The sequence below is a fragment of the Amblyomma maculatum genome, chromosome 6 (genome assembly GCF_055883805.1).
Source record: "Amblyomma maculatum isolate TAMU_Amacu chromosome 6, ASM5588380v1, whole genome shotgun sequence".
In the NCBI taxonomy this organism is placed as follows: Eukaryota; Metazoa; Arthropoda; class Arachnida; order Ixodida; family Ixodidae; genus Amblyomma; species Amblyomma maculatum.
The window spans coordinates 182,541,488-182,685,666 of NC_139349.1; the positions used below are offsets into that span (position 1 = coordinate 182,541,488).

Here is a 144,179-nt window from a genome sequence, read left to right on the forward strand (position 1 = left end):
AAGAAGGTAATTAGTTTGGTAATGTATCATCCCTTTTTCATAGGCACATGTTAAAAATATTGAAACATAGTGCTTCCCCTGATTGGGTCATTAAAAATTGACATTTTTCATAAGCAAAGTCGAATTGATAAAAAAGATTGTAATGATATTCACAGTTTGATGCTGAATGCATGATAACCTCTGTTGAAGGATGCAAATACAATACATTGTTTATGCAACTACGTAGCACCAAACATTAGAATGATGTTACAAAATTGTTAACTTGCCTGAAGGTTGCCTAACGTTCTGTCACATAGTTGTAACATTCAAAAGAAACATTATATTATTAATAACTGCCAAATATTATAATAATGTTATATAATGTTTTATGTTGCATATTGCAAACATTACTTTAATGTTACAAACAAATGTTATTCTAATATTGTCTGCTAAATATTAAATAATATTTGGATCATAAATATATAAAGCAACATAGAATATACATTTTGAACACTAAGTCCCAGCACTTTTGGCCTTTTTCTTCCAGTAACCATGTTTTTTCAATAACATATTTCTTTTCAACTAGAGCTTTGAAATTATGCCTGCCGTAGAATGAAAGCAGCCCTAATATTTTGTTAGAGAGTTTTGATTATTATTCATTCGTCACTATGACTCCTTGCACACCCATCGGCTATGGATATAAAAGCATGACTCTAAATGACTTGTTCAGAGGTGAGTGTAGAAGTTGTGCTGTTATATGTAGTTGTGCTGTATTGTGGTCTTTGCAAAGCGCGCACGCTGTGTACCATCGTGAGCGGGCCTACATGCTCGGCAAGGTTACTCTACACTTTCACGAATGTTACATTTATGTTGCATACAAGTTAGATTTATATTAATTAAATGTTTATCAACACATTATACCAGCCTAATATGTCCCCTATTGCTAAAATATTTCAAATAAAGACACTGATAACATCAAAATAATGTTCAAATGAAACAAAAATGTTACATTGCTCCAATATTTTGGTGCTCCCTGGGAAATAACTTTCTTTTCTAGACGCAGAAGTGTACTTGGTGTCTATTATTAGTAGTTGCCCCCCATATATCAGCGTGCAATAGTTAAGGTGGGAACAGAATATGACATGGCAAAGTTCTATAGGGGTCAAAAAGAGATATACCAGGTCTGAAAGATGGTGCGAATCAAAAATATATATCTTGGAGGCATAGTATTCTATAGGGAACATGGGACAATGACTTTCTTTCTTGACCTGGCTGCAAAATGGGAGCTAAGAGGTCATATAATGCAGGCCTTGAAAGCACTGATTCAGGTTGAATGAACCCTTTAATAGTAAAGTCACGATCGGACCAGCAATATATATTGCTGGTCCGATCATGACTTTATATTGACTATATAAGGGTCTTTACTAAATCAGTATAATTGTGATGATATATATGGCGCAGATGTGCTGTCTATTATAAATGGCTTAATAAATATATATGTGTTGCTGCTTTATAAAAATAAAACACTCTAAAATACCTTCCATCTCTCTCAAATCTTTATGCGCAATTTTCTTTCTTTTTTTTTTTCGGCTATAAGATTTTTTTTTACATCTCGTGGAAGCATACCTCAAGCATGCATACACAACAATCGAATACAACTGAGTTTGATTTCATGTGAAAACCAAAGCCTTGCAAGAACACAGCATCACTTTCCGCTGTTTGTCATCGAAGAGGCAATCAACGAGAAATGCACGCGACAGCCAAGTGAAGCAAAGGCGTTCCGCATTCATGCACTAATTCTTGCCACCGCATGCCTCGCACTGCACAATAATTGTTGTGAACGTCAGGCCGTTTCGTTCCTTCCGTACTTCTCGCTGCCCATTTGCTCTCCGAATGAACCGCGCCACCTTCTTTCCACATTCCTTTGTTTTCTTTGTTTTGTTTTTTTCCTACACACCGCATGCTTTCCCTCACAGCTCCGAGGCCTACGTAAAGTTAGCTTCTTAGCACAGCTGAAAGTCTAGTGGTAAAGCCAGTTTAAGAAAACTTTGCCTCGCGATTTTGTATCGCGCGTGCGGCGATGTCATTTCATGGGAAGTACGTCGCCGCTGCCAGATACTATATATAACCGATTCTTGTCAAAAATGTCTTTACTATAAAAGTTCAAATATTTACAGTCGTCTACTGAACATGAATTGGGACTTGAGTTTTACAATTAACTCCGAGTTTGCTACAGCGAGGTTACTGTTATCACTTCAGTTCAATTGGTCATTTGGTCGGGTCGGATGCGAATTTTTTTTTTTATTTCAAGGTGAAATTAGAAAGCAAGAGCTAGGCCTGTTTATCTTAAATTGCTTGAAACATACCAGTCCCATTAATATTTTAAATAGTATATTTTCCAAGTGCTGTACTGGAAGCTAGCTTCATTTTCGGCTGCAAATATAAATGAAGTAATTGCAGTACGCAAACTGGTAGATTACTGCTTCATATCTTAACCATAAAATGAATAAATGAGATATTATATATTTTCCACTTGGCCACAACAGCTTGCACAATTGGTACTGTTCACGCCATGGACATTTCCGCCAGGGACATAAGAAAAGCAGCTGCTGTGGAAGAATAGAACCTCAGATAATATACTAGCCGGTATTTGAATACAAATAATCTCATATTTAAGGAAAAAAAAATGTGCTGTATGAGCTGTATAACTGTCCCCGGCTATTAATCTAATTACTTTCTTTTGAAGCATTAGTACCTTATTAATGTTAGTGCTTTATGTGATGGTCCAGACCAAATGGCAATAGTTAAGATAAGATTGAAATATTGTGTTGTAGATTATCAACTTTAGATTTGGAGAAAACTCTCAGTGACACCTGCAAAGGATGCCAACAGACTGTGACACTTTCTTTGCAATATATGTAATCTGTTCTGTTCCTTTCATATGTGCATCAAAAATAACAGCAAATGATTTAAAGCTGTCGATAATTTCTATTGTATTATTAAGTTTTAAGGTAAGTAAAATGAGTGCTGATAAAGTTCCTTTAAAGTTTAAAGGTCAAAAGAAAACTGTTTTAAATTTCTTACTATCGACAATTAACAAGTTCATTTGATATTAACCATCTGTTTAATGACTGAAGAACAATGTTCCCTCTTTTTAATAGGTTACCTGTGGATGAGTCAGTAAGAAAAAGCTTGTATCATCAGCTTACAGAACATTGAAAGCAAGTTTATATAACCATATCATTAATATAAGCACTAAAAAGAAACGGACCCAGAGGGCTACCCTGGGAAGCTCCACATTGTATAGTTTTTAAACCAGACAGGTTACCATCAGTACAGACAGCCTGTTTACGCCGACTATATGAGAGAAACAGATTAAGAAGAGAGCCGCGGATGCCATACCTTTTAAGTTTATGAAGTAATATGTTATGACTGAGGAGTTCATGCATTTTACCAAAGTCTACAAACATGCCTAGCGTTGTGTTCTTACATTCAAAACCCTGTAAAATAATTTCATTTTGCAGCAGCTGAGCAGATTCAGTGGACCATCGTTTGCAAAAGCCGAACTGATTGTCATTAATAGTAAAGAGTGTTTATCGAAGAGTTCTCAGTTTTTTTAACTATAACTTTCTCTAGAGCTTTTGAAAAAAAACAAAAACGGTCGAATGAAAATTGGTCGGCAGTTATATATTTCATTCTTATCTCCTCCCTTAAAGATTACTGAAACCTTGGAAGACAGGAATGAACGGCTCAGAAATGACGAAGACACAATTCATCATTCCTTTCCTTGAAGGAATAACCAAACAAATGAGTGCTCACCAAGCATATCGTTGTTTGTTGCCATATGTGCCCCTATCCATTTTTGTGTGCTGTCATCCTCTCATGCAAAACAAAACTGTTCAATCTGCTAAATTAGTGAGCTTCATTTCTTGTCATATGGAACAAATAATTTGTTCTCAAATTGCTTCACATCAACACATTCTGGCAGTTGACCTGTAGCTGCCTGGCTGTGCCAAGCAGCCACTACCTGACACAGAAAGCTTGATGCAAGAACCCTCCTGCACTGGACATAATTATATGCTGCATCAAGTGGTGAACAAAGCTCAGTGTTTCTAAATGCAAGTTACCAATTAGTACTATCGATATTATCATATACATTCTGTCAGAATCAGTAAAACTGTACGCTCTAGAACATGCATGGCACAGTGAAGTGAAACTGCAATTCCATCTTGCCTCCCATATATGACTTTGCTTTTTTTCATTTGATGTGCGTATGTCTATATATAGTTCAATCCACATGGTAAGTATAAGTATTTAAATAGCACCTCAACAGCTCAGTGACTGGGCGCTCGACTGCTCTATCCAAGAATATGGGATCGAATCATGGCTGTGGAAACTGCTTTTTGGCAGCAAGAAAAGCAAGGTGCCCATGTGCTCTGCGATGTCAGTGCACAGGTGGTAAAAATTTACAAAGCCCTCCACTACAGCATGTGGCATAGCCCGAGTCCCTCTGGGATGTTAAAGCTCATAAACCGACTCAAACCTATTACTAAGAGCAATTTTAGTACGCTCAAATCAATGTGCTTGATATGTCCGCCATCTTAAATGTATGTCAAATTCAGCTGCCTGTGAAACAGCGTGTATTAATATGACTACAATGCAGATGTTTTAAAACACTAAATATCTCAGAGTTTCTTTTAGGCAATGAAAATGTACAACACAGCATGCCTCTCCAGGGCATGCAAGTTTCAAGTTACATATCATTAGCATAACCACATTCACTATACAGGATAAAGGCCTCTAGTTTCTCTCCAACTAACCCTCTCCAATGTAAACTATGCTTTATCCCTACAGGCTGTCTACTTCCTAAGCCCACCTGGCTATCTGGGTCCCCTTGGTAATATATATTTTCCTAGAATTCATTCCTTTACAACTAACTGCTGAATACCTTGCCTTTGACTTCCCGCTTGTTCACTAATCCACTAGGCTCTCTTCCTACCTTTGCTTGTGGTGTTCTCTTCCTTGTCCCTGTCCTGTGTGCACTGGTAATTTTCCAACATTCAATTTCAAGTCTTTTTGTCATCCTCCAAGTTTCTATCTTATCAGTGGTCACAAGCAAGGTATCATGCTTGCCTTTTGAGACATATAGATTACCTGCTAGTGCTGATTTCAGTGGGAATATACTTGTCAGATGCACTACACTAGCATTACAATAAATGTGCAACTCACAATAGTCCACATTATTATTTTAGACACATCAAAAGATTATCACAAGCAGAGCTTAAAGTCAGGGGGGTGTCGCGGCGTCCAAGAACCCTCACCAGTTTTTACGAGAGGTCTGAGACTTGAATATATTGGGTGTCCAGCACTGCACGAATATGAAGCAGGTGCAACCTTTTATTCTTCTCAGTGGCAATCAGAGAATGCTTATGATTGTTAGAAAATTTTGCAGCAAGTTGTTTTAAGAATTATTGCTTTGTTTTAGTAAGAATCAGAATTTCTAAAATCTGCAATGAAGAAAACAAAGGTCAGTCCCTCTACACAGAGGCTGGAACTAGTTAAGTTATTCTACACACATACCATCTCTTCGATTTTGCTGGTTCAGTGCACACTGTGTTTTAGGTGCTGGCTGAGCAAATTGTCAATATGCTTACACAATATTATTCAGATGTTGTACTCGTCACCAGTCAAACAGACCAAGCTGGTAGTTCTTACAATATTTCTTGCTAATTGTCAATGGGTTCACTTGAAGTGTAAAAATTATAGAATATATTTTTCCTACCTAGTTGATTTTACATTTAAAGTGCGATTAAGATTGTGCTTCCTGTGTAAAGTGTTTTAAAGAACATAGCACTCTCGCTGCTCCTATAAAGTTTACTCAAATACATTTATTTGCAAAATTTCTATTTAAACTTATTTACTCTTATAAAGTTTTCTTCGCAACCAGACAGTCAGAAATTCAGTTCTCGATGTGAACTGTGCTACAAGATAGTGGTTTCAGGAAACAATATTACATATGTTACAAGTGCTAACGCTTTGTTGTTTCACTATAAGCTGCTTTATGTCACATATTGTTTGTCGATCATGCTTGCAGAGCACAGGGATTAATTTTTTCGGGTGCATGTCATAAAATGATCACGAAAACCTCCTTCGTATATAATATGATCGTATATAATATGCTCGAATTTCTAGAGTACCCTCTCTGACAGAGCCAGACTTTAAGCACTGAAAGTAATTCATTCATTTCAAAATTACTTTTGCTAAAGTGAATAACTGCTGTTTCTATACATCATATCATGCACTCCCGGTACGATGCTAAGAAAGCAGTAATGACATATGCGGCAAGCCTGTCCCACAGTGATGGATGAACAAAAAAATACAGAATTGAGTAGAACTGTGTGTCCAAGGGTCACAACCATTCTCTAAGCAGGTACATGTAAGGCGTCGAGGGTCCATCGAAGCGACAGCGGTGCAAAATGGTTGAAGGTCAAAACTAGTTGAAAGTGCGCAGTAACACTCACTGTTGCATACTGGCTATAGGCACAGTGCCGCTTTGTTACACTTGTCATCATGGGCGAAAAAGGAGTTGGGGGGGGGGGGGGGGGGAAGAGACAGGCGGAAATGTTCATGGTGTGAAAATTACCCAGCGCAAGCTGCCATGGTCCCGCGAACATGGAATCTATAAATCATATCATTCAGTGGCTTAGAACGGTGGAAGCAGCTCGCCGCGAGAGCAAGGCACCGAGTTTGCCTCTTATTACTTCTTTGAGTGCAATGAATGTGGCGAGTGTTTGACCATGATTCTGTTTTTGTTGTTTTGTTGCCATTGTCATATTTTTAATAGCCTGTTATGTAGGAAAAGGAGAGGGAATAGTTTCACTGGATAGAATTTGGCGGTAAGATGAAAGAATGTGCTCTAGTGTCTGGGGAAAAGTTTTGTTCACAAGCTTTACTTAGTTTCTATACGGATGAAATCCAGACAGTAAATGAGAAGGAATTTGCTCTGCAGAGGTAATTGTAATGTTACTACTTTTTGGGAGCAGTAATTAGTAATTTCATTACATTTTTAACACTGCTTGCAAGTAATTGGCAATGTAATTAAACTGCTTTTGAACAGTAATTTTGCCAAGTATGGTGCCAATTTAACCCAGACAAAAAAAAAAAGATACCATTATGTCTATTAGGAATGAAGTAGATTAAATAAGACATGCCAGCTGGACTTGTGAATGTAATCATGTAGCTCAAATGGTTTTTTCTACTTCTGATTGGCAATCACATTGGAACATTCAATTAGAAGGCCCTGTTGAACATTCAATAAACAAATGTTGCAACTTAAACTGCTGTGTAGTTTGCATAATTTCTACGACCACAGCAGTTGATTAAACGAAGTAACTTTGATCCCTGAAGATCTGCTACTAAGTAGGGTCCAATGTGCGAGGTCCCAAAAAGAAAAGATTGTGTCAACTCTTCCGGTATATATGTAGGTTCGTATGGTTTATGTGTCATATGCATGCTTGCCTGTCGCCTGCTTGGAGCTGCCATTTCAGGTCAGTGCCGGCAGAATAAGCATTAAGATTGGAAGCCTTAGCTGAACTGCCCAACTGGAATGTTCAATTTAATCAAATTGGAGCTTCGAGTCTGTTCCAAAAGCGTGTTTAGAAACTGATTTCCATGGAAATCATTTTTTTTTTTTTTTTCACACAAGAACAAGCCAAAAGACTGCACTGCACTGACTTGACAAATATCTAAAAGATGGCAACTTTATTGAAATATGGGCGGAGAGGCTCCGCAAGAAGGGCTGAGTTATTTCAGATACAAGGCATATACTGCAGAGTACAAGTGCACCTTCCAAAAACAGGAGTCTGCATTATGTCCCGTTTTTGCTGACCTACCAACATAGCTTGATCAGCCACACTGCTGAGCCACAATGCAAACCCAATTCGCGCTCATACATGTAGTTTTATGTAAGTACCAAAAGCAACCTCAAATATTCACCAGCTGTTCCTGACTGCAGTTCCTTTTTGACAGGCGATTCTATCAAATTGTTTTTCACGAAATTCTAGCACTGAATTGATTGCGGACGAGTAGCCTAGCTGGCCGCAGAACGATTTCGGAGATAACTGCAGTGCCTTAACGTACCGCCTGAGAGCTATGGAATAGAACACTGCAGCAACTGCAGTTCTTTCGTATTTGAAGGCGGAATACGAAGACAACGAGATAAGCAGCCCACGGGGAGACGAATTTCCTTGCGTCGAGTGAAGTGCACAATGCACAGCCGAACCCGAAGCCCAGAACGAAGCTAGAAAAAAAACTTCCTCTGCAGCTGCATGTCACAATCAAGCGCGTCCAAACTCCGTCATTCTGCGCGCAATGCTGACCAAGGTAGATGTAGTAGATGGGCATGAACGGGCCTTTAAGCAGACCTAAAGCAGCGCCCACCCACACGCTCCTCCACTCCTGGCACTCCTGGCGCTCGCCAGCGCGACCAACGCGCCAAACCGCCAAACGCCGACGCTACCGATCACTACATAAGTAAAAATTATTAAAAAACTGGACAGTAATCATTTCTTTACCAACAATTTAAGTTTTAAATAAGAATTATAAAGGTTTTACTTGCTGTCATGCACATTTTTTTCTTTGCTTAGTTTATGATGACGTAGTGTGACGTATTTTATGCGTGGCAGCAGCAGCCTGCTAGTGCCACGGGCGTGGCTCTAGCCTCGGCCAAAGTCGACTAGTAGATGTCGCAGTGGCGCCGTCTGGCGGCGTCAATGAAAATCAGCGTGCCCGGCGTGCCAAAACATTCGCCCGCTCTTTTTCTGCTAGAGTTCTTGTAAGCAGCATGAGGTGGCGCCACCAGTACCATCGCTGGGGCAGCGGCTCGTCTGGCGTCGCCGCCGCCGCATAAGATGGAAACATCTGACTTCTTTTGATCGAATCAGGCAAGTTCCCCGAACAAATTTGGTATTAAAAACTACTAGCGACAAAATGCCCTTTCTGTGCAAAATTTGAACGGCGAGGATTCCATGGTTTAGCTGGGAGAAGCATTCTACATCGCGCCTCTAATTGTGCAACGCGCTGTGTGAAGGTAACAGCAGTAACAGCCTCGTGCATTACGCCGTGATAAACAAGATCGTAAAGATAAGACATTTTTTTTGCATCTTTGATGTTTGCAATACCTCATAGCGGCAGAACACCGCGGCTACCGGTCGAAAAAAAAAAGCTGCTTTAAAAAGCTGTCTTTCACGGCTACGGTGATATTTTGATCACGGAGCAGAAACATGATGCAAAAACGGGTATATACTTTCCGTGCTACGTTTTTGTAGAATTAATGAGCTCGTGGTAGGAGAATGCAACAATTTCTTACGTGCGTAAACGATACAGTGTTTGTAAGCGTGGACAGGTGACTTGCTGGTTCCAGTAGCATTCCAGGAGGAAACCAGCAGAATTCTAAAACCAGCAAAGAGCTGGAACCAGAACAGCCAGTAGGTCGCCTGCTGTGACCAGCAGACGCACACTGATGGAGCCAGCAGGTAGCCTGCTGGGACCAGTAGAAAACCAGCAAGCACCCTGCTGGAACCAGTACAACCAGCAGAAATCCAGCAAGAAACCCCTTGGCGCGCACATCTGACAACCGGCCCATTTGCTTTGCATGCAGCCATGTTGCACGCCTGTGCCGTCGGCCCCCTACGCTTTCGATCAGAGCCCGGTCACCTCAGCCGCCGTCCCCAACCCTCGTCCCACTTTGACCCCCGCTCAACCTCTCCGCATCGTCGCCATTCATTATTAATATAAACAGCGCGAACACGAAGACAAGGGACAAGAAAGCCACAGTACATGCGCTGTTCTTGTTTCTTGTCCCTTGTCTTCGTGTTCGCGCTGTTTATAATAATGAATAAGTACCAACTCGCCCAACAAAGTATCTTGGTGATCGTCGCCATTGCCGGAAAACCAATGTTTGTACTCTTGCACTTGTAGATACTGGTGCTGCTGTGTCGGTTATTGACGTTAGACTGTGCCGCTTGTTACTGCCATATTCTGCTTTGCGCACCGCCACTGCTCAGCACCACGCTCAGCACATCGAACTAGTGATCGGTACCTGCACGGCTCGAGTCACCATTCAGGACGTTCTCTACGTCATCAGTTTTATCGTTCTCCGTGGCTGCTCTCATGACGTTATTTTAGGATGGGACTTCTTGTGTCGCAATCGCGGCGCTCGTGCCGAAGTAGAGCTTTCTCCACTGTTCACCGCACTGACCGCCGCTAGCGTTATTGGGGAAGCCAAATGCCACTTTGTGATGCTACTGATATCTGTTTCGATTGTGCCCATAAACTGTGCTTCTTTTCAGGACTCTACAGTGCTCTTCACCCTATCTTCCCTTTTCGTCTCGCGACGCTGTCTTCCCCTGCCCTGCGCCGTCCTTAGTGTACGAAGCGGCCTCACCGAACTAACCATTAGCAACGATTCGTTCTATCCACTCACGTTGCAACGTGGCGAGTGCGTTGGGCATGCCGAGCCTGTTCGATCAGAAAATTTTGTGGCCGTCCCACCAGTTCTCTTCACCTGTGCCGTCACAATCTCCAACAGCGTCAGTGCCCTTAGCCCACCTCGTTCCTAGTCTCCTGCATCGCCTCTGGCTACCTTCGACAAAGCCATCGACAGTGCTCTCGCTCCAGATCAACGCGCAAAGCTCCTCGACTTGATGAACCGATTTCGAGCTTCCTTTGACATCCAGCAGCCATCCTTGGGTCGTACATCAATTGTTTCGCACCACATCTATACTGGTACGCACGCCACATTAAGCCAACGTTCTTATCGTGTATCAGCCACAGAGCGCCGCATTTATTGACGAGCAAGTCGAAGAGATGCTCAGTAGGGGTGTCATTCAGCCTTCCAGTAGCCCCTTGGACGTCCCCAGCCGTTTTAGTCAAGAAGAAAGACGGGTCTATTCTGTTCTGTATGGACTACCGCCGCCTTAATGCGATCACACGAAAGGACGTCTATCCACTACCACGCATAGACGATGCACTGGACACTTTGCATGGAGCGGAATTTTTCTCTTCGATTTACGTTCTGGCTACTGGCAAGTTCCAGTTGCAGAGGCGATCACCCCAAGACAGTTTTTGTCACTCCCGACTGGCTCTATGAGTTCGTCATGCCGTTTGGGCTGTGTAACGTACCCGCCACCTTTGAACGCATGATGGACAATACTCTCCACGGTTTGAAGTAGCACACGTCTCTGCTACTTGGATGATATCATATTTTCGTCAGACTTCGTTACTCACCTAACTCACCTTGAAACTGTCTTGCAATGTCTTAGCGACGCCAGTCTGCAGCTCAATCTAAAAAAGTGCCATTTCGCCGCTCGCCAACTCACTAGTTTAGGACATTCAGTGTACAAGGATGGCATCCTTCCTGATCCATCTAAACTTTGCGCTGTCGCTGAGTTCCCAAAGCCAACATCAAGCAATTACGCTGCTTTATAGGCTTATGTTCCTATTTTAGGAGTTTCATTTGGAGCTTTGTGACCATCATTGCCCCTCTGACGCGACTTCTCAGCACTCACAAAGATCTTTCTGCCTGGTCGCCGGATTGCGATACTGCTTTTACGAAATTGCGCACGATACTTACCTCTCCCCCCCGTATTGTGCCATTTTGACCCGGCTGCTCCTACCGAAGTGCACAGCGACGCCGGCCTCGGCGCTGTGCTTGCCCTACGAAAACCTGGTGTTGATTAAAGTGTTAAATTGGGCGTGTTGGTACATGTCTTGAACAAATATATAACAGCGCAAAGAGACAAGGACGAGGCGAGACAGCGCCATCCCTGTCTCGCCTCGTCCTTGTCTCTTTACGCTGTTATATATTTGTTCAAGCCGGTGTTGATGAATATGTTGTGGTGTACGCAAGTCAAACTTTGACTAAGGCCGAGACCAACAACTCGGTGACAGAAAAGGAATGCTTGGCCATTATTTGGGCACTTCAAAAATTTCGGCCATACTTGTATGGGCGCCCATTAGATATTACAGACCACCACGCTTTGTGTTGGTTGTCGTCACAAAAAGACCCTACCGGCCGCCTTGCCCGCTGGTCGCTTAGACTGCAAGAGTATGATATCCGAGTTATCTATTGTACAGGGCACAAGTACTCCGACACAGACGCTTTATTTCACTCGCCGGTGCCGCCTGACGCTCCGTTGTCCCCTGCCTCCAGCATCGCCTTGTCTTCCCTGTCCATCAACGACATGCCATCAGAATAGCGCAAGGATCCGTGGCTAACATCACTAATTGATCTTCTTACGAACTCATCACTTTCACCGGCTCCTCGCGCCCTTCGTCGTCAAGCGCAGCATTTCGCCCTTCGTAACAGTCTCCTCTATCGACGCAATTATATGCCAGATGGCTTAAGTGGCTGCTCGTCGTACCTTGCCACCTCCGTAGTGATATATGCGCATCTTACCATAACGATCCGCAGTGTGGTCATTTGGGTGTATTTAAGACTTATGAACGATTGCAACAGTGCTTTTTCTGGCGCGGCATGTACACCTTCGTCAGTATGTGCGTTCATGCATCGATTGCCAGCGTCGCAAGCCTTCTCTCCATCAGCCGGCTTCACTACAGCATATTTTGTGCCCATACCGACCATTCGATCGTGTTGGCATCGATTTGTATGGACATCTGCCATATACACCTGCAGGGAACCGTTGGATCATCGTGGCCGTCGATCACCTTACTTGCTATGCGGAGACAGCAGCACTTCAGGATGCCACTGGACCCAATATTGCGTCCTTTCTTCATCATTTCATTCTGCGGTGCGGGGCCCCTCGTGAACTTCTAAGAGATCGAGGAAGTCTTTCCTCTCCGAGGTTGACGAAGCACTCCTACGAGAATGTCAGACCATTCACCGGACAGCCAGTGTGTACCACCCTCAAACAAACGGCTTCACAGAGCGCTTCAACCACACACTGGGTGACATGATGTCTAAGTACATCGCCTTCGAACACTCCAATTGGGACAAGATTCTCCCATTTATAACCTATGCCTACAACACCGCCGTTCAAGCAACTACCGGATTCTCGCCATTTTTTCTGCTGTACGGGCGTGAACCTTCGTCTCCACTTGACACCATCCTTCCCTACCGTCCTGATATCTCAGAGTATACATCACTTTCAGCAGCTGCCAGGCACGCTGAAGAATGTCGCAAGCTGGCTCGCTCGCTTACTTCGGACGAGCAAGCCCAGAAGAAAGCGCACTGCGATAGCAGCCATTCTGTGCGCCAATTCTCTCCCGTTGCTCACATATGGCTCTGGGTCCCATCGACATCACCAGATCTGACCAGCAAGTTTACTGCCAAGTACCACGGACCCCATCTAGTCCTCCAACAGACTTCTCCCGTCAATTACCTAGTTGAACCGCTAGCCGCTTCCACCGATCTTTGCCGCCGTGGGCATGAGATTGTTCACATCGACCGTTTGAAGCCTTATTCAGTTCAGTTCAGTCGTGTCCGACTCTTTGTGACCCTATGGACCATATCACGCCACGCTTTCCGGTCTCTCCTAACATCACATTATTTCATCTGCAGCGCCTCGAGGATGCCATCTAACCATCCAATGACCCTCAACCTTTCCCAACATCAAATCTTTCTCCAGCGACTCCTCTCTTCTCATCAGATGACCAAAGTAGCTGAGCTTTAATTTCATTGTGATCCCGCTATCTTTTCGTCTCCTTGAGTCGCCAGGATGGCTCCTCTTTTCTGTGGGGGGGCCAGATTGTAAAGAAGAAGTTCCAATTAAGCGGACAGATCGCCGAGAAAGAGGAAGTGCTTTTGCGGACTAGCTGTCTACAAGCTGTGCCACCACCGCTCCGGTCTTGCTCGCAACCAATGCCTGGATCCCCTCTTAACACATGCTATGTTTGATCAAAGTGGCATGTTGAAAAAGAAAACATAAAAGCATTAAAACACTGAATGTCAGGTGCTGGCCAAACTATGTGTCTTTTGGTATTCTGCATGGGTTTTGCTGCAGTTAAATGATCATTCTATATAGATATACTTGTTTTGAATGGAGATGCACACATACAGTGCCACCTGGAAAAGCAATTGAGGGAAACTGGCAGTTGCCCTTGGAGATGTCTAATCAAAGTTCAGCATAGATAACTTGAATTTCATTTTCCCGTCTTTTGCAGGAGGAGCCCAACCTGCTCTTTCCAGCTTAGGCCTGCAAGACCAGCAACAGCTGATCGAACGAATGCGCAGCATAGTAGCGGCTCCTGGAATCCCGTCCTGCAGAGGCCGCCCACAGAGGACTCTATCATCTCCTCGCTAGTTCCCATAAATGCCTTTTCCTCCTCCACCTTTCCAAGGGAAAAGCTGTCAGGGCCAGGGATAATTAAAAAAATTATTCAAGTAGATTCTTAATACTCCAGTTGACCAGCATTTTACCATGCCATTCCGTCTATTTTTGCATGCAGCTTTAACAGGGATATTTTTTAGTGTAGACTATTTATGCAATTTTTCCAATAAGGCCCAAAAAGAATCAAAAATGCTGTTTTTACAACCACACATTGATATGCTTATACACTTGCGTGCATAAGCATACCAGATGGTGTGTTTGTGCAAAGCTCAACTAGCATATATGCCTCTTGGATGGCGGTTTAGTTGCACACTGCTGTTCAGTGCTTTTCTGTGTTAAAGTAAAGCAGACAACAGGAAACTTGAACCTGTTGCATATTCTTCTCTCATGATAAAGGCATGTCACTAAAATTTCCATGGCACATGCTTGCTGAGCTTTACACAAATGTTATTGGCAAGTTTTTATACCAGTAGCGGGCCCTAGCTGCAAGCAAGTTCTGGGAAACGTCTGAGTGTCCGCCTCCGGCTTTTCGTCGGATGTTCGTGGGATGCGATCTGGATCGACAAAAAATAGTCCAACGGATGTCCGGTGTACGTATGTCGAACATAACTGAATTTCCGTCGGACGTCCGAACCTCCGAAAACAGACGTCCATCAGTCGTGCGTCAATCAATGGCAATCTGGGGTACGCAAATTGACTTTATCCTAGCCAGGAAAATTTCGAGACGTCCTAGATACCAAGGCGATTCCCTACGAATGTGTCATCATACAACATAAAATTCTAGTCGCAGACCATCAGTCTTTCTGCGCAAAAAAGAGCGGACCGGTAAATGCTGTTGAGTACATCAAGTGTTCGAAACTAATTGAGTATTTAAACCAATTGCACACATATGCACCGAGTGGGGGTGACCCTAGCGACGCCACTGAAAAGATGATAGCCGAGGCTGATGACAAATGGCTTTACCGCTTCACTAAACACCGAGCAAGAGTGGCCAGAGATCGAGATGCCTTGCGGCTGACCAACTGTCGGCTGATACTCAAACAGTGTCGTGAACACTTTAATCTCATTTCAAATGAGGAATTTCAGCACCCGCCTATTTCCAATGGCCTCCAGGTCCACGGATGTCCCACTGATGCTATCTCGGAGACCCAGTTAAAGCAGCTATCCATGCTATGAACTTGACTAAATTGACCAGACCGGATGATATCCCAGCCGAGTTTTGGAGCACAGTAGCTCACATAATGTATCTTCTTGCATAGACTTGGCTGCCTCCATACCCTTGTGAGCCAGGCCAGCCTTGGTTGATCCATTGAGCTGGCTGTAGCAATTCTGGCCAAACTTGAATATTTTAAAATGAATGGCAGAGTATCGGGGGCCAACTTGCTTAAAAGAAACAAATGGCAAAAAGCAAACCCATTTGGACGGCAATTTTCATTGCCGCCCAATCAACTGCCCGAGATTTTCACAGATGGACTGAGAGTGAATGCCACTTATTCGCCCTGGAAAAATTTACTGCATAGCGTGAAAAGTTGTGTAAACACTGCCCTTACTCACCAAAGAGAATACCTTGGCAGATGCAGAGATCACAACACTACCTGTGCATGTGAATCACTTTGGGCCTAATCAGCTGGCCGTTTCAAATCATGGCAAAAAAGTTAAGATTGCTCGATGCATGTGCCACTATAGTGTTTTTTAATCAAGAGAGAGTGAAAAGAGCAGCAGCCCGAAGCACGTGCCAAAATTTTGCTGGACCGATGGCTGCTTACGTCGGTATAAAAACTACACTATGGTGTCGCAGCGCTGGCAGACAAGGACAAAGGTCTAGGGACACACACAACTGCGCTGATTTGTGTAGTCCTGTCCTTGTCTGCCAGCGCTGCGACACCATAATGTTTGATAACAACCACCAACTAGCCCAGCAGTATACCCTACAAAAACTACATCATGCAAGTCCATGTTCATCATAAGTGATCTTCAAAGAAAGGTAACATTCTGGAACAGTGGCAACAGCCAGTGTCATGTCTCCCTCAATTTCTAGTGCAACCCAATTCGCTTGTAGCAGTTTGATGCAATTTTTGAAATCGTTATCAGAATGGGCAGTTCTCGTTATTTCAGTGCAAGGGTGGCATCACTATTAACAGCTATGACTGACATTCTGACCCTTGCTCCATTAAATCCAGTTTTGGACCATTCTGTTGTACGAAACATCTATATTTGCAAAACAGTCTAACATTAAAGTCTCACCCACAAACTTCCATAATGGGCCTCCCGTATAGGTGTCCTCCAAGCAGAAGAAAGCTGGATGCATTCCCTTATCTTGGATGATTGCAGATTTGCAAATGACAGCCATTAAAACTGCATTACACAATGCTCAGTGCATGCTCATCACATTTTTCAAGGCACGTGTCACAGTAACATCGGCAGGAGAAAGGTGATGGTTGTAAACGACTGTTGGCATCATATGTATAAATAATGACACAAATGGTATACTGATGGGCTAACTGCATAAAGTTGACATTTTCCAACTGCCAAGACAAGAAGGAAAGTGGTAGCAGTTCCAATGATATATTCCAGTTTTTTTTTTTGCTTTCCCTATGTGCACATGAAAGTAAGAACAAGCATGACTTCCGACCAGGCCTGTTGCACATGCATCTCACTTCTATGTCTACTACAGACAGTGTTTGTTGTGAGACAATAACGCACATTTCAAACATATCCCATTTATGCAAGCAACAGTGGATTTTCAACCATACCACAAAAGTTTCATTAACTCATATGACCTGCTGCTGTTTCTGCATGAGCTACAATGCACAAAACAGCAGCGGAATATATCTTCCAATTCGAAATTCCATCTTCGCAATGGACTACAGTAGACATTTCATTAAAGTAGAAGAGACAGAAGAGTCTTTTGTTTTTTCACTGGTCGGTGACTCTTGTTTCATACAAACACACATTTCAAAAAGGGAAGCTGCACACTGAAATATTGAGCTGGTTGGGAGTTTACAATGTGTCTTGACATTTACATGTTTCAAAGCAGGAACATATTCCTGGCCAGCACCGCATGCTTGTGTGATTCTACGCTATATTTGAAGAAGAACAGCGCGACTTGGACACGGACGGAAGAAAGACATACACGAACAGGCGCTCACTCTCAGCTGATGTTTATGCTCGGAACGTGGTAATATGTATATCAGGCTCAAAAAAAAAAAAAAAACCACAGAAGCGATACACATTTTCCTGGAAAACACATTTGATGCCACCATGTCATTTCCCTGTAGCTAGATATCTTATTTCCTTGGCTGACAACACCAAGGACGGGCTGCTGACACAGGCGTCATTTGACCAAGCAATTTGTGCAGCTTCAGTAATTTCATGGGTTATCTTATCCCGACGCCTATTTAACACTTTTTTTTTTTTAAATATGGCTGGCAGTCTTTACTCATACAATCTCTGCAATGAATGCCAAGATGCCCTTTAACAGAGTTTAAAACATTGTTATTGTGAACAATGTGTCCGTGTATGTCTTTCTTCCGTCCTTGTCCAAGTCGTGCTGTTCTTCAAAACGGCACACCAATTCGCCCAAGCATCAGTTCGTACGCTCTAGAAGTCTTGCATGCAAAAAACCCTGGCTGACTATTCCTTCCAAATACTCACATAAGACAGGTTACAGAGGAAACTGAAAGGAGTGGATGCATGATTGTGGCACTCAATTTGAAGATACAGCAATTGTCAACGAATACTGTATGCTCAATTCTATCCTTATGACTTGCAAACCACAGATACTGTTTGAGGGGTGCGTCAAACACAAACACATTCCTGTGCAGAGCAACCCTTTTGGCTGTAGGCTGGAGTGATGCTCCTCTATGCCAGAAAGGGAATTCCACAGAAGAGGCATATGACTAAGCAGGAAAGGACCCAACTACTCTATGCCACCATTAAGAGGTGTAGGAGTGGTAGACCAGTCCCACGACGCTGGTGGCAAAGGAGGTGGCACACAGCCACCAGGTCATGAAGCTGAGGAGACCGCGGAAGAGCACGGGAGTGAAGACAGCCCGCAGCCCGGCCAGCGACAACTGCTGGGACTCCTGTGGGAGAACTGTGCTGGCATCCCAGCTGTGGCCACCTACAGCAATGCGAATAAATAAAAATTCTCTTTAAAGCATCAAATCACAACACAGGGTAACGTGGATTCAGTTTCAAGACCGTGACTGTGCCCGAGATAGGTCAGACCTCCTATTTCCCAAGTCGCGTGCGCTGCCCTTTTGCTTTTGAGTCCACTTTTGTTCTGTGAATACAGGTGCCATGTATTACGCTGACATGTTTTTACAGAAAAGGTGACCTCAATGCGGGGGTCGATATGCACAACTGACCTACTGCAAAGTCTAAGTAGTTCTATGCTCAGTTTCACAGCCCATTCACGGAAAGATGCATGTAAATGAACTTATAGTAAATTAGTTCTCTCTTGAAGTAACCCTTGGTGTTGGAACAAACTATACAACAGAGAGGTGAGGAGGACAGCTGCTTGAGCATGCACACACCACACTCTCAGTATGTTTTCCCTCATATGAGTGGGAAAATGGAGTTTTTATGCCTGACAACTTTGATGCTACATGACATAAGCAAGACTGAACATCCTTTCAGTGCTCATACAAGCCCAATATTAACTCGCATTTGGGTATCTTCTGTACAGTTCATATGAAACAAGTATGCACCACCCGAGTTTTCCCGGCTGTCCACTTTGGCTTCTTGTTGTCCTTACGTCTCCCGAGATTCGTCACAATGTTCTCTGCTCTTGCGTCACCAAACTGCTTCCCACTTGTTTGTCTTAGGAAACTATGAAAGAGCACTAAAAGGAGTCACCTTCAAGAAATAAAAGTTAAACACAAATCAAAAATAATTCAATTCATATTAAAAAAAAACTTATATTTGGAGTTCTCAAAGTATTTGAAAATGACCGAATACACCGAAAATGCATGAATTCAGCAGTTTCAGCACACTGCGATCTTCACTGCAATGGTTGACCATTACCTACAAAACCGACACAGAGAAATGAATACACAACAAGAGAGCAACATACAACCAGAAAAAGAGACGTCACAACATGTCACAAAAAAAAATTTAAAATATAAAAATAAAAAAGAACATGCACGTTCCAAACTAGCACCCACGTGTCGAAAGGCAACAACACTCGCACAAAGAACAAGCGCTAGGTTCACATTAAATATTTATCAGCTGACATAGGGAGCCCTTAAAAAATCAGTTGCTTCCTCGACACCACCATTGATGGACTACTAATGCAAGTGTCTCCATAAAATAAGCTTCTATAATTTCTCTAGATAGTCAACTTTATGTGCGAAAAGAATCACGGTGCTCTCGAAAATAGATGTGCATCCACATGAACGACGATGCGGAGCAACATTAATCAATGATATTGAAACAGTGCAACAGACCACAACAACATGAGCGCAGTATGCAGTATTCCAGAAGAGGGCGAATACAGGCTGGTTGGTACATGATCACGAATGGAAAGAAACAGCGCTACTAAGATGGGACAGGAGAGCAGACAAAACACATACGCTGCTTTATTTTTTTTTTTATGATTTATTGCTTCAAGTGAGGTAGCATATAAGAAAAAACAGGTAAGTGAAGAAACAAGGAAAAAAAGAGATCTCACAACCACACATATGATTGAAAACCAATCACCACTAATCAAGATACGCGCATTCTTTAGCGGAGAGAGCTATTGATGGGTGGCTGATGCACAGGTGACCTAGCTTTTTTACACCGTGGGCCTCAGAAATGAGCCTCGTGGTCTCTTTTTACCGGGTCTACCGGGACAATATGATAATGGTCCGATTGAGACCAGCTTCACAATCTTCGCATTCTGCACAATGTATGGCCAAATTGTTTTTGCGTGGCCTGTTCTCTATATCCTTTGCATGTTCCCGTAATCGGTCACTGATGCAGCATCCAGTCTCACCGATGTAAAACCGACCGCATGACGTTGGAATCTTATAAACAACGCCAATGCAACAGGGAACAAGCTTCTTTCTGTGCTTCTTTTGGCAGCCTCTTTTCTTCTCTCCATCCTCGTTCACCCGTCTGCACAAACTGCTGTTTGTTCCTGAACGAAAAACATTAATCTAATGCCTGCTTTGCTTACAATCTTTTTTAGGCTGTGCGAAACTTGATGCACGTAGAGAGCATGTTTTCTCTGGCTGGCTAGCATCGGTGCCCTTGTTTTTTTGCATACATAGAAAACCAGAAGAAAGACACCACAACACGTCACACGTTACATAAAACATTATGGAACTTTATATTATGGATATGTATGGTGACGCATCAATGGTGGTGTCGAAGAAGGAACTGTATTTTTTAAGAACTGCCTATGTCAGTGATAAGATTTTGATGTGAACCCTGTGCATGTTCCTTGTGCGAGTGTTGGGTGTGGACACAAGTGTTGTTGCCTTACTGCACGTGGTGCTAATTTGAAACCTGCGTCCTTTTGGGTTTTTGTTTTTTTGTTTATTTTTTGCCTTTTCAATTTTTCACATGACTTTTCTCGTTGTATGTTTCCTGGAAGAAGTTGAAGTGAGCGTCTTCATTTATGCTCCTCCTTGTAAGATAGCTTCTTTGAAGTTGTGAGGCATCCTCAAAACTCCGATAGAGTGCACAAAGTGAAGCACTTGACCAAACCAGGAAAAAAAACGCCCAACTATCGTGCATCAGATAAAATCACTGTGATGCCAATGGGGAGGCTTTTCAGGCCCATTCTCTTGGTTAATGTGGACATTTCTTCCTGGTCCCTTGAAAGCCGCCCAACTATCGTGCATCAGATAAAATCACTGTGATGCCAATGGGGAGGCTTTTCAGGCCCATTCTCTTGGTTAATGTGGACATTTCTTCCTGGTCCCTTGAAAGCCGCATTGTGAGAGTTATTGTATTCAGCAGCAATACGGGAGCCTGTAGGAAACCTAATGATCCGAAATCTGTTTAGCATGGTTAGATGTAATGAATCCGCAGCACAGCATGACGATATTCCAGAAGAGGGTGAATACGAGCTGGTTGGTACATGATCACAAATGGAAATAAACAGAGCTACTAAGACGGGACAGGAGAGCAGACAGCATGTGTTTGTCTGCTGCTTCAGAATACTTTGGTCAAGTCTCGCACAAGTTACGCACGGTGAACAATGTCTAACACCATGGCAACTGGAGGAGTGGCTGCCACGCTACAGGGTCTGGTAATCATGCAGCAGTGATGTGATTGGTGTGGCTACACCAAGACAGAGGCACTGATGTCAAGCGCCGTTCTTCCTGGTTTCAAGGCTCAGCTCTGCTCAAGTTGTTGCAAAATGGAATCCTGAATAAAATTGATACTAAATTTTTAAGTAGGTAATTTTAGTTTGATTTTATTTGCAAATATTATGTGCATTCTGAAAGAAACTAGATGAACAGTGTTTGCTTTCACATTCGTATTGAATTTGTATCTGAAAATTTCAATTTCGCATACTCCTACTGATTTCATAAGCTTCTGCCCAACTTTCAATAAACCACAGACTCATTCCTCATATTTTGTTACAATTGCAGTAGCGTGCTACTTGTGTGCTCCGGTGGCACTCAGTACTAGCAGAATGGGATAATATGTGGTTAGCACCATAACAAATTTTACTTACCAAGGGTCTTGAGAAGCAACGCTGTGAAGGCGCACGCAAGCAAGGGTGTGATGTACTGCAGGGCCACCACACAAAGGTAGTAGAAAACCCCAACTACCTGAAAGCAGGATGTCCCTTATTGTCCCAGACAGTTGAATAAGGCTTTCTTCGTTGTCACATAATATGGCACCATTGCTTTCTAAATAATGGCCCAGGATGATCGGGAAAAAGCATTAACTGTCCCTAGCAGATCCTTGCCTCCATTATCCCATTTGCATACGGACCACATTGTGTGGAAGAACATACCTGCGTGGACACCCTCCTGTCTCAATGGCCTAACTACCAATTAAATGGCAGGTCTCCTCTCCAACTGCATGCGTACTCATCAGCATAAGACACCACTTTGCATGACATCTATATCAATCACTTTTTGTATGGTTTATTCCTAAGCCATACAAGTTTGCCTCCCATCATCTGTTATAATCGGTTTACAGCGCAAACAGCATAATGGGAACAATGAGCGCTGTGTAACACGTCTGCCTCACAACCTAAGAGTCGTGGATTGCAATCCCATATGAAACCCTAAATGTTTCCTTTTTCCTTGAGCGAAATCAATTGCATTATAAAGTGACCGTTAATTTGCATTGAAGTCGAACCAAGATAATTCAAATTTTGGTTATATGGAACTCACGGAATAACCCCTTGAAAATCCTATGTAAAAGTATAGGAAAGTTGCGTCACATATCGAACTCAATTTCACCGGTCGCTCAATATATCGAACGCCGCACCACACACTGAAAGGTGCGCCTTTCCTAAAGACAATTGCATCACCCTCGGCCGTTTGCCGCATGACGTTTTCAAGCCACGCGCGGGAGGCACGAGAGGGAACATTTCAGCGACGGCGAGGATCGTTTACTGCGCGGCATCACGTAGACGCCACAGAGCAGACGCAGCCAATGCAGCTGTGGCTGATTTGCATAGATAATCAAATGCGAAGTTGGTGCGCAGCACTGCCACTGTACTTCAGCATGTCAAGCATGACGAACCTGCCTGACGGCCTGGCTTCATCCATTGCGATGCTTTCCTTACACCATCTTCAGAAATGAACGAAACCAGGCACAATATACCTCTTTACAATGCACTGACCAAAGGGTGTGGGGTGGGATCATAAGGGGAGAGAAATGCGCTTGAAGGTAACCACGAGCAGCTTCACGACGTGATGAGTGGCTCGAAGCCGAGGTCCAGGGAGCACCGCGCGTGCACGTAGGGTTGTCCGTGAAGGCTGAGGAGTGACTGACGCGAGGGGAGAGATGCCGAAGTTGACGCACGAGCGACACACGACTGCTCACCCCGGACTAACACAAGCTTGTCAAACCATGCACATTGTGCAGTAAAGGCCACCACGTCTGCAACTGACACGTCCCTCTCACTGTCTTACTCACCCACTGAGTGCATCTACGCAGCCGTTCCGCTCCCTCAGTGTTAAGTCGAGTGATGCGGGCATCGCCACTTTCCCTTCCTCCTCTTCAAGTTCACGGAGAGACGGATGGACAGAGAGAGAGAGCGGCTTCTGTTGCAGCTATGCAGCCTCCTCAATGCTGAGTTGCACGCGCATCGCTACCTTCTCTTTCTCCACTTCAAATTCACAAAGGGAGAGAGAGCGGCGAAATCCGTGATTGCGGCTAGTGTGAAGCGCAAAGATGTGCCTATTCTTCTGCTGAGCTTTCTCTCTCCCTATTTTCGTTCGCAGCAGCAAGCACTATGCATGTGCCAAGCTAGCTCAGCCCAAGGCGACAGAACATCAAGACGCTTTCTCCAGTGTGTTTTCTGAACCCTCTGTGACTGGCAGCTGACTTGCGATGCGCGTCTCGCATCGTGCTGAACGTGTGTAAGCTATGGCGGCTACGGATGTTAAGATGTGGCTGCTACGAGGGCCAAAAAGCAAAATAAGCAGACACCATTACTTCTGTGTGGAAGCAAGGGTGCCTCTGTTGCGCCATATGTGCTATGCGGGGTGTGCCTTTCCAGGCCAGTGCGACTGCAAAGAACTGAGCACCTCGTCAGAGGAGGGGGTGCAAGCCCCTTGACCACGACTGCCTTCATGGCGAGTCGCGGCCTTTGTCCAGGCAGGACATTCGCTCCAAAACAAAAAACTCCCCCCTTCATCTGGGAGGGGGCCTTGATGAGGGCATTGGATAGATGATGATAGGTTGATGGATTATGTGTGATCCCGGGGCGCGGCACTTCCGGGTGCCAAAACCTCTGCCTATGTGACAACAGCAAGACGCGGCAGATATATTTTTTTTTTTTTCTGCAAGTCGACCATCCCTGTCGTGCTGAATGTGCAGCGTAGTGTAAGCTATGGTGGCTGCAGACGATAAGAAACGGCAAAAATGTTCTTTTTTCTTTTTGTGAGGGTCGACCATCCTTGTCGTACTGAAGGTGCGGCATAAAGTCAGTTTGATTCACCCTGAACGATCTACACTAGTTCATGCAGTGCACAGCAAGTGCTACACTCCTGCAGCGCCAGTTCAGATGTGCAGGCGTAGCGCGACACTAGCACCAAATAGAAATGAATGCTAAAGTGCAGAATTTGTGCAAGCCTCCTGCCTGTCATTGTTTGCCATGTGTTCTCTGAGCTGCGAAGGAAAAGAAAATGGACCTGGTGCCAACAAACATCTAATGAGCTTGTAGACACGAAGAGGAACTGCAGCGTCGTGGACATTCGGCAATCAGCCAGGTGGTTAGCCCGGTGACTGGTGTTGTTGCTCAACAATGTGCCGTCTGTGCAAGAGTATAAATATTCAAGTTTTGGGAGCCGCCGCTAAAAAAAGCAGGATAGTTAAAATCTGGCTCTCTGAATAAAACCTGTCAAAGGAGAAGAGGCAACGCACACACGGCTGGATAAAGCCGACATATTTAAAAATGTTGGATAGCAAACATGCTAAGATATCTAACTAACTATGAACATGGTTAGTACCAAGCTCATTTAAGGGCAACGAGAAAAAAAAAAGCGAGAAGCAAACTAGATGAGTAAAATATGCCAAAGAAAGAACAAGTATGATGCAAGCACGGCGCATGAAGAAGCACATTTATTTATTTATTAAGGAACCCACAGCGCCAAGGCATTACAGTGGGGGGGTGTAGAGAATGTACAAAAAGAAGCACACATGACAGCTCTGCTCATAGGCAGAGTTACAAGCATAAAGCCCAATAAAGGCAGGGCCGTTCGCCGTATACATCAACAACTAACTTAAAAAAGAACGCATCATTTGATGTCATGCTCACAACATCGCTCGGCAGTCTGCTTCATTCCCTAATGGTTTTCAGAAAAGACATTTTGAACAATTCAGTTTTTGCCGCGAATTCACGGACTTTAAAAACATGGTCAACACTGTTGGATCTATAAAAAGGCTCCTGCACATACTTTTCACGTTCAACCCAAACAGTTGAATAATAAACAGCATGAAATAGCTTCAGACGCATCTTCTTTCGGCGCATGTCAAGCAATTCCCAGTTGAGTGCATCCTTGGTACGTGATGCACTGTAACGAGCCTCGCGTGTGCCAAACACGAAACAAGAGGCAATGTTCTGCACCCTCTCCAACTTATAGCAGTAGGCGGGTCCCAGATAGTGCACGCATAGTCCAGAATCGACCTGACAGGAAGTGTTTGCGTTTCGGCGATCCCGGCATGCTTTAGCAGAGACGCCAGCTCATTTCAGGAGTAAAAGCAACGCCTAGTACCTGTTCTAACATTGTGTTCTTAATAACATATGAATGCATATCAGGTTTTTTCTGTCTTGCAAACTTCATATCAACAGTTTTGGACAAATTCAAATTCGTATTTCATTTAACGCACCACTCTGAGATTCTGTTCAAGTCTTCCTGAAACATTTCAACATCTCGATCACTAGTGACAACACTATAAAGAACACAGTCATCCGCAAATAACCGCATTTGATATACTATTCCGTCACTAATGTCATTCACGTACAGGAAGAACAATAGTGGGCCCAACACTGAACGCTGGGGAACACCAGACACAACCTGCACTCTTTGAGACTCGGAGCCGGAACCCGACGCATTCCGCAAGGTACCTTGATTTTAATTCAGCGCACCCAGTCAGTCATAAGCGGTCCGTGGTTGCGTCTCTAATCAACCGTGCCAGGGAAGTATGCAGTGAAGACGAAGCCCTAAACCACGAAATGAAGACCATCGAAAATGACTTGAAAAGAAACGGCTACCCGCTGTCGTTCATTCGAAACACGCAAAGAAGATTGGCTCCATCGAAGAAGCCAGGGAAGACGAAAGTGCCAACGCACCGAAACCGAAACGAGCTCCTATCCCGTACGTATCAGGAATCAGTGAGGCACTGGCACGGATGTTCCGCAAGCATGGCGTCAATGTGGCACATGTCCCGACAAGCAAGATACGAAATGAGCTTGTAAATGTAAAAGATCAGCTCCAACGTGCGAAGTTTCCCGGCGTGGTTTACAAAATTTCCTGCGCAGACTGTTCACCAGTTTACGTAGGCGAAACGAAAGATTTCATGAGACGCCTGAAAGATCATCAGTACGATGTACGTAAAGGAAAAGTGACAACGAACGCAATCGCAGAGCATGCGCAAGAGACTGGCCATGAAATTAACTGGGATGAAGCAGAAATAATGACAACGGAAAAGAACGTATCAGCCCGCCGAAATCTCGAGTCACTAATCATCCAGACAACATCTAACACAATAAACAAGAATGATGGCACACTGCATCCTATCTATGCAAAATCTCTAAGAACAGTACTAACTGCTACAAAAAGCCCGGGACGTCCGGCCGGTTGTTCATTGTGAACAAGGGAGCCGTAGCGCTCCCGAAACGCCATTTGTTTTTAACATTGACCATGGTCAGTGACCAGTGAATCGATCAACATAACATGATTCCTGACCAGACGGTATGCCGTCGAAACCTCGACTATATAAGCCATTCATAACCACAAACTGCTGCCGTAAACATAGGTTACCCATGATATCACTTGAGGGCTAATATTGTAAAACTACATTTTTTGAATAAGAATGCGTCACGGTATCAAAGGCCTTTTTAAAGTCCAAAAACACGCAGTCCACGCTAAGTCGCCTGTCTAGTGCCCCTGCCAAATCGTGCGCAAATTCAGTCAGCTGCGTAGTACACGATAGGCCCCTTCGAAAACCCAGCTGACGAGGATTAAACAATGAATGGTGTCCATATGTGCTGCTATACTGATGTACAAAATATGTTTGAGTGTCTTACACGCAACTGAAGTCAGTGATACTGGTCTATAATTTGATACTGTGTTGCAAGGACCAGATTTGTAAATTCGCACAATACTTGCAATTTTCCAGTCATCGGAAGGCAGGATTCTTCAAGCGATTTCTCAAAAATGATCTTTAAGTAGGGTGCGACCGACTCAGCACAAAGTTTGTAGAATAGAATGCACGTATTCTCTTTTTGTTGACCGAGCGAAGCGCACATATATCCATCCTCTGAGACCGGTTGTTGGCAGTCTTCTCCAATGAAAGGCATTATTATTAATAATGTGTTTACGCTGTTGATAACTCCAAACACACCGCCGTCGTTTGAAACTCCCATATTGAAGGGCGAAGTCACACGCACCCTTCATTGTCATCTGCTGCAGCATTGGCTGCACGCAATCGGCACTTGGTCCGGTCGATTCACCTACACTGCCTACACTAGTTCTCTTCGTGCAGCACTTTGCCATTCGTTTCACAAGTGTAGCCTAGCGCTCTTTACATGACGCCGTTCTTTTCACACAAGTGTAGATGTCGTGCAGTCCTAGTTGAGAAAAATTCTACACTCACTCGACTGACAGTGCCAATTGCGTGCAGCCAGTGTCGCAGCAAAAAACAGCGAGAGGCGCGCGCGACTTCTCTCTGCAGTATGTCAGTTTCAAATGACGGCAGCGTGTTTGGCGTTGTCAAGGGCGTAAACACATTATTAACACCTAGGTAAGGCTTCGCTCGGTTAACAAAAACGGAAACACATGCATGTGTTTCGTCATGCGCCAATGCCGTGCTAGCATATGTTCTTTTAGTGCATATAGCACTACTAGCCGCAATTACGGATTTCGCTGATGTCTGTCCGAAGCCGCTCACTCCTCTCCCTCTCTTCGTGAGCTTGAAGTGGAGAAGGTGGCGCGTCACACGGGTGAGCATTGAGGAGGCCGCATAGCTGCAGCTGTAGCCGCTCTCTGTCCGTCTCTCCGTGAACTTGAAGAGGAGGAAGGGAAAGTGGCGATGCCTGCACATGCTGAGGGGGCGGAGTGGCCGCAACGATGTACCCAGTGAGACATATCTGTTGCAGACGTGGCGGCCATCACTGAGCAGCGTTTCACAAGCGTGTGTTCTCCGGAGTGAGCAGTGATGTGCCGCTCGCGTGTCTTCAACTTCGGCATCTCTCCCCTCACATCAGTCACTCCTCAGCCTTCACGGACAACAGACGCGCGAGGTGCTCCCTGGACCTTGGCTCCGAGTTGCTCGCCACGTCGTGAAGCTGCTTACGCTCGCCTTAAAGCGCGTTTCCCTCTCTCCACTTATAATCCTACACCAGAGCAGTGCAGGTGCATTGTGCCTGCACTGAAGCTTCATTTCTGAAGCTGGTGTAAGGAAAGCCAGGACGCGGCGGCGTGCTTGCCTCGCGTCGCAATGGATGAAGCATCAGGCACTGTGGCGCAGGTTCGCCGTGCTTGACATGCTGAAGTAGGCACCTACTTAGCATTTCATTAAATATGCAACTCAGCCATAATTTCTTTGTTTTTGGTTTATTTTACTCATCTAGTTTGCTTCTCGCTTTTTTTTTTCTCGTTTCCCGGAAATGAGCTTGGTACTAACTAAGTTTGTAGTTACGTTTTTAAATACGTTGGCTTTATCCAGCCGTGTGTGCTTCGCCTTTTCTCCTTTGACCTTTGACAGGTCTTATTCAAAGCTATAACACAGATTTTACCTATCCTGTTTTATTTAGCGGTGGCTCCCAAAACTTCAATATTTATACTCTCGCACAGACGGCACAATCGTATCGGCAGTGTTGAGCGACATACGACACCAGTCATCAGACTCGACCTGGCTGATCGCCGAACGTCCACGCCACCGCAGAGCAATGCGCCCCAAAGCTCCGCTGTATTGTATAACCGCTAGAAGCAAGGTGCTGTCCATTTTCCTTTCCTTTAGCTCAGAGAACACATGCCAAACAATAACAGGCATTACAAGCGCGTGCTTCACAAACGACGCATAGGGTTTGCACGACTTCTTGCACTTTAGTTTGCTTTTTTTTATTTTGGTTTTGCGTTTCTATTTAGCGTTAGTGTCTCACTACGCCTGCACGTCTGAACTGGCGCTGCACGAGTGTAGCACTTGCACGGCACTTGCTGTGCACTGCATGAACTAGTGTAGATTGCGCAGGGTGAATCGAATGGCGGCTGGGCTGCGGAATTAAAGATGCGGCAGATTTTTTTTTTCTTTGCGAGTCGACCATCCTTGTCGTCGTGCTGAAGGTGAGGCGCAGCTATAGTGCCTAGAATATACTGGCTAGCGTGCCGAGGGCACGCGCTGGCGAGGTCACCGCGGTAATGTCTTCCCGCAGCCGCCACACGGTGGCGCTCTAGGTCGCTAAGGTGCTACGCGCCGCGCTTGCGGCCAACATCCAGCTAATCGGGCCTTGGTAACTGTACCGAGTGTATACGCGCTGCTCTTTCTGTAGCCTATCTTAATCCCCACTTTCAGAGCATTTTTATCTGATATATTGATGGAAGACAAACGTACCATCCGGGCACTGCGTAGACAGTACTCAAAATATTTTCACAGGTTACGGCGTAAAGCGTCCAAGAGAGCGAAGAAGCGGTGCCAGCGCGTGGATGCAGATTCATAAAATATTGCTGCCACCAGTCTGGTTTTAAGCGATAGCTATAGTGACTGATGATTGATTGTTGAGTGATAGGCGTTGACGAGTTAATGAAATCGTTGTAGTTATTTCATTAAGTGATGAAATAAAGAAATGAAAAAATCCAAAAGAGGGGTGTTCAAAGATGTCAAAATGCTCAGAATGAAATTACAATGCTTGATGCTGAAAAAAAAAAAGAAATTAGAGTGTAGCTGATCAATCATTTGATATACCTGACAAAAATGAAAAATGCGTTGGTGTCAAACTGCAATTTCACTGATGCCAAGTACAGCTATAAAAAAAAAAAGGTAAAAAATAAAAAAAATAAAAGGTTGAAATATCATCCCCGTGTGTGAAACAGTCGCGTTATACCCTAAACGGTGGTGCTTAATTTTTTTTTTTTCTTTGCTCCTGGATCCCTGCATGGGTGATTTCTGCTGGGCGGGCCTGCGAGTCCGCAACAATATATAGCGCGTCACAAAAGAACGAAAAGTTTAACGCAGACTGCCAGCTATAGATAAAAAAATCCTGATTGTTTATATTTTGTTCATTGTGCACAGTTCTTAAATCGAGATGGAGGCCGTGTAGAGATCGTGATGGTCAATGGTCATACAAACTTAATCGAGATATAGAACGTTTGAAGGCACGGGTAGATGGCAGTGAGAATTGTGGCCATGCGACGCCTTTAACAGAAAATAACAGCCATGTCCAGTACAAAATTTATTAGACCAATTTCATATTTTACTCGCTTTTCTTATCAGAACGCGGGTCCCATGCTTTCGGATAGGCAATGTGGACGTTCTTCAGTTTAATCGTGCCTATACTGTTGGTAGGAATGTTTATATCATCGTAAGTTCGTAAAAAAAGGTTGGGGCACTTTTTATATTTCAATAATCAGCACCTGGTTTTGATGATTACTAATTGTGATAAACAACAAGTCTGAATTGGATTCATTCGCATTTATTTGGAAGTTATAGCCGACTTGATTAACCCTTTGAGAGTTTTTGCCGTAAGTGTACGGCGGCGGTTTTCCGTTCCGCAAGGTCTTTGTTGTACCGGTACGGTTTCAATCCTCCGTTTGAAATTTCGCACCCTAATGACGATGCGTGCTCACTGGGAGATGCTGCCACCTCCTAGGACTTACAAGAAGTGCTTGAAATTTATTGCACTGCCTTCTTGCGAAGGTATGTGATTTCTAGATGTAGGGTGTCGCCTAGTCTGCGGAAAGGCCACCCTTTTCGTGGTTTCGTCACGTGATCACAACGGAGGCGCAAAACTTGATTTCTATCTTTGTGGGTGCTTCTGTGCAGGGGACAAACGGAACTGATTCCTACCTGCAGCTTGTCGCCTGGTGTGCTGCAACACCCTGGGTGCTTCTGTGCAGGGGACAAACAGAACTGATTCCTACCTGCAGCTTGTCGCCTGGTGTGCCGCAACGCCCTTGCATGAGTTTGCCTCCCCCCCCCCTCCCCCCCCTTTCCAATGATCGCAACGAAAGCGCGCGAAACTTGATTTTTATCTTCATGGCTACTACTGTGCAGGGGCCACACAAGCCGATTTCCATCTTTATTGAGGCTGCTGTTAGCTTGTTTATCATCGATGCTCACGAGGTATTCCTGCTCTCCCAGTTTACTGAGTTTTCTGAGGTTCCCGAGTTTGCAGTGACGAGCAATGTTGAATCCAAAATATGGTTCCTAATATTTTTCTACAACTTTATCTTGCCTTTACTTATACTGAACTTTTGAAATCCGCAATAAAGTAATTTGACCATCTGGGAAAGCTTTTTAAAAAAATTCTACCCTCAAAGGGTTAAATCTATATATAAATTCATACATAGATTTTTTTTTTTTTGAAGCTTCTAGGTGACATTGAAATTTTGTAAGGAAAGAAAACGCAAAAGCTGAAAGAATATATCAATCCGCATGCACAACACAAAATGTACCAATTAAATTCTCATCCATATAGAGTACAATGGGAACTGCTAAAGATACGAAGCGACCACTTTTGAAGCCACTGCTCAAAGTTCTTGAAAAAGCGAACATATGGCACTGAATTAATTGTTTAATAACTGCAATGAACTATCTGATGTGGATTGCTAAAGGTCAGGCTGTTCCACAATCAAACTAAGGAAAAGTGCAAAACTGAACACAACTAGTGCACACAAATGCAAGCCCAACAATGATAATTAGAATGCTCTAAAACCATTCAGGCGTATGTCTAAAACCCAAATCCTGAGTAACCTCAAATTCACGAATTGTCCACATTAAAAATCAGGGCTCTAATCTGACAACATATATTTTGGAACACGCTTGCATTGTTTAATAACTGTTACACACTTGCAGTGTTTAATAACTGTAACAATCTATCTGATGTGGATTGTTAAAGGTCAGACTGTTCCACAATCAAACTAAGGAAAAGTGCAAAACTGAACACAACTAGTGCACGCAAATAATGCCATAAAACAATTCAGGCGTATGTCTAAAACCCAAATCCTAAGTAACTTCAAATTCACGAAGTGTCCACATTAAAAATCGGGGCTCTAATCTGACAACATATTGTCACACTACTGACGACGACTAATGATTGTGACGGTGTGGGAGAAGAGGAGGAGGAAGAAGCGTTGGTTTCTGGGGGCTAGTAGGCTTCATCTTGTCCCGCTAACTCAGCACTGTAAATAAACACCCCTTTCTTACTACACCGTAACTATTTTGGAACACACTTGCAGTGTTTAATAACTGTAACAATCTATCTGATGTGGATTGCTAAAGGTCAGACTGTTCCACAATCAAACTAAGGAAAAGTGCAAAACTGAACACAACTAGTGCACACAAATAATGCCACAAAACCATTCAGGCGTATGTCTAAAACCCAAATCCTGAGTAACTTCAAATTCACGAGGTGTCCACATTAAAAATCAAGGCTCTAACCTGACAACATATATTTTGGAACACGCATGCAGTCTGTCTCTCATCCCAGAAGTCGTGCAGGACCTGACGGCGCACCGAACATAAAACTACAGCTCGTACTGCTTCAAAATCTAGCTTCTCTGACACAGTGGCATGAAGTGAGCTTTCTCCATTCACTGAGTCGTTACCTTTAGCATCATTATAGTTGTGGACAGCGTTCTGAGGCTATGCAATGGAAGCAACGAATGCGAGACACCGGCTTTCAGAAACTCCCAGTTCTCGCGACACGCACTAGCAGCTTCCGCTGCATAACTGGCGTAACTGCTGAAAGTTGTTGCTACTATATTTAGAGCAATGTTCATTTCTATGGCCTCAAATGAAAAACAGAAAATAACAGCGCAAACATGAGCAAAACGATTCCCAAATACAATGGCGCAAAGGTAGCAAGCCAACGGAACGGAGCCGCAGGGGACCGCCGACGGCAGTGCCCCTGGCGACCAAAGTTGGAAGGCCAGCAGCACCCCCTCCCATTGTTAAGCCCTTCCACATGGCACACTAGCCGGTATATTCTAGGCACTATAGTGCAGCATAACCTATGGCGACTGCGGACACTAAGAAGCAACATTTTTTTTTTTTTTTTTTTTGCGAGTGGTCCATCCTTGTAATGCTGAACGTGCGGCGTAGCGTAAGCTATATTGGCTGCGAACGTTAAGAAACGGCAGATTTTTTTCGTTGATCCTTGCGTCTATAGGAATCAATGAAAGCACACGGTCAGTTGCAATCATGACACCAGTTTTAGCAATGTTCGCTTGAAATGGCATTTGCAGCTAACACGCTTTCAAATGATTTTGTGGTAGTGGACTACGCCCGACTCAAGCGCGGCGTGATAAATTGAATCAGGCTTATGCAAACAAGCCATCATGGGCACTCTGCCAAGTTCGCTCCTCGTCACTGCTGGAGCTATCAAAAGTATAACACGACGCGACGTTACCGCTGCGCAGCATCTTGGCGCGGTGCCAATAAATGAGCTGTAGGGTGCCTCAATGCCTTTCGCCTCCGCTTTCTGGGTGGAGACACTGCTCTCTCCGGCGGCATGTTGGGTCTCACTCGCCCGTTCGGAAGCATTGAGCGCAATGGGGAGCGGCCGGTTTCAATGATAAAACTATCGCTATTAAGCGATTTTTCGAAAATTTGATGTTCTACTAAGGCAAGATAGCATCAGAGAGAGTTGTAGCTGTGAAACGAAGTTAGTTGCGTTATTATATGTCATATATTGTTGGTTATCTGCCCAGAAACTCTTTGCCTTGAAAACAGTCCTTACATTCTGATATGCGTAGAATACCCCGCCGCAGTTTGCTCACCTGTGATAGTCAAAATTTAGATTCCTTGGGGACTTAGTGTGAACGTCTTTTTGTAGTGTAACAAAAGTAGTCGGTATGCAAACTTTTTCTGAGTGGAGACATAGAAACCAATCCGGGTCCCAACGTTCAAGACATGTTCGATAAAATCATAGAAACGCAAATTCAAATCCAAAAGGATCTGTGCGATCTAAAAAATTTCCAAAATAAACTGGACATATCCCTTAACTCTGTCTGCCAGACTCGAGCGAGTTGAACAGTGTGTCACCAATTTCGCAATCAGTATAGACCGGATAACGCCTATCGAACAGCACGTGAAATCCATCTACCAGTCATTTGACATGCAACAGAGGAAGGTTACTGATATCGAAGACCGTAGCCGTCGCTCCAATCTGATTGTACATGGAATTCCTGAAGACGAAAATGAAAATGAAAAAAGCCTCAAAGATAAAGTTTTCATCGATATATTTCAGGAAAAGTTGGGCGTGCAAACATCCTCTGTGGCTCGTATTCACAGGCTTGGGAAAAAGAGCGATAAAGATCGCCCGATAATTCTTTATTTCCAGGACTACGTAGAGAAGCAAAATGTATTTGCAAACGTGAGCAAATTAAAGGGGTCAAAATATTTAATCACGAATGACTATTCTAAAGAAACCTTAAGAAAGCGTAAGCTACTATGGGAATCTACCAAAACAGAGCGAAAAAATGGTCTCAAAGTAAAACTCGTAAATGACAAACTGACAGTTGATAATAAGACTTACATATGGAATGATGCTACAAGCGAACGGATTCAGCTTTATTCACGTCCTCCACCGGGCTCTGAGGCCTCAGATTGACGCATTACCTCGGAATGTCACCGTCCTTCTCAGTTCATCATTCTAAATACGAATGCATAGCATAGTTAATAAAACTGAGGCACTTGAAATAACTTTACTTGCGCACAGTCCGCAGGTGGCCGTCATAACTGAGACCTGGTTACACCATGATATTAGTGATGGCTGCATCTTTCCTCCTTCATACTCGGTTTTCAGACGTGATCGAGGCTCACGTGGGGGAGGTGTCGCAGTACTACTGAAACGGAACATTGTGGCTACACTTCTAGACCAGATTGAAAACCTGTTTCTGAAGATAACCTACCATGACCACACTTTTATTCTAGGCGCATTATATAGGCCTCCAAATTCTGATACTGTTTATCTGCGCAAGCTGCACGACCATCTGCATTCGTTTGGAAAGAAAAACATAATCCTTGCAGGTGACTTCAATATCCCTGGCATTGATTGGTGCAATGAAAATTTTGGATCCACACATGACTTGACTCGGACGTTCTTTATGATATAATGTTTGCCCATAATCTGAAACAGGTCGTCATGGAACGAACTAGGGTACGCGGGTCTTCCAACTCTATTCTAGACCTCGTGTTCATAAATAATTCTTTTTCTAATTCCTCTACCACAGTGCACGAAGGAATATCTGACCATAAGATAGTTGTTGTATCTTTCCCTCTGTCGAAAAGTCGTCAAAAGAAAGCAATCAAACACAAAATCATAAAAGACTATTCAAATGCAAGGGATGAGTCAACACTCGATTACTTAGAACTAGCGTTCGAAAAGTTCTCAGCAAAGCATGTTTCAGAAATGTGGGCAAAATTTAAGGAACACTGTCAGCACTGCATTGTCAATTTCATCCCAGATAAAAAGATACGCTTGAAGAAGATAAATCCTTGGATCAGCCGACATATTATCCATTTAAAAAGAAAAATCAAGCGCCTAAAAAGAAATAAGTCTCCAAAATCTGGTACCTTAGAAACACTGAAGCAAGAATTATCTGCTAGCATCCGGTCTGCCAGGCAGCGTTACTTTACTGAGAGCCTCCCACAGTTCATAAAAAAAAATCCAAGCAAATTTTGGAACCACATCCGAGACCACAGGGAGCCTATCCAGCAAATAGTTGTGCATGGCAATGCCATCACATTTCCAGAAGAAATGGCGGTACATTTTAATTCTTATTTCCATTCTGTGTTTTCCACTAACTGTCATGAAAATGTTAATGTGAACAATATATGCGATTCTTCAAGCGAAAATGTTGTGTTGTTCTCTTATGAGGGGGTTGTGGAGATGCTCCTTAGACTCGATCCTAAGAGTTCTTCTGGCCCTGATGGTATACCCAATCAATTTTTAAGGCGTTATGCAGAATCTCTAGCTCATTTCCTTGTGAAAATATTTCATGAATCATTGTTGTCTGTTTCATTACCCCCTGACTGGCTCACGGCCAGAGTTGTACCTATTCACAAAAACGGAGACCGCTCATTGGTGGAGAACTACCGTCCAATCTCGTTAACTTCCAATTCCTGCAAACTCATCGAGCATGTAATAGCGAATCATATAACGGAGATTCTAAATTCAAATTCAGCTCTTAGTTCATGCCAGCATGGCTTCAGAAAGAAATTTTCAACTGTCACGCAATTAATTACAGCCATTCACACCTTTAGCGAAATACTGGATAAATCCGGACAAGTTGACGTCATATACCTCGATTTCAGCAAGGCTTTCGATAAGGTTCCGCATAATAAACTACTTCTGAAGCTTAATACAATTGGAGTGCCTGCACAACTCATCAACTGGATTTCTGCTTACCTAAAACAGAGAACACAGTATGTGGAGATTGACGGATTCTGTTCCCCCCCACTTGATGTTACCTCTGGTGTTCCGCAAGGGAGTGTGTTGGGTCCTTTATTGTTTTTGATTTATATAAATGATTTGGTATCTTATATTGATGAAAATATTAAAATTAATCTTTTTGCTGATGATTGTATGCTATTTAAAGAAATTCGCTCTGGTTCAGATCAAACCCTGCTTAATACAGCTTTAAATGATGTTGCGTGTTGGTGTAACCAATGGGGAATGTCACTAAACCTTGAGAAAACTGTATTTATGCGTATTACGAGAAAGAAGATGCCTCTGGACTTTGTCTACACCCTTAAAAATATACATGTGACTAAAGTAAATAAATACAAGTATTTAGGTGTAATAATTAACGACCAGCTAACATGGAGTGATCACATTTCCCATATAACTTCGTCTGCAATGAAAAATCTGGGTTTTTTAAGACACAAGTTGAAAGGTGCCCCAAGTAGCGTAAAAAAATTAGCTTATGAATCTATTATTCGGCCAAAACTCGAGTACGCTGCCGTGGTGTGGGACCCTCACACGAAAAAAGACATTGCACGGGTAGAAAAAGTTCAAAGGCGGGCCGTACGCTTCATCTATAACAAATATCGAAATTCTGATTCTCCATCTTTCCTTATGGAAACGAACAAAATAAAACAGCTATGTACCCGACGAAAGATAGCAAGATTAGAATTTTTACACTCCTTAATTCATGGGAAACTCGGAATATCGGCAACACTTTATGTCACACCATCCCTCACTCGAAAAACAAGACACACACACAATTATAGCTTAACTCCCCATTTCGCCAGAACCAACGTTCATAAATTCTCCTTTTTTCCACGAACTATCGAGGACTGGAATGTGCTGCCTGGGGAGGTTTTCACTTGTGAAAAATTCAGGGAAGCCATTGGCAATGTTTTTGACCACTGAGAGAGTTTTTGTCCGGATGTTTGCAATGTTTTTGACCTCTGAGAGAGTTATTGTCGTTTTTTTTTTTTTCTTCTTCTTCTTTCTTTCTTTCTTTTGCTAGCGACATAATCAGAATGGCCATCTGTACCAATTCATGCTTCCAGGTTATTTGTAGAAGTGTATCTGTGCATGACATGCAAAAATTTCTCCTTTTCTTTGTTATTTCTTCTTAACACTGTTTTTGCCCATCCTGCTTGGACCAAAGAGGTCTGCAGTATCATGTAAATAAAATAAAAATAACAAAAAGTACTTAAGAGCACTGTTTTGAGAACATTTTGAGATAGCGACAGGAACTCTCCCTAGAAGGTTTCGACTAGTTTGAGATAGTGACAGAAACGTTCTGGAGATCCTGTGTGTAGCATGCCTGCTGAAACATCTGAATTGTTGCAATATATTTTATAAGTCTTCTATTCATGAAATGTGTGTGATGGTCAGCTATGCCTAAGTGTAATGTAGCCGATGTTTTGCTTTTCCTACTCTCCAGCGCCCCCACACAAATAAAACTTGAACATTTTTTGCATTTTTTTTAAATCTTTACCCCTAGCCTTATGTACCATTTCTGTCAAAATGTCGCACGCGTCAAAGTGTTAAAAGCATGAGTAATTCTTTTGCTAGTGACACATAGGCGATAAATTTGAGACCAAGGTGGACCGACGTTTCTTTTCTTGGGGGGGGGGGGGGGGGGGGGGGGGGGGAAGAGGTATATGTTTTAGGGAGACGTATGCATTGGGGAGAGGTATACATTAGACTTGGTAGTTCTTGTTGCAGTTTTGCAACATCAGGTTCTCGTGGTGGATGCGACACGTTGCAGAGAATGACACAGATGGGTGAACTTCATGGCACAAATGAATAACTGAAGAATTTATTTACACCGCGAGGACCTGACATTGCGAAACTGCAATAGGAACCACCAAGTCTAACTTATACCTGTCTCCAATGTAAAAAAGCATGACATCAAAGTTTGGCCCGACAGTTCACCTCAGTCTTAGGTGTTTCGAGAATTTACTCTGGCTTTCCTTTCCTCAAGAGGGACGCTTCGTTCTGAGCTACACTTTGTGCACAATGCCATCAGAAGACCTGAGTCGTATGTCTCAGGTCTTCTGATAGGCTTGAAAACGTGTCATGCTCATCACAGCTGTCAAGTTAGGCGAGGTGGAAATTGTTGGTAAAGACGCATTTTTCCTTCTTTTTGTTCATCATTTTGACCGGCACACTGTGAATTTGTGCTTTTAGCTGAAATGATGGCTGCAAGGGGAGGTGAAGATCTAACCTGCTAAGTAACACCTAAATTTACCGAAGCTTTCTTCAGTAACCTGACGAAGAAGCCGTTTCTTGGTAAAATGGCAGCATTAAATAGGGGCTTTTGCTATGTAATGTGCACCTGAAGTTCTCGTCGCTGCATTTTGTGCAGTTCACAAAGGCACTCAGACCCCCTGCTCCCTTTTCACCCTACCTCGCTAAGTTTATTCTAATGATGCCAGTAGGTAATCCCCATTTCAGTATAAAAGAGATGGCGGAAAGTAAAAAAAAAGAGCTTCCTTTTTCCTGCTCATCCTGCTGACTTCAGCGACGATGAAAGCCTTGTCTGTCACCATCCTGGGTACTTTCTTTCTGTGCGCTTTATGGTTATAACTTAGTTTTTCATCCATTCAACACGCATGTCTTAACGAGTAATTTCCTCGTCCAACGATTATAAAGCGGATGGAATTCCGCACAAGCTAGAAGGCGGCGAGTCCTCCTGCTTCCTTCTAATAGTTGCAGTAATTGAGCACGGCTGGGGCAACAGTATTCAGAAAATGCAGCAACCAGGGGCTTATTTTGTCAGGTGTCTTGGTAACCCGGTCGCCTTCAGTGGTTTTCTTCATTGTTAGATACGTTTACGTGAACTCGATAACATTCAAGCCGGGTCTGTTTTTAGAGGGAAAGTGCAAAAATGCAGATGAAGAGAGGACAAAACTAGTCACGCGTTTCCTTCTAAAAATTAGCTTTTTGTCTCGAATGATCAATCAACTCTGTCGCGTTTATGTACACCAGGCTATTTACAAAAAAGTAAAATAACACTTTACTTAGACTTCACCTAGAAAAGGCAATATATCAACTGAAACCCAGCCGTATAGGAGTCTAGAAGGACTTGAGAAAATATGACTTCCCGGATTCAGATTTGTCCTCAGCTGTCCATCCCGGGGAAGGACGGCTTGGAAGAAAAAACTGCATTCACTGTGTTGAATATACCTCAGATATCATACTGTAATAAGATAATAATAATAAAACAATAGGTGGGCTAGGAAACGGCGAAGGTGGCAAGATGCTGACCCGTATTCTGCTCTTTACGCAATTCTGTACCTGCATCACGGGTGCAATCATCGAGACTGCAGCGGTTCCTGCTTTCCAAGTGCAACGCAATGCAGCTTCATCGCCATCGCTTAACCCGCACGTGGATGACTTTGGTTCGAATAGGGGCTGCCCTGCCTTTCTCAAGCAAGATAGTATCTGTCTCCCCGTGTGCTACCAGGCCGAAGTGTGTCTTCCTTGGGCCCACCACTGTGCAAGCAGCTCTGCCTTTGCCAACATCAGAGTTTGCCTCGATCCTTAAAGAATTTCCAGAACTTATTAAACCTACCAACCAGGAACTACCAGTGCAACACACTGTGGCACATGCCATCGTCACCACGGGACCTCCGGTGTTCTGCAAGCTACGGCGCCTTGCTGGAGAGCGCCTAGCCACAGTTTGCAGGGAGTTCGACCGCATGCTGCAGTTAGGCATCATACGCCCCTCGTCAAGCAGCTGGTCTTCCGCCCTGTACATGGTGCCCAAGTGTGACCCCAGAGATTGGCGTCCTTGTGGTGACTATCGTGCGTTGAACGCCCGCACTGTCCCCGACCGGTACCCGCTCCCTCACATCCACGACTTTGCAGCCACTCTTGCTGGCAGTACCATATTTAGCAAGATTGACCTAGTCAAGGCTTACCATCAAATTCCTGTTGAGCCTGCAGACATACCAAAGACAGCCATCACCACGCCTTTTGGTCTCTTCAAGTATGTTCGCATGCCTTTCAGGTTACGGAACGCTGGCCAGACTTTTCAACACTTCATTAATGAAGTTACCCGTGGTCTGCACTTTGTAGTTGCATATCTTGATGACCTGCTAGTAGCCAGTTCTCCATCCGAGCAGCACGCTGAACATTTGTGGTTGATATTTTCAAGATTCAAGGAGCATGGATTGACTATCAACACAGTGAAATGTCTATTTGGCATCGATTCCATTGAATTCCTCGGACACCTTGTCAGTCCTAAGGGAATCCAACCATTAGACAGGAAAGTTCAAGTCTTGCACGATTTTCCGCGCCCCACATCGCTTCGAAAGCTTCGCGAATTTCTCGCACTTCCGAATCTTCACCGTCGATTCCTGCCAAATATAGCTCACATTCTTCTACCTCTTACCGACATGCTAAAAACCCCAAAGGCACCCATGCAGTGGACACCCGAAGCAGACGCCGCCTTCGCAGAGGCAAAGAATGTCCTGGCAAACGCAACCCTCCTTGTGCATCCCCTCAACAACGCGCCCATGAGGCTGATCACCGACAACTCCTGCCATGCCGTTGGTGCAGTTCTACAACTCCAGGAGAACTTGTGGTGCCCACTTGGTTTCTTTTCACAGAAGCTGAAGCCAACGGAAACTCGGTACAGCACATTCGACCGCGAATGCCTCGCTGTCTACCTTGGCATTCGGCATTTTCGCCATCTTCTCGAAGGCACCGTGTTCCACGTACTGACAGATCACAAACCATTGACATTTGCTTTCCATGGAAACCACAGCACGTACACATCCCGTCAAATTCAGCATTTGCATTTCATCTCCAAATTCACAGTTTAATGCGGCTGCAGACGCCCTGTCGCGTGTCGATGCGCTTTCTGTTAGTGCTGTGGATTTCGAGACCATCGCAGAGGCACCATGCTCAGACAATGAACTTCGTGACCTGTGTGCCGAATCCACATCTCTGTCATTTTCTCCTCTGGTACGATAGTTTATGACATGTCTACTGGCTGTGCCCAACCATTTGTACCATCCTCGCACCGTCGTCAAGTCTTTGACAAACTACACGACTTGAGTCATCCTGGTGTTCGTGCTACTCAGCGCTTCATCACCTGCCATTTTGTGTGGCCCGGCACCAACGCTGACGTGCACCGTTGGGCTCGTGAGTGTCAGCGCTGCCAATGCGCAAAGACTACGCGACACACCAAGTGACTACTGCAACCCTTCCGGTCACATGACTTGCGAATTGACCATGTCCACATTGTCGGTCCGTTGCCCTCATCACGTGGCAAACGCTACATCCTCCCCTGCGTCGACCGCTACATGCGCTGGCCTGAAGCGTTTCCGGTCTACAATATTACGGCATCCTCCGTAGCATCTGTTTTCATAGCCAGTTGGATCTCTCGTTTCGGCTTCCCCAGCGTGGTAACAACCGACCGCGGAAGACAGTTTGAAAGTGATCTCTTCAGAGCGTTGAGGAGCATTCTCCGCATCTGCCACATCCACACAACTGCATACCATCCGTTTCCGAATGGCACGGTTTAAAGGCTACATCAGCAGTTGAAGGCCGCCCTCAAAGCCCGCGCCGCCCGAAATTCATGGGTCGACGGCCTCACGCTAGTCCTCCTCGGTATTAGGTCGGCGATAAAGGAAGATCTAGGGTGCACTACCACCGAAATGGCCTACGGGACCTTCGCCCCACCTGCAGCACCCACCCTCTCGCCTCCCCCCTACGTTGAGCAACTTCGGTTGCTCTTTGAGCGCTTGTGACCAACACCACCTCGACGGCCCTCCACTTTCGACGTTTTCGTAAGAAAGGACCTCGCTTCCTCAGCTTACGTTTTCGTCCGCCGTGAAGGTATCCGACCTTCCCTCGCCGTACGACAGCCCGTTCGAAGTAATACAGCGAAAAGACTTTTACTTTGTCTGTGAATGGCTGCGAGGATATGGTTGCAAACGACCGTGTAAAACCCGCGTACATGGCGAACTCGTGTGTGTCTGTTTTACTCCCCAAGTGTCCGCCGCTCGACTCTTCGGCTCCCTTCATTGACTGCCCCGTGAGAAAACACGTGTCCTGGACTTCAGCTCGGCAACACCGACCTTCGCGTCTGCAAGGGGGAGCTCTGTAGAGGCTCCGATTCCGCACGCAATTGACGCCACTGTCTCTGCAGTCAGCGGATGTTACGTCAGCAGGCTAGCAGCGCCATCCTCCTCGGCAGGCACAGCGGGCGCGCGTGATGCAGTGTGCAATAAAATCTCAGTTTCAAGGCTGCCCGACTACACGGCAGTCACGTTCACGTTTCGCTCCTTTGTCTTTCACGAGCGTCTGTCTATAGCGGACTGATATCGCACCCCTATTAATGAAATTCTTGCTGAGTTACTGGCAGGTCAGAAAAAGATGGCTGACGATATCGCAGAAATAAAAACATTTCAGCGATCAGTGAACGAACGCTTTGAAGCTCTTGAATTACGCGTATCTGCACTTGAAACAAAAACAGAAGTATCAGGTGTTGATGCAGTTAACGAAACAGTGCAACGCAAGTTGAATTCATTATCTGAGGTTGTCACCAGGCTTCTTTCAAGGAACGATGAGCTAGAAAATCGCTCTCGCAGAAACATTACTTTTCACGGTCTTGCAGAAGATGACCAAGAAACCAGCAAAGCTCTTTGCTGTAACAAAAGTATTAATTGACGATCTTCAGATGGAATGCCCCAAGATAGAAAGGTACCATCATATAGGCAGAAAGCAGGACGGGCGTCTTCTCATCATTGAGCTGCTAGATTTTTGGGAAAAGGCTCAAGGATTCAGGCATCGGAGGACTTTTCTTCACGTGTGCGATCGATCAGGAAACAGCTTTAGGATGCTACGCAGTCTTATCAGGACAGTGGGTCAAAAGTGCGTTTGCGATATGACCATGTATTTGTTGACGGCGTTCGATATAACTGGGATGATGTCGAGAGTTCTTTAATCAAAGATTCTAGCTCAAGTGCCCCGTCCACTGATGCTACTTTGGACACATCACCTTCGGATTTCCAACGATTGGACGTCATCAGTGATCTTCGTGTTCTGAACATTAATGCCTGAAGTTTAATAAACAAGCGTGGTGTTTTCGAAGGTGGAAGCAGAGTCCAGCCGTCCCGAACGAACACAACCCGTTTATTCACACATACACACATATATATATAACGAAAACAGAAATGCCCCCTAGGGAATAAAGAAATCAAACCGAAAATGAAACTGAATATAACCTACTCCCTCCATTATTTTTAGTGATTAGTTGTTAGTAGATATTAGTATAAAAAAACCCCAAGACATGGATACTACTTCAGTTCAGTTCAGTCGTTCAGTCGTGTCCGACTCTTCGTGACCCTATGGACTATATCACGCCATGCTTTCCGGTCTCTCACTATCTTCCTAACATCACATAACTTCATCTGCAGCGCCTCGAGGACGCCATCTAACCACAGTGTTCGCTGCCTACTCCTTCTCAGGTGACCCTCAACCTTTCCCAACATCAAATCTTTCTCAAGCGACTCCTCTCATCTCATCAGATGACCAAAGTAGCTGAGCTTTAACTTCAGAATTTGACTGCAGTTTATGGTCGACAATATCGACTGGTTTGATCTTCTGGCCGTCCAAGGAACTCTCAAGATTCTCCGCCAGCACTACAATTCAAACGCGTCAATTCTTCGGCGGTCAGCCTTCTTCACAGTCCAACTCTCGCATCCATACATCACAACTGGGAAGACCATAGCACGAGTTATACGAATCTTGGTTGGCAGAATAATGTCTCTGCTCTTTACTAGGCGGTCAAGGCTAGCCATGGCTCTCTTTCCCAGACGTAGGAGTCACCTAATTGCATGGCTGCAGTCTCCTTCCGGGGCAATCTCGGAGCCCAAGAAGAGAAAATCTGTCACAGCTTGCACTTCTTGTCCCTTGATGCTCCAGGACTTGATGGGGCAAGACGCCATCATCTTTGTCTTTTTAATGTTCAGTTTAAGCCTAAATTTCTCACTCTCTTCTTGTACGCGTATCAGAAGTCTCTTGAGTTCCACTTCACTTTCTGCTATTAAAGTGGTATCATCCGCATATCTAAGGTTGTTGAAACGTTTCCCAGCAATCTTCACTCCAGCTGAAGACTCGTCCAGACCGGCCTTCCTCATGATGCACTCAGCATATAGGTTAAATAGGCAGGGCGACAGTATGCAGCCTTGTCTCACTCCTTTCTCAATCGGAAACCAATCAGTAAGACCATGCCCAGTTCTGACTGTGGCCTCTTGCCCTTCATACAGGTTCCTGAGGAGATAGATGAGGTGATTTGGAACTCCCATCTCTTGGAGAGCTTGCCACAATCTGATTTACACGTATTTACATATTTACATATTTACACATATGTACATGTCAGTCCCAACTAATGGGTCTGATAATCTTGGAGCCAGGCCGGTGGCCGGCGCTCTCGCTTTGAACGCCGCACTGTCGGCGCTGGTGACAGGATCGTAGGCTGCTGCTGCAGTACGCCAGGAGACCGAGCCTGCGTCCTGGGCGAAGACGGCTGCAGCTCAGCAGGCTGCAATATGCCAGGAGACCGGGGTTGCGGTGAGGCAGGGCGCAGCACGCCAGGAGACCGGGGTTGCGATGTGGCAGGAGGCAGCATGCCCGGAGAAGCAGGAGACAGTACGCCAGGAGACCGGGGCTCTGGAACCTTGGAAAGCTAGGAAGCATTCCAGGTACGGCCATCTCCAAGTTTGAAAGAAGCTGGTCCCCTCCTCTCGATCACCTTTGTTGGTGGGGAAAAAGTGCGGTCTCCCTTAAACCGAACTGGGGGTTTTCTGACGCGGACAAAATCGCTCTTCTTTTGTCCGTGTAGCATTTGCTGCTCTGCTGTTGACGCCGGACTCTTTGACGGAGTCGCACCAACTCCTTGGCTGGGTCTTCTGCAAATCCTGGTGCTGAAAAGCCCAGAACGTCCAGCCTGGTTTGGGGCATTCTACCATGTAGCAGAACTGCTGGGGCGACCCCTGTGGTAGCGTGCGGAGTACATCGATAAATGGCAAGGTACTCTGTGACTGCTTGCAGGAGCGGACTTCTTTCGAGGAGCGAGACATGGAGGAAGTTCTTCAACGTTCGATTGAATCGCTCTATTTGCCCATTCGCTTGAGGATAGTACACCGACGAATGCGAAAGACATATGCCTCTGCTTTGCAGGAAGGTGATAAACTCGTGAAATGTGAACTGAGGTCCATTATCACAGACTATCTCTTCTGGATAGCCTTCACGGGCAAAAACACTTATTAAAAAGTCTTTCACGGTGCTTGTAGACACTTCACTGCAAAAGTGTACTTCTGGCCATTTAGAATGATAGTCAACAAGCGTTATGGCAAATCTGCTGTTGTAAGCTGCATGCGCCAAAGGACCAACAATGTCTAGTCCAAGCTTCTGACATGGTTGCTCAGGCCATTCAACAGGTTGCAACGGTGCTGGTGATGTTTTGGCGGACTTATCTGCCTCCAGGCAGATGTGGCAGTTTTTTTTTTGCCAATTCCACTTGCTGATCCATTCGTGGCCACCAGAACCGCTCACACAGTCGCGTCTCCGAGCGCGTGATGTGTCTCGTGCACGGTGCTGACGATCTGAGCCGTGAGGGAGGATGGAACAACGATGCGCTCTGCATGCAGTAGCAAGTTGTCAACAACCGACAGTTCTTCCCGAATAGGGTAGAATGGTTTCGCCTCTTCTGGTATAGACTTCTTTGGCGGCCAGGAATTCAGCACGAATGACTTGACGGTTTCCAGGCAACCGTCGTCGAGGGCGGCCTGCCTGAACTTCTCCTTTGTCACACAGGCTGGCTCGATGAACGAGACGATTTCTTCTTCCTTAGCAATCTCTGCCTCCGAGATAGGTGCTGGCAGCCGAGAAAGTGCATCTGCTACAGTGTTTGTGGACCCCTTGCGGTATTCAACAGTGAAGTTGTAGCAAAGCAGTCGTGCACTCCAGCGTGCGCTTCGGAGTGGGCGTCTTTCATGTCCTTGGGATGACAGCAAGAACACCAGTGCTTGGTCGTCTGTTCGAATAGTGAAATGGCGACCCCAAAGGTATGTGTGCCATCGCTACATGCCCAAATACACGCTAGTGCTTCCCGTTCACCGACTGAATATTTCCTCTCCACAGGCGACAGTGTACGAGATGCGAAAGCGGCTGTGCGGAGCTCGTGGCCACTTTTCTGCTGCAGGACTGCTCCTAGTCCACAGTCGGACGCGTCGGTTGACACAATTACTGGAAGCGATGGATCGAACATCTGGAGGACTGTACTCGAGGAAAGCATTTCCTTAACTCTCCTGAAATTGCAGTCTGACTCAGCTGACCAAATGAACGGCTCATTTTTGCGAAGCAAGATTCTCATCGGCTTGACCACTTGTGCCAAGTGTGGAACAAGCTTGGAGTAATGTTCTACGAGACCCAGGAACGAATGAAGGGCGGCAACATCAGTTGGCACTGGCATGTTAACTATGGAATCTACCTTCTCTGGGAGTGGCGCGATACCACTTGCAGTGACCTTATGCCCTAGGAACTCAAGTTCTGGAACGTCAAAAAGGCATTTGTTGTTCAGTTTCAGGCCTGCGTTCTTGATCTTTTGCAGTACGGTCTTCAAGTTCAAGTTTGAAAGGTGCTCTTCTGCGGTCTTGCCAAAAATGATCACATCATCGATGTAGAACAACACTCCAGGGCAACGGTCGAGAATTGTCGCCATCATCTTCTGAAATGCCTCTCGGGCAGAAGCCAACCCGAAGCAAACTCTTTTAAAACGGAAAAGACCGTAATGAGTGATGAAAGCTGTCAGATCCCTGCTGTCAGGGTGCAAAAGAACCTGATGGCAAGCGGAAGCAAAGTCAAGTTTTGTGAATTGTGCAGCCCCTACCAAAGCATGAAGCAGCTCTTCTGTGTGGGGTAATGGGAAACTGTCTGGAACAATAGCTTTGTTCGGCTCTCAAAGGTCTACACATATCCTGATGCTACTATCTTTCTTGTCAACAACAATAGAAGACACCCATTCAGAAGCATCGATGTGCTCGATGATGTCAAGGCTCAGTAACCTCTGAAGCTCCTTTGATACTGGCGACCGGAGAGAATAAGGCAGAGGGCGAAGCTTGGAAGCTACAGGCTGCACGCCTTGCCACGTCTTGATGCGATGGATGAACCCATTAGCAAGACCCAACTCTGGACAAAAAAGCGAACTGAACTCGTCTGCTAAGGCTGGCGGCAGATGTTTGTTGCGGGGCTGCGCGCTTGACGGTGTGGAAAGGGACCGGGATAGCGGGTCATTGACAGTAGACAGCGGAGCAACGGACGTGTGCAAGCAATTAAGAGCAGAACCCTCAATGCGAAGATCCAAGGCTTGAATGCCGTCAAGACCGATCAGAAAAGTTCCTCGGTGAACAACATAAAAGCATAGTGAAGCTGTGCGGCCTCTAAACTGAACGTCTGCCTGGAAACAACCTAGCACGGAAATCGGCCGTTGAGAGTAGTCAAACAGAGTGCAGAGCAGGCAATAGTGGAACGCTCTGAAAATATAGACTGTATTCTTGCTCCAACAGAATTGATACAGACGACCCTGAATCGACAAGAAATGTCAAAGTGACATTCGCGACTTGCACTTGAATATGAATTCCGCGACGCATGGAACGTTGCAAAGTCAAAACTTGCTCAGCACTGCTAGATGACAAAACATCTTCATGTCATTCAACTTCACGAACTCGGCCTTGCATTTGAGTTCGTTTGCGGTTGCATACTTTTTGAAAGTGGCCCTTGAGACCGCAAAATGAACAAGTCTTCCCATGCGCTGGGCACTGCGGTGCTGATGCAAAGTGGTCCTGCATCGGAAACACTGTGTTGAACCCGGGGTAGCTAGTCCGTTCTCGGTTCCGCTCAAGGGAGCGGTTCCGCTGAGGAGCCGCTCCTCGTTAACTTCTGCTGAAAGCGAGCTGCTAGATGCGCATTTCTTTTTTTCAAAAGACTCGAGGATGGTTTACGACGCTGGTTCCTGCATGTAATGTCTGATAAACACGCTGGCCGCCCCCAAACATGCAAAAGAATAGCCTTGCGTTGCTGTGGCTTGAATGCAGTGGCTCCGGATGCCACCAAGTACACGCTGAACATCTGCTCCCATGGCAATGACGGACGGCCGGGCGTCGGAAGGAAGAACGGTGGCAGAGCAAGCCCGGTGAAGTTCATGGCGGCGGTTCCGGATGGTGCGGCAGGGTTGGGGTAGGTAGGAGTAGGTTCATCCCATCCTCGTCGCCAATGTGGTGTTTTCGAAGGTGGAAGCCGAGTCCAGCATCCCGAACGAACACAACCCGTTTATTCACGCATAGACACATATATATAACGAAAACAGAAACGCCCCCTGGGGAATAAAGAAATCAAACCGAAAACGAAACTGAATATAACAACAAGCTTCCAAACTTCCTCGTTTAATTCTTCACATTAGCCACATATTGTCGCCGTCACTGAAACGTGGCTGTATGGTGGTATATTAGACTCGGATATAACCCCTCTGGGGTTCGTTGTAATTAGGGCAGACAGGCAGCAGGGTAAAAGAGGGCTCATTTCATTAGGTCTAGCTTGAAATTCGCTGAAATTTCTGCTCCTACCGAAACAGAGTCAACTTGGTGCAAGCTCTACACTGCAATGAACTAGTGAATCTGTCTTTGAAACAGATAGTAGATAAGTAAGAACACTGGGCCTGATGTTTTTAAGCTCTTCTCTCTTCGCAGGAATATCCAATCACAACGCTGTTTTATTTAACATTTCCGGATTTTAATGAGCGCATCTAAAAGGCTCATTTGTAATGTTTGAAACTCTCAGTCAATCTGGTGATTCAATGACAACCTTTTTTTCAAAAACACTGTTAAGTTTTGTATTCAGAACTTTGTTCCGTTAAAGACTAGAAAACAAAATCTTAATTTGCCGTGGATAACAAGGGACGTACTGCACCTCTCTCATCGTGTTTCTAGATTACATGTTTCCAAGCGCAACGGCGATCCTTTGCTCACTGCCCTCTTCAATGATACTAAAGAACTGCGTGTTAGGATTAACAGGGCAAAATATTTTTTCTATAGAAATACATTGCAATGTTTAATGAAAAGCAATCGCAGAAAATTCTGGGCATCCATAATACCAAAGAGCACTAGTCCAAATACCTTCATTATTGATGATGAGCTGTCTTTGATTCATTAACCATAGCAACTGGTTTCAATGCATATTTTCAATCTGTCTTTTCAAAAGACAGTTTAGAGGTGAATAGTTTTGCTAGCAACACAGAATGTTCCATTGATGATGTCTCAATAACCTAAACACGAAGAAGAGCTGTGGCCCAGATGACATCCCTAACACATTTTTACACCGTTATTCTCTTTGGACTAGCCGTTATCTGACTACAGTCGAACCCAAATATATCGAACTAGGAGGGGATCGCGAAATAGTTTGATATATCGATAATTCGATATAATGAAATCGGCTTGTGACGGCACTTACGATGCTAAAAAAACAATACCGTATTTGTCGCGTAATCAACCAACTCGCATAATGAACCCACCCTCCACTTTTGCACCGAGAATTTGAAAAAAAAAAAAAAAATGCGTTAAGGCCAGCTCGCTCACATTCAAGCGATCTCAGAGACGAGCAGCAGCGACAGAGTGAAAAATTTCAAACTTGCTGGAACTGCGTCCCTCTCGCTGCTTGAGCCACCGCGGCAGCTCAAAACAAGGTTTCCGCATCACCGTGGCAGAAATCGCGAGCGTTTTCGCTTGCATGTCCATGGCGCGCATCACTCCGTTTCAGTCATCTCATCCACAGCTCATTTCTTGGCAGCGTGCCAAGATGCTGCGCAGCGATAACGTCGCAGCGCGTTTATCTTTTGATAGCTCCTGCGGTGGCAGGGAGCGAACTTGGCAGAGTGCCCGTGATAGCTTGATTGCACAAGCCTGGTTCGATTTATCACGCCGCGCTTGGGGTGGGTGTCATGACCGCAGCAGCTGATCGCATGCTTTCGTTGATTCATACATGCAAGAATAAACGACTCCCGCAAGGAAAACAAACAAACAAAAAAAAACAACTGCCGAATTTCTTAACGTCCGAACAGCACAACGATAAGAAAGGATGACTCGCAAACAAAAACAAAGAAAAACAAAGCTGCCGCTTTTTAACGTCCGCAGGCGCCATAGAGGGTTCGCAACACACGCTGGAGAAAGCGTCCGACGCCTGTCTGAAAACGGGCTGAGCTGGCTTGGCGCATGCGTAGCGCGTGCTGAAGGAGAGAGATAGCTCGGCAAAAGGATGGGCACACCCACGCACATGGCTCGCAAACGTCATGTGTTGGCGCACGGGAAACGATAACGGCAGATGCGCGCGCCTTCGGGGAATAGGCGCGGCGCTGCCCAGACCAGCCGTCGCCGAACTGTCCCCTCTCATTCCTTCCGCGCGTGGCGTTAAAACGTCACGCGGCAAACGGCCAAGGGTGATGTGATCGTCTTTGGGGAAGGCACACTTTCCAGTGTGTGGTGCGGAGTTCGATATATCGAACGACCGGTGAAATTAAGTTCGATATATGACGCGGCTTTCCTATACTTTAACATGGGATATTCAAGGGGATATTCCGTGAGTTCGATATAACCAAAATTCGATATATCCGAGTTCAATATACCCGGTTCGACTGTATCATCTTCCAGAAATCGCTATCATCTGCCACTGTTCCCGATTCCTGAAAACTCGCAAAAATTATTCCATTGTTTAAATCCGGAAGTCTCCAGATATTATCCAACTATCGCCCAATATCCTTAACTTCGCAGTCATGTAAGTTACTTGAACACATAATTCATAAGCACATTTCAGAATTTCTTGAAGCTAACAACATTTTGTGTAAATATCAGCATGGTTTTTGGCACAGGTTTAGCACCATTTCTCAACTTGTTGAATTTGCACATGACATTGCTAGTTCCCTTTATATCTGCTCTCAGATTGACACTTTATTTAACTATCTATCTAAAGCCTTCGATACGGTTCTTCACACTAAACTTCTTTGTAATCTGAATGCAATACTTACAACCCCTCACTAGTAAATTGGATATCAAGTTTTCTTTCTTATCAAAAGCAATATGTCACTTTCAACTCGTGTTCATCTGAAACTGCTGACGTATCATCTGGCGTGCCACAAGGATCTGTGCTGGGGCCACTGCTATTCTTATTATACATCAATGATTTGCCACAAAATATTTTTTATAAAATATGCTTGTATGCAGATGATTGTGTAGTGTACGGATCAATTAACTCACCTGATGATCACGAGCGACTGAATGCGTCATTTTCGTCATTCTGCTCATGGTGCGAAACATGGCAAATGCAAATAAATTTTCATAAATCTGTCTGCATGTCATTCAGTAACAGAGCAGCCACATTACCTTACTGTTATTCATTCAATGGCGAATATTTGAAACGGCTGTCTGAATACAAATATTTAGGTGTTCTTTTTATCTAATTTGTCGTGGTCAAAACACTTTAACACAATATGCAACAATGCATTGCGAAGGCTGGGGTACTGAAATGGTCTCTTTCTGTTGCCCCTCAAGAAACTAAACTGGTTACTTACAAAGCTCTAATCCGTCCACTTTTCCAGTCAATAATTTGGAATCATCATAAACAAACCGACATCAATAAGCTTGAGTCAGTACAAAGGAAATCAGTGCGGTTTATATGCTGAAGGTATGATAGGAACTTCTCTCCATCATCTGCTATTCCTGACCTGAATCTTTCTCTGTTGAATACTCATCGCCACAAGGAGTGTTTAAAGTATTTCTACAATATTGTTCATTCATCCCGTTTTGCACTATTCATGAATGCCTACAGTTTTCAAAGCCTTCATCTACGAGGAACTACCAATAATTGAATGTGTCGCCTATTTATGCACGCACAGACGCTTTAAAATTTAGCTTCTTCCCTCGTGTCATTGAGAGCTGGAATTCTCTGCCCGGTGATGTCCGCTTGTTGCTATTAGAACACTTTCTGAGCATTGTTGGAAATTCCTGATTATGTTGTATATTGTTATGCTGTATGACTTTGGCTGTTGATAGTTTGCTGCTAACTCCTGACTCTACCGCTAACTCATTGTACTGTTTGCTTGCTGCTGACAGTTGATTAAGCTGTACTTTTCCCCACTCCTGCAATAGCCCCTGACGGGGCTGCAGTATATGTAAATAAATAAAAAAATACATAAATAAAACAGGAAAGGAATCTAAATGAATGGTGCAAAAGTAGGTTTAAACTGCACAGAGATAGCTACATTTTTAAGCTATATCCCCTTCCGCGCTGTTGGCCCATTAGAGAAACACGATCGCCGCGTTGCAAAAAGTCCTCGTGCTCGAGTAACAAATGCAGCATGTTTGTATGGAATTTACCAAACCAGCAACTACAACTGCCGCACCATCACTCTTGAAACTGCCAGATTACTCCCAAGAGCAAATAAAAAAAAAAGCCATCCTTGTCTAGTTTATTCGCATCATTTCCACAGCTGCGGAGAACCCCCGCTGCCAGGTATTGCTTGCTGCACGCAACTGTTGGGTGGGACCTAACATGCCGCCAGGAGGGCAAAACGGCAGCGCGGGGTGGTACAAAGGGTGTCCTCACCCTGAAAGCGGAGGCGAAAGACATCGAGGCACCCTAATGAGCTGTGGATGCAACGGCCAAAACGGGGGGACGCGACTAAAGGCTGTTTCACATGTAAGCGAAACACTTGCGATTTCTGCTGCAACAATGCAAAACCTGTTTTAAGCTGTCGCGGCGGCTCGAGTGCCGCAGTTCCAACAAGTTTGAAATTTTTCGCTCTGTCGCTGCCGCTTGTCGTTGATTGTTCACACAATTATTTGAACCGACCTCAAAGCTTTCTTTTCTTTCTTTCTTTTTTTTTTTTTTATCAAATTTTCCGGGGCAAAAGTGGACGGCAGGTTCATTATGCGAGTGGGTTAATTACACGACAAATATGGTATCATTTTTCACGATCGCAAGCGGCGTCTCTAGCCAATTTCTGTATATCGAATTATCGATATATCGAACTATTTCGCAATATCCAGGTTCGACTGTCAATTTTATTCACATTCATTCTGTGCGTGCATGGGCTAAGGGGTTGGACGAACATACTATCATGCAGCGCATGAATATAACCATGGTACGCCTTCGCCCTCCCCACGCAGTCTCCTGCCTTTCCACCCAGCTATGACCTTTCCTACAACCGAACGTGGCTTCAACTTTGGTAACACCCATGTAAATGTTTAGGTTTCTCTCCACAAAGCCTCGGTGTTTCTTGGAGGCAAACTCACCACAGAATCAACCCTTGCTCAGTGTATGAACATTTGGAACTCTTCTTGCTCCAGCCACAAGTTAGAGGAGCAACATCAGCAGATTCACGGTACAGGAGTGCTGCAAATGCCTTTATCAATGCATAACCTGTTTTTGCATAATAATAATAATTTTACGCATGTGCTGTGCCTCTGTATATTTTACAAATTTTCCATCATCGTGATACCATTTCTGTATTGCCGCTTCAAGTGCACTTCAGGCCCATTTAGCATCAGGATAGGCTCAAAAGCACACCTCTATGCTGCTTCACATGACCTTTACACTGTCTACAGAGCAACTATTCCTCACCCTCCGCTGCAGCTCGATGTTGGTGATGCTTCCAGCCTCCCTGCGCAGATCGGCCATCTTGTCAGGTGCCAGGTTGAGATAGGATTGCAGGTAGCGGGGCATCAGACACAGCCGCACCACCACCACGGCCAGCACCAGCACAATGCGGCTCGTCTCAAACACCTCCCCGCTCATCCTGCACCACACCTCCTTTTCTCGTTGTTGTGCCATTTCACACAGTTGAAACCTCCTTCTGCTGGGACAGTCATGCGATAAGTTGTGCATGCATAGCACAGCTTCAAAAGCTCCATCTGCAACTTCATTATGCCAGCGCTCACCCTCCTCAAACTGCACAACATCACTGATTCGAACACGTCCCAGCATGGCAGGACAACATATTACGAATACAATGCTTCACAGAGCCAGTCTTGAAACATTTTACTGAATCCAAAATCTATGAGCATAAGCTACGCCATCGACAGAAAAGACTGGTAAATTTCAATGCTTTTCCATGGTGTTGCATCGTTTACGGAGTTCTCAAAGCAACTCATGGCTGTTGTAGTGGAGGGGTACATTAACAGTAAACGCATTGCTTTCCATCGAAATGGAGCCGCCGTAACCACTGAGCCAATGCGAGAGATTTCAAATCACCAAGGCCATGGTTGTATCAAAGCACAACTGAGACAACAGGCAAGAAAGACAGAGGACGACTTAAATACTAAAAGATGAATACATGATCATATCAATAGCACGTGCACGAGCGAGAATTCATATTACAAAGGTACAGGTCTTCTTACATGTCAAGAAATGCAAGAATTACATGTTGAGAATTGCCACGGATGGCATACTGACACAATCACTCCCACACTTGTTGATGTGATAAGCCTCAACCAGCGCCCATGCAAGCGTGTCAGACACAAGACACTGGTTCTTCGGAGACTAGCATTGCATTTTAGCACATCTTTTTTATTTTTACCCCTATCTTCTTTTGCACATTCATTAATGTGCGCCGGTCTGTGAGACTCAGTACCAGTTTGTGAGGACAAAGTATGCTCCCATAGCCGCTCGTTAATACACCGACCTGACTGCCCAATGTATACTTTCCCACATTTCAATGCCACAAACAGATTCCGATGCTTAATAGAGCCTCAGGAAGGGCTGAAAAAACCACAGGCCCGATTATGGACCACTTTATGCTGATAATCACTGGTTTTACTTTCTCAGCCACCATTGTCATTTAGTTTTGAGCAAAGCTTTGGCACTAAATGAAGCTTCTTGATCTGATCGTAAAAGCTATCTTGCGCTATCAAGGCACATGAATCATATGGTACTGGCCCTTTCAGTGCGCAACAAGTTTAAAAGTAAAACCCTGGGTGAGTTGTCTCAAGTTAGTAAGGATATCCCCCATGATCTGTATATAGGCCATCGATGACTGTTTTTTCAAAACAATAAAAAAATCTTCCACATATTCTTAGCACATTACTTGCTTCATGCACCTGAGAAAATGCTGTCAACAGCAGCGAGATAAATATGGCACAGCACTGGAGCGACGCACGACCCAAAACAGATTCCATTTTTTTTTTTTATGTATTCTTGACCTCTAAAGGTAATACTGGTCAAACACAAATAAAACTCTAAAATTTTAGTGTCAAGAAGTTGTCAACAAACATATATGGCTTTAATTTGGAAAGACACCAGGCTGTTAGTAGTTGAAATGTGGGAAAGTATACATTGGGCAGTCAGGCCGGTGTATTAACGAGTGGCTATGGGAGCATACTTTGCCCTTACGGACCGGTACTGGGACTCAACTACTGGCACACATTAACAAATGTGGAAAAGAAAATAGGGGTAAGAATAAAAAGATATCTTAAAGTGCAATGCTAGTCTCCAAGAAACCAGTGTCTTGTGTCTGACACGCTTGCTCAGGAGGTGGTTGAGGCTTATTACATCCAGAAGTGTGGGAGTGATTGTGTCAGCACGCCATCCGTGGCAATTTATAACAAAGAGATTGCATTTCTTGACATGTGAGAAGATGAGATGAGCTACTTGTGCCTTTCTGCTATGACTTCTTGCCCGTGCATGTGCTATTGGTATGACCATGTATTCATCTTTTAGTGTTTAAGTCATCCAAATAAATCTGTTGCAAGTAGCGCCCTGTCCTGTCTTTCTTGCCTGTTGCGCTTATTACTGCAATCAAAGCAAATACTTGTTTCAAGCACGACAGAGAGAGAAACACTGAGGAAAACTGAAAATGAGCATGGATGCAAGCCGCAAATATTTGGCCGCCCGCTAGTGCCTGCCTCCTCGATGCTCAAATCATGTCCTTGAGTGCAGTACGCTTTCTCCGCTATGCTCACCAGTATGTGTCCGCCACTGCATTGCCTCATGTTGCCATGCAAAAATCTCATCCACAAGTGGAAATAAAAAAGAGCAATTAAACATTGGGAAAGAAAGACACTCACGGGTGGTTTCCCCTCATGAAGGAGCACTGGGTGAAGTAGTCGCGCGCCAGGGGCTTCACCCACAGCAGCACCACAAAGAGGGGTGACACAAAGCTCAGGTGCAGCACCAGCCTGCACCAGAGAAGGTGGCACTTCTTCACTGACTTCTCTGCAGACAGACTGCTCACACTCCTCGTGCTTGCATCGAGTTCTATTTTCAACCACTCATTAATTACTGTACCCACAAAAAACACATCATGAACTTACTCCTATGTTGGCCTGAAAAAAATTCCCTCGTGTGATAAACATGCTTTTCATGCACTTTGGTTGGCCTCAAAGGGTTTCTCTGCCAGTTAGAATTCCTGTTCAATGGAGTGAACTCTCGTTATGCTCTCTTTGAACATAATTGTAGGTGCTATAGGAATTGGAATATGAGATTACATTCTCAAATGCAGAACCATGCTGAATAGTGCTTTGCTTTTCAAACTTCAAAGTTTAAAAAGCTAAGCTGTACCAAAAGATGGATTTAATTCAACCAGCAAAATTCTTACTCCATTTTTACTGCTTTAATTTTTTTCTGAATGCTTAAACCTGCATAATCAATGCAACCCTGCAGATTTTTCAGGGAAAAAAATGCTTTTGAAAATATGAGTAGAAATGAACCTCAACAAGAGTTGTTGTCGGGCTAGTTGGCTTGAATCATGTAATGCCATTAAGGCTATGCGCAAAAAAGACAACACAAAAAACAGAGGCAACGCTCGCTCATTTGCGCTCGTCCTGTCGTTGCCTCTGTTTTTTGTGTTGTCTTTTTTGTGCATAGCCTTAATGGCATTACATGAGTAGAAATGCAATACAATTTTACAACTTATGCTTTTAGGCTAACCAATCTTATTAAATGACCTATTTTATTTCTGGAACTCCCGATTTCTGTATTGTAGTGCACATATACTTTGTACATTTGTCTCTACGAGGTTTCTTTTTTATCTTGTTGCATTATCTAGTCTGATATTGTAGCAATGCTGCACTGGAGCTGAATGGCAGACCTGTTGGTAGCCGATTTAAAAAAAAAAAAATAATTCAAGCAAGAAACAGCTGGAAGGGACATTAGGAAAAGTAGACAGATTTTCGTTTTAGTCATGCACACTCTTTGGTGCTACTATATGTATTCCAAGTATTGAGATACCTGAGCAGATGCTGCCCCTCACAGTACTTGAAGGCGTCCCAGTGCATGCGGGCGTAGCGGAGGCCGGGGAACGTGAAGAACGCGCCCACCAGTCCACACCACACGGCCAGGCAGAACTTGAACATGAGCTGCGACGCAGGCCCACTGAGGAAATGATGAGCATGTATGCTCCTGACAAATTGTTTCCTTGTTTTTCTTAATCGCTGCCCACCACCCTTTCCGTCATCAGTTACATTACAAAGTGAGCAATCCAATGAGTGGTTTTCACCCTTTCAACTGTTTCCATGTAAGGAGATGCTTGCAACTAGAAAAAGACAACTATGATGATATGCAGATAGTTCTGCACATGGAATGGACACAAAACTGGATTTTACATACTATGGTTTAGAGTGCTTTATAAGCAATAACATTATGGTAACATTTAAAGAGAACCATCTTGATAGAATGTGCTCTGGACTGCCTAGGATGTACCATATTCACTTGCGTATAACCCGCCCTAGCCCATAACCCCCACCCCTAACTTTGAACTCTGAGAAAGAAAAAAAAAAGTCCTTGCGTATAACCCGCATGTTTATCTGAAAGAAAACAAAAAAACAGTCGCTGCTTATCCTATTCTCCATCATCTCACTGCTACCATCCGAGGCTTCATCTCTCGAAGACGCAGTCATAACCATCCAAGCTGTTACTGATATTCTGAAGCTCACCAAGTCGTCCGGTATCGCGTTCCACGATGGCAGGGCAGCTGAATATTGTGCACGCATCACGTCGGTGTGAGGGCATAAAGACCGTCAGCCATCCACTGGGCATACAACTCCTTCACGTGTGCCTTGAACGTACACGTCGAGTGGATGTAGCATAGACATCATGCCGCCAGGTATCATAATCAGGTAGATGCCGGTCTCAGCGAGCCTTCACTGCGTCAGTGCAGTGGCTTCGGAAGGAATCCAGCACGAGCATCGATCGGCGTGCCAGCAAGGCACCTGGGCTTCATTCCCAGAATACTTGGATCCAGTCACCGACTAGGCCACTGTTCATCCAAGAAATTTCTTCTGCACGCACGATTCCTGGGGCCAGTGGTGTGCTAGGTAGAGTCTTGCGCTTGAATATTACATACAGGCGCAGTTTCGTCCCGTCAGCCAAAGTACATTACATCACTGTGCACACACTGTGCAGCGCATCTTGGCATTTCTGCCGGTCAGCACGCTGACTGATTCAGAACCCTTTTTTCCCATAGTCACGTCCATCGGCATCTCAAAGTACACTGGGGTCTGACCGGCCTTTCCTACCTGAGAAAGCAAATAGCTGTGCTCCTTCCCAAGTTTGATGACATATCGTTGAAAGCTCAATAATTTTTCCTTGGAAGCATCAGGAAGCTGCTGGCACAGTGTTGTTTGCCCTTGCACCGAAAATCCATCATCATCATCATTATCACACTGACTATACCCCCTTCAGGGCGAAGGCCTCTCCCATATCCCTCCAATTAGCCCGGTCCTGTGCGAGCTGCATCCATTTGACCCCTGTGAACTTCTTAACCTCATCCGCCCACCTAATTTTCTGCCGCCCCCTGCTACGCTTTCCTTCCCTTGGAATCCAATTTGTTGCCCTAAGCAACCATCAGTTATCCTTTCTTCACGTACATGTCCTGCCCATGCACATTTCTTCTTGATTTCGACTAGAATGTCAGTGACTTGAGTTATTTCTCGGACCCACTTTTCCTATCTTTTAACATCATCCCTACCATTTTTGTTTCCATAGCCCTCTGTGTTGTCCTCAACTTAAGTAGAACCGACTTAAATAAAACCGCCGGCAAATGTTTAATGATGATGATGATACCAGTGGCGACATCTTGTGGCGGCTTTGAGTACTAGGCGCTGCGCTCGTTCTTTGCTATGCGAACACGGAGAAAAATGATGCCGTCGCGGTGTTTGCTATCACTCATTATGCTGATATAGAAAAAAACATCCCTTGTTAGCGCTACTATTACTAGATTTTCTTGCGGATTCAGGTAGAACGAAAGGAAGAAGATGGTTTGCACGGTATAAAAAAGAAGAACCGAACAAGGGTAAGTAGGGTACGCCTCAGGTCGCAGATGAGCCAATGTTTCGACAAGTGGACTTGTCTTCGTTGGCTCATCTGCGACCTGAGGCGTACCCTACTTACCCTTATTCGGTTCTTCTTTTTTATAGAATTTGTTGCGTATTTCCTCAATAAGTGTTTTACAAGTTCCCATCAACTAGCAGTGCTCCACAAACCAGTTATACTTTATTTTGACAGCTGAAACACGGGAACCTCGTCGTAACGGAACTCGCGATGTAACGAAATTTTCGGCCGCAAGTAGGACTTCGTTATATCGAGGTTCAACTGTATATCTTCCAGCACATTCACGTACGGCTCATCTACCCCCTGTGGTGGCGTAAACGGTGGCGTAGGTGCAGCGGTGGCGTAGCGGTAGAACATCCGCCTCGCATGCAAGAGGACCGGGGTTCAAATCCCGGTGCCACGTAATTCTCCACCGGAAAAAAAAAATCCGTGTGTCGATAGAATTGCATTAACAGGTTTGGGGTGTGACCTGATGCCAGTGAACACCTCCGGCAACGCACTCCCTCACCAGAAGAGGAGTTGGCCACCCCGTTGCAGTAATTGGCCGCAACCTCTCATGATTGGGAGAGATTCTTTACACTCCGCTATCTTATGGGCGGAGCCATGACGTCAGGTTATTTCGCTGATGTCACAAAAAAAAAAAAAAAGAAAAGCAAGTGTGTGCCAAGCATAGAGGAAGAATTTTTTCTTCCACCATGGCGCCAAGAGACGGCCAGTGCGGCCAGTTCCGAGGATCGGTTTGATATGGCTGCGTGGTGTGCATGCGCTAACAAAACCGTGAAACCCATGTTACCCATGTGTGTGTGGTGGGTGACACGCCTCACATACGGTGCGAATACGGTGTCTCGGAAGAAAACCAGCTCAAGATGAAAACTACAGCTGCCGTGCAGTAATACGTTTCTTTGTTTCTCTCAGTAGACGGGCTAGGCGAATACTTATGCAAATTTTCTCTGAGCATCCTTCGCGTTTGTGCACTGCTTTGCAGTCTTCTTAGCACTTTAATTTTGTACCTTCACAACTTCGTAAATGACAGGTGAAGGAGTGGCTGTTTCACAGGATCATTGATTATTAAAGCCTACTAATGGAACTAGCCAACGCACGCAACGAGCGCTGGAAAATTATACGTGAAAAAAGAAAAAAAAAAAAAGAATTTCGATTAGCTTGTGTGTCAACGTTTGTAGCAAAACACTCATTGCAATGCACAGGTACTACGTGTCGGGGCGTTCTACATATTTGCGGCTAATTTTTCGAAAAAAAGTGTTGCAGTTGTGCTCACCTGCGGTGGTCGACAATAGAGAGATTTAGCATACGGTGATCTGCGATCCGCCAGCGTGGCCCTCTACCGCTCGTGGGCGGGGCGCACAAGCTGATTGGTTCCGATGCGGCAGGTCTATGTGCCGACATCCAGTATGTGGCGCCATCTGTCGGCGGCAAGGAGGGTCTGGGCATGCGCAGTGGAAAGCGCGGTGGCGGATCACGCTAACGGATCGCTGATCGCGGTAAGCTAAAACTCTCTAATAACTCAACCACCTAAATTAAAGCAGCCTATTGCTGTCTAGTCGCTACAAATAGCGTCAGGATAGGCATAGCAAAATGCATGTCACTGGTGTTTTATGTTCTTTTTTTTTTTTTTTTTTTTTCATTCTGTGATGTGTAGATGGGGAAGCATTTACTGACTTCAGCTGTGCATCAAGGAAATAAAGCAGTGTGGAGAGAAAAGGCAATGTATTCTTAATATCAGATTAAATTACAACATAACCTTCTGCAAAGAACACAAAAATACTGCTACAGTTGGTGTTTTGCTCCATGTATGCTACAGCAAATGGAAACTGATTCGCAGATAAAACGGCAGTCTTTTAATGGGTGGGTGCATACCAGGTTTTGACACACATACACAACGATGCTTAGTATGGATATTTTATTCACGTGTGAACATGTTGTTTAGAACAAACTCAGTTTATTACATTAACAACTGTAACAACTGGCAAGTTGTTCTGTGCATGAATACAATAATACAAATTGTAGAGAAAAAAGCAACAGTTTCAAAATTATTATTTAGCAAGGTAGATTAAAAACAGGAAGTCTTTGGCTTGGTATTGTGAATGGTAAAGCAGAAATATACAGTAAATAGTGCATGTCAACATGCATCACCTCATCGTAAATATGATGGAGTCGATGCAAGAACAGGCAAACAAATTACAGGAACAGAAAATGCAGTAGGATACTATACAAGCTGTTCATTATAAGTTAAAGGTGCCAAAACAACACGCACACACACAAGAAAAAAGAATGGGACCTATCAAGACTTGGGCGCTCTGTCCCATTCTTCTTTTCTTGTGTGTGTGCGTGTTGTTTTGGCGCCTTTAACTTATAATGAATAGACACCAACTAGCCCAACAAGGAGATCTCTTAATATACAAGCTGTGTGCACTCGGGAACACAGCAGTGAACTTTTCCGTCTAAGATGTGGTACATACATGTAAGCAGTTATAGCATGTCACTAGGTGAGCACAAGAAAGAGAAATACAAAAGTTAGGAAATTTGCATGCAATATGCCCACAGGTACCAGATTGCTGAACATAATAAAGGTACCCCGCTGCAGTGGCTAAGTGGTTAGGGCGCTCGACTGCAGAACCAAAGGACGAATCAAAACCAGCTGCAGCGACCGCTTTTCGATGGAGGTGAAAAGCAAGGTGTTCATGTGCTACACAATGTCAGGTAGAATCAGAGAAAGAAGATGGTTTACACGGTATGAAGGTGCACTGAACATGGGTAAATGGGGTACGCCTCAGTTCGCAGGATGAGCGAACATTTCGACAATCCACTTGTCAAAACGTTGGCTCGACCTGCGAACTGAGGCTTCCACTGCTGTTATCTCTTGTTCAGTACTCCTTCATACCGCGCAATGTCAGTGCGTGCTGAAGAACCTCAGATGGCTGCAATATCCGGAGCATTCGATTACGGTGTTCCTAATTGGCCTGAGTCCCTATGAGATGTTAAACCCCATAAATCAACCAGCCATCAAAAAGGGAATTCATCTCGCTGCCTGGAAGCATAGCCTTATTTAGGTAGCGCAGAGTAGTTTCTTCAGTCTGTGGCTGCATTTTTGTACTGCCATGCAATTAGGGTTCTTCTTAGTCCATTTACTTACAGGAAAACAGTATAACAGAGTCCAGCCAATTTTTCAGCAGTGGCTTATGAAAACTGATAACTTCATGTATTGGCTAAAACCACAAGCAGTTTCTTTGAAATCAGGGCTATACTACAGCAGTTATGTCACTGTAGTCTCCACATGTTGGCCACTTTGAAATGTTGAGACTCACGTATAAATACTGCTTCCTGACCAATGTAATGATTTTCCTCTGATTGCTTTTGTAAGTTCATTTGCTTGCCGACAGAAAAGGGTCAACGTTCCTCTGATTGCTTTTGTAAATTAATTTGCTTGCCGACAGAAAAGGGTCAACGTTGATTGTTTTGCGCAAGTCTTCAGCACGCTTGCCAATGCGACCCTTAGTGCGCCAGTGCTCACTGCTCATCCTTGCTGGCAACAAGGAACTTGTTTTTGCTTTGAGATTTTCCTTCTGCAGAGGATGGGGCCTATGATTTGAACAACCTTTGGTTGGAGAACTTCGTATATGTAAGCCACTTGATGATGGAATTGATGCACTCAGAGTAGCACAAGCTGTCTCGAGCTTCTTATTAGCATCGTCCAAAGCCAAAGAATCGGTACAATAGTAAAGAAGGCTGGTGAACTTTTCTGCAAGGCTTCGAGCTTTCTTTCGCTTTAGTTTTAATTGGTTGGAGGAGCATGAGGCTATCGGGAGCACTGACTCTTCATTCTGACTATTGTGTTCTTGTTGGTCACTCTCTTGGTGGGGATTCACTTCAGTCTACTTCGGTGCCCGGTTTCGAAGCAGTGGGCATTTCTGCTACAGAGATATATGAACTGTTTAAATAGCCCTCAGGTAATTGTTCGAATGAAATTTCTGTTAGCCGGAAGACTGCACAGAAGTGCTTACAGGGAAATCTGGTCACCTTGAAGTCCATGCATGTACATTCTGGTCGAGACATGTTTAACGTGTGCCAGCCAGGGGAAGATTGCGATCGCACAGTGAACTCTCCGGCCACACCTGTGCTGCTGACATCACTTTCAGTGTATTCTAGAGCTGTGTACATTCTTTGCATCATGTGTTTGACGAAAGATGAAGGTCTGTTATGTAGATATTTTGGTACAGTGTCACTGTAAGCCCTGTATGATGACGATGCAGCCATCAAACGCCTATGGTATTCCTGTTGCCTTCCTGGTAAAAACTTCTTTACGATAACAGATACTAACGTGGTCAGAGACTTTTTTCTTCCTTCATTACTTTCCAAATACTTTTATTTCAAAATTTTGTTTTGTGATTCTGTACTGTTGTTTGTTGTTATTACAACATTGAAATCTAGCCTGTAAGCTCTCACCCACATCTCTCTAACATTCAGCCAATGTCCTTCTACGTACCTTTTCAGTTTTTCATTCTCCCAATGTTCGGAGCTCTTCAAGACACTGATGTTCTGTTCCATTTCCTCTTCACTAGTTGAGTTTGCAATCTTCCGGAGAGCAACAAGTACAGCTTCCTTTGATTGCACACAGTTTTCACTCTTTTTGAGCCACCTGTCCCATGACTGCTCTTGGTGGAAATCACAGAGGAAAACTTTGCTTGTCGGAAAAGATTCATGCAGAGCATTTCTCTCAGCTTGGTTGTTGTCAATCATCCAATAGTCAGGGCAGAAAGCTGGATTCCATTTTTTGAAAATTGCAAGTGCTTCTGCAATGCAAGTGCTTGTTTCAAATTGTGGTATAAAAGCTCCAACTATCATATAGCCGTGTGGGCTCTTTACGACGATAAAAAAAAAAGTGGCAAAGCATAGTTCGTTGTCTTATTGGTTGCATCTAGGCATGCAACAGTTTGGCCATATTTTAGCATGATCTCTTTCATGAACTTTGATTGATAACAGAAGAGAAGTGTTTCTTCACATTCTTGTTCCAATTCTTCTTGTACTTCATCACTTTCACATCTCAGATTGTTACAGATTTTCTTTTTGTATGATCTGTAAAAAAAGTTACTGTCTGGTTCATCCTTTTGGTATGTGCCTATCAAGACTTCGGCATTTTCCTGATCTAGGGAGCTAATCCTGTCTTTATGAAGCGCAGCCTGGATATGATTACGTATATCTGCATCAGTTGGGAAGAATGCTCGGCAGCTTGTGTCCGGCTTTGACTGATTTGCGAAAAGAACTTCTTTGACATAAAAGTCTAAGCATTGTTTAACTGTTTGGACACATGTTGTGCCTTCGCGCACAAGGTCATGTATTTTGGCCGATACTTGTTTACTCACAGCTTGTCCTGCAATGTGTTCAAATTCATGCCCACTGTGCACTCTCATGGATGACACTGTGATGTATATGCATTGCTCGGTCCTGATGTTCGCTCTTCTTTCTATTTCATTTTCCAGCTGTCTTATCTTGTCAGCCTTCATTCTGTATGTCCTTTCTATTCCTGTGCCGTCAGCGATGTCAACCTGAAATGCAAAATGATCAAAAGGGAACGACAATTATTAGATGTGTATATTGTCTACAAAATATATATGTTTCTTGAAAAGATTAATATGTGTAGGTATCAGAGCAATGGATATTGAAGCATTTTAAGTTATATCAACCAGCCTCCAGTAATTATAACAGTTTTGTTCCTTTGCTTATGTAATATTATTGGTGACATTATGGTTAAATACTGCATAACACTGAGAATTATTTTAATTACCATGACATCACCAAGAATAAATTCTATTGTATTATATTGATATAACCTGTTTTCCTGTAGTGCAAAATTTTTATAAACAGTTTGCTATGTATTCTGCAATATTTGGGCTGCATGCTTATAACTCTTGGTGCACCAGACCTAAGTAAGATAGCTACTGTGAATTGTACTACTAGAGGATTCACACTCCTAGAAATTAAGCCAGAGGTACAAATATATTTGCAAGGAAGAAAGCGTAGCACAAAAAAAAACATGGACAGAAAAAGAAAACACGCACAGTGGTAACTTCCAGCAATATTTATTTTGGAAAGGAAGGGCGGTTTTTATACCATCGTATCGTAAGTGCACGATCAGAATTAACATGCACTAGCAAAGCGTACCTCCTAGATATGCGAGCTCTTTCGGCAACAGCACAGCAGGGGTCTACTTACACAATCACCTTTGAAAAGTGCAGTCTATTTCGCTTCAATTATTTAACATGTTATTTGGTTTTCGTGCACTTTTAAAACCAAGCATTTTTTTTGAGAAGGGGAAGAATGCTTTTGCAAATGCGGCAGTGGCCAACAGACCTTTCCCACACATGTTCTTAACGTCTGGCCCATGCTACTGCAGCTAATCATTTAGGCATCTGCCCGTTTGCCCCACACATTGTTTGCCACAGGAGAGAGATTTCATGCATACACAGCATTTTCGACGCAGTTAACAAATTTTTCCCAATGTTTCTTTGTGCAGCCAACCGCCATCTTCTGCGAAATAATAACTCAACTTATTAGGTGCTGAAAAACCAATTTAGCACTAGATCGCTGCACCATGTTTTTCTTTATTACGTGACAGTCAATGATTTTATGGGACGATGGCAACTTTTTTTTTTTTTTTTTTTTTTCCACAGAGTTCCCTGACTGGCTTTTTTTTTGCACTGCAATTTTTTTTTTCTTGCTTCATGAACTAACATAACAAGTCAAATCATCCACCCTTCTAAATATATTTGGTTCTGTGTCTGACTTTTTCGAGCAGGCCATAATTTCAACTCTCATGTAGCTGATGTGTGGGTATGCTTCTCTGTTCTCATCAAAATGTGAACTTAACGGCCTCATCTTTTTTATTTGTCTTCATAATACTTTGACACATATGTACATTTTTCATCAGTGCTGTGAGACAGAATCTTGAGCTAGACACTAACTTGCCGTAACAACTGCTGATTGTAGCAAAGCTGTCGTGCAGCACAGGAAGTTATGATGGTCCTAGGCATGCTGCTGGCTCTTTTGTTTTCTAAATGCCTGGCACCACAATTCCATCTTTGTCAGTAGCATTCCCATTATGCTGACAGAACAAAAAATTATGAAGGGCAAAGTAATAAACCTGAATTCACCTTGTACATTTTCCTGCCATTCTGGTGATTTTAGCTTCAGTTTTACCCGTTCTATTTTTATGAGAAAATTGTATTTAATTTCATGCTTGAATAAATGAAAACAGCATTTTGTCACTTGGTTTCACTGGCATTAAGATTATTTGGTTTATAGGGTTTAAATCACAAAGTGATATTGGCTACAAGAGGTGTTTCTAACATGAGTTTTTATCCTCAGTTGCCTGTATAAGTAACCTTTGGCCATTCTAGCTGCTTTGAGACAACCATTGACAGAAGCCTCTTGCTAATGGCTATACCTTCGCTTAGACTTTTCCTCCTTATTTTTCTCAGATATTACGCCCTGCACATCGCATACACATTGCTAAAATTTAAATCCTTGTCCTGGAACAGAAAAATCAGGCCTATCTTGAAGTTGGGATATACAATAAGCCACTTTAAGTGCATGCTTGCAGTGCATCCTTTTTTCTTTGTTCCCTGTAACGTCATCCTTTTCTTTCCAAAGACATCTTGAGGCCAGTCAGGTGGGCAACTCGTCTGAAAGAATAATCATTCGTGATAATATTTGCTGCTTTCATCTGTCAAAATGGCACAATATTGCCGCGAAACCTTCAAAACAGTATTTGTTGTATTTTTAACAGCCGCCAGCATACAGGCTTATCACTCTGATTCTAGACCGCGTATCAGTTCCGTAATCTTTGTTTGTTAATGCTCGATGTCGCCAGTCACACCTTTATCAGTTTTGTTGTAGCGAAAGATGCACCGAGATCTGTCTCGAAGGTTCCGGCCACTCGGGTGTCTTTCCACAATGTTCCAGCCCGTGCTGGTAGCTGTTTGCGACGTTATCTAGATTGTTCTGTGCGGCCTTTAAATTGAGCGTTGACGAGTGTGACGGGCATTCTTTGTTCGACGATCGACGAGCACGTTTGTTTCTATCGCCGCCGCCGAGTTGCTTAGTTCTTTTGCGGGCGCAAGTCAGCCCAAATAAACAGTTTCTTTAGTGCAATCATCGACCCTTCAATTGTGTCGTCGACCTCGTCACCACTACGTGACATCTGGTGGAGGTGCTGCCTTTGATCCTTCAAGCGAAGACCCAAGCCGTGTTCCTGTCACCCTGGAAAACCAGCCTACAGGTCACCGATCCAGCCGCCGACTTCAAGGCCTACAACCCGAACACGGTCTACTGCTTGACCCCATTCGATCTCAGAAGGCATCGACGCTGACAATGGCCCAGCCTACAGCACCGGTTATTTTCTTTCAACCCCGGGAGCCCCCCTGCTTCCATGGACTACCGGATGAAGATGCGGGAGATTGGATGGACCTTTTCGACCGTGTGGCAGATTTCAACGGCTGGAATGACGCCGCGAAACTTAGGCAAGTCTACTTTGTTCTTAAAGGACATGCCCCAGTTTGGTTCGAAAATCATGAGGCAACAATGAAGGATTGGGAGACTTTCAAGGAAGCGTTTCTGACTGCCTTTTCAAGCATCGTCCGAAATGAAAGAGCCCAGGCCCTCCTTCAGTCAAGACTGCAACTTCCTAACGAGTCTGTCCTGGCGTACGTTGAGGAGATGAAGCGCCTCTTTCGCCGCGCCGACCCTAACATGACTGAAGGTGAGAGAGTCAAACTTTTAATGCGAGGCGTCAAAGAATCGCTTTTTGAAAATCTTGTCCGAAATCCGCCAAAAACAGTGGCGGAATTTGAAACGGAAGCGTCTGCCATCGAGAAGACGTTGTACACCCGGATGCGCCACTACGAGCGGCCACTTCAGCCAGACTACTCAAGCCACTACCCTAGCGCATCTGCAAGTGGAGAGAACCTTCGTGACCTCATCCAGGAGATCGTGCGAGAAGAGCTCCGCAGAATGCAGCCATCATCGCAACTCCAGGTGGCGACGCTCGTGGACGTCGTCCGTGAAGAAGTCCAGCAGGCGCTGGGCGTTCCTGAAGCGACGGCTGCGACTGTTCCAGCACAAGAGGCAACAGTGATGAACTACGCTGGTGCATTACGTCGCCCTCCGCCCCGACGTGATGACTTTCCGAGCCCTCACCGCTACCGGCCTGTTCCTGAAAACCGCCCCTTGGCTCCCGCCCGCCAAGCCTACCAACGACCAACAAGCCCCAGGAAGTGCGACGCGTGGAGGACAGCGAACAACCGCCCATTATGCTTCCACTGCGGTGAGGCCGGCCACATTCTGCGGCACTGCCCGTACCGACGAATCGGTCTCCGCGGATTTGCAGTCGACGCTCCACGACCACGCCCAGGTGAACGACCGCAAGAAATCGACAACTATCTGCGTAGCGGTGAGATTGCGCCACCAAGCCGTCGATTCAGGTCTCCATCGCCGTACAGGGCCCGATTTTGGGTGGCCAAGACGTAACTATGATGATAGTGTGCGCGGAAGGTCCCCAAGCCCCCGTAGGGGAAACTAAAGGCAGCAACCTTTGGAGGTAAGGTTGCTCAACGGCGAAAAGAAGAAGATCCTCCGCCGCCGACGACCACTAACGACGACTCAACCATTTCATCGCCGCTCCACACGACGACATCGCCGACAACACGACCAGAGTGCAAGCAGACACCGCCGCCCAGCGAAGTAACAACGGTATGCCCCGGCCATGACCTGAAGAAACGACGGAGCCGAGATCTGACACTAAGGCACACGTGCAATGCGAGGACGTGAACAAGTGACCTTGAAGTTGATATCGACGGTCGCAGAGTTACAACCGCTTGGGATGGCCCGCTGATTCGCACCGCAGGTGGCAACCTGATTACTCCATCGGGACGATGCACTGCAAGAATAACCGTAAATGGGCGTGCTTACCCCACCAGCTTTGTGGTCTTGCAGAAGTGCTCCCGCGACGTGATTTTAGGCATGGACTTCCTAAATGAACGTAGGGCTATCATCGACCTGCGATCCAAGCTCATCAAGCTCTCTGCAGACAAAGCCATTCATGCTACGACGACGTCGATGCAACACATCCCTCTAAACGTCCTCGATGAAGAATTGACTGTCCCGCCCCGATCAAGCATCGCAGTCTACGTAGGTAGCGCAAACATCGAAACCGCTGAAGGCATCGTCGAAGGAAATATCCAATTGCTCTTAGAACGAGGTGTCGGCATCGCAAGAGGCATCACGAAATTCCGGAGAGGTCAAGCTCAGGTTCTGGTAACAAACTTCACCGAAGAATACCGGCATCTCAACAAGGGCACGACGATCGCTTTTCTCGACGAATTAGCGGACCTCAAAGATTTATTCGCCCTCCACGACCAAACGCTGGAAGACGCACCGGACCTATTCTGTCAGCCCACATTTGACATCAACCCGGCATTGACCCACAACAGAAAAGACCAGATTCTCAGTCTGCTTCGAAGCTACGGGGAGTGCTTCTCATCGTCATCGAAGGTACGACAAACGCCACTGGCCAAGCACCGCATAATAACGGACGAACACACCCGACCTCTGCGCCAAAGCCCTTATCGTGTATCGCCGCGAGAACGCCAGGCCATTCGCGATCAAGTTGAGGAAATGCTGCGTGATGACGTAATCCAGCCATCGAACAGCCCCTGGGCGGCACCAGTCGTTTTGGTGAAGAAGAAAAATGGCACACTTCGCTTCTGCGTTGATTACCGCCGCTTGAATAGCATAACGAAGAAGGATGTCTACCCGCTTCCCCACATCGACGACACTCTCGACCGGCTCTGCAATGCAAGGTACTTCTCATCGATGGACCTAAAAAGCGGATAATGGCAAATTGAGGTCGACGAAAGAGATCGCGAGAAGACCGCATTCATCACACCGGACGGACTTTTTGAGTTCAAGGCGATGCCATTTGGCCTCTGCTCCGCACCAGCCACATTTCAACGAGTAATGGACACAGTCCTGGCAGGCCTGAAGTGGCAAATTTGTTTGGTATATTTGGACGACGTTGTTGTCTTCTCATCAAACTTTGAAGACCACCTAAAACGACTACAGACAGTGCTGGAAGCCATCAAGTCATCGGGGCTAACGCTAAAAGCAGAGAAATGTCACTTCGCCTACGAAGAACTCCGGTTCCTAGGTCACATCGTTAGCAAGGACGGTATATGCCCAGACCCGGAGAAAACAGCTGCAATCGCACAATTCCCACCGCCTGCCGACAAGAAAGCTGTGCGCTTATTATCAACGATTTGTCAGAAACTTTTCGCGGATCGCCGAACCGTTGACGCAGCTTACAAAGGCTGACGTACCTTTTAAATGGGAAGCGCCGCAAGGAGAAGCCTTCGACGAACTTAAGCGCCGCCTGCAATGCCCTCCTGTACTTGGCCACTTTGATGAAAACGCCGAGACCGAAATACACACCGACGCGAGCAGTGTGGGCCTAGGAGCCGTTCTCGTCCAAAAGAGTGCCGGACAGGAGAAAGTAATCGCCTACGCTAGCAGGTCCCTCACAAAAGCCGAAGTCAATTACTCGCCGACCGAGAAGGAGTGCCTTGCAATCATCTGGGCCACTTCTAAGTTTCGTCCATACCTATACGGCCGACCATTCAAGGTGGTAAGCGACCATCACGCACTCTGCTGGCTGGCTAATTTGAAAGATCCTTCCGGCCGCCTTGCCAGATGGAGCCTACAACTTCAAGAATTTGACATGACTGTTGTCTATAAGTCGGGCCGGAAGCATTCCGACGCAGACTGCTTATCCCGCGCTCCCGTCGATGCTCCCCCGAAGGACAATGACGACGCCATTTTGGGACCGGTAAGCGCCAGCAGTTTCGCAGAACAACAGCGATCAGACCTTGAGCTGAAAGCGCTAGCTGATTACTTGGAAGGAAAGACCGCTTCCCCTCCTGGTGTGTTCAGGTGACATTTATCATCCTTCACGTTAAGCAATGGCCTCCTCGTGAAGAACTTCGCACCCAACAAGACCGCGCAGCTTCTCGTAGTGCCTAAAACCCTTCGGCAAGAAATTCTGCAGGCGTTGCACGATGAGCCCACAGCAGGCCACCTCGGATTTGCGCGCACGTTGCTTCGAATCCAGGAGAAGTATTACTGGCCGCGACTGCCTGCCGAAGTTGCCCACTACGTGAAGACGTGTCGCGAGTGCCAACGACGCAAGACGCCGCCGATCAGACCAGCAGGACTACTAAACCCGATACCGCCCCCAATCCTGCCCTTTCAACAAATTGGGATGGATCTCCTCGGCCCCTTTCCATCTTCGTCTGTGGGTAACAAGTGGATCATCGTGGCCACTGACTACCTTACCCGTTACGCCGAAGCAAGAGCACTACCAAATGGTACCGCGGCAGAAGTTGCCAAATTTTTTGCCGAACAAATTCTCTTGCGACACGGCGCCCCAGAAGTGCTTATGACGGACAGGGGAACGGCGTTTACGGCAGAGTTAACACAAGCCATCTTGGAATACAGTCACACAAGCCATCGACGAACAACTGCGTACCATCCCCAGACCAATGGCCTTACGGAGCGCCTGAACAAAACGATCGCGGACATGATCGCTATGTACATCGACGCTGAACACAAGACCTGGGACGCCATCTTGCCGTACGTGATGTTTGCGTATAACACGGCAGTCCAGGAGACGACCAGAGCGACCCCGTTTAAGCTTGTGTACGGCAGGGAGCCCGCGACGACGCTCGACGCAATGCTGCCGCACGTAACCAGCGAAGACAACCTTGACGTCGCCGCCTACCTGCAGCGTGCAGAGGAAGCCCGACGACTCGCACGGCTGCGTATTAAAGACCAACAGCGCACAGACAGCCGACGATACAATTTACGACGACGCCACGCAGAGTACAATCCAGGAGACCAAGTGTGGGTTTGGACACCAATTCGCCGTCGCGGATTAAGTGAAAAGTTGTTGCGTCGATACTTTGGGCCATACAAAATCCTTCGCCGTGTCGGACCACTGGACTATGAAGTCATTCCCGACGGAACGTCAGCATCACAACGACGACGCGCACGCCCAGAAATTGTACATGTTGTACGACTGAAGCCATATTACGCGCGTTAAATAATCTGTGGTGTTTAAACTTTGCAGTGTTTATGTTTAAGTTTCTTTGTTTTGGAACATCGAGGCGATGTTTTTTTTAAGGGGGGAGTAATGCCGCGAAACCTTCAAAACAGTATTTGTTGTATTTTTAACAGCCGCCAGCATACAGGCTTATCACTCTGATTCTAGACCGCGTATCAGTTCCGTAATCTTTGTTTGTTAATACTCGATGTCGCCAGTCACACCTTTATCAGTTTTGTTGTAGCGAAAGATGCACCGAGATCTGTCTCGAAGGTTCCGGCCACTCGGGTGTCTTTCCACAATGTTCCAGCCCGTGCTGGTAGCTGTTTGCGACGTTATCTAGATTGTTCTGTGCGGCCTTTAAATTGAGCGTTGACGAGTGTGACGGGCATTCTTTGTTCGACGATCGACGAGCACGTTTGTTTCTATCGCTGCCGCCGAGTTGCTTAGTTCTTTTGCGGGCGCAAGTCAGCCCAAATAAACAGTTTCTTTAGTGCAATCATCGACCCTTCAATTGTGTCGTCGACCTCGTCACCACTACGTGACAATATGATGTCACAATATTAATGAAGGCATCTGTCAGCAATAAATTTTATTGTTAGTCAATACAAATATCCACTTATACCATTTTACACTGATGTTCATCATCTGTAGATCTGCAGCTCATCAAGACATATTTAGGTTTCTGCCTGTATATATATTTTCTAAGAAGTGTTAGTAGCAGTTGTTCAGAATTAATGCCAAACTGCGTCTGAGCAACTTTATAATTATCTTGCAATTCTATAATAGCATGCTGAGGGTGTGTTTAAAATGCATTGTGAAAGACTGTATAACAGTGAGGACTAATATAGTTAAGACTTTTGTTTTACTTAAGGAGCCTATTCAAGCATAAAGCATTTCTGCTGGCTCCAAGCTATGTTAGTCAGTGAATTGTTAAAAATGGCACAGATGGAGGTTGTTATTGGCAAAATGTTTACCAAGAGAGAGCAGGAAAACACAATGACCCTGGTGGACTCTAGCTAGAATCTGATGAGGTCATCTGATAGGTGGTAATTGGCATGCAGAAGGTTTAGTTTGGCAACTGCTGATTGAGGTATCCACATCTGATGAAAGAGGCTTTCAAATACAAAATAGAATGTTGTGCAGAAGTTCCAATGGGAATGTGACATCTTACTCATATTTTAGGCAGTCATTCTTACTGGAAAAAGATCATGTCCTTGTTTTGTGGGTAGCAGTTGTAACTGTTCTAGAAAAGTGCATAATTTATATATTATTTAAGGTGTAGTTTCCTTACCGTGCTGCTGCTTCGACATTTTCTGTTCTTGTTGCGATCAATGCCCAGCACGCAGTCCTTGCTCACTCGCCGGACAACGCGGAATGGCATGTTGAGAGAGATTGGCACTGCTCCTTGATTTGAGGAAAACATGAGCTGGGCTGTGTGAAAAGATAACGCCATTAATTAGTATGAAAAAAAAAATACATTCACTTATTTTTTATACACAGAGCATCAATTAACAGCTGAAAATGCTACAGTTCAAGGCACTTTTACTTCGGTACTCTAAGTGGCACTATATGTGACACAGATCTCTCTCTCTCTCTTTCTAAATATATATATATATATATATATATATATATATATATATTGCTTGAGAATGAAATGGTTTGACAGATGAACTAATGGCACACAATAAATGGATGACTACTTTTTTCGTCACTCATACACACTTTGTGTAATAACTCAACATTCCTTTTTATTCTTGTGCGGCATACAGCGACCAACTGGACGCAATCGATAGGAAAAACTTCAGCTCCCTCCTCCCCATTGATTCTATCTCAACTAGAGGGAGGATTGCACGTAGCATCTTCAGAGTGCCTGTTCTTTCCCAGGCTAGGATTTTCAAGCGGCTCCTTTGAAGCCGTCGTCCGCCCTCGCAGTGGGTCAGTCACACGGACGGCGACCCGCGGCCGCTGGCCCATCTCCTGCGAGGTCCCTTCCCCACTACTGTCCTCCCGTTTCTGGCTATGGGAACCGCTCGAGGCGGCTTCTGCAGTTTCCTTTCGCACCACGCATCCCTGACCGTCCTGTGTCCTCTAACACGCAGACAGGGATGGTAAACAAAGGGAATCGCTCCTGTAGTTGCACGCCCGATTTCTATACAGCTTTGATCTGCCGGGTGCTTGTTGAAAATTGCCCGTTTGCGGCGACCTTTTGATGAATCAGCGTGGGAACGTTCCATACTCGAACACCATTCCATACGAGAGCAAGAGCTGATAGGCTGCTGAAACTCGTGAAGCAGTGAAAGGTTTGTGTAGTGGCTACTGCATACACATATGCACAATTTTGCTACGAGTCGATCTTCTCGCTATGGAACGTGATCGTTGGGATGTGTGGCGCATACATGCGTTTTGCAATTAAAAAGCAGGATCACGTCATAATGCACTAAGACTGTTACAAAATGAATGTTAAAAATATTTTAAAAAGTCATCGAGTGGGGAAAAGTGAACGTGAATTACAGGCACAATACATTTTTGTTCTTGCGGCTGGAGCAGCGGTTAGATTTAATTTTCATTTACCCGCATCCATCGATTTCGAGCTAAACGAATATCTTTTTTTTTTTGTTACTTAACAGCGTTTCCTTTTTTTGGACAGCCAAAGTTTTGTTCCGAGACGTGTTCCGAGAATGTCAAACGTGAGAAATTAACCAATGTCGGAGTGTTCATCTAGGCGATATATTCTGCACACACATCGCTTAATTGTATATGCTGCGTGAACTTCCATCTCGATCATCGTATCTCGACTACTACGGAGGAAATTAAGTTCATTCAGTTTACTCTTCACACATTCTCATCTGGGACTGTATACATATACGCTGCATCAGCTGATGCTTGAAAACTGATCTGGTAAAATACAATAGGATACCTGAAAAAATTACTACTGATAAAAAAAAAAAAAAAAAAAGAAACCTCCGTGAATGTGTAAGCTATATATAAGGGAGTGGGAACTTAGTGAAGCGTTAATCACTTTTATTCCCACCTCCTCTATCAACCTACGGTGATGGAAAAATAAACATTATTATTATTATACTTAATGGGGATCATGCGCTCTCCTCTACACGTGTTGAAAAGCGAATATTCTGAAGATCCGTCGACGCAATTTCATATATATCCCAATCTTTCCAATTGTCTACAATATATCTTGTAGATTCTAAGGGAAGGCAAGTATAGCAGGGGGCAGCAGAAACTCAGGCAGGCAGGTGAAATTAGGAAGTTTGCGGGGATCAGATGGATGCAGCTGACAGAGAATCGGGTTATTTGGATGGATATGGGAGAGGCATCTATACAAGCAGGTATATATACAACTGCACAATTATGATGTATTTGCGGCAGTGCTAAAAAAAATTCCACCCATCAAAGGTATAGGTGGGGAGTGAGTACACAAAATTCATTCTTAGTGAGCCTATATATGTCTTGTAGATTCCAAGGGAAGGCAAGCGTAGCAGGAAGCGGCAGAAACTCGGGCAGGCAGATGAGATTAGGAAGTCTGCGGGAATCATATGAATGCAGCTGACAGAAGATCGGGTTATTTGAATGGATATGGGAGAGGCATCTATTATAATGCCTCTCCCATTATGATGTATTTGCGGTCAGTTCCAAAAAAAAAAGAAAAATTCTACCCGTCAAAGGTATAGGTGGGGAGTGAGTACATAAAATTCATTCTAAGTGAGCCTATATATGTCTTGTAGATTCCAAGGGAAGTCAAGCGTAGCAAGGGGGGGGGGGGGGCAGAAAATCGGACAGGCAGATGAAGTTAGGAAGTTTGCGGGAATCATGCACCTGGCACAGGATCGGGTTATTCGGATGGATATGAGAGAGGTATTTGCCCAGCAGTGGGTGTAGTCAGGCTAGTGATATCAACAGGACTAACAACTGGATGAGTTGGTACTGATTCATCTTAAAACCAGCCAAAAGACGAAACATGTGAGAGGAGCACAAGACAAAGTTTTACTAACAACTGAAATGTTACTGAAGGAAAGAGGCAAAAGAAGATTCGCACAGAAATGCACGTGCACGAAAGACCCCCAAAGCAGTGAAAGCGTGGAAAGCAGAAAGGATCTAAAAAATCATCTAAAAAAAGCAAATTCCTTATGGTCAAGAACCACTCGTTACAAAAGGGAAGCCACAGATCCAAATCCAAAGGCACACTATACTGCAAAGGCTAAGGACGTGCGTGTGGCTAACAAACCAGTCAACAGTCTTTTGGGGCCTTTTTTACATGTGCATCTCTGTGCAAGTCATCTTTTGCCTCTATCCTTTAGTAAAATTCCAGTTATTAGTCCAGCTGTCCTGCAATTCTCTCTTCTCATGTTTTCCGACTTGTTTCAGAATGAATAAGGTGATGACTCTACAAACCTTGTGCAAACTGGAAACCAGTGTAACTGTCAAATGGAAACCTTTCCCTTATTTGGCTTGTATCACAAATAGGGAGGACTTTACTGTGATGTCTGCCGAGGCATTCCCAAAGCCAGTGCGCAAGCTGGCTGTAGCAGATGTAGCAGTGCCTCCTGTTGAAAAGAGAAAAAGCAATATTCAGTTTTCAGCATAGCAAAATGAAAATGTGGTTTAGGTCTTTTACAAATTTGTAAGTTATTCATGCATCTGTACAATTAATTCCCGTCTAACAGAAGCTGTACAGTGTAACTTTCACTGTCAATTTATTCTCCCTGGAAGTATGGCAAACTTTGAATTCTGCTGCAGGTGATTGAGAGAGAATGAGACCCACCAAATATTAGAAATATTAGAAATCACAATTTGCTACTGCAGCAAAATAATGCCTGAAGGCAATGCAGCTTTTGACTGACAAAACCTGAAAACCAGGGTCTTACACCCTGTAAACTAGTGTTGCGGCCGATGTCAATGTCCACGCTGATATCATCCGCATAGCACGAAGGTGTTAAGTATGCGACTTATGCTTTAAGCAGCTCTGTGCATGGAGTCATTCTATTCGAAGGATCCATAAACTACCAAGTCCACTTCTGTCAACGGCTCTCAGTTGTTTCCCCACAACACACCACGTACCAAAATTTCTGCAAGTGCCGCAAAACTACTCTATAACTTCATTTGCTAACTGTAAAATTTCCAACACTTACTCAAGCTGTGGAAGCTGTGGAAGAACATCTTTCTTTTTTTTTTTGGTTGCCGCATTTCAGCACATGTAAGATGTCAGTGTCAAAGAATTTTGGAGAGGTTTACTGTGTGGAGGTGTTGACAATGGTATCAGTGAAGTCAGACAATTTTTTAAAATTATATTTACACACTATGCAACACTGTCACCTAATGCAAGTGGGTAAAAAAAAAACTAGCAAATAAAACTTTGAGTGCTGGTATGGTGATTGTTCTGGCAGCAAGTGGGGACAGGCTATAACAAGAGTTGTAGGGCTAGTTAGTGATCGTCTGCAGAAGCCAGTCCTGCTCTGTGTGTTTTTCTCTTCTGCGTCATTTTTTAGTGCATTTTTCCACGGCTTCTGCAGGAGACAGGCTATTTCAGTGCATGCAATTTCACTTAGCACAGACTCCTCCGAAATGAGATTGCTTTTGTACTTGTTTACTTGTGGCAATTGCTTATGTATTCATGTTTTGAAGTGCTGCACTTGAAGTGCTGCACCTGGCTAATAAAACAAGCAAATGTGCCCGGACAGCGTTTTCTTTCTTTCTTTCTTTTTTTTTTTTGCCGTTACTTCACATCAATGTGCATGCCCTTTCCATTTAGCAAGTTCACACTATCAGATGATGCGTGTTTTCTCATTTACTCGTACATGGAATTAAGCAAACCAGTAATTTGCATGGTGAAACGTCATGCTCATGCGCACCTTCTACGAAAACAAGAAAAATATGAAAACCAGCAATGTTGTGTTCGCGCTAACGTGGCGCAATATTGACACTGTAGACAGTGTAGATGATCGCAAGTATAACGTTAAAGGGGAAGCTTTCTTTTATTAACACTGACTTCCGCAATAGATTTCATTACAGCATTTCTTGCTCGAGAAAATGAAAAACATGCGGTCGCTTGTTCAAGTTATGTCGCCTTTCGCTCAAGGTTCTTACCTAGTGTTCTCGACTAGCAGTCCATGATCAAGAAGCATTTGGAGTAAATGTGGACGATCTGTAACACCCAGACGGCTGCTTCAACTACGTAGTCGCCGCCGGGATCTCGCCAGAGGCTCTCAAGAGCAGTCGGCATCGGCACGCACCGCCCGCAGCTGCACCTGTTTGAAAGCTTCGGTTAGCGATTGCACACTCTCGCAACGGTCGAACGTAGGCTAGGCTGCAAGACTCGGACATACATACCAATGCGTAGTTCTGAAACGGCTGGGATCGGGAGGCTGACGGTCGGGGCTTTTGCAAGCCGGAGTTGTGCCGCGGTTACCGCGGCCTCTCGACACAAGTGTTACTGTACCGGTCGCAGGCTCCATCTTCGCCGAGCTGGCACCCGAAAAGTTGCGTCGGCACAAGACTCAAATCCTACGATGTAACCATGTTTTAACAGTAGTGACTATATTCTAGTTCACTATAGCAGCGGCAGCGACGCTTGAACCTAGGACGTCGGCCATATTAAAAAACCCTGTGTGAGCGTAGAGTAGGGCACAATTAGAACTCTAAAATACACCGAGTTCGGTCAACTTTGGCTCAGCAGGCTCCGGCAACGGGAGCTTCTCATTGGCTTAGCGCTATGACGTATCTATTGAGTTGAGCAGGACGCGCGCTAGGAAACCGAAATTCTGTTTTTGTCGCTATTAAATCAACGCGGGCGATGAAACGAATCGAGGTATATTAAATGATGCAGGATAAGGATTCCATTTAACCAAACCGTGTAAAATTTTCGGAAAACGTTTCACGACCCCTTTAAATATGAATGACGCTTTTTATTTTTTTACTATCCTACCAAGCTTTTACTGAATTGTCTCGATGTGCTCATATATGCACGAATCAGTCCCGCTCGGCCGTTGAGCTGTCTGCTCGCACACGTCCCAAGAGATGTTTAGCATAATACTTTGCCCTCCTCGGGAACGAACTTTGTTTTTGCATCGAACAACAGTACTAACAAAATGGTTGGTCTCTTATTTTTATACTTAGCATCGTTTAGCATTGGCTTTCATTTTGAGCATTCTGACACCTTTTTCTCATTTAATTAGTTTCAGTGATTTCGTTACCTCATCCTTATCTATCCGCCAATTGGTCATCAATCACTAGAACTACGAATTACCACAGTACGATTTCTTTTACATAGGCCACGATTATTTCAGATGGGACCACTACTATGCGAACAACTTTTCGACCAAAGGAACCGTGTAAGCTATCAACACCTAACACAACTGGCAAGATTGAATCACTCGTAACTGTTCGAGCCCGCAGCAGTGCCCGTCATTGTTTGCACATATATATATGTGCGCACGCATTGAAACCAAATGGCAAAATGTATACGCAAGAAAGTGACTGTTCTAATTATAGCAGACGGCCATTTTTTTCTGAGCAGCAATCATACTTACTGTGATGGGACACAAGTCCGTAAACTCATAAAGCACAGAAAATGATGCCACGAGATGTAATGCTTCCCGCAGTTCGGAAGCCTTGTGGAATGCTGCAGACTACGTTCTTCCACAAAGGTCGACAGCAGCACTAGGATGGCAGGAACAGCGGCGGGCTGCCGACTCTATATAAGCATGCCAACTGAAAGACATTTATAAACGTTGGTTGAAACAGCACCTGACAAAAGGCCCGACAACCGCTGGGTGACCAATGGCATAGAGAATAAAGAGACTATCTTTGGAAGTGGATTTGGCTATGCCTTTTGTTGGCTCCTTGCTGATGCTGATGTGGCCTTTACCCTTATCTGCTTGACAAGCGTCAATGACGATGGGGGATGGCGGACTACATGGGGAGCCCCCGCGCATTGCCCGGCAAACAAACCCCCCCCCCCCCCCCCCCCCCCCCCCGGGAAAAATTTCGCAGATAACCTGTGCCCACACTTCTTAAAACACATTACTACTAGCCGCAATCACGGATTTTGCCGATGTCTGTTCAAAGCCGCTCATTCTCTCCGTAAAGTTCAAGTGGAGAAAGAGAAGGAGATGAGCATTGAGGAGGCCGCATAGCTGCAGCATTAGCCGCTCTACATCCGTCTTTTCATGAACTTGAAGAGGAGGAAGGGGAAAGTGGCGACGCCCACATCACGTGACTTAAAACTGAGGGGGCGGAGCGGCTACATAGATACACCCAGTGAGAGAGGGACGTGTCAGTTGCAGACATGGCGGCAGCCACTGGGCAGCGCTTCACAAGCGTGTGCTACTCCAGAGTGAGCAGTCATGTGTCGCTCGTACGTCCTCAACTTTGGCATCTCTTCCCTCACATCAGTCACTCCTCAGCCTTCACGGACAGCAGACGTGCACGCGCGGTGCTCCTTTAACCTCAGCTCCGAACCGCTTGCCGCGTCATGAAGCTGCTTGTGCTTACCTCCGCGCCTTAACTGGCGTTCGCCGTCAAGCGCATTTCCCTCTCTCTTTCTCTCGCCCTATGATCCCACTCCAGACCTTCCAGCCACAGAGCAGTGCATTGTAAAGAGGTACATTGTGCCCGTTTTCGTTCGTTTCTGAAAATGGTGTAAGGAAAGCTGAGGACGCGGTTGCGCCGCGCGTTTGCTTCGCGTCGCAATAGATGAAGCCGGGCCGTCGGGCACTGTGGCGCAGGTTCGCCGTGCTTGACATGCTGAAGTATGACGGTTAAGTCGTGCTACGCACTTACTTCGCATTTGATTAACTACGTAAATCGGCCGTAATATTTTTTCACATTTTGATGCGGGTTATAGGTGAGTAAATATGGCACATCATAGAGTAATGGTACAGCTCTCAACATCCTGTAAATGTGAAGAAACCAACATTTCTTTAACTTTATAATATGCCAGCCTGGTATGTGACTAAAGCAACTATTAAGGCAACTATTTACTGGCATTCAAAACACACTCAACCTATAGATATCCTCCACTACAGAAATATTCCGCTGCATCTGAGACAAAGATATGTGAAAATGATCTCTCCATTTTAATTTCATTAAATCGATTTCTCTCTTTCTTAATAAAAATTCCTAGAGAAAATTTTATTCACGACTTCTAACAAAACTGTTGTGGAATTGATCACCTTAAACAGTAAGCTGCCTGCTCTGAAAAAAATAAAAATAAAAACTGCATGCTTTAAGTAGCGAGCCCCTTCCTATCTTCCTTCTCTCCCAGCAAAACTGCAAACTACAAGCCCCCCCCCTTCCAAATAAAGAAAGGGCATATCGCCAAGGAGTTCCTGTCACTCTTTTCTCTTCATTATCTCAGGGAAACAGGAAGCTTGTGGCATACCACAAGAGCTAGCCTCAGGTGTTCTTCAGTGCCCCAGAAACGCAAAATGTTTTGAGAATGCTTCACTGCATGCAGTCAAGTATTGCGGCAAAGTGTGCAGTACGGTGAGACTGCGGGTGAATTTGAAAAGTTTCAGTGTATTTGGTTTAGAGGATAGAAACATGAATTGAATATATTCAAATATTTGCACATTCCTATGCAAATGATCCTCCATAGAAAGAAAAAAGCCTCACCTTGAAGTGAGCCCTTGGTTTTGTAAGAATTGATGAGAACTTTCATTGAAGCTTTGGTACGCTGTAAAGAGAAAGAACAAAGCACAAACAAAATCACTAAACAGGTCAAGTGATTCACCTTTTCTTCTAAGCTGGCTTTGAGGCTAAAACAAAAGTGCCCTTTTTTCTTATTCAGTGCACATGCAGCAGTGAATACAATTGAAGAGCTCTATGCTGTAGCTCGCCAATAATCATCACGCGCAGCTGTATGACATAGTCGGGCAAAACTTTAACCCTGCACTGAATAATGAAATAAGAAGAAAAAATACCATTCTTCACTGCCAAGTGAGCAGGCAGCAAATAAGGTCCGACTGATTCCGCAAAATCTGCAGGGTGTGCCAGCTAAGACGGACCAAGATTAAAACAAACCAAAGTGTTCTCCCCAATTTAAATCAGGTAAACATTGCCTGGAGTCACTATCCCCTCTTAGTTTTTTATTGTTAGTGGGCACAAACTTTTTACATATTGCTCTAAATCCTCAGCTGTGAAGGAGAGAGTATTTCAGATAAGGGAACAAAATGGATTCACAATTTCTTCTTTAATTCACGATTTGCACCTTCCGTGAGCTTTGTGCTGGGAGTGCTGGTGCTTATCTCGCAACCAGCACCAAAACTAACTGAGGAACAAATTGGGAAGCATTTTGGTGTGGGCAGGCTGTGCGGTTGTGGAGTTCTTTTTATGTATGGCTCATAAGAGGGCAAAGAATAGAAAAATTTATGAATATGGTTAAGATGCACCATTCTAAGTCTCGAGGCTAGACAGCAAGTTTATTTCTGCTTTTAGTGCAGAAATGCTCCAAAAATAAGAATGATTAACAAATAATTTCAATCTGTTCTTACCCGATTCCAGGGCATTAGTAAAGTTGACCAAAAATAGTATACCGCCACACAAGCGTTTGGAAAGGAGCGCCATTAGCAGAATTTATTACCTTCATGAAGACCAAACTCGAGGAAGTCTTCATCGGCGATGAGGACCACCATGGCAAAGACAAAAAAGGTGAAGCCCGAGACGAGACAGAGCGATCGTTCCCCAGCTGGCTCCTCCCCACGGAAGTAGAGGGCAGTGAGCGAGAAGAGCACCTTGCTGGTCAATGGTCAAGGAATAATTACCACAAAATGGCTAAACTAGCAGAGCTGAAAATGGCCTTACTGCTTCAAACATGCATAAGGGAACTTCTCAATGATCCAGGGTTCTCTAACCATGGGAATGAATGGCTAAATTTGCTGGTACAGTAGAAGATGACACTGCTTGCCAAACTTTTACAGCCATGCTATTCATCTTTGCCAACTCACTTCTCTGCTCCTAACCTGTTCAGATGCTACAATTTCACGATGCCAAAAGAGAAAAATGCATAATGTCACAAATGGCAATAACTGTCTTCGTAAACAATGCTTCCAAGACTTTTTTCGAAGTTGGAATTATACCAGTGCTGCACATGACATCATCATGCCCATGGCACAGCACAGAAGCCTGAAAGCTGTTTTAATTGCCAGCCCAAGAACACCTGCAAGTTGCACCATATGAGCTGCCCTTTAAACCCCATGTTTTGTTTAATAGAAAAGAATACTCAAATTATTCAGGCATTGAGAAAAATATTTCGTTAATTTGTGCAAAATTTCGTAGAAATGTCATAACTGAAGCAAACAGAAAAAATCAAAAACTTGTAAGACAAACCCTTGAAGGATTGTGCACATTCCATTTGAAAAATGAACTTGTGACACTATGATTGCATAACAATGGTGAGTAGGTTTCCTTGACAATAAGTATATAGCAGGTAATATAGATGACTTCTATAGTATTAATGAGAGGATAGCAGGCATCGTAAATAGGCTTAATAAACGGTATCAGTTTCCAGTTGGAAACTGACCCTGGCAACGTTTAACGCTAGAACCCTAGCTAGTGAAGCTAGTTTAGCAGTGCTGTTAGAGGAACTAGAGGGTATGAAATGGGATGTCATAGGGCTTAGTGAGGCTAGGAGGCCGAATGAGGCATATACTGTACTGAAGGATGGGCATGTACTGTGTTATCGAGGTTTACCGGAGAGGCGAGAACTAGGAGTAGGTTTCCTTGTCAATACGTATATAGCGAGTAGATGAATTTTATAGTATTAATGAGAGGGTGGCAAGCATCGTAATTAGGCTTAATAAGCGGTATAAACTGAAGGTTGTACAGGCCTATGCACCCACATGTAGTTATGATGACCAGGCAGTTGAAAGCTTCTAGGAAGATGTAGAATCGGCAATGCGAAAAGTAACGACGCAGTATACTGTACTAATGGGCGACTTCAATGCCAAGGTAGGGAAAAAGCAGGCAGGAGACCAGGCAGTAGGTGACTATGGCATTGGCTTTAGGAATAGCAAGGGGGAGTTACTAGTTGAGTTTGCAGAGCGAAATAACTTAAGAATCATGAATACTTTCTTCAGCAAACGGAAGAACCGGAAATGGACATGGAAAAGTCCAAACGGGGAGACTAAAAATGAAATTGACTTCATACTGTGTTCAACCCCCGCCATTATGCAAGATGTAGGGGTAATCAGGAAAGTGCGATGCAGTGACCACAGGATGGTGCGGTCCCGAATTAGCCTAAATCTGCAGAGAAGAACGCAATAGATTAGTAAGAAAGAAACCCATCAACGAATTAGCGGTGAGGGGGAGGGCAGAAGAGTTCAGGATCTTGCTACAGAATAGATATTCAGCTCTAACAGAGTATGGCGACATTACCCTAGAAAAAATGTGCTGCTGACAACAATGCTGCAGATAACCAGCGCATGCGTAGATAGTCCCTCTTTCCTTCTTCCCCTCCTTTCTTTCCTTCTCTATATATTTCCGAGCCGGAAATAAAGCGTCGTCTTTTCGCTCTGCGAATTTGCCTGGTTTTCATCGCGTAGCTGCCGGCCTTTGGCCGGTAGATCGCAACAGTGGCGACGAGGATTCTGCTGCAGCAAGGAAACCAGCAATACGCCCAAGCACGACAGTCACGCAGAAGGAACCCACCGCCAAGGATCAGCCATGGCACACAGGCTACCGGAATTCGAAGACGAAAAAGATAAGTGGCAGCCGTACCTTGTCAAGGTTCAAGCTTATTTCGAAGCGAATGATCTGATTGACGATGCTAAGAAAAGAGCCCTGCTGGTAGCGGCGCTTGGAACAAGGACAATAGAAATTTTGAACGTGAAGGTAGCACCGCGAAAGCCTAACAACCTCACCTACAAAGAAGTTGTGGAGATGCTAAGCAGCTACTACGACCCGGTACCGAATGAAATCTCTGAAGTTCTTTCATTGCTGCCAGTAAGAAGGGGAATCTGTACATGCATTCATTGTGGCAATACGGCAGATGGCACACAATTGCAATTTTGGAACGATGCTAGACAGAATGATAAGGGACCGTATTGTGTGTGGTGTCAGATCCGAGAATCTGCAGAAGCAGCTGTTAGCGAAGAAAAATCTGAATCTCGAAGAAGCTAGGCTCTTGCCCTCGCCGCAGAGAGCACTGAACCCGATTCGCAAGGGATTATTACTGACCAAGAACAAGCGAGATTGCTAAAGCTCTCTGGCCAATACGAATCGCGCACGAAGTCACAGGGCGTGCAACAATGCAAATGTTGCGGTAAGCATGGTCATAATACAAAGGCTTGTCGACTAATCAAGCGCAAATGTTTTAAGTGTGCACGGCCAGGGCATTTAGCGCGAATGTGTGCGGCAAATGAGACAAGCAGGACGCTAGCACTAACAGCACAGACGCCAGAAACCGAAGAGAGTGATAGTAGCGCGTCCCAAATCTGGTCCTTGACCACCACGCGCTCTCTTATACCCCCCATCAGAAAATTGTTTGCATGGAATGGCATCGAAATAATGATGGATATTGATACCAGCTCCCCTGTTTGCGTCATTCCCAAAAGCATTTAAAGTGCACTCCCATCAATGGCCGCAGCTGCAAAAGTCGGAAGTACAGCTTTCATGCTATCTCGGAAAGTTGCCACTCCTCGGTACACTGACCATGCCAGTTTCCTATGAAGGTACCACAGTACAATGCAGTCTGACGGTTTTAGACTGCAATGGCCCCAGTCTTTGCGGTCGGGACCTGCTGAAAAAATTGACAGACGAACGCATTCAGGTGCTGACCATGTATTCGAAGCCTTCCGTATCAAAGCAAGCCTGGGAGGATGTGCCGATGCTGCTCCAGCAAAACTGCGACCTGTTCACTGAAGGCGCTGGTCTCATGAAAGATCCGCCAGCCCGACTGCACATCAAGGCCGGAGCAAACCCCAAGTTCTTTAAGGCAAGGAAAATTTCTTTTGCACTTTGTGATAAAGTGTCTAAAGAGCTTGACAGATTAGTCTCGGCTGGCATAATATCACCAGTTCCTCATTCTGAATGGGCAACGCCCATCGTGCCAGTCTTGAAGAAGGACGGAACAGTGCGCATTTGCGGGGACTTTAAGATTACATTAAACCCTGTGTGCGAGGTTGAGGAGTACCCCTTGCCTGTCATAGACGACATTTTTGCAAATCTATGTGGAGGGAAAAAATTCAGTACTTTAGACCTTCGCGATGCTTACAATCAGGTTGAGCTAGATGAAGACTCGCGGAAATTAGCAGTGATAAACACACACAAGGGGCTCTTTTGCTACAGCAGGTTACCGTTTGGCATCGCATCAGCGCCAGCGATATTCCAACGAAAGATTGAATCGGTGCTGCAAGGACTAAAAGGGACTCAGGCTTATCTAGACGATGTCCTGGTAGCCGAGAGCAGCGATGCTGATAACGCAAATCTGCAAGCGGTGCTACAGTGTTTCCGCGAGAACGGTATCAAACTTCGTTATGACAAGTGCAAGTTTGGCGAACAATCGGTGACGTATCTTGGTCATCGTATTGATGTTGAAGGGCTACACCCCCTCGAGAAGCACGTGGATGCAATCAGGCTAGCCCCTTTACCGCGAAATGTTGCCGAGTTGCGATCCTTTGTGGGAATGGTTACATTTTACAAGTTTTTGCCAAATCTTTCCACTATGCTTGCACCCCTGTACAGCCTTCTTGAAAAAGGTGCAAAATGGGTTTGGCACAAAAAAGAAGACGCGGCATTTAAGAAGGCCAAGGATGCTTTGTGTTCAGCCCCAGTGCTAACATACTTTAATCCGCAGCTAGAGTTGATGTTGGAATGCGATGCTTCACCTTACGGTGTCGGTGCTGCCCTTTTCCACCGAATAAATGGTGAAGACAAGCCAATTGGCTTCCGATCACGGACGCTTACCTCAGCTGAGAGAAACTACTCCCAAATTGAGCGAGAGGCTTTAGCCCTGGTGTTTGGCGTGACACGGTTTCGCGATTACCTGTTGGGACGGGAGTTCGCGCTTGTAACGGACCACCGCCCCTTATTAGGTCTACTTCGACAGGATTGTCAAACTTCTGTCATGGCTGCCGCCCGAATTCAGCGCTGGGCGCTTTTGCTAGGGGCATACAAGTACAAGCTCATTTGTAAACCTGGAAAACAGATGCTAATTTCTGACGCTCTAAGCCGTTTGCCTCAATCGCTGCCGGAGCCGCAAGCGGAAACAGAAGATCTGTCGGAAATGGTGCTTATAATCGACGAATGGGACCAACCAGCGGTTTCCCACCAACAGATTCAAGCGCTCACAGCAGCTGACGGGCTTTTACAAGAGATATGCAGGTACGTGACTAACGGATGGCCCTCCGTCGTAGAAGGTGACAGCAGGGAAGTGGCGGAATTCCAGAAAAGGAGACGTGAGTTGTCTGTGGAGACGTGAGTTGTCTGTGGAGAAGGGGCTGTTGTACTGAGGGCATCGTGTGGTGATACCAAGTGCGGCGCGTGAGAAACTGTTGACGATGCTACACGAGTCTCATCAGGGTGCGTCAACCATGAAGACAAGGGCGAGGGCTAAGTTTTGGTGGCCCGGTTTAGATCAAGACATTTGTAGATTGGTCTCGAATTGTCGAAGCTGTGTGCAGGCTTTGCCCATGCCCCCTAGGAATCCTGTCAGCTGGCCGATTTCAAGAGAGAGGTGGCCACGGCTGCATGCAGACTATGCAGGGCCTATTGGAAACAAAATGTTGTTGGTAATTGTCGATGCACACAGCAATTGGATAGAAGCCATTCCAGTATCTCGAGCAACCGCTAAAGCCACTGCCGATTGCATGAGAACCTTGTTTAGCAGGTTTGGATTGCCCCGCACCATTGTTACCGACAACGGGGTAACCCTTTACTGGGTTAGAGTTTGCGGTATTCCTACAGAAAAATGGAATCGAGCATATTCGTACCCCGCCTTATCACCCCCAGAGCAATGGTCTTGCGAACGGGCCGTAAGAACAGTCAAAGAGGGCTTGAAGAAAATGCCGGGCGTGGAGTTGACAACTGCTCTGGCGAGAATTCTTTGTAACTACAGAAATTCGCCACAAGCTTCAGGCTCTACTCCGTCCGAACTTCTTCTGGGATACCGTTTGCGTACAAAATTAGATATGTGTTTTCCTCCCAGGAACTACGGAAATGCCCAAGCATTCAGAGACTGATTCCGCCAGTTGGTACTTCACCCCGGGAGACGCAGTCTACGTGCGTAACTACGGCGTAGGAGAAAAGTGGACACCAGGCAAAGTGAAATCGACGAGTGGTGCCCGTCTAGTCACTGTGGCTACTGAGGACGGAGTCGTTCGACGTCATGTCGACCAGATCCGAAAACGCTCATCAGACACCGACGGAAGCAGAGAAGTATCAAGTCCTGCAGAATCGGTAGATCGCAACAAAATGAACAATAATTTCAGAGTTATCATTACCGAGTGCGCTGTAGAAGTAGGTGGTAGGATAGTTAGAGTGGATACTGGTAAGCTGTCTAAGGAGACGAAAGATTTGATTAAGAAACGCCAGAATATGAAAGCTTCCAATCCAACAGACCAGACAGAATTGGCCGAGATATCAAAGCTGATCAATAAGCGCAAGGTGGCCGATATAAGGAAGTATAACATGGAGAAAATTGAGCATGCTGTAAAGAGTGGGGGAAGCCTTAAAGCGGTAAAAAAGAAATTGGGCATAGGCAAAAACAATATGTATGCGATAAGGGACAAGGCAGGCAACATCATCACAAATATGGACAAGATAGTCAAAGTAGCCGAGGAGTTCTATACAAATCTCTACAGTAGCCGAAGTAGTCAGGATCGTAATGTGATTGGCGTTAGGAAAAAACAGTCAGACGTTCCACCAGTGACGAAGGACGAGGTCAAGAAAGCACTAGAAACTATGAAAAGGGGGAAATCAGCTGGAGAGGATCAGATAACTACAGATTTGCTGAAGGACGGGGGGGATATCGTGCTATAAAAGCTGGCCACCCTGTATACGCAGTGCCTGGTGTCATCGACGGTACCGGAACCATGGAAGAATGCAATCATTATCCTCATTCACAAGAAAGGGGACTCTAAGGACCTAAAAATTACAGACCAATCAGCTTACTGTCTGTTACGTATAAGGTATTTACTAAGGTAATCGCTAATAGAATCAGGACAACCTTAGACTGCAATCAAGCAAAGGATCAAGCAGGGTTTCGGAAACGGTACTCTACTATCGATCATATCCATACCATCAATCAGGCGATAGAAAAATGCTCGGAATATAATCAGCCCTTATACATAGCATTCACTGTTTACAAAAAAGCATTTTACTCAGTTGAACCTCGGCGGTGATGCAGGCATTGCGAAATCAGGGGGTAGACGAGCCGTACGTGAAAGTGCTGGAAGATATATATAGTGGCTGCACAGCAACCATAGTTCTGCATAAAGAAAGTAACAAAATTCCCATAAAGAAAAGTGTTAGGCAAGGAGACACAATCTCCCCAGTACTATTCACAGCTTGTTTAGAGGAAGTATTCAGAGACTTGGAATGGGAGCAGTTAGGGATAAGGGTAGATGGAGAATACCTCAGTAATCTGCGATTTGCTGATGACATTGCCTTGCTAAGCAACTCGGGGGATGAACTGCAAATAATGATTGATGACCTAGACAGGAAAACTAGAAAGGTAGGCTTGAAAATCAAAATGCAGAAGACTAAGGTAATGTTCAACAGCCTCGGGAAGGAACAGCAGTTTACATTAGGTAGCGAAATACTGGAAGTTGTAGGCGAATATGTCTACTTAGGACAGGTAGTAACCATAGATCCGGACCATGAAAAGGAAATAACAAGAAGAATAAGATTGGGATGGAGCGCATTTGGCAAGCACTCGCAGATTATGACTAGCAGCTTGGCGGTATCGCTCAAGAGGAAAGTATACAACAGTTGCATCTTACCTGTACTCACCTATGGGGCTGAATTATGGAGGCTAACCAAGAGGGTTCTACTTAAGTTGAGGACAACTCAGAGGACTATGGAACAAAAAATGGTAGGAGTAACATTACGAGATAGGAAGCGTGCAGAGTGGGTTAGAGAAATAACTCAAGTTACTGACATTCTAGTGGAAATTAAGAAGAAATGGGCATGGGCAGGACATGTACTGCGAAGAGAGGATAACCAATGGAGCAGAAATTTAGGTGGGTGGATGCGGTTAAGAAGTTCGCAGGGCAGGGGTCAAGTGGATGCAGCTACTGGGTTAATTGGAGAAATCTGCCGCCGCCGCCGCCGCCGCCGCCGCCGCCGCCGCTGCTGCTGCTGCTGCTGCTGCTGATGGTGGTGGTGGTGGTGGTGGTGGTGGTGGTGGTGGTGGTGGTGATGGTGATGATGATGGTGAATAATATTTTTCGCATTCACTGGAAAGATGTGACCTGATGACAAACAATTCACAGCAAAAGACTGAGCCTGCTTGGTGCACAATTGTGTGCATAGCACGCCTAAAACAAGTGGCACGCAAAATGCACAGCATTTGTGATTAGAAGGAAGCGCTTCACTTATTGGCTTTGCATCAACGCTCCAAGCCTATCTCTGAGCATAGTGACAATTAGGTCATTTGATGCCTACTCCGCTGAAACTCTCGTGTGGTACCTTTGAGGCCACTTGAATGTTACCGACATGGGATGCACATTCTTATTTGTTGCATGTTCTTCCTTTGTAACTACCACCACCCGCCCTTCACCTAGAGCTGGCAATATTTTACATTCCAGCAAAACGGTGTCAGCAAGAAATCCCAAGTTGCCAGGTGGCACGGCAATGTGGTGGCCACCTCCAACAGCACGAGCGGCACAAAGTGTGTGTTCGTTTGATTTCGTGGGCAATTACTGTGTTGTGGTGAACCATGCCGTTATGAACAAAGAAAAGTGTCTGCGTGTGAACACCTTATGGGCGGAGCTAAATGTCCCCATAATAAGCTTATTCTGTTTTGGCTTCAGCTGCACAATGCTGTAATCCCGCCTACTGATGCAGGGCATCATAAGTGACTTAAAATAATAAATCAGTCATTTTTTTTATATGTAATGCCAGCCACTGTTCATCTGTTGCAGTTGAAACTGGAATGATATGCAAAGTTACTGATATCACGAGCACTCCACACTCTTTTACTATGCCCAGTTTTGTACTCTAACCTAGCACGTACTGCTTGCAATGCACTGAAATACCACATAGCTGAGTTTCTGTGTAGAAGGGGGGGGGGGGCAAAGGATACATGGCAAATCCCAGCACCAGGAGACACCAGACAAGGCTGAGGTTGACCTCTTCGCGTCCCGGGAAAAAGTGCGTGTAGGCCTCGGTGAGGGCATACACGGCGACTGCGTGCACTGCAAAGTCCATCAACCACTGGTAGTCAGTGTAGAAGCGTAGCTGCAGGGCCTCCCCTGCCGTGATAGGCGCCGGTTCTAGCACCACGGGCAGGCTCCTGGGGACCAGGAACTCTTCCCTGCTGTCCACGAAACCGTTGCGGTGCCTAAAAGGTTGAGCTTCACTGTTGCAGGCGACCACCAGGTGGAAGAGACTGCCTACCGCATGCTTTCACAACGCACTCCGCGGTGGATTCCCATGGCTTGGACTGCTTCACTAAATGCCTAACTTAATGGCAGCCTCAGCACCAAATCAACCTAGAACCTCCTCAAATGCTTTATAAATTCTGGCGAAACCTAGCAAAGGCCCTCCGCAGATTCAAAGGGCAGATGAGCAGTTAACGGACACCGATACCTACCTCTGTGGAACCCAAAACCCTGACCCACCACAAAATACGGAGGCACCAACAATCAAGGGTTTACACTGTTATTGGGAGTGTAGCTATCTCACCGAGTCATCTGACTGGTGGAAATGCCGGAAGTGGTAACGGCATTCAGATGACTCGAGGAGATGGCGACATAATGACGCAAACTCAAGTATGAACCCAGATCTTGACATTGGCAAAAACAAGCTGCACTCATGATAATGCCCCAGGCCACAACATGATTGGAGATCTCCTTGCTAATCTTAACAGCAAAACACGCATCAACTATCAACGAGCGTTGGTCGTCCGGGATGCTACTGCAAGAATGGAGGACAGTAGACATGCGCTTCATTGCCAAACCCGGCAGTGAATTAGCGCCGTTAATCTCTACCTGATATTCCTCAGTTTATGCACGGGTAAGCTCATGTAGAAACCTGTAAAACTCCATCTTTCCTGTACCTTGAAGACAACAACCTGCTGCCCTACAGTATGTTTGATTTCCGAAGCCACCTATCAGCCCACGATGTTCTGCTACAACTCAAATATGAGGTCTCATCCCGTAAACGAGGCTTGAGTGACAGACTGCCGCTTGACTCAAAGGGAGCATTTGATAATGTCAGGCACTCCAAAACCTTGGACAACCTTGAAAGCATGCACTGCGGAGAAATTCTTGCACACATCAGAGTGGGTGATCCAACCACATCCACATGGGCAAGTCAGAATGGGTGGTACTCTCCCCGCTTCTTTTTAACCTGGCCCTGTTGCACCTACCAGATCGACGCAATGCCATAGGCAGATGACATTTGGGCAACAAGAGGCAATACATGAAAGATTGAGGATGCAACATTGTGAAGAACTAGTATAACTGTTCTTCTACCAAGTCAGAACTTCTAGTCTTGCGCACCCGCAGCAGCAACGAATCGATCCAAATTAAAACCCACGATTCACCCTTTCCACACTATTTGCACCCTAGGCTTCAACGATAAAGGGGTCAATGCAACAGCTATTGCTAAGCTCCAGACGTGTGACCAAGTCAGCAGAATGACCTTGCATATTACAATCAAGAAGAATGGCATTCAGGCCTTTATCGCAGCCGCATAACCTACGTAACTCCATACCTCAAGCTATGGAACAGCGACCTCAACACCATACATACCCTGCATGACATATAAAACGGCATTATAAGGGCCCTATCCCTCACTGTGTCCACTGACCAGCTCCTCCGCAACACCATCGGCAGACTCATAGAGGCTTCTAATGCAAACTTTCCGCCTCTCTGGTACCAACACCAGACGGCAAGCACTTAAAGAGCCATGCAATAGATACCATGAAAATGGAGGGGCAGACCATGCAACTATCATGCAATATGCACCCGCGAATACCATGAGGACAATGGACAAGAACTACTCCAAGGATGCTGCAGGCAGAGGCAGTCACTCGCCTAATGGAGTTTTTCCACATGCAAGACTCGACACCCGATATAATAGCTTTACAGGAGACTAACACGACACCGACACTCAGGAGATATATGTGCTACGATACCGGACGCTTGGCAACCCTGGTCAGCAAAAAGTTGGTAACCATAGCCCATGACCCAATTCCCAACACCAAAATTGAGCACTTAGTGACGGAAATTAGTTTCAAAAAGAAGCATAAGGAAAAGAGTGTCTTTTTCGTAAACCTCTATAGCCCGCCTTGCCAGCGGGACACGAATTTTAATAAACTCTTTCTAGGGGCCAGCAAACTTACTAAAAGCAACACGCTGCTCATTGCAGGCGACTTTAATGCTCACGAACAGCAATGGGGACACCCCACTAATAATCAGAAAGGTATAAAGGTCGAGGATGCGACGGAAGCGATCCAATGTACCCTCTAAACAGACGAAACTCAACCCACGCGCCTTGGCAATTCGGTCTGCTCGCATACGTGTCCGGACTTAACGTTTGTCAGGGGGCGAAACACGCAACATAAGAGAATCTGCTGGAGAATCTAGGCAGTGACCACTATACCCTGAAGACCACGATAACAGCCACCAACATCAAGCGCAAGCTCGGCACGGCCAATATCACCGACTGGCCGGCCTTCTGCAAGGACCATAGATGACATCCAGAAGTAGTACACTCGGGAAGTAGATCGCACCGAGCAAACACCCCTCGGCTCCTCAGGCTATGGGAGGCACGCCGTGGGCTCACCAGGCGCTGGAAGAAGCAGTGCTTTAACAGGAAACTCAAGCTCAAGATAGCGGAGGAGTATGCGACCCAACTGGCCAGGCAGAGCTGGCAGCAGTTCAGTAGCTCGCTGGACGGCACCACGGCCAAAACGTGGCGTATACTCAAGGCCCTCATCGACCCTACCCAAACCAGGGCCGAAAGCGGGAAAGCTATCCACAGACTCATCCACACCTTCAAGGGTACGGAAGAGGAACTGCTAGATAAAGTCAAAGAGAAATGCTATGGCACGAGCTTGCCTGCGGCATACGCAAAACCATACCTGGGGAGACCGAACACCCACCTAGACAGGCCGATCACCAGGGAAGAAGTGTTCACTGCCATAAAGGTAAGCACATGCAACACTGCGGCGGGTGCAGACAAAATCCAGAACGCACTCATGCACAACCTCAGCGATGAGGCGGTCGACCAATTGACCACCTTCCTCAACAGGCACTGGGCCGCAGGAACGGTTCCTGAAGAGTGAAAGCATGCAGAGGTCGTAATAATCCCAAAACCGGGTAAGAAACTCCAGATCGAAAATCTCTGACCTATCTCGCTCACCTCCTGCTTAGGCAAGCTCTACGAGCGTGCCGTTACTCGGAGGCTCCAAAATTACATGGAAGATGAAGAGCTGTACCCAAACAGCATGTTCGGCTTCCGAGCTCACTTCTCCACCCAGGACGTCCTCATACAACTCAAAGAGGAAGTCCTCACCAACGTCCCGAGCGTAGGTGAGAACGCTGTCATGGCCCTCAACATCAAAGGGGCCTTTGACAACATTAGCCACACAGCTGTAATGGAAGGACTCGACAACCTCCACTGTGGCGAGAAGATTTACAGCTATGTGAAGGCCTTTCTCTCCAACTGAACTGCAACGGTTGGGCTCGGAGACCTTCACAGAAATAAATTCTCGACCCCCAACAAAGGCACATCTCAAGGGTCCGTCGTCTCACCACTACTTTTCAACGTGGCTATGATCGGACTCATGAGACAACTCGAGAAGATCAAAGGCATACAGCACACTATGTACACTGACGACTTCACGGTCTGGGTTACGTCCGGGTCGCTCGGCCAGAAATAAGAATGACTGCAAGCAGTGGCTACCTGCGTGGAAGAATATGTCCGTGCACGAGGCCTCGCCTACTGCACAAAAAAATACGAACTCCTGCGAGTCCACAAAGGGAAACACAGGGAAGGGTCCCTCAATGTCTCCCTCGAAGAACAGCTAATTCCCGAACGAGACAAGATGGCTGGGAAGGTGGCAGCAGAACAACCAGCGATGCGGCCATACGCTCGGCCTTCTCAAACAATCGACCACTCAGGTCGCCAGCATGATCCCGCGCGTGTCGCAGAAGCGGAGCGGCATGCGAGAGGGGGATACCCTGCGCCTGGTTCACAGCCTGGTGCTCAGTCGCGTGGGTTACGCCCTCCCATACTTCAACCTCAACAAAGGAGAAGTGGAAAGTGCAGATATCATCATCCGCAAAGCTTACCAGACAGCCCTGCATTTACCAATGAACACCTCCAACACAAAACTACTAGCTCTTGGAGTTCACAACACCTTCGAAGAGATCAAAGCCGCCCGAGTGGTCATGCAGATAGCCAGGCTCCAGCGGATTCCTACGGGGCGCTCGCTTCTTAGGCGACTGGGGCTAGGTGAAACTGCGGAAATCGAGAATCGTACTGCGAGCATACTGGACGCAATTCGCCAGACACTAAGGGTTAGCTCCCTTCCCCGGAACATGGACCCCAATTTGCATGCGGCCCGTAGGGCAGCCCGGGCGAAGTATGTACAACAAAATCTAGCTACAAAATCCACAACGGTATACACGGACGCGGCTCCGTATACAGGAAGCTCACATTACAGCCCAGTGGCGGTAGCTATTGATTCATTAGCTAGCGCCTCAGTCAGGGATTGCACAGTAACCAAAGAGGAGGAGCTGGCTGTTGCTCTAGCGGTGGTAGCCGGTTATCGAAGCAACACGTCCCTTACCATTCTTACAGATTCGAGAGAAGCATGCCGTAACTACATGAACGGCCGCATAGGTCGCGCCACGCTTGGGCTTCTCCAGAGCGCGACCCCACCAAACGTCGCATACAACATCTACTGGGTGCCAGGACACACCGACATAGCGGGGAACGAACGCGCCAGCGAGGTAGCCAGAGAGTATACGAGCCGAGCTTCCTCCCAATCAGACAATCTACCCGAGCGAGTCAGCCCTACGTACTCAGATATTCTCAACTACTATAACAACAGTATACAACAGTTGCATCTTACCTGTACTCACCTATGGGGCTGAAACGTGGAGGCTAACCAAGAGAGTTCTACTTAAGTTGAGGACAACCCAGAGGGCTATGGAACGAAAAATGGTAGGGGTAACATTAAGAGATAGGAAGCGTGCAGAGTGGGTCAGAGAAATAACTCAAGTTGCCGACATTCTAGTGGAAATTAAGAAGAAGAAATGGGCATGGGCAGGACATGTAGTGCGAAGAGAGGATAACCGATGGTCGCTTAGGGTAACAAACTGGATTCCACGGGAAGGAAAGCGTAGCAGGGGGCGGCAGAAAGTTGGATGGGCGGATGAGGTTAAGAAGTTCGTGGGGGGTCAAGTGGATGCAGCTAGCACAGAACCGGGTTAAGTGGAGAAATATGAGAGAGGCCTTCGCCCTGCAGTGGGTATAGTCAGGCTGATGATGATGATAAGGGGGTACGAATTCGCTATCTGTCGCCTCATCGTGATCTAAATCAACAAGAGGCAATGTACTGGCGAAGACTGCAGACAGGAACATTCCCAAACCTGCATATCCTTATCAAGATTTACCCGTCGCAATATCTGGACGCCTGCCTATGGTGTGGCAGCAAATTCTCGTTATACCAAATCACATGGGAATGCAGTAAGAATGATAGCTTTCGTAAAGACCCGAGTGCGAAACAGTGGGAGAGCCGGCTCTCCAGCGGCGATCTGGGTTGCCAACAAGGTCTGATGCAGCACGCCCAGCGAGCAGCGAATCTCAGCGAAGCCCTGGAATAGGGGCACCGATCCTGTGAAAAGGAAGATGGACCTCTTCTTTCACGTCTGCTACTAGCACAAGACTTTTCTTGAGCAATAACCGTCTTTCCTATCCTATCCTATCCTATCCTATCCTATCCTATCGCCTAGGCCATACGGGGCTCACTGCTAGAAATTCAGACGCCGCACAAATGGCGGATGCACCCAACACAACACAATCCAAGACGCCTACAGAATCTACATGTGAGGCCGGTTTCTCTCTTGGCCTGCAAAATCCCAAGCCGGACACTCAGACAAAGGAGTAATTCTGGTGATCAAGGGGTAGAGGGAAACGACTGCACATGCCCGAGCATTCCTCTCCTGGGATCCCTCATCACTCCCCTCACATGACCACACCCTCACTACATACTGCAAGACGTCCTGTGAGAAAAACATTCCTGGCACCCGCTAAAGGACTCGATAAAACAGAGGAGTGTCACCCCAGGAGGTTACAAACACTGTCCTCGCAGTTAGCACGGGTACTCTTTCAACTAATTCCCGTTTTGCGGTCAAAAAGCAAACCTTTACCACATTGTATGGTCTTGGTCTGAGAGGAGTCGCTGGAGAAAGATTTGATGATGGGAAAGGTTGAGGGTCGCCGGAGAAGGGGTAGGCAGCGAACGCGATGGTTAGACGGCATTCTCGAGGCATTGCAGATGAAGCTATGTGATGTTAAGAAGATAGTGAGAGACCGGAAAGCGTGGCGTGACATGGTCCATAGGGTCACGAAGAGTCGGACACGACTGAACGCCTGAACTGAACTGATGGTCTTGCAAAGAAAACCAAGCCATACCTCATACAGAAAACCCAATGTGGGTGGAGTGGGTGGTGGCAGCTCTGACCTTGCGGCACAAAAGACTTCGGTTGAGAGAGCTCGGGCAGCGGCTTCAGCCAACCAAGTCCCAATTGAAGACCCGACCAACCCTTCCCTTAACCCATAAACACCTCTACTACTACTACTACTCATCAAACACCTCTACTACATCAAACACCTCTACTACTTCAAACCCATAGTCTCAATGTCAACAGTGTAAGATTTTAAGCTAGAGTCCAAGCACCCGGATCACAAATGCGGTATGAGGATGTGGGAATTGGGCAGCAAATAGACACAACCTCCAGTGAATACACCCCATGCCTCACTTCCAGTGCTATGGGCAGCAAAGAATTTCTCAATAAGGTACCATATCTTAGTAAGAGCTGTAGGAAAGCATCCGATGGGCAACTTTTTATCGTTAATAACTATGCTGAAGAAAGGTAACAAGCTATTCTGGTAGCTAACCAGACTCTGCATTTGATAAAATGTGCTTGACATGTTCACTGCAGCAGTGAACATGTCTCTGAGAGAAGCCTTGAAGGGACTACAAATTGAGCTGTAAATTCATCACCAGCCGGACACTGCAGGGCCTCTCCCATATTCCCTAATGATAAAGGAGCTGCTCTCATATCTTATCAGCTATAAGGCAAACTGCAGTGAAATTATCAGTTTTGCCCATCAACCACTCACTTCAGTTATGCAGTGTGTTTCCTATAGTGGAAGAAACATTCAACACAGCCAACAAAAGCCACACAATACTGAGAGAACAAAACTTGAGCTCATCTTCCACAAGAAATTCTGAGGACTTGGTTATGTTTTCTTCCTCCCTTGGGTTCACTACAAACGGAAGAGATGTTACAGATGAATTCATGTTGCAAAATTCACAACTCATCACTGCTACGGTTCCGACTTCTCACTGCAGAATTATACCACAATTATATCACATTATCTAGTTAGCTTTGACAAAGAATTCGACTTATCTGCATATCCAAAGCACATGGCATGACACTGATTGGTCATTGAATAGTTTGTAAACAAGCTTCTATATATCTATTCCACACTGTCTATGATATAAACAGCATTGAATGTCTTTCACTTGTATCACACCTCATAAATTTTTGACCACAAGTGTACGGAAGTTTGCCTCGCCGCGGTTGTACAGTGGTAAGACGCCAGACTACTGTACCGGAGTTCCCGGGTTTGATCCCGACCGCGGACGGCTGCGTTTCGATGACGTTCATGTGCTGTGCGATGTCAGTGCATGTTAAAGATCCCCAGGTGGTCAAAAATTACTCCGCAGCTAGCCCTCCACTACAGCTCCTCTTTCCGCTTTCACTCCCATCTTCCTCCCTCCCTCTAGGCGCAGTTCAGGTGTCTACAGAACAAGTATGACTGATACTGCTACTTTCCTTTGAACCAAATATTATTATTAAGTGTACAGGAGTGTTTTACTGTTCCTCTCTTCTTGTGAACATGAGCAGGAGTTCCGAGATCATGGCATGGTATTTAACATTTTGCACATACCGCTCACTTTACGTGAGAGGCACTGTGTTCCATGCCCCTCAAGGCTCTCTGGGTAAAAGACGTTTCCACAACATGGCCAGGCACTTCATTTCATATTATCTGGCTTTCTGCCCCATCCTAAATTATACAGGATAATCATTTTGAAGCACTCTGAAAACACAAGCTATTTCTTGGATTTTACATGAATGCAGGAACACAAAAGGAACTTTGAAACACTCTTGCCATCTTTTCTTGTTTTCTCTGATGCCAAAACTTTTCTTGTGTTGTTTAGCAACTACGGATGAAACGCAGGATAGATGCCTTGCCAGAGAGATAAAAAAAGCATATGCCACTGGTTAATTGGAGTGATGCTGCTTTCGCTGAAAATGCCTAAGGTTGCAGCAATGACTGCACTCAACACTGCTGTGCCTTGCTACAAGCAACACTGAGACGAGCAAGGGCGGAAACTAGTTGGTAACGCTGATCCATGAGATGAGTGTGTAGCACAAAAGGATGAAAGCCACAGAAAAGGTATTTCATCCTTCTTCGCTGTACACTCATATCATGGGTTGAGATGAGACTGGTAGTAAAAGCAAACAAAACTCCCGGGCCGTGTACTTCTTACCAGGCATAGGCATTCCAGTTTGCACGCGGCAAAAGTAACGCTTTCGTTTTGCTGAAATACTGACAGAACATCAAAGCACTGCCCCTCGCCCCGTGCCACATGCACACAGGAAGCAGAGGGAAAGTGCATACCTCCACTTGTCCTTTTTGCCTTTTCCTTTGAAGGCCTTCCCCGAAATCCCAGCGAGAGACTTGAGCTCCTCGTCCGATGGATGGAGATACCGTATCAATCTGCACGACAGCACAGATCAACTACACTAGCACAGTGAGGTGGCAAAAAAAAAAAAAAAAAAGCAATTAAATTTACATGCATGCATGAGAATGTATAGAGAAGATTGCTCCAAACTAACTTAAATCGAGAGACCGGTGCACAAAGAGAGAAAACAAAAATAAATACCTCAATCTCCCAGGAAATATTTACGTACTTTGCGAAAGCGTGACTCACCTTGTGCAGATTATCCACCTGGATATCGAATACTGCGGGGACAGCTTCTGAAGAACGCTGGCCATTATCATCGTAATAATAATCTGGACGCCGAAGAGAGCCTGTAAACGCATTGCTCTATTCAGGTCATGTTTAAAACCGCGCACGCTCGTCCACTTTGACGATTTCTCTTGGGCATGCAGACAGGGTTTTGCTTCGCACAATACAAGCAAAGGTTGGAAGCGCTCACCATGCTTCTCCACGAGCCGGAAATCTTCAGCTCAACTGCTGATGTCGTTCAACTCTCTCGATTAGAATTTGCGCTGCTTCGAAACGAACTTTCAACAAACGCGAAAAGAAAGCGCGAAAGCAGTGAAAGCTGAGAACGCACCTAGGACCACAAACAACCTCATTTTAGCAGCAGACCGATTCGGAGCGGTTGCATTGCTTCCACCCTTGCGGTTCCATTGGTTCCAACATCCAGGGATCTACGCATCTACCTTGGCGGTTCGCCACAACTATTTTCGAAATTTATTTTTTTAAATTATATATATTAACACAAAAATTACTAAAAAGTAATGAATAGTTGACAATTTTCAGCTTCAAAAGCGCCGTTTGCTGCAACCCAGTTGCAACAACGAAATGGCAGCTATTTACCATGGAGGAAGGAAACAACTTTCCTTCCTCCATACTATAGTGCTCTAGAAGATTGGGCAGTGTGTCGACCGCGCCGCGAAATGCATGGGAGCGGGGGGCCGCTTTTGCGATGACGGAGGCGCCGCAGCGCAGAGGGCGCCACCAGCAACTGGTGTGTCAGCCGTCCGGGCGCCCGCATATGCGCGCTGTGCAGCAGGGTGAATACCGCGCGCACTGTACGTTCTTGTTTGCTTGTGCGTCGTCTCGGGCTGTTCGCGACAAGATTTTATAAATATGCCGGTTAATGGGGCTCAGTACTGTTAGCAATCACCTAATTTATTTTCCCTTTTGGCCGTCGGCAACACCTCGCGGAAGCAACATGACAGGAGCTGGGCTCCGAAGAAAACAGCTTGGAGAGGGCGTACAAATTCAGACTCGCACACCACACTTCACTCGCCGTACAGCTTGCTTTAGCATTCCTGAAGCACCTAATTGACGTCCAGAAATGCACTCGTTTTGAAAAGAGGGCTGTGTGGAGACAGGATGTATGAAGAAGTCAAACATGCAACATGTGCTTTCGAGCGCTGACTAAAGCTGGCCACAGTAACCCCATTATCAAAACAGTCAAAAATGGTATATTCCGTTGTTTCACGCGCAGACTATGCCAACTACAGTAAGTCATCTGAAGCCACAAGAAAAGTTGGCATTCAGTTCGAATGAATTAAATATGGACTACCCCGCATAGAGGTAGAGACATGAAAAATGAACGACACTACACCAGGTAAACGGCTACTAAATAACTAAACACAGTGGGTCAGGAAAGGTGGAAGAAGTGGGAAGTAAAGGATGCACAGAAAAAAAGAAAAGAAACGTGTCGCCTACAAGGGAGGGAGAAAGGAGGCACGCAGCGCCATGAAAAGAGCGACCGCAAATGTGAACAAAGGTTTGGAATTGTCGTGCGGCGCAGCAAACGCACGACGGAGAAGAAAGCAGGCAGCTAAAGACGAAGAAAAATGGAGAAATATGACAGGCAATAAAAAAAAAAGAGAAACAATCGAGCTTAAGAACCAAATGGAGGCCTGGGAATTAAGAAAAAAGCAGTGCACAAAAAGGCTGCAATCGAACGCGTAGATATAAGCGTCGAAATTTAAGTCAACAACTTTGTAAAACTGTACACTAATATAAGAACAAACCATTTTATTTTATTTTCATAAGTTGGAACATTGTTGTAGCGGGTAGCTTTAAGTACCCAGGGATGCGCGCTATACTTAAGACATTTAATCTTAAGGCTGTGGCTAAAGGTACGTCGGACGGACCCGATCAATGGTCTTAAAGGTACGTCCGACGGACCCGGTGCGTTTTTCTTCGGGATCCGTCCGACGGATCCGGGAAATATTTTTCAGAGGTACGGCGGACGGACAAGATCGGTAGGGTTCTTCCGACGGACCCAACGCATTTTTCTCCGATATGGGCCTTGGGATCCGTCGGGAAAGCCGGACTCGGATGTTGTAGCAACAACATGGTAGCCATATGTAGCCAAATCGAAGTTGGTATGAGGTGTACGTGCGAGGTGTAAGAAGTATGTACTACATACTGCATGCGTGAAATGTGAAATTACAAAGAATAGTACAGTGGCAAGAATAGTGCCTAGAATGGGTGATATACTACGTGATGGCATGATGATAGGTTTACTGAGTTGGACCGCGGCAGGGTGGCAAGCACGACAAGCGCATGTAATCGCGGTGTTGACGGCCAGCCCGCGGCCCGCACGCCCGCTCATTTGGTCCTCGTTATTATGTGGATTAACGTCTACGACGGTCGTTATGTAATTATGTAGTTTTGATTCTTCAAAGTTTCCTCACTTCCATCTGTGATGAGATGCGTCACGTAACGCATCGCTTTCTGCTCGCATTGAGGTTTGGTGCTGCAAGTTCTACGTAGTACAAGCGGCGCTGAAAAAGCTGGGCACCGCCGGCGTGTCTCTAGCCCAAGCATCGCGTCATTCGTGTTTGTTGTACAACTGGAGGTGTGGTTTGTGCTTACCGTGAGATGCTGTGATTACGGATTACGTCCTACTAGAGTGCTGTGTGAGACTACGAAGAGTGCTGTGATGAGTGCGCCGATGTCCGGACGGACATCAGTGTGTCCGTTTATGATCGGCGATGTTGCACGTGCATGTCAGTGTTTATTAGGTGCAGTGGTAATTTATTTACACGCGCTGTGCAACAATCAGACGAAAATAAGTCATCGACAATTTGTTAGCCTGTACTACAGAGCTCAAAACTCGGAAAATGGGAATGCACGATGCAGTTTTCGCATGTTGGAGTGGACCGAAAAATAAGTGCCCAGCCCACACCGCCGGGATGCGTATTACTACAGGTGAAATGGTTCAGGTTTCTGTAAAATAGCTGCCTGGCACAGCACCTTTCTAAATGTTCAGGCTTTGTACTATTGTTGAAGGCCACTTTATCATTAATAAAGGAACGAATATGCTTTATGTGTTAATGACTAATGCTTTTTCAACATATTATGTTCATTTTTTTTTTTCGTTTTTCCTTAGTTTCCTTTGTTTTTCATGCTAGACAAACACAAATAGTACACTTTTAAACTTGTCAGTCCAAAGCTGAACATGAATATCTGCCATGCATGTGACAGCTTTAATGCTAGAAAGGTTGACATGTATAGCATGTACGTACACGCTGCGACATCTTAGTGGCACGTTAGGCTACTTGCCCCAAGGTCGTGATGTTTAATACCAGTGATGGCAGTCGCACTTTGGTGCAGGTGAAATGCAAATGCTTCTGTTTTCTGCAAGATGTCAATTCAAAGTACAAAGCCCAGGCAGTCAAATTAGTCTGGAGCTCTCCACTACGGTATTCTTCATAGCTACATATGTCACTTTAGGATGTGAAACCCTACATGCCACAGGTAGGCTGCATTGTTTTTTAGATTTTGTAACCTCTCATCTATGTTTTGCAACATTTGGCTAATTTTAGTTCCCAAACAGTTGCTAAAGATGAAACCGAAGCAGTTCTTGGCATGGTTTGCTGCTTAGATTAATTTGCTAATTGCAGTTCTTTGAAACTTGCATCAATGCTGGACAGTTCAAATAGCAAGCAGTTGAATTACAGAAATGATGTGGATCATGCATTTCAGTTCTGACAAGTGGAAAGTAACGGTCCCCTCCTTGCATGCATAGGTGCCTTTAGACAAATACATACTCGGGTGTGTGATTGTGACGCATATCAAGGGTCAACAGAAGGCCATGTGGAGCCAGTGTGATATTCTTCATGAAGGCTAAAGTAAAATTGTACAACAGCTGCTGTACCATGCAGAAAAAAAATTGATCATTTAGTGTATGATTAACTGACCATGAATAGCATCTTACTCAGAGTATGATGTGATATATATCTGGTTTAGCATCCCAAATTAACTACGGCTATGAGGAACACAATAGTTGAGGGCTCCGGTATAATTTCGACCATCTGGGGTTCTTTTATATGCACTGACACCGCACGGTGCATGACGGCCTATTGTTTCGCCTCTATTAAAATGTCCCTGCTGTGGCTGGAACCAAATCTGCATCTTTGGGTTCAGCAGCCAAGCACTCTGAGCCAGCACAACGGGGCCAAGTATCAAAATGCATGCCATTACATTTCTTTCTAGCCTGTGGTTTTCTTCACAGAACTAATGTATGCAAGGAAAAGTAAATAGCAAGAAAACACTAGTTTTATTGCACATTATATTCACATTTCAGCAAACATTCTCTAGGAAAAAATTTCTCATAATGTTTTCATGGAAACCATGAACAAAACAAAACAATGCACTTACTCCACTCGAATTATTAATGGGCAAGGTTGCATCTATGCTACTACACTGCGCTTATCACAAAACCACAAGCCCCATCTGCTTTGGCTAATCACTTGATGGAACTAACGGAGACAGATGTCGCACACCACAGACTGGTCGTCTCGCAACATATCTCTGCATATGTTGCATTTCAATTTCATGCCTTTCCACTTAGTTTCAACTGTTGCCAGCATTACTAGTCACCCATCTTTTCTGAAATTCCTTTTTACGCTGTTGGGATCAGCATCCTTGTTAACGATGGTCTCTGGCATTTTAGATGCTATCATTTTCACATCTTCCTCATCTGGAAGAACGAAGGAAATGACAAGCTTTGAGCAGACAAAAAATTAGGGAGACTCCTAATCTCCACCTGTAAGGGTATGGTGTGCCAGTGTTAATGGTTCTTGTCTGCAGATCCCACTGTGGATTCTCGTTAATTTACATGCCCTTTGCTACAAACATTACTACTAATTCCTTAATTCATGTCTCTGTTATCTCAGATATACTCATTAGCATACGGTCGTAGGCTGCCCTGTTAGGTGATAGACAACCTGGCATAGACCTCTGTAAGCCTCAACCTTTCTTAATTGGTGGTGAAACGTTGAAGCTGAAATATTTCAAATATAACTTTGTAAGCTTGGCTTAACAGCTCCTGCCATGTCGTGTGGCCTCGTGACATTTGGCTCGTGGCACTTTTGGCTTGTGCACAGGGGTCATCTGTTAAACACTGGTTAACATGCATGAAAAATACATTTTCACACAAACTGGTGGCAAATGGTCAAGTAAGTGGTGCACTGCAGATTCTGAAATGTATACCTATATTCATGCAAGGATCGCATCATCACATAACATGATCAAGAGTTCTATCAGTACCTGTAGTTACATAGCATTTCAATGCCCATTAAAGGACCACCTCAGACAATGGTTGTTGTTATCTCAAGACCTGTTCTAACAGCGTACTGACGCCATTCCACTGAGCGATGGACATGTATATGCATACCCTAGATAGCTCATGATTGTGGATCTCATTTATTTCTATGACTTCCAAGGAGTTCCTGTCGTCAGAAACTTTATGAAATCGGGACAGTAGTCTTGAAAGGTGATGAAAAGAAATAACCAGGTTACCTTGACGCAATGTTAAATTACAGAGGGTGAATATGCTGCATGAAGATACCAAGAAGCTTGTACAAAGAAAAGTGAGAGTGAAATGGCAGGATTTTTGAAACATTGAAATAAACTACAAACTATACTTGTCAAACCTGTCATTAAGGAATGGAAATCATGCAGTAATCAAAAACACAACATGGAGGACATTTTAGGTCATCTTCACAAAACACATACCCAAACCTCACACACAGCTTCATACTTATGAAAGAGGACAAACCAATATGCAAGGAGTGTGGAGATGAACTAACAATAAACCATATCTTACACATGCGCCAGAGTCGAGAAAAGAGGAAACATTTTGTACAATTTCCAACAGATCCATTTCCATCCCAGCATGATCCTAGGAGAGACGTGCAAATTTCCTGCATTTTTGGTTTCCTAAAATGTTCCTAAACAAGCTACATCCTAAAGAACATTTTAGTCATTACACACAAAATAAATACATTAAACCTTGTTCTTGGTGCATGGCAGCATTAGTCGCTTAGGCACCATAAAAATCAACACAATGCTGTAAGGTATACCATGGTTAGCTATGTTATATGAGACAAGCTTTCGGCCTGGTGTGGTCCTTATTCACGTGACAGCGCTGTCATGAGGGTCTATGTCCCAGCGATCGGAAAGTGACCTATTCCAATAATTTTACAAACTGAAGGTGAATGTACAGATTTCTAAAGACTGGAGTGCTCAACTGTTTTATCAACGTCCGCCAGCTTTGACAGCCTGGAGTGAAACTGTTGAAGAGAATACATTTTTGAACATTTAACGCGTTTCTGAAGGCGTTGCTTTCAATTACGGGGCCAACAAAAAGCAGGTGAATGTCAAACGCCGCCTAGATAGGCTTTCTAGCAAGACAGCGGTGTAGCGTGGAAAATCGCTCCGCCGATCCATCGCTGGCGCCGCTGACTTGAAAGGCGAACTGTTCAAACTTATATAGCTACTGACCACACCTGAAACACTGAATTGCGCATGATCAAGGCAGAATTTCTCTAACACTGAGCACTGGTAGCTATCGATTTTGCGCCCAATATTGTGAAAATCTGTCCTCTCTTCGATCATTGATACGTCCACGGTTGAACATTTATGCGCCTCGGGGTAGGCCAGCCGTGGGAACATGGATGCGTGGTTGTAGCAACGATCGCTTGCATGGTACACTCTGCAAAATTCCAAGAGTCAGCTTCTTCAACGAAATGTGCAGCGCACATTTTCTACCGCGTACCTAAGCCCGGCGATGCATGCATATCGATCCCGATCGTTTCAAAGCTGCGCGGCCGTTCAGTCGGGTCACGCTAACCTCGAGCATGCGGGGGTTTAAACTACATGTACGCAAACTTCAACGACAAGAAAAAGATGCAGCCTAAGCACTTTAGTCTAGTAATCCCCTATATACCAAAGAACATTGCTGTTCACAGGGAATTCGGATCATTCACGCTTCCGGCTTTCCGGTTGTGCACTCTTGCGGTGCGGTGCAGTAGGTCTTCGCCTCGACGAGTCGATGTGCAGGCCTCTAGTAGATTCGGCATGTCTTCTGCCACGGCTCTGAGGTAGAATTTAAACGAAGAATTTAGCTAAAAACATCCTGTTTCCTCGGTCTGCATGTGAGGAACGAGCATAATGCCATTTCACATACATACTTTGGACTGCCGAATGTTCAGCTGCACGACGAGGTGTGTGTGTGTTGTGCCGGCGCTAGATCTTCAGAAGTCGATGCAGGACCTAAGACAGCGTAAATGCTAGGAATAGCTCGCTCGCATTACGGGCAGATCGAGGTGATAGTTTAGTGCGAAGCGAAAGCTGCTCGTGAATGTGCGTATCTCGATGCCAGCTGGTGGAGCTGGTGCAGTACGTAGCATATCGCCTGCAGCTATGTGCTTGACAGCGATGTTTGCCGTACACAACCCTAAGTGAAGACCGTGATCTATGTTAGAACGGATGCACTCTTCGTAGCACCTCATCGAGAGTCGCGGCTAGCTGATATCATAGAGGATGAGATCCATTCACGCGTAGCAAGCGGAATGGGGCCGCGTTCGACGTGCATATAGCCATGAGCCTGTATATCGACGTCCGCCGTATCTTTACTAGAATCGAATGGATCCGTCGGACGTATCTTTAGACACTTCGTAATCTTAATGCATTATAGTTTGACAATGACTTAATTGTTCCAGAAGATGTTTTCATTCTAGGTAGTTTTTATTCTGCGTGCTCAAGCAACCGGTAATATGTAAGTCACTGACCCCAGAAGATCGCTCTAGTCCTGTTTTGGTGCACATAAAAAAAAAAAAAAAAAAAAAGAATAGCTTTGAAAAAGAAAGACCGATGAAAAATAGAGGACGCAAAGGCTATAGTGTACGCCTAATTCGCTTCCGCTACATGATCCTTCAGCGAAAGAGAGGTTGTGAGGCCGGCACGGTATTTCGCCATGAACAAAAACTGCGCCATAGGCTCCAAGCTATAGTCGCAATTTACCCGAAACTTTGGCTCGGGTGTACGATCCTTTAGGACGCCTTTGCACTTCAGATTTTTCAACCTTCATCTAAAATGTGGAGGTTCAAAAATTGTACCTACTTAGAGCAGCAGAAAGCTCACACTTGCAGTAATGAAATTTCATGTGTTTTTGCGGGTTCGCTCTTTGCAAAGTAAGCGAACCACGACAAGAGTTCTCAAAGGGAAAATAATTGAATTCCCTTGAAAGTATTCCACGTGTAATATCAACCTTGTTAACAATTATAGCCTGATTAGTTCTGTAAAGAGTAGCCGCGGCAAGTAGCCCGGAAAGCAGTAGTTGGCGGGTATATCCAGTCGATTACTCACATTTCATACCACACACTCGAAGAATAAACACGCATTAGTGTCCGCATCTGAATTCGGCCTTATATTAATTGCATGTGTATTTGGTGCCCGTCACCGTTTTCGCATTTTTAGTTTTCTTGCTGTGCGCGCCAACAACTGCATCATATCTGCCAATACGACGCGCAATTATAAGTGTTTTCTTTAGCTCTGTACCATTCCATGCCAGTAAAGCGTCCGCTCTCAAGTGCCCACTATGAACGTATTCCCTCGTATACGTATGTGACAGGTTTAATTTTTCATATTTTATCTGAAGTATTGCCCTAGCTGTACTTGACATTTTTTAAATCTAAACCGCTGGTTCACCCTTAGGTCAGCGGCACGTAAAGAAATGTCCGCGATATATGTATTTGTTAATCACGAACAGAGAATAAATGCTTGAGTCGCGTATATGTTCCTTTTGTTTTCTTTTTGCCGCTAAATATCGCAGTGCTTCATATTACAACGGTAATAAATAATTGTGTTTTGCTCGCACACTGCATTTGTATTTCTATAAGCGGTGATTAGGGCACGTACAGAACACCTATTAAAGAGATATATTACAGATTACTGACGATTTAAGATACACGTTGTTATGTATTAATAAGCACACGCTGCAAAATGTAAGTAGGTGTTCGTGAATAAGGTTCGTAAAAAATAAGCTGTTCCTAAGAGACCTTACGAAGCACAAGCTTTGATTCGCATGTATACTGTTTTTCTCCGCGTGTTAATAGCGCTCCTCGGCAGCAGCCTTTATTCCCTTACTGGAAGAACGAATGCGAAACACCACGCATCGTTGAAAACATTAAGTACAAGATCATCTGGACGATTTATGGCTGTCCGCAGGAAGAAATGTTGAGAGAGTTTGAAATAGTGATTCAAACATCGCGCGCTGCTCCGTAGGACTGCCCAAGCGAGCACGGCGTCTCCAAACTAACGTAACGGAATGGAAGGGATGAGTTTAAGCACTTGTAATAAGTAGCCATTTTATTAAATATCGCACCATTTGCGTAACGTGTCAAAATAGCTCCAAAGAGAACCGCGCCCCTCCTCTGTACCCCCGCTATCCCCGCGGCCGCTACGCGCCGAGCGGCGAACGTGGCACCCCTGTTGCACGTCGCTCCCTCTTGCGGGAGTCGGTTCCTGTCATCGCAAAAGCGGCCCGCTCTCCGGCGCCGGTCGTCACACTGCCCAATATTCTAGAGCACTATATCCATACTATTTACACACAAGAAGGAACTGACGTAAATGACGTCATTGTATAAAAAAAACTTGCAGAGCGCCATTCTAAACTGAAGCGCGCATCCACTGACGTCATCATGCGCGGGTCACTTGAGTGTGACGTATTTCCGTGCGTGGCAGCAGGAGAAACGTGTGTGGGGTCGGCTGCTGCCACGGGCGTGTCTCCAGCCTTATATCAAATCCTCCTTGCTAATCTCCTTGCTAATTTCTGGATTAGCAAGGAGGATTTGAGGAATCCGCGCTTTGTTGCTACAATCAAGCGCGGAGTTTGGACGCGCTTGATTGTGACGTACAGTTGCAGACGAAGTTTTTCTCGTGTAGTGCAATTCCTAGCTTCGCTCTTCGGGTTCGGCTGTGCATTGTGCGCTTCACTCGACAATTAGGCTCCCCGTGGGCTGCTTATCTCGTTGTTCTGCCGAAGGTATTCCGCCTTCAAATACGCAGTTGGTGCAGTGTTCTGTTCCATAGCTTTAAGGCTGTACGTTATGGCACTGCATTTATTTACCTCCAAATTCCTTTTTGCGGTCAGCTAGGCTACGCGTCCGCAATTAATAATTCAGTGTTCAATGCATCTGATAGAGACAGGAAATACAGGCTGTATGGCCGGTTAATATCGCTTGTCAGAAAGGAACTGCAGGCAGCCACAGCTGGTGAATATTCGAGGTTGCTTTGGTTGCCTTTGGTACTTATATGAAACTATATATGTATGACCGCGAACTGGGTTTGCATTATGGCCCAGCAGTGTGGCTGATCAATCTGTAAGTCAGAAAAAACGGTACATAATGCAAACTCCTGTTTTTGGAAGGTTCAGTTGTACTGAGTGTGCCCTGTATCTGAATTAACTCAGCAGTTTTCGTGGAGCCTCCCCGCCCATACTTCTATAATTTCCATCTTTCAGAGGTTTGTTCAAGTCAGCGCAGTGGCATCGTCTTTTGACTTGTTATTATGTGAAAGTTGCGATATGGGCAGTATGGTATGTTTTTCATCGAGACACTGGCCCAGTCAAGGAAAAAAAATGATTTTCAATTGAGGTTTGCAGTTGCAAAATTTCTAAATATGCTTTTGGCACAGACTCGAAGCTCCAGTTTGAATAAATTGAACATTCCAATTATGCAATTCAGCTAAGGCTTCCAGTTTTAATGCTTATTTTGCTGGCACTGACCTGAAATGGCAGCTCCAAGCGGGCGACAGGCAAGCATGCATTCATATGACACATAGACCATAGGAACACTATATATACCCGAAGAGTTAACACGATCTTTTCTTTGTTGGGGCTTATATGCCTCGCTTATTGGACCCTCCTCTTGCATTCAGTGGCAGATCTTCAGGGGTCAGAGTTACTTCGTTTAATCACAACTTACGTGGTTATAGAAATTATGCAAACTACACAGCAGTTTAAGTTGTAACATTTTTTTATTGAATGTTCAACAGGGCCTTCCAATTCAATGTTCCGAAGTAAGTGCCAATCAGAAGTAGAGAAACCATTTGAGCTACCTGATTACATTCACAAGTCCAGCTGGCATGTCTTAATTTATTTCATTCCTAATAGATATGGTGTCTTTTTTCCTGGGGTAAATTGGCAGCACACTTGACAAAGTTACTGTTCAAAAGCAATTAAATTACATTACCAATTACTTGCTAAGCCTTAAAAATATAATGCAATTGCTAAATACTGCTCCCAAAAAGTAGTAACATTACAATTACTTCCGCAGAGCAAATTCCTTCTCATTAATTACTGTCTGGATTTCATCTGCATATAAACTAAGTAAAGCTTGTGAACAAAACCTCTCCAAACACTAGAGCACATTCTTTCATGTTCCTGCCAAATTCTATCCAGTAAGACTATTCCCTCCCCTTTTCCTACAGAACAGGCTATTACAAATATAAGACAATGGCAACAAAAACAATCGTGGTCAAACTCGCCGTGAACATTTCCGCCTGTCTCTTCCCCCAAACCCCTTGTTTGCCCGTGATGGCAAGTGTAACCAGGCGCCACTGTGCCTATAGCCAGTATGCAACAGTGAGTGCTACTGCACACTTTCAACTAGTTTTGACCTTCTACCATTTTGCACCATCTGTCACTTCGATGGACCCTCAACGCCTTACATGTATACCTTCTGCTTAGAGAATGGTTGTGATCCGGAGACACAGGGCAGGTCTGAGGCCTTGAACATGTAGTTCTACTCAATTCTCTCTTTTTTTGCTTATCCATCACTGTGGGACAGGCTTGCTGCATGTCATTACTGTTTTCTTGGCATCGTACCGGGAGTACATAGTAAGAAGTATAGAAACAGCAGTGAGTCACTTTAGTAAAAGTAATTTTGAAATGAATGAATTACTTTCAGTGCTTCTGGCTCTATCAGAGAGACTCTAGAAATTCGAGCGAAATTGTTGAGGAGGAACTAAGAGGGTGAGAGAAAGGGCTGGCGGCCTTGTGATGTAAAGCAGCTTATAGTGAAACAACAAAGTGTCAGCACTTGTAACATATGCAATATTTTTTCCTGAAACCGCTATCTTGTAGCACAGTTCACATCGAGAATTGAACTTCTGACTGTCTGGTTGCGAAGAAAATTTTATAAGAGTGAATAAGTTTAAATAGAAATTTTGCAAATAAATGCCTTTGAATACACTTTATAGAAGCAGCAAGAGTGCTATGTTCTTTAAAGCACTTTATGTAGAAAGTACAATCTTAATTGCATGTTAAATGTAAAATCAACTCAGCAAAAAATATATATACTATAATTTTTACACTTCAAGTGAACGCAATGAAAATTAGCAAAAAATATTGTAAGAGCTACCAGCTTGGTTTGACTGGTGACAAGTACATCATCTGAATAATATTGCGTGAGCATATTGACAATTTGCTCAGCTAGTACCAAAACACAGTGCGAACCGGCAAAACCGAAGAGATTGTATGTGAAAATGCCTTAATTAGTTGCAGCCTCTGTGTAAAGGGACTAACTTTTGTTTTCTTCATCACAGGTTTTAGAAAATTCTAATTCTTACTAAAATTAATAATTCTTACAAAAACTTGCTGCAAAATTTTCTAACAATCATAAGCATTCCCTGATTGCCACTGAAAAGAATAAAATTCGAGGACACTTTGGCGACTAAAGTGATGAAAGGCGTAAGCCTGAGTGCTGCATTCTGCTACGCGACTGTTGCGCATGTAGCGATGAGTGCTGCTACAAGTAAAGCGAGTGACTACTCTTTCACATTCTGCAAGTGCATTTATTCAGTGCATTCTGCTTGGCAGCGCAGTGACAAGATCGCGCTCCTTGTATCTTTGCAGTTGTTCTACATTTACTGTTGTGTGGTTGATTTTACCAGATATGTGGCATTAATGTGTAATTAGTAATGAAATAAATAATTAGTCATTTATTTGTAGTTAGCCATTAATTTATTAAATATTCATTAATTAGTAAACAGTCATTGATTGCCATATGGCCATATAAGCCACGCATTCGCGCATACTGTGGGGGTGCTCTGTGATTGGTCGAGACCTCCATGACGTCATCCTGTCTCGACCGATCAGAGCTGCCGCAAAAGTGTGATACTTTGGCTGACGACAACGATGAGGCAATAAAGGCCTTTGCCAAACGGATGCACCTGCTTCATATTCGTGCAGTGCTGGACACCGGATATATTCAAATGCGGGGGGTCTCAGACCTCTCGTAAAAACTGGTGAGGGTTCTCAGACACCCCCCTGACTTTAAGTGATAATCTTTTCATGTATCTAAAATAGTAATGTGGGCTATTGTGAATTGCACCTTTATTGTAATGTTAGTGTAGTGCATCTGGCAAGTACATTCCCACTGAAATCAGGGCTAGCAGCTGGTAATCGATATGCCTCCAAGAGTATATGATACCTATATGATACCTTGCTTGTGACCATTGATGAGATAGAAACTTCAAAAAGGCTTGAAATTGAATCTAAGACAGCAGCAAAGGTAGGAAGAGTGCCTAGTGGATTAGTGAACCAGCAGGAGCTCAAAGGCAAGATATCCAACAGTTAGTTGTAAAGGAATGAATTCCAGGAAAAGATATATGTAACAAGGGGACCCAGATAGCCAGGTGGGCTGGTGAAGTAGATAGCTTGTAGGGATAAAGCAGTTTACACTGGAGAGGGTTAGTTGCAGAAAAACTATAGTTGCCTTTGTCCTAGCTGTATAGTGAATGCGCTTATGCTAATGATATGTAACTTGAAACTTACATGCCCTGGAGAGGCATGCTGTGTTGAACATTTGCATGCCTAAGAGAAACTGAGATATTTAATGTTTAAAACATCTGCATTGTACCGTCATATATTTAATACAAGCTGTTTTTATAGGCAGCTGAATTTGACACACATTTAAGATGGCGCACATATCAAGCACATTAATTTGAGTGTACTAAAATTGCCCTTAGTAACAGGTTTAGGTCAGTTAACCACCATGAAAATAGACACCTAGTAGACTTTCTTCAAACGTACCCATTTCAGCTGGAAAAGCACATTTCCAGCTGAATTTCTAGCTGGACGGCCATATTTTCCAGCTGGAAAAAAATGATATTCCAGATAGAGGCTTGACTGGAGGTGTAAATTTTCCAGCTGGACATGATTTCTGGTTCCATAATCCAGCAGGAAATAGATGTCATTCCAGCTGGAATTGCTTTTTCCCAGCCGGAAATTACAGTTTTCCAGTTGGATAATTTCGGTACACAGTTCCATAATCCAGCAGGAATTAGTGTTTTTTTCGTCTAGTGACTCAGGCTATATGCTGTAGTGGAGGGCTTCATAAATTTTTACCACTTGTGCACTGACATCCCATAGCACATGGGCACCTCCAAGCAGTCTCCACAGCCGTGAATCGATCCCATATTCTTCAATAGACCAGTCGAGCACCCAATCACTGAGCCATCAGGTTGGAGCGCTATTTAAATACTTTACTTACCATGTGGATAGTATATAGACATACGCACATCAAATGAAAAAAAAAAAAAAAACTGAAGTTATCTATAGGCGGCAAAATGGAACTGCAGTTTCACTTCACTAGCTGTACCATGCATTTTCTTCAGCATACAGTTTTACTGATTCTGACGGAATGTATATGATAATATCGATAGTATTAATTGGTAACTCATGGATGCATTTAGAAACACTGAGCTTTGTTCACCACTTGATGCAGCATATAACTACAGTAGAACCCCGCTGTAATAAACTCGGATATAGTAAAGTGAAACTGAAGTCCCAGTTCATCTTCCATAGACAGCTGTACTTTTTCCCCTCTTTAAGTAAAGATAATTTTGGTATAGTAAAGTGGGCCTGGCCGCGGCGACGACTCCCAAGATATGACATCGCCGCCCGCGTACTACCTAAAATCACGAGGAAAAGAATTATTATTATTATTTTGTATTTCAATACAAAAATAACACCGAGTGTCCTTTTAAGTGGCTTTACCACCAGACTTAGCAGTATTCAGAAGCAGCCTACTTTACAAAGGCCTTGGAGCCGTGAGGGAAAGCACGCAGCGCGTAGGATAAAAAAGGAAAAAGCTGTCTACAAACATGGAAAGGAAGCGGCGCGGTCCGTTCAGAGAGTAAAGGAGAGTAAAAGTGTACCAAGAAATAGTTAAGGGGAAGAAACGGGCGAACATTCCCAGCACTGTGCAGCAGAAAGCATGAGGCAGCGGTGGCAAGAAGTGAAGGTGCAGCGTGTGTAGTTTTGCAGCGTTTTATATGTTCTGTATGCTGATGATAAAAGCTTTCTCTTACTGATTCGTCCATATATAAGTAACCTATTAAAAAGAGGAAACATTGTTCTTCAGTCACGGTTAAGATCAAATGGACTTGTTAAAATTGTCAATCGTAAGACATCTCTTTTGACTTTTAAACTTTAAAGCAACTTTATCAATGCCCATTTTATTTACCTTAAAAATTAATAACAGAATAGAAATTATCTACAGCTTTAAATCGCTGGGCGTCATTTTTGATGCACATACAGAAGGAACAGAACAGATTACATAAAAAGAGTGCCACAGTCTGTTGGTGTCCTTTGCAGATGTCTCAGAATTTTCTCCAAATCTAAAGTTGATAATCTACAACACAATATTTAAATCTTATCTTAACTATTGCCATTTGGTCTGGGCCACTACATCAAGCACTAACATTAATAAGTTACTAATGCTTCAAAAGAAAGTAATTAGATTAATTGTCGGGGCAGTTATACAGCTCATAACAGCAGATTTGTCTTCTTAAATATAAGATTATTTGCATTAATGTCCTCTCTAAATACCAGCTAGTATATTATCTGAGGTTCTCTTCTCCCACAGCAGCTGCTTTTCTTGTGTCCCTCGCTAAATTAAAACCAAAAGAGAAATATATCTTCACCCGATGCACTGATAAATTGGTTCTGCCACCCTTAAGAATAAATTATGCAAGACACTGCGGGCACTAAAGTAGTTCTCATTGCCTCATTTAATTGGTAAATAAATATACTTCCAGGGTAAATGATTTCTTTTCCCCATCTCTGAGGGCACTGAAGTTGCATTTTGTCGTGAGTATGGTTGATGTACACCAACATTATTATTCCATTATATATATATATATATACATATTGCCGTGTAATTCGTTAGCTTTGTTTGCAAGCTCCCTTGTATGCCATTTTATTGTTTATGTTGCTTTTGCACTGGGTCACTCACTTTCAAGCTACAGAGTGGTAGCTTTTTCGTCTGCAGTCGCTGAGTCACAACCATATATTCTCCATGCAGAATTTAAGGTACGTGTGGCGTCGAGGGTCCGTCGAAGGGACAGATGGTGCAAGGTGGTTGAAATTCAAAACTAGTTGAAAGTACTCAGCAGCACTCACTGTTGTGTCAGCTATAGGCACAGTGGTGCCTTACACTTGCCGTCACGGGCGAAAAGGGGGGGAGGGGGAGGAGAGACAGGTGGAAATGTTTATGGCGTGAACATTACCAACTGCAAGCTGCTGTGGTCAAGTGTAAAATATATAATGTTCATTCATTCATTCATTCATTCATTCATTCATTCATTCATTCATTCATTCATTCATTTTATGGATAAGGAGACATGAAGCAGTAATCTACTGCTTTTGAGTACTGCAATTCCTTTATTTATATTTGCAGTCTTCTGAAAGTGAAGCTTCCAGTACAGCACTTGGAAAATATTATTTAAAATATAAGACTGTTGGGACTGTGGTTGCTTCAAGTACCAGTGAAGAAAAACAAGCCATATATATCTCCTGCTTGCTAACTTCACCTTGAAAATAAACTGACATCTGATGTACAGACCAAATGGCTAGCCAATTAAACTGAATTGAGCATAGAACTTGCTACAGCAAACAGCTCATGGTTACATTTAATGAAAACTCAAGTCCCAGTTCGTCTTCTGCAGACAACTGTAATTTTTTCACTTTTATAGTAAATACATATTTGACAAAAATTTGAAGTGCGTCTGGCCGTGCCGACGTACTTCCCATGAATTAAAATATACCTATAGAATCGCAAAAGCAAAGTTTTTTAAACTCTTTACCACTAGGCTCAGCAGCTCTGATAAGCAGATATAGTAAAGAAATTTGCTGGTCCGAGTGACTTTACTATAAAGTGGTTCTAGTACTAGTACTTATTCAACCTGAATCAATGCTTACAGGGCCTGCATTATACGAGCTCAGTCAAAAAAGACCAATTGGATATTTTCAACTGTAGCCATTTAATTTTCCAACTGGAACCAATGGTGTTTTTTTGACACTTAACCCATTGCAGCCAATAGGTGAGACCAATTGCACTCAGTGGGTCCAATGGGATGTGCCAATGGTATGTATATACAATGGGTCCAACGGAACATACCGAATGGGACAACAGGTAGACTGACTTACAATTTGCATGGAAACATGCTTGATGGATATCAAGGAGTACAGGCAAGCATACGTCTCGCATAAGAAATGCAATACTGTACAGTTTCACAGATGCATTATATAACACAAGATTCCATACACCAAGCAAACATACTTCTTAATTCCTACTCTCATGCTGGGGTCAGTCTTGCCATTCGAGTGTAGCTATTTCATTTAATTTTGTAGGCTCAGCGATAGTAATAGGAAGAATTGTGTTTTACAGGTTAAGCTACTGATAGTCATATATCCAAACCAACTCGTCCAGTTTTCTGTCATCCAGAAGTTAACTGCTGATTGTTGTTATTTTGGATATTGTGTTTGTTTTCTTTGTGAAATATGGAAATGTTCCCATGGATACACCCAGTGCAGTTGGCCAGACCAATTGGACTCAGATGGTAATTGTCTCACTGTGTGCATATGGGTTTGATCATCATCATCATCATCATCAGCCTGATTATACCCACTGCAGGGCGAAGGCCTCTCCCATATTTCTCCATTTAACCCGGTTCTGTGCTAGCTGCATCCACTTGATCCCTGCGAACTTCTTAATCTCATCCGCCCACCTAACTTTCTGCCGCCCCCTGCTACGCTTTCCTTTCCTTGGAATCCAGTTTGTTACCCTCAGCGACCATCGGTTATCCTCTCTTCGCACTACATGTCCTGCCCATGTCCATTTCTTCTTCTTAATTTCCACTAGAATGTCGGGTTTGATGATAATTTGAATGGGTTTGATAAAGTGGGCTAACCAGTTGGTAAAGATTCATTTAACCGAGTAATCATTTGGAACATATATGAACTGATTAATACTATAGTTATGCACAGAGGGCACTCTATAGACTACTTTGCACAAGTAGTTGCAGGATCCAAGTGACCTGTCAAATTGGAACCAACTGAAATGAGATTTTCAAATGGAATCAAGTGTTCCAAATAGACTTTCCAGTGGGTTCCTATGAATTCCAACTGGAACCCATTGAGACCAATTGGGCTGCCTACTTGAAAGGAAAATTCCAATTGGAAAAAAATTGAGTGCATCAGTACGATTGACATTCCAGGGGGTTCCAATGTTTTATTTTGTTTTGTTTTTTGTTTACTGGGGCCACTTTAACTCCCTCTTTGCCATCGCACAGATGAATCGTAAGTGTATCATACTTTCTTGTGGTACACTAGCTTCGACATTGACATTTGTTAGCACTACATGTTTACAGAATTTTCAACCTCTAGTTGCTTATCTCATCTGGAAGTTTTCTAAATGACATGAAATGAGGAAAAGTTTTGGTCATATATAAAAGATGAAGGAATATTTTCCAAGGGCCTTGAAAAGGTTATTCTAAGCCACCTCGACATAGTCAAGCACAATATTTTATCAAAATCTTGGCATGGCTTTCGAAAGGGCAGGTCGATCCGCCCTTCTATGGTTACAACATTAAGGCTGACATATTCACTTTTGGCATTTTTGTTTTATTTATTATGCCATGTGACTCTTAATAAATTAGATTGTGCTCTTTTGCAATCATATCTAACCGGCTGAACTCGGTACATTCACATCAATGGCTATCATTCTAATTTGCTATGCCAGGTGAAAACCTTAACTGGTCTAACTGGTTCAAGGAACAAATTTCCAGTTAATCGCAGTTGAATTACAGTTGGGGATCCATTGTTATCCAACTGGGATGAACTAGAAATTTGTTCCTTAAGCCAGTTAGATGGATTTGCACCTATATTCCACAAGGCAGCATTCTTGGGCTGTTCTTAAATCTAATTTATACATAAATGATCTCATGCATCAACTTAAGTTTGTTTTTTAGCTCAACTAATAAACTTGATATGTTTGAAATGGCTAACAGCTAGTGCACTGTAAAAACTACTTGAACTACCAAATAAACAGCCTAAAAATTGACGAAACTAAAATCGAAGGAATTTTATTTGCACCTAAAAACAAACATGTTTTCCCAAGCCTCAATTTAAAATTAAGAAGTCAAGAAATAAACGTTGTGATACACCATAAAATCCTAGGTGTATATTCTCAAGTCAGCTGACATGGGATAGTCATATTGAGCAGGTATCCAAAAAACTCCTGTTGTAGGTATGCCCTCATTCAGACCCAGAATCAAGTTTACCATGTCATATTCTGTTCCCACCTTAACTATTGCATGCTGGTATGGAAGGCAACTACTAAAAAAAAGATTTCAGTGCACCTCTGCCTCTAGAAAAAAAAAAAAAAAGAAGCCGTTTGTTTCATAAACAATGTACTGACAAGCTTCAACAGAGCTAATCATTCAGCATCAAATTGTCTATCTATATTATTTCTTCATAATTTATTTTTACCACCTTTTTATCATTTGCACTTTGATGACGAAAAATGTCAGCAATTTAATAACCCAATCAGGGGCAACATTGTTTTAATATTTTGTACCTGTGAAAAAGGAATGATTTGACATTGCCAAACTAATTACCTCCTTCAGTCTTTTAACTTGTACAGTGCTGGTTCTACTAAATAAACTGTATTTTTCCAATATCAACCATGTGAGTGACAAAGTTTTGTGTTCAATATTTCTATAGGGACCTGTGTTTTCTATTTTACTGTGCAATGCATGGTACCTTGTTCACTGAACCTATAAATGGGAATTTCGTGTGCATTTTGCTATGTTATTTTAGGAATAGTAATGTTGCATATTGGCGGTACTTTGGTTCATCATTCATTTATATGCATGCACTCAGAAAAGGCTGAATTTCTTCGTTAGAAACTTCTTGTTTGAACTTTTGATAATTCTGTCACTGCAGCCTCCCTTACCTCGTCCTAAACTGTCTCTGCAGTTTTTTGTCCGAGAGTTCATAAATGAAATGTTCAGCATAAATTAGATGAATTGAATTAAAATAATTTGAATTACAGCTGGGCTTTTGAACGGGAAATCTTTCCAGCTGGAAACCATATATATTCCTGCCAGAATGACATAGTTTTCAGGCTCGATTATTGAACTATCTATCCATCTGAAATGTATTTTTGTTTCCAGATGGAAAATTTACATCTCCAGTCAAACAGCTAAACAATTTTTAGCTAGAGTGACTCCAACAAGTCATATAGTGACATATATATGATCCTGCACAACACTAAACAACATATATAACTCGGTGCACTCGCGTCGATATCATGCATGGAGCCAAGCATATAATAACCAGGCCATAATTAAGAGGTGCTATATAGTACTTGGTTTTATATATGCTAGTGTACTGACTGTGTTTGTGTGATATTATGTAGATATGTTAACGTAATGCTTAATGTCAGACCAGGTGATTCATATGAGTGGGTGAAAATGAGTAGCCAGAGCCCTCTGCTTTATTGTTTATGTAAATAGAAAAAAAAAAAGGGTGCCCCACGGGGTAGTGATGAATGGGTAGTAAGCAAACCTTTCTAACAAAATACTATATCTGTGCATATGCGCTTTGTTGCAGGCAGAATTTAAGAGATTTAGTTGCAAAGTACTGTTAGTTTAAAATGTATTCGCGGTAAGAGACAGGGGGAAAATTCTGCAACCCACTGCTTCAAGTATATTTTTATTATGTTGTTTCACAGTTATTATTGAAAAAGTGCATAACGATGTAGAGAAGACTATATCAAAGGGATTTTGCTTTGTAATGTTAAATAATGTTTATAATACAACATAATGATATTCTTTGATAATTTATAACATAATAATTATAACATTGAAAAGATCAGATAATTACTTATGTAACAAAAACAATAATACAACTTACACAATAGTTTTATTATTCTAATGTTGCTACCAGCTGAAGAATTATTTGGCAATTGCTGATTTGCTTCTTGTTCATTGTTTATTGGCATAGATGAAGCATGTATCTATGAGCGGAAACAGGTCTTGTCATCACCTTTGCATGCGGTTCACTCTGCGGGCAAGCAATTTACATTAACATGACCAATATATGTGCAGCAATCCCGTCCTTTGAGCTAAATTGTAGAATATATTTGTAGCAAAAGTTATAAATTTTCAACATAGATCTTTTTTTATCACATTAACCAATTCCTATCACTGCTTTGCCGGCTTCCGCCCACGATGCAGCATCACAGCCAGTCAAGAGGATATCGGGTACTTTTTTGTAAAAAAATTATCATAATGGGTGGGCTTTACAGCAACATAAGTTGACATGCAGAGAAGCCCCCTGTTTGTATACTGAAGACGTCCTTGCATTCCATCATTCTACAGTGTTCCTTTTTTTTCTCTCTCTTTCAAAAACAGCGTACCTGGAAAATCATTGAGATGGGGCAGTAAGTAAATATTTTCCAGCGCTGAAAAATTCGGCAGGTATAATATGTGCCGCGTGACTATATATAGTTCAACCCGCATGCATTAAATAAAGATTTTAGTTTTTTATTATTATTTTGCATGATCACCACAGCTCGTTTCGTAATATATTCAACTAGCTGTTACGCCCAAATGCGAGCACCCTGTTCTTTCTGTGGTACATATGTCTCACTTGTAATATATGTGGCACATATGGTAACAGGCCGCGCGCACTACCGCGACCCTAGTGTGATTCGCATTTCATATAACCTAGAATTGCTTGCACGGAAGCTCTACGGATAATATATAGCTACGCTTCGGCGTCGTTAGGTCGGATGTCCTGTTCACTGCAATTCTCTGAGACACTCGAAGTTGTATACTATCTCGTGTATGGTGTCTGTCTCCCAGGCCGCGTCGTCTGCCATCTCAGCTGCAGCCATGGATGGTATAACAGAATCGGCAGGCGAAAACTAAAACACACCATCTATGCGGACCATTATAGAGCATGAAATTTAATTTTTAAGTGCAATATTTTCATTTGTGGTTGCTTTCTTTTTCTTTTTTTGTCAACAAATGGTACAGTGCGGCACTGCTGCAAGCTACTTTCACTGCGGGACGTATTACAAATGGCGGCGCACTGTAGTTAGGGAGGGTATTTTTGCCGGTCGTGAACGCGCAATCACGTGACACAAAAGTGACGTAGAGCTACTACGTCACTTCTGCGTGTCCTGTCGACGTCTTTTTTTGTTTTTGATTTTTTTTTGTTTTTTTATTCTACTGGGGCAGCGAGAAAAGCGCTTGGCCGTCGGAGCGCGGCTTCGAGCTGGCGGAGGGAGAGCATCTAGCCATCCGCACGCTTTCTTCTGTATTTTTTTTCCTATTAGTAGGGAGAGGTTGAAAGGAGGGGCGGGTAAAGCCCCTCAATAAAGGGGCTTTAGGGGCGGGCAGGCTAGACAACGTAGACAGCGTGGTTTCAAACGAGTGACGGCTTGGAGCTGCCCTCGGTAAAGCAGTATGCACGCTTGCTTCCTTTTTTCTTTTTCGCTAGCTGTAAGGTATGGGCTGGTTTGGCATGAGAGGCAGCGGAGGGAGTGCTGAAGATTTGCTGTCGTTTACCTGGCTCAATCAGCCACTTTTGCACCTTAAAAGTTACGCCTCAATTATGTACATACAACTATATACAGGGTGTTGCACAATTAGACCCGCGCTGTAGAATGCTTCTCCCAGCTAAACCGCGGAATCCTTGCAGTTCAGATTTCGCACAGAAATCACATTTTGTCGCTAGTATTTTTTAATACTAAATTTGTTTGTGGTACTTGCCTGATTCGATCAGAAGAAGTAAAATATTCCCATCGCCTGCGGCGGCGGCGACGCCAGACGAACCGCTGCCCCAGCGATGGGACTGGTGGCGCCACCTCATGCTGCTAACAACAACTAAAACCCTGTGCCAGAAACGGTCGCCCCCTCTTTTCCTGCTACAGAGTTGTTGTTAGCAGCATGAGGTGGCGCCACCAGTCCCATCGCTGGGGCAGCGGTTCGTCTGGCGTCGCCGCCGCCGCAGGCGATGGGAATATTTTACTTCTTCTGATCGAATCAGGCAAGTACTACAAACAAATTTAGTATTAAAAAATACTAGCGACAAAATGTGATTTCTGTGCGAAATCTGAACTGCAAGGATTCCGCGGTTTAGCTGGGAGAAGCATTCTACAGCGCGGGTCTAATTGTGCAACACCCTGTATATATATATATATATATATATATATATATATATATATATATATATATATATATATATATATATATATATATATATATATATATATATATATATATATATATATATATATATATATATATATATATTGTGAGCCTTCCGTGGATGTTCTTTAATTTGTATATGCCATGATCCTCCTCTTTCATTTGTACATACCATCATCATCGTCCCGCGGCGCCGGCTCCGGCACGCGCCTGGGTTTTGTCACCGGATTAAAACGCTAGACAAGGCATCGCTGGCCTTGCCGTCACGACCTTGCCGTCTCAACCTAGCCTTCTTTCACAATATATATATATATATATATATATAATGTAGTGACGTATCCGTAAGCTAAGTAACATCTTGTATAATTTCACAGCTTAATTCCAAACATCAACGTTTACGCGCCGCAAGATGCTGTAAAGGTATTTGCTTTTTGCCACTAAAAAGCTGCGTGTGTGCAAATAACTGATGCGCAGGTACTCAATATATTTGAGGCCCCGCATAAGGTCAGTACTCTTGCACGTTTTCATTGTAGTGAGGAAGCAATCACAATCCCTGCAGCGCGCTGCGAAGAAGCAGACTCGCGACTCGGAAGTCCCTGCGTCGCTTCGAATACCAGCTCTAACCCCGCCAGACCACCGGAAGAAAGAGAACGAAAGCAAAAGACTGCGAACGCACAAAATCTGCGCTCACTCATTCCCCCGGGGGGAGGAAAATTCTGTTTACTGCTTGAAGCCATGGGGGAGGGGAGAAGACTGTGTTGGAGGAGGAGCCATGGCGTGGACAAAACTAAAGCCCCTCAACAAAACCGCCGCGAGCGCTTCCTCTTACAAGGAAAAAAAAAAAAAAAAAGAAAAGAAAGACTCCGCGAGATACGCGTACGTGACGTGTACGCTACGTCACCCATGTGTCACGTGATTGCGCATCGTCGATCTGCAAAAACATTCTCCCCTGTAGTTATAGAGGCTAGTCACATTGAGAGTCACATATTACCACATTGAGAACACTTCCCGCATTGACTGTTTTGGTAAGGCTCTCTTAGCATTACTGAAAGTTATATAAAAAGAATTCACAGTGGATTTATTGCATCAGTCATTTATCGTAAAATTTGCGCGTAGATACTTTAATCACTTGTGCTCCCGGTTCCTTCACGTCGTTGGGATACAAGCGGGACAGTGTGTGTACTTGCGAGGTTTGTGTACAGTGCGAGTTGCTTACAGCCCCTTCGGTCACGTCTTCTCCAAGTGTGCAGTGCTTTACTTAAAGTAGTACGTAGTACATGTTAATTTGGTGCGGTAGCGACCCGTATAGCTACTCGCTGTTGCAGTATTTTTTTTTTTTTTATGTTGCTTTCCCGAGAACTGGCCTTCATATGTAAGTGCATCGTTGTTGCTTTCAGCTGTTTTAGGCACAGCCTGCCTGTATGCTAGCACACCGTTTGTTGTGTATGCTTCGCCCCTCTGTACCTGTGCACTGCAGAGAAGCACCAGGGCAGATGATCACTGTATTTTAGTTCATGTCATGGGCTGCCGGGACTTCATGTTCTGCCTTGTTGTGCATGCTTACATTTTAGTTAATTGTTAATTCGTAAAATATAAACAAAGGTTAACATTTCTCATATAGCTGTAAATATTTCGTCATACTGTCTAGGATGCCAAATGAGTTGTTGAAATGTCAGGATGACGCTAGAAATATATTGATCCTTGTTTACCCTTTTGTGCTGTGCTACTACCACAAATTCTGAACAGAACCAGTCAATTCATTTTCTATTGCTGTCCAAAAGAACTTCAGTATACTTTCTTCATCAGTTTAAAAGCACTTCTGCTTGTGTTGCCTCATATTTATTTATTTATTTTATTTATTTATTTGATACTGCCAACTGCCTCTTGGCAGTCCAAGCAGGAGTGAGTAAGTACAGTCGGCACTACAAATCAAGGTAAACAAGAATGTGAGTGACAAGAAAACATAAGGAAATGACTTGCAATACAGATTATTGCGCGGGCAAAAGCAGCTTATACAAAATTACAAAAAAGAACATTAAAAAGAACAAAAAAAAAAAAAAACACACACACACATCTGCAAACTGCAAAAACAGGAGACTGGACACTCTAAAATTAACATACTTCATTGCAAAGAGTGCACAGCAGACGCAAAGGATTCGACCGAGGTCATATTGGCGACTTCTTGCGGTAGGGCATTCCACTCTGCTATAGTTCGAGGGAAGAACGAGAAGCGATAAGCGCTAGTCTTAGCCTGTGGCATCACAATTGTTTTGCTATGCTTGCCTCTTGTTTCTCTTCTCTTATTAAAATTGATGTAGATGTCGGAATCCATTTTTGTTTGTTTATTAACTATATTAAACAACGTTTGTAGGCGATGTAGTCTACGCCGAAATTCTAATGTTGGGAGGCCGGACCGTGTTCTGAGTTCAGTGACCGAGGCTCTTCTACTGTAAGTATTATAAATAAATCTAAGGGCTTTCTTTTGCACGTTTTCAATGTTATTGATGGCAGTTTTTGTGTGGGGATCCCACACAACATCGGCGTAATCGAGCAATGGTCTAATGAGTGTCGTATAGGCAGCGAGTTTAGTCCTACTAGTGCAATGCTTCAGCCGGTGTTTAAGTAGCCATAGTCTCCTTAGCGACGCCGAAACGACATATTCAACATGAGCATTCCAGGTTAGCTTCGAGTCAATTACTACACCCAGGTATTTAAATTTGTCAACCGGCTTAATTGCTACATTGTTGATTTTATATGTACAAATTAATGGTGTTTTCTTCCTTGTAATGACCATGTGTGTGCATTTTGACGCGTTTAAGTTCATGCGCCAGGACTGACACCAATTATTGATTGCAGTTAGGTAATCATGTATGGCAGTCTGATCGTGCAGTGATTGAATGTTATGATACACAATGCAATCATCTGCGAAGAACCGGCATCGTACCGGGGAATCAAAGGTCAAATCATTTAGATAAATTAAAAAGAGAAGGGGTCCAAGTACTGAACCTTGCGGTACACCGGAAAGTACGGGAGCAGGTAGAGAAATTGAGTTTCCTATACGGACGTACTGTGTTCGGTTAGATAAATAGGAGTCAAGCCAGCGGAGAATTTGTTCATTCTTTAGCACGCATTGTAGCTTCAGTTTTAGTCTATTGTGACAAACACGATCGAACGCTTTCTGAAAATCGAGAAAAAGCACGTCTATTTGCCCGCCCCGGTCCAGCGCTGCCATGACCTCATTGGTAATGTGTAGAAGCTGTGTAACTGTGGATAGGCCACGCCGAAATCCATGTTGTTTTTCGGAAAAGAAACTATTATTTTCTAGAAAGCTAATCACGTGCTTAAAAATAAAGTGCTCCATCACCTTACTAGCGGTGCACAGAAGAGAAACGGGTCTGTAATTAGTAATACTGAGTTTATCTCCGGACTTATAAATGGGTATTACCTTTGCTGCTGTCCAATCATTAGGAAGGACACCTTGCCTTAGACTTTCATTAAATATTATAAACAGATATTTTGCGCACCACTCCGCGTACCTAAAAAGAAAATTATTTGGGATGTCATCGGGACCAGCAGATTTCTTTATATCTATGCTTAGTAGGGACGAAAGAATACCTTCTTCAGAAACAAAAAGGTCCGGAAGTTCACAGCCAGAACCTGAAAATTCTGGATTATTGTCATCACTACCGCGTAGAAATACCGAGGCAAAGTACTCGTTGAACGCTTCGGCAATATTCTGGTTATCACTTGACTCGGTATCATTCACTCTAACTTTGGTGACCGGATCCTTTTTTTCCGTTATGTGCATCCAAAACATCCTTGGAGCGTTAGTAAAAAAATGGTGCAGCTTAACATTGAAGAAATGATACTTTGAGTCTTTTATTTTGTTCCTAAGTTCTGTGCGCATTGACTGTAGCAGAGAACGGTCGACAGATGAATTGGAACGTGACAGGCGTTTTAAGCGGCGCTTTAGCTGCAATATGTCTCGAGTGATCCAAGGGTTGTTGCGAACCATTCTCTTGCGCTTTGTTGGAATGTACCTGTGCATACATTCTTGGACTGTGTGTTTAAAATGCAACCATAAATCATTAACACTGAATTCCCCCTGGATAAATTTTTGATAAAAAGTGTCGAAATCTTGTTCTAAGTAGTCTAGTACACTTTCATCTGCCGCATTCTTAAAATCCATGAATTCTTTGTCTGGACAACGTAGCGTTTTTTGCGGTAGATTGCTTCTAAAGAGGACCGCACCATGATCTGATATGCCTGGTAAAACTTCTACAGTAAATCCTGTTTCACTGACAGCTTCAGAGATAAGAACAATGTCGAGGATAGTTCGCGAGTTTGAAGTGACACGTGTAGGTGTTCCTACTACCTGTCTAAGATTAAAAGAAAATGCCAAATCGATCAACAAATCTGCGTGCTGACAAGAAGGTCGAGCACAGAGATCGTCCCAGTTGATCATGGGCAGATTAAAGTCACCGCACAAGATAATATGAGTGTAGCGTTTACTATGGGCGTAAAGAAAATCGTGCAGCGATTCCAAAATTGAGGTGTCTGCATTCGGAGGCCTGTATACTACACCAATAAGAACGTTGCACCTGAACGACGGCACAAGGATCCAAGCCATCTCAACGCAAGTATTGTGAGCAATGGATGTGAATGGAATGCCCTTTTTTATTACGAAGTGTCTAAAGGTACGTCCGACGTATCCATTCGATTCTTGTAAAGATACGGCGGACGTCGATATACAGGCTCATGGCTATATGCACGTCGAACGCGGCCACATTCCGCTTGCTACGCGTGAATGATCTTATCCTCTATGATATCAGCTAGCCGGACTCTCGATGAGGTGCTACGAAGAGTGCATCCGTTCTAACATAGAATACGGTCTTCACTTAGGGTTGTGTACGGCAAGCATCGCTGTCACGCACATAGCTGCAGGCGATGCTACGTACTGCACCAGCTCCACCAGCTGGCATCGAGATACGCACATTCACGAGCAGCTTTCGCTTCGCACTAAACTATCACCTAGATCTGCCCGTAATGCGAGCGAGCTATTCCTAGCATTTACGCTGTCTTAGGTCGTGCATCGACCTCCGAAGATCTAGCGCTGGCACAACACACACGCACCTCGCCGTGCAGAACATTCAGCAGTCCAAAGTATGTATGTGAAATGGCATTATGCTTGTTCCTCACATGCAGACCGAGGAAACAGGATGTTTCTAGCTAAATTCTTCGTTTAAATTCTACCTCAGAGTCGTGGCAGAAGACATGCCGAATCTACTAGAGGCCTGCGCTGCTACTGCGGCGAGCTGCACATCGACTCGTCGAGGCGAAGACCTACTGCACCGCACCGCAAGAGTGCACAACCGGAAAGACGGAAGCGCGAATGACCCGATTTCCATGTGAACAGCAATGTTCTTTGTGCTTAGCCTGCATCTTTTTCTTGTCGTTGAATTTTGCGTACATGTAGTTTAAACCCCCGCATGCTCGAGGTTAGCATGACCCGACTGAACGGCCGCGCAGCTTTGAAACGATCGGGATCGATATGCATGCATCGGCGGACTTGGGTACGCGTTAGAAAATGTGCGCTGCACATTTCGTTGCAGAAGCTGACTCTTGGAATTTTGCAGAGTGCGCCACGCAAGTGATCGTTGCTACAACCACGCATCCATATTCCAACGGCTGGCCTACCCCGAGGCGCATAAATGTTCAACCGTGGACGTATCAATGATCGAAGAGAGGACAGATTTTCACAATATTGGGCGTGAAATCGATAGCTACCAGTGCTAGAGAAATTCTGCCTTGATCATGCGCAATTCAGTGTTTCAGGTGTGGTCAGTAGCTGTAAGTTTGAACAGTTCGCCTGTCAAGTCAGCTGCGCCAGCGATGGACCGGCGGAGCGATTTTCCACGCTACACCGCTGTCTTGCTAGAAAGCCTACCTAGGCGGCGTTTGACATTCAGCTGCTTTTTGTGGGCCCCGTAATTGAAAGCAACGCCTTCAGAAACGCGTTAAATGTTAAAAAATGTATTCTCTTCAACAGTTTCACTCCAGGCTGTCAAAGCAGGCGGACGTTGATAAAACAGTTGAGCACTCCAGTCTTTAGAAATCTGTAGAATCGTCTTCAGTTTGTAGAATTATTGGAATAGGTCACTTTCCGATCGCTGGGACATAGACCCTCATGACAGCGCTGTCACGTGAATAAGGACCACACCAGACCGAAAGCTTGTCTCATATAACATAGCTAACCAAGGTATACCTTACAGCATTGTATTGATTTTTATGGTGCATAAGCAACTAATGCTGCCATGCACCAAGAACAAGGTGTAATGTATTTATTTTGTGTGTAATGACTAAAATGTTCTTTAGGATGTAGCTTGTTTAGGAACATTTTAGGAAACCAAAAATGCAGGAAATTTTCACGTCTCTCCTAGAATCATGCTGGTATGGAAAAGGATCTGTTGCAAAATTGTACAAAATGTTTCCTCTTATTTTCTCGACTCTGGCGCACGTGTAAGATATGGTTTATTGTTAGTTCATCTTCACACTCCTTGCATATTGGTTTGTCCTCTTTCATAAGTATGAAGCTGTGTGTGTGAGTGTGGATATGCGTTTTGTGAAGATGACCTAAAATGGCCTCTATGTTGTGTTTTTGATTACTGCATGATTTCCATTCCTTAATGACAGGTTTGACAAGTATAGTTTGTAGTTTATTTCATTGTTTCAAAAATCCTGCCATTTCACTCTCACTTTTCTTTGTACAAGCTTCTTGGTATCTTCATGCAGCATAGTCACCCTCTGTAATTTAGCATTGCGTCAAGGTAACCTAGTTATTTCTTTTCATCACCTTTCAAGACAACTGTCCCGATTTCATAAAGTGTAGAGTTTCTGACGACAGGAACTCCTTGGAAGTCGTAGAAATAAATGAGATCCACAATCATGAGCTATCTAGGGTGTGCATATACATGTCCATCGCTCAGTGGAATGGTGTCAGTACGCTGCTAGAATAGGTCTTGTGGTAACAACAACCATTGTCTGAGGTGGTCCTTTAATGGGCATTGAAATGCTATGTAACTACAGGTACTGATAGAACTCTTGATCATGTTATGTGATGGTGCGATCCTTGCATGCATATTAGGTATACATTTCAGAATCTGCAGTGCACCACTTGACCATTTGCCACCAGTTTGTGTGAAAATGTATTTGTCATGCATGTTAACCAGTATTTAACAGATGACCCCTGTGCACAAGCCAAAAGTGCCACGAGCCAAATGTCACGAGGCCACACGACATGGCAGGAGCTGTTAAGTCAAGCTTACAAAGTTATATTTGAAATATGTTCTGCGACGTTTCAGCTCCAATTAAGAAAGGTTGAGGCTTACAGAGGTCTATGCCAGGTTGTCTATCACCTAACAGGGCAGCCTACGACCGTATGCTAATGAGTATATCTGAGATAACAGAGACATGAATTAAGGAATTAGTAATTATGTTTGTAGCAAAGGGCATGTAAATTAACGGGAATCCACAGTGGGATCTGCAGACAAGAACCATTAATGCTGGCACACCATACCTTTAAAGGTGGAGATTAGGAGTCTCCCTAATTTTTTTTCTGCTCAACGCTTGTCATTTCCTTCGTTCTTCCAGATGAGGAAGATGTGAAAATGATAGCATCGAAAATTCCAGAGACCATCGTTAACAAGGATGCTGATCCCAACAGCGTAAAAAAGGAATTTCAGAAAAGATGGGTAACTAGTAATGCTGGCAACAGTTGAAGCTAAGTGGAAAGGCATGAAATTGAAATGTAACATATGCAGAGATATGTTGCGAGACGACCAGTCTGTGGTGTGCGACATCTGTCTCCGTTAGTTTCATCAAGTGATTGGCCAAAGCAGATGGGGCTTGTGGTTTTGTGATAAGTGCAGTGTAGTAGCATAGATGCAACCTTGCCCATTAATAATTGGAGTGGAGTAAGTGCATTGTTTTGTTTTTGTAAGATGTTCATGGTTTCCATGCAAACATTATGAGAAATTTTTTCCTAGAGAATGTTTGCTGAAATGTGAATATAATGTGCAATAAAACTAATGTTTTATTGCTATTTACTTTTTCTTGTATACATTAGTTCTGTGAAGAAAACCACAGGCTAGAAGGAAATGTAATGGCATGCATTTTGATACTTGGCCCCCGTTGTGCTGGCTCAGTAGTTAGAGTGCTTGGCTGCTGAACCCAAAGATGCAGATTTGGTTCCAGCCACAGCAGAGGCATTTCAATAGAGGCGAAACAATAGGCTGTCATGCACCGTGCGGTGTCAGTGCATATAAAAGAACCCCAGGTGGTCGAAATTATACCGGAGCCCTCAACTATTGTGTTCCTCATAGCCGTAGTTATTTTGGGATGCTAAACCAGATATATATCACATCATACTCTGAGTAAGATGCTATTCATGGTCAGTTAATCATACACTAAATGATCAATTTTTTTCTGCATGGTACAGCAGCTGTTGTACAATTTTACTTTAGCCTTCATGAAGAATATCACACTGGCTCCACATGGCTTTCTGTTGACCCTTGATATGCGTCACAATCACACACCCGAGTATGTATTTGTCTAAAGGCACCTATGCATGCAAGGAGGGGACCATTACTTTCCACTTGTCAGAACTGAAATGCATGATCCACATCATTTCTGTAATTCAACTGCTTGCTATTTGAACTGTCCAGCATTGATGCAAGTTTCAAAGAACTGCAATTAGAAAATTAATCTAAGCAGCAAACCATGCCAAGAACTGCTTCAGTTTCATCTTTAGCAACTGTTTGGGAACTAAAATTAGCCAAATGTTGCAAAACATAGATGAGAGGTTACAAAATCTAAAAAACAATGCAGCCTACCTGTGGCATGTAGGGTTTCACATCCTGAAGTGACATATGTAGCTATGAAGAATACCGTAGTGGAGAGCTCCAGACTAATTTGACTGCCCAGGCTTTGTACTTTGCATTGACATCTTGCAGAAAACAGAAGCATTTGCATTTCACCTGCACCAAAGTGCGACTGCCATCACTGGTATTAAACATCACGACCTTGGGGCAAGTAGCCGAACGTGCCACTAAGATGTCGCAGCGTGTACGTACATGCTATACATGTCAACCTTTCTAGCATTAAAGCTGTCACATGCATGGCAGATATTCATGTTCAGCTTTGGACTGACAAGTTTAAAAGTGTACTATTTGTGTTTTTCTAGCATGAAAAACAAAGGAAATTAAGGAAAAGCGAAAAAAAATGAACATAATATGTTGAAAAAACACTAGTCATTAACACATAAAGCATATTCGTTCCTTTATTAATGATAAAGTGGCCTTCAACAATAGTACAAAGCCTGAAAATTTCGAAAGGTGCTGTGCCAGGCAGCTATTTTACAGAAACCTGAACCATTTCACCTGTAGGAATGCGCATTCCGGCGGTGTGGGCTGGGCACTTATTTTTCGGTCCACTCCAACATGCGAAAACTGCATCATGTGCATTCCCATTTTCCGAGTTTTGAGCTCTGTAGTACAGGCTAACAAATTGTCGATGACTTATTTTCGTCTGACTGTTGCAGAGCGCGTGTAAATAAATTACTACTGCACCTAATAAACACTGACATGCACGTGCAACATCGCCGATCATAAACGGACACACTGATGTCCGTCCGGGCATCGGCGCACTCATCACAGCACTCTTCGTAGTCTCACACAGCACTCTAGTAGGACGTAATCCGTAATCACAGCATCTCACGGTAAGCACAAACCACACCTCCAGTTGTACAACAAACACGAATGACGCGATGCTTGGGCTAGAGACACGCCGGCGGTGCCCAGCTTTTTCAGCGCCGCTTGTACTACGTAGAACTTGCAGCACCAAACCTCAATGCGAGCAGAAAGCGATGCGTTACGTGACGCATCTCATCACATATGGAAGTGAGGAAACTTTGAAGAATCAAAACTACATAATTACATAACGACCGTCGTAGACGTTAATACACATGATAACGAGGACCAAATGAGCGGGCGTGCGGGCCGCGGGCTGGCCGTCAACACCGCGATTACATGCGCTTGCGCTGTGCTTGCCACCCTGCCGCGGTCCAACTCACTTAAACCTATCATCATGCCATCACGTAGTATATCACCCATTCTAGGCACTATTCTTGCCACTGTACTATTCTTTGTAATTTCACATTTCACGCATGCAGTATGTATACATACTTCTTGCACCTCGTACGTATGTACACCATGCGTACACCTCATACCAACTTCGATTTGGCTACATATGGCTACCATGTTGTTGCTACAACCACATCTGGGGATCTCGGATCCGTCCGGCTTTCCCGACGGATCCCAAGGCCCATATCGGAGAAAAATGCGTTGGGTCCGTCGGAAGAACCCTACCGATCGGGTCCGTCCGCCGTACCTCTGAAAAATATTTCCCGGATCCGTCCGACGGATCCCGAAGAAAAACGCACCGGGTCCGTCGGACGTACCTTTAAGACCACTGATCGGGTCCGTCGGACGTACCTTTAGCCACAGCCTTTTTATTATGGCCGCGACACCGCCCCCTCTCGAGCCACGGTCCTGGCGAAGTATGTTGTACGAGCTGGGTATTATGTCGGAATCAGGAATAGCATCATGAAGCCATGTTTCCGTTAGTAGCGTGACGTCCGGGTTGTAACTAAGAAGTAGGCTTTCAAGGTCGTCAGACTTATTCACGACGCTCCGGGCGTTAACAGTTAATACAGATAGCGGACTGAACGCATGGGATGATTCCAACGATTGAGATTTAATTTTACTTTTGAGCTGTTTTTGACTGGAAGTAGACCGGGTTTGTCAATTCGTTGCATATGGAACTCCCTTATTCAGTGCTTCGTCCCATCTAAAAGTCTTGCCATTGATTCTAACTTTGTCAAAGGTTAGAAACACCTTGTGTCCTCTGTCTCGGTTTTCTTTCGTCCAAGTCCAAAGGTTTTTCCTTATTGCTTGGACCCTAGGAGAGAAGTCCTCAGAAATGCTATAGTCAGTGTTTTTGAAGGCGCTGCATGCTTTCAGTATTTTTAATTTGTCTCGGTAGTCCGAAAGCTTGAGTATTACTGGGCGACATTTGCCGTCCCTAGGCTTCCCTATTCTGTGGACGCGCTCCATTGACACGTTTGAAACTTTTAGTATGTCCTGAAAGATCTTTTTCGAAACCTCTTGTTCCAAAGATTGGGACGGTTCTTCCGTTGGTTCCGGTAAGCCATAAAGTATTAAATTGTTCCTCCGGCTTCGATTTTCGAGGTCATCTACTTTTAACAGTAGGCTGTCAACAGTTTTCTGAAGATCGTCCACTTTGGCTGTGTAGGTCTTAACAGTGGTCGAAATATCCTCCACTTTTCGGTCAATGGAAGCTAACTTAACAATGCTTTCATCTAAGCGTCGGTTTGTTGTGGCCACGCTTTCTTTAAGCTCTCGCAAGTCATCCATTATTGTTTGCAGCATTATTTCAGTAGGGGGGCCTGGATTTAATTCAACGTCCCCGCAGGAAGCCAGTAAGTTAACAAAACAATGGTATACATTTTTTAGCACATCAATAAACGACCGTGGGCACGGCAAGAGCAAAAGGCACACATCGTCACTACGATAGCCAGAAGCCTGGCGGTAGTCTCTCACCTGTATCAAGAACAAGAAGGGATTCTTTAGATGCATGGTTCCAAAGCTCTCGCCGCGCCCACTGATCGCCTGCCACGCTTGAGTCCCTTTTATACGCTCTGACAGTGGTGACGTAGCGGATGGTGGCGCTCGATGTCGGTCCAAGTGCGTCGTCCAGCTGTGCAGACCCGGTGTGTCGTCTGCAGGAAAGCCTGTCGATGCATTGCGCTGGTGTCCGTGCAATTCCGTCAGCTTCACCGTAGTTGGGTCGCACTCAGTAGCTGAAGCCGCATCGCTGTGGCTGATACAAATCACGGCCTGTATCAAGAACAAGAAGGGATTCTTTAGATGCATGGTTCCAAAGCTCTCGTTCTGTTCTGTTCTGTTTTCACCCAGAACCTCTCCACCTTCCCCAGTACTTCAAGAAATAGAAGTAGTCACTGAGCCGAGCTTAATTGTCCTTTGCTACTTTCACTAGAAACACATGACCCTGCTCGACCATGTCATGGGCACGGTTAATGCAGACTTTGCAGAGCATGCTTTTCTCGTCTGCAATATTTGGGCATTTTCAAAACATATTCATCATTGCTCGTAGCAGGCATGCCCATGTGGACTAAAATACTGACTCTTCTAGAAATGAGCCCCACCTTGGATTATGTGTCTTGACACCAACTGTAGTTGATGTTGGGACTTGAGTCACAGGTGCTGACTCTGTAACTACAAAAGGCCTCAATTCAACCGGGAAGGGCATTCTTACACATCTCTTGACTGTGGACCAGTGCACTTGTGCTATTTCGAAAACATGAAAAAATACAGATCAAAACAGGATTGGTGTGCTGGGTGTTTAAATGTTTGGTTACTGAACAGTAGGTGCAGCAATTTCGCAAGAGTCCATGTGCCTGGTACGTTGTCACAAGAATGCACACAAAGAGACATATGTATTACTTTGGTTGTTTTTATTCTAAGTCTTGTGAGCTTGAAAAATTCCTTTATGCCAACAAAAGTATGTTCTCTGTGCAAGTTTAAAGTGTTGTGGTGGTGCCTGCTGGCCACAAGGTCAAAGGACATGCATAGAGAGAGAGAGACCCTTTAATGAAGAACAGAGATTTTAGCCGTTTAAATTTCTCTGATATGCTACTCTGTGTAGGAAGGGGAATTCGGGAGGTAAAGATGGAAAAAGAATCCTGAGGAGATTAAAAGAAATGAAGAGGGAGATAAAATGCAGCCATTAAGTGTGTTCTAAGGTGCATCGTGGAGTAATGGTATAAAATGAAATGATGAAATGCATAGTCCAGTAAATGTGCTTATAGAGTTCACAGCGTGAAAAATGCCACAGTGTGACATTCAAGGTGAACTTAGTTTGTCTAAAAGTCCAATGCCTTTCAAATACGTAAATAAAAAGTTTGTTGCGAGTCTCTGTTGCCTAGGGCAGGCTGAGAGACCTAAAACAATGCCCATTGTTAAAGGCACTGGGGAGAGCTTTTCTATGCTATGTTCGTAGTATGCACGCTCGTCAGCGTACGCAGGACACTCAAAAGACATGCACATGTTTATTCAAAGCTTTAGGCACTAAAAAAAAAATTATTACTGCTTAGAAGTGTGCTTCCTGTCATAGCAGTATGTGTACACATGCATGTCCTTTTAAGAACCAGCTGGCAGTAAATTTACTACCAGTAGATTATTATACCTACAGCTGTATGCGCTCACATTTTCTGTGATTCAGTTAACTTTCTTTTCAGCCGTATAATGTGCTACTCCTGTGTGGGTAAAGAAAGATCACTTGGGGTTTACTTTAGTTAATGGGTTTAACGTCTCAAAGCATAGTAGAATAGTCCAGAAATTTCAACCACCTGGGTTTTATAACGTGCACTGACATCGCACAACCCAAGGGCGCCTTGGTTTACCCATCACAAAAGGGGTCGCTGCGGCATGGAACTTAGGGTCTACCTCAGTTTTTTTGTGAGCCCAAGTATTCAATGTAAGTGTAGTTAATGCAAAAATGATCATACTTAGATCTGTACTGTAACGAAGAAATGCTGCTCTTTTGCTGTTATATACACCTGAAAAAAGTTTTTAAAGTGGGAAATTTAATAAAGCAAGCAAGAACACTAGTTTGGCGTAGTTTATTTTGATATACGTGATATAAGGTGTATGTAGATGACTTTGTATCTTCTTGCCTGCTGTTCCTTGTATCGCTTAGCGCAAGTTTCTCGGCATTTGACAACTGCCACAAAGGACCAGGCCTGCTATTTTAAAGCAGTTTGAAGATCAGGACAGTTTACATGGTTAAACCACATGAGAACATATGTCGCTGCTGATGTCACACGCACATTTAATGCAAGCAAACACAAAGGCAGGTAAATTTAAGACAGATGATGTCACAGAAACAGCCGAAAAGTGGCCAGCCATGCCACCTGCCAGAGGCATGCTGTGAGGTGGGCCGTAATGTGTGCTGCTCAAGCTGCCGGGAGTGACATAGATATTCCATATCTACAGCGCGATAAACGGGACAAGAGAACACAATAACGTCCCGTTTATCGCGCTGTAGATATGGAACATCGTCACCAACTCGCCCAACAACTGACCTTGTCGACATAGATATAAAGCCCAACTTTAACCAAGCCGTATGAATGTGCTTGTGTGACCTAGGGTAGCATGTCTAGCCTGGGACTCAAAAGGCGATTCTGATCTCACCCTCCCATCTCAATGGCGAAGCTAAAGTTAGCAGCACTTGCCGATTCCACCGTGACATGCGGTCTTGTGACGTCACAGGAGTCACCTGTTGATGTCACCTGCCAACTGCAAGAGGCATCCTCAAATAGTTGAAGACAAAGGCCACGGCATTACCCCATGCTTTTGCAGTAAATTTGAATTCGGCATAATTTTTTTGCTTTTTCTTGGTTATTGAAAAGTCCTACCTTTGTTAAGAAACGAAGGTGCCATTTAAAAGCACTTTATGAAGCAGAATGTATATAATAGGTCACAATCTTTTGACTCTTTTATGAGGCACAAATAGCCCAAAGCTCAAGATGTATGTAAGGTGAGGATGGGTCTTGTCTGCTTCCCTGAGAAACTTTGGCAGCTTCACAAGTTCCCCATTGTGCAGCTTAACTGCACACCCCAAGGCATGGGGTCCTTTGACCAACCATGCAGGTAACCTGCATGCAACAAGTGTGCTATGAAAGCTTTAGTAAAAGTTCACGAGGAATCTGTGCTTGGCTTACTGACTACTGCTGTCAAACCTTATAGGCCACAATGTCATGCAAAAGGTGCTGTCACAGATACCAAAGCCAAGGGAGTAAGTAGACTGGGCATTGCGACAAAAGCAAGCATTTCTGAAGAGTAACAAAATCATAGGAAGTGCCAGGCAACTCTACTCTTTGCTCTTGCAGAGAATCAGGGTCTGCCATTATGGTACTCTCGGTGGAGTGGCACAAAGAAAACATGGGGAAGAGTACTGCTCTTCATAAACATAATTCAAAAGAAAAAACAGAAAACAATTGCAACAATGAGAGCTCCATTATGCTTACCAGGAAGGAGGCATTATATGAAAGTGTTCTTTCTGTCAGGGCCCGAAAGGGGCTATCGGATAGCTTTGTAGATGGTGGCCGCCTGCCACCGTCTCTCGCCTTCCTTCGCCATAGTCATTGCATACAGTGCATTAGGAGTGCACAGTAACTGTTCAAGCTTTGCAACCTGTCACCAAAGTTGCAAGATCACTTGACTGGGTGGCAGCAGTGCCCTCAGCACTGCATGGGCTAAGATGGCCTTAGAGCTTGGGTTTAAAGTTGCGGCTCCATACGCAGAATTCTATATGGGGTTTTATGGCGCATAAGCAACTGTGGCTATCACAAATGTCTTGGCTTTTGATTCATTATTGTCAAGTGAAGTAAACTTAGGGTGTTACAGCAGAGACATGGATGGAATAAACTATGGTGTGTGCAAAGAAAAAAGTCAAGGTTTATATACCTATTTTTTTACTTTTACCCCGCCACAGTGGCTCGGTGGTTAAGATACTCAACCACTGAACCAGGGTACAGTGGTTTGAGCCGTGGCAGCCGTGTTTGAATTGATGCAGAAAGCATAGCACCCGTGTACTGTGCACAGTCAGTACCTGAAGTTAAAGGTGATCGAAATGATCCAGAGCCCTCCCCTACAGTGTCGCTCATAGCCCAAGTTGGTCTGGAATGTATACAGCTGTTGTGCTTTTCGTCCGGTTCGATTATGAATTCAACCCATAAAGCTATTGATTAAAAAATGTAATTCCACTGGCTGCGAGGATGTTTTAATATTTAGACACAGTAGGTCAGAAAATATGACTGAATAAACATGTTTAGTAAATGCTGAGTAATTTAACTGCATGTGTATGCAACATTCCCCATTTAGGCTCTTGGAACGTCCGATCACTGTTAAAAAGGGAGCTGATCAGTGTAGCGCCTTAACAAAGGAGCACTATTTAATTATTTTCATGGAAACCTGGAAAGTCGTCCTAATAAATAGCGTCGCAGGTCAGTTCCAGCCCAAAATGGGGAGACTCGACTATTCCTCCAGTAGGTGCGCTGAATAGAGCGCCTCTGCAACTCCAGCCAAGGAACAGGCCTACTGGTAGTCTACCAGATATGGTTCCCTCACCACCTTGGATACACAATGCAGTGCCTGCCTATAACGATCGTTTGTGTGTAGAAGTTGAGTGGTCCGGCTTACATTAGCTGTGTGCTTGTTCTGGTCTCACAGGAGAATGGCAAAGAAAGCGATTTACACCAAAGGCTTGCTCTCGACAATGCCGTAAGCTAACCGGTCAAGTGAGTTGGTAAATGAGAACATAGATGTCATTTGCCCCGTGCAAACATCTTTAGCTATTTCTGTCTGCTCGTACAAAATCGTGACTGCGACATGATGAAAAATATTGGTCAACGTAATTCACTGTCCTAGTCACCATGCAGCTACCACACGACACACTATTTGAAGGTTAGCAAATAGTAAGGAACATCCCTTTATCTTGCGCGCGACGATATGCACAAAAGGCCAGAAGGGCTATGTAATATATGCAAAAGACTAGCTCATTCCTACCAAATGCCTATACCTGAATTGAGCAACACTTTACATAACCAACTACTGTTCTGAAGCACCCGGGTTCGAACCAAAGAAACAATGCAACTTGTAGCGTAGACAAGACAGCAATGCAGCAATTGACTACTCTCCAGCCGTTTTGTATTTCACTTCCTCGTTTTCTTGCATACACATGTGCAACAACACCGTCTTCATCACATTTCCACCGCACTTAAAAAAAAAAAAAAAACCTTCCTGGCAAATGGCTAAATATCCTCTAATACATCAGAGTCTTTTAAACCTCACGGGAAGCTTCTTTTCACATTTACTTCTGCGGGGAGAAGGAAGAGGAGTAGTAGTTGCTACTGTTGAGGCACACTTTGGTTGAGGGGGGTCTGTCGGTTCTGTGTCGGGCAAAGCCAGGAATGAGGAAGTTCCCGGGCTAACATCTGCGTTATTGGGGTTATGCGAGGTTGGACTCTGGTCTGCATTTCTGGTAGTGGACTGGTCGACACTCGGGTGCAGTCAGTGGGCAACAAAATGTTAGCGGGGAGAGCCATCAGAGCCGAAGGCGGATGTTGGCGCTGAACTGCTTTTCTAACAGCTCATAATTTGGACGAGTGCCACACTCGCCCATCATCCAGCAGGTGTGAGACTGGTCCAATTCGCTCAACAACTCTTCGAGGCTCTGAAACCGAGCAGCCAGCTTGCCTCACACAATTGGCTTGCAAACTCGCACATAGCCGCCAATCTGAAAGTCGTAGTGCTTGGTTCCACTCCGCTGGTCTGCATAAAGCTTATATTTGGCTTGCTTCTGCTCTAGCCACTGGCAATAGAGCTTCAGCGCTCTTGTACGATCAGTCGAGAAGCATTGATCCAGGCAGGCACACAACGTTAAGTCTTATGCGAGGCATCTGGCCATGAACTAGGATGGCTAGTGCGATTCCTGTCGTGGAATGTGGCGCACAGTGGTAGACACAGTTATAATAGCGGTACGTAGGTCAAGTCGCTCGCGAAGAGCCATCTGAGCATATGCCCTGAAAACCCTATTAAACTGTCCTACAAGTCCATTGGCTTAAGGGTCATAAACTGAGGAGTAGCAGTTACGTATACCCCGAGGATGAGAATTGTGGTCCGTGATCCGACACTATTTATTCAGGGTAATCCTCGTGAACAAATGTACCCAGAAGCAATTCTTGAACTGTGGCAGTTGTGAAAGAAGCCTCTGGCCATTTACTGTAATAGTCAATGAGTGTTATTGTAAAGCGACAGTTACTAGGAGCTTGGTCGAAACGCCCCACGATGTCAATAGCAGGCTTATCCCAAAGCTTGCCTGGCAAAGCAACAGGTTGCAGAGGAACAGTAGAGACCTGAATAATAGCAGCACCGCTGGAAGAATCATCTTTGACTTTCTGCACTTCACTGGAACGATCAGACGACTTGCAGACAGATGCCAAATAGCCCACTTCGCCGCACCGACGACACTTTCGTTTGCGAGCTTGCCATGTGGAGTCGTTCGCCAAGTGGGCAGGAGAACCGCAGCGATAGCACGAACACTCCGGAAGTGCAGATGAAGATTTACATACGTGGCAACTGCATTTGATGCAAGGGACCTGAAGGACCCGTTCTGTGATGTGCACTCGCATCCCACGCGCTCTACTGGAGCGACCTCTTCTGACAGCTCCTTTGCTTCACAGGAAGCTTGCTGGCACTGTCTAGCGCGACAGAGTCAAGAAGGAGATGGCGGTTACTGAAATAGTGACTAATGGTCTTCACCAGCTGGTCCCTGATGATGTCCGCGAAGCTCCCAAAACCGCAGTCGCCGACAAGGCTGCGAAGGGCAGCGATGTAGTACTCATATGCTATCTCTCCGGCAGTTTGTACTCGGCAGTGAAAACGGTGGCGTGCGGCGATCACATTTACGGAATATTTGTAATGCGTCGCCAGTATAAAGATAGCATCGTCACCGGAGTGTGAGGCAGCAGCGGTAGGCGCTGAAGGGGACGAC

General features: G+C 44.5%; 2 protein-coding genes across 3 annotated transcripts; both read right to left on the reverse strand.

Annotated features, from left to right (window-relative positions):
• Positions 1-15,821: 15,821 nt before the first annotated feature.
• Positions 15,822-102,391, reverse strand: LOC146187523 (transmembrane protein 161B-like). Of its 2 annotated transcripts, none has more exons than XM_084607732.1 (11): positions 102,055-102,391; positions 101,826-101,926; positions 101,513-101,611; positions 92,664-92,921; positions 84,003-84,157; positions 83,036-83,096; positions 58,141-58,284; positions 56,979-57,089; positions 54,538-54,769; positions 22,003-22,099; positions 15,822-18,450 (listed from the first exon to the last, which is right to left on the reverse strand). In XM_084607732.1, the coding sequence occupies exons 1-11, from the start codon at positions 102,055-102,057 to the stop codon at positions 18,263-18,265; spliced, it is 1,449 nt and encodes a 482-aa protein (XP_084463858.1). In that variant the 5' UTR covers positions 102,058-102,391; the 3' UTR covers positions 15,822-18,262. The 2 variants fall into 2 exon arrangements, with proteins under 2 accessions (XP_084463858.1, XP_084463859.1); XM_084607733.1 differs by having other exon boundaries at positions 54,538-54,712; positions 102,055-102,370.
• Positions 63,687-81,354, reverse strand: LOC146187524 (uncharacterized). Its single transcript, XM_084605837.1, has 4 exons — positions 81,167-81,354; positions 77,816-77,967; positions 74,700-74,839; positions 63,687-65,801 (listed from the first exon to the last, which is right to left on the reverse strand). The coding sequence occupies exons 1-4, from the start codon at positions 81,352-81,354 to the stop codon at positions 65,118-65,120; spliced, it is 1,164 nt and encodes a 387-aa protein (XP_084461963.1). The 3' UTR covers positions 63,687-65,117.
• Positions 102,392-144,179: the final 41,788 nt, after the last annotated feature.

Coding starts and splice junctions, on each gene's coding strand:
- LOC146187524 (XM_084605837.1), bottom strand. CDS start 81,354: ATGCGCGGGGGCTCCCCATGTAGTCCGCCATCCCCCATCGTCATTGAC. Junction 74,840..77,815: donor TGGTTTCCAGTTTGCACAAG/GTTTGTAGAGTC, acceptor CTTTTCACACAG/CCCAGCTCATGTTTTCCTCA. Junction 65,802..74,699: donor AATGTCGAAGCAGCAGCACG/GTAAGGAAACTA, acceptor TTTGCATTTCAG/GTTGACATCGCTGACGGCAC.
- LOC146187523 (XM_084607732.1), bottom strand. Junction 57,090..58,140: donor GAGGGGCAGCATCTGCTCAG/GTATCTCAATAC, acceptor TCTCTGGTGCAG/GCTGGTGCTGCACCTGAGCT. Junction 54,770..56,978: donor TTCATGAGGGGAAACCACCC/GTGAGTGTCTTT, acceptor CTGTCCCAGCAG/AAGGAGGTTTCAACTGTGTG.